Source organism: Syzygium oleosum, unplaced genomic scaffold, assembly GCF_021117445.2.
Source record: "Syzygium oleosum isolate NSW1041296 unplaced genomic scaffold, Sole_v2.1 Sole_v2.04, whole genome shotgun sequence".
Classification (NCBI taxonomy): Eukaryota; Viridiplantae; Streptophyta; class Magnoliopsida; order Myrtales; family Myrtaceae; genus Syzygium; species Syzygium oleosum.
Window position 1 is genome coordinate 3,486,867 of NW_026607488.1, and position 132,459 is coordinate 3,619,325.

At 41.7% G+C, this 132,459-nt stretch overlaps 4 protein-coding genes, 1 long non-coding RNA gene and 1 pseudogene across 10 annotated transcripts; 1 reads left to right on the top strand and 5 right to left on the bottom strand.

Annotated features, from left to right (window-relative positions):
• Window positions 1-8,987: 8,987 nt before the first annotated feature.
• On the top strand, window positions 8,988-11,453 carry LOC130137979 (uncharacterized). Its single transcript, XM_056310744.1, has one exon. The coding sequence runs from the start codon at window positions 8,988-8,990 to the stop codon at window positions 11,451-11,453; it is 2,466 nt and encodes an 821-aa protein (XP_056166719.1).
• A 2,550-nt stretch (window positions 11,454-14,003) lies between these two features.
• Window positions 14,004-71,563, bottom strand: LOC115688682 (disease resistance protein L6-like; annotated as a pseudogene).
• LOC115662196 (putative F-box protein At1g49610) lies at window positions 49,662-52,891 on the bottom strand. Of its 4 annotated transcripts, none has more exons than XM_056311079.1 (4): window positions 52,556-52,891; window positions 51,259-52,324; window positions 50,368-50,550; window positions 49,662-50,109 (listed from the first exon to the last, which is right to left on the bottom strand). In XM_056311079.1, exons 1-4 carry the CDS (start codon window positions 52,627-52,629, stop codon window positions 49,924-49,926), a joined length of 1,509 nt encoding a protein of 502 aa, XP_056167054.1. In that variant the 5' UTR covers window positions 52,630-52,891; the 3' UTR covers window positions 49,662-49,923. The 4 variants fall into 4 exon arrangements, with proteins under 4 accessions (XP_056167054.1, XP_030440229.2, XP_030440230.2 ...); XM_030584369.2 differs by having other exon boundaries at window positions 49,663-50,283; window positions 52,556-52,890; XM_030584370.2 differs by having other exon boundaries at window positions 49,663-50,283; window positions 51,259-52,334; window positions 52,556-52,889.
• On the bottom strand, window positions 55,714-56,853 carry LOC130138086 (uncharacterized). The gene is made up of 3 exons (XR_008816496.1): window positions 56,743-56,853; window positions 56,302-56,484; window positions 55,714-56,061 (listed from the first exon to the last, which is right to left on the bottom strand). It is a non-coding gene; the product is annotated as an uncharacterized LOC130138086 (long non-coding RNA).
• A 21,098-nt stretch (window positions 71,564-92,661) lies between the features above and the next one.
• Window positions 92,662-93,882, bottom strand: LOC130138083 (cytosolic sulfotransferase 5-like). Its single transcript, XM_056311080.1, has one exon. It carries the CDS (start codon window positions 93,864-93,866, stop codon window positions 92,862-92,864), a length of 1,005 nt encoding a protein of 334 aa, XP_056167055.1. The 5' UTR covers window positions 93,867-93,882; the 3' UTR covers window positions 92,662-92,861.
• A 33,911-nt stretch (window positions 93,883-127,793) lies between these two features.
• LOC115674505 (uncharacterized) lies at window positions 127,794-130,839 on the bottom strand. Of its 3 annotated transcripts, none has more exons than XR_008816495.1 (3): window positions 130,617-130,839; window positions 129,362-130,419; window positions 127,794-128,625 (listed from the first exon to the last, which is right to left on the bottom strand). XR_008816495.1 is itself a non-coding variant. In XM_030596895.2 (3 exons), exons 1-3 carry the CDS (start codon window positions 129,497-129,499, stop codon window positions 128,169-128,171), a joined length of 498 nt encoding a protein of 165 aa, XP_030452755.2. In that variant the 5' UTR covers window positions 129,500-130,143; the 3' UTR covers window positions 127,794-128,168. The 3 variants fall into 3 exon arrangements, 2 of the variants coding, with proteins under 2 accessions (XP_030452755.2, XP_056167059.1); XM_030596895.2 differs by lacking the exon at window positions 130,617-130,839 and having other exon boundaries at window positions 127,794-128,345; window positions 128,443-128,625; window positions 129,362-130,143; XM_056311084.1 differs by lacking the exon at window positions 130,617-130,839 and having other exon boundaries at window positions 127,794-128,358; window positions 128,443-128,625; window positions 129,362-130,142.
• Between the last annotated feature and the right edge of the window lie 1,620 nt (window positions 130,840-132,459).

Genomic DNA, 132,459 nt, shown 5'->3' on the forward strand with positions numbered 1-132,459 from the left:
GGGTCTCAAGCCCGATCTAGATGGACCTGAGCCCAGGCGTTGGGGACTTGAGCATGGGCACTGGCATCCCGGGCCTTGGCCTCAATGGACCTAGGTTCTGGCGCAGGAGATCTGAGCATGGGCACTAGCATCCCAAGTGCATGGCCTCGATAGACTTGGACTCAAGCTCGGGCATTGGGGATTTGGGCATGTGTTTTAGGGTCCCAACTTCACTTTTGTGGACCTAGGGTTGGCCACCATGGACTAAGGTGCGAGCACCAAGAAGTCGGGGCACGGGCACCGAGGTCTCAGGCCCAGCCTCTGTGGATATGGATGGGGGAGCTGAGCAACAATACCGAGTACTAGGTTCGAGCTCAAGCACCAAAGTCCCGAGCATAGGTGTTGACACCTATTTTAATTTGCCCAAAATTAATTGCACAAAATTTAGGAGTTAATTTTCTTTAATTCCTAAAACAAAAAAATATTTCTATTTAAATGCATTGCATATAGAAATTAGGTACATTTTATATTAATAGGGTCTATTATAATGTTCAAAAAAATATTCGAGCCGGGCCGGGCCGACCCGGCCCTTTTCTTTTTCTTTTCTTCCTCCCCGCGCGGCCCAACCCATTCTCTTCTTTCTTTTTTTTCTTCTGCGCGAGCTGGGCCTGGCCCGACCCAACTTCTCTTCCTTCTTCCCCCAGCCGAGCCGTCCCTTTCTCTCCCCTGTTTGCCCCTGTTCTGGCCGCTGTTCGACGAACGGCCGAGCGCCTCCGCGCCGTCCCTATCACGCCAGAGGATGGCCAAGGAAGCACGCCACTGGGACTGGCATTAATGGCCAGTCCCGTCCTCCCCGAAAACCCGGCCTCCTCTTCCCCTTCTTCCTCTACTTCCTCACAGAGCTGGCCCCCCCTCTGCACCGGCCTAAATGGCTGCGAAAGTCGCGGGCTAGAGTAGGCTGGTGCAGGCCGTCGTCATGCAGGCGCGGGGGCAGAGAAGGCACGCCAGTCGTCGGCTATAAAAGCCGAAGAGAGAGAGAGGCCCCGGTCGGCCATTTTTGAGAGAGAAAAATAGAGCAGAGAGAGACAGAGAGAGAAAAGAGAGAAAGAGTGAATTTAGAGCGTACCGAGGTCACGCCGGAATACGAGCGAGAACCAGCAGCGTCGCCGTCGCCCCCCGACCAGTCGGAAGCCTCCCAGACACGCCGTCGACTGGTGAGTCGTCCCCCCGCCCGAACTGCTCTGTTCTCCCCTGTTTTTGCTCCAGGTTTGGCCGGGACCCGCGCCGACCGTTTCGCGCGAGTCCCAGCCCATACAGCCGTCCCCCGTCGTCCGTGCGTCGTCGCCAAAGGTAAGAACAGGTTTCCTAAGGACGGCGGGGCCTCGAAACAGGTCGAAATCTCCTGTTTTTGGTCGCACACGCCCGGTGTTCGACAAAATGCCTCAAAGAGGCCGGTTTTTAATTCGGTCGCCGGCCGGCGAGCGGCGGTCGGACGGCGACCCAGGTGAGCGGCGAAGCTCGGGGACGATCTCCATGGTCCAATTTTAGGCCGGCGCCGGTCTGGGTCGGTCGGCGAAGGGCCGATTTTCGGCTTCGCCGGCGGCCCTGCGTGTTTGCACACTCGGGGCTGACCCAACCCGGATCAACCGACCCGACCCGGGTCAATGCCCTGGGTCGGATCTATTGACCCGGGTCGGTTCCGACCCGGATCAACTGACCCGACCCGGGTCAATGCCCTGGGTCAAATCCGTTGACCCGGGTCGGTTCCGATCGACCCGGATCAGCTGATCCAACCCAGGTCAACGCCCTGGGTCGGATCCGATCGACCCGGTTTTTATTTTATTTTATTTTATTTTAAAAAAAATTTAAAATTTTATTTTTCTTTTTCTCTTTCTGTATTTATTTATTTTATTTTTTTAAAAAAAATTAATTTTTTTTTCCTTCTTCCGTATTATTTTTTTTTTTTCAAAAAAAAAATAAAAAATTATTATGTGGTATATCTAAGTGTTTTAATTTGTTGTTGTATTATTATGCATGTTATTGTCTAGTTTAAATAAGACAAGCCTAAGGTTGCGCGGTAGTATTTTGCATGTTTTTTTTATTACCGTTGTATTATTATGCGTGTTTTTAATACAATTGCATGAGTTGTTGTGTTTTGAATGTCATCTGACTTAGCTAGGATTAGAACTTTAGGCCGCATATCTATCTTGACTGCTGATCGTTTATGATTGTACATTCGTTTGATCACCTCACATGTTTGGAGAAAAGTCATAAAATCAATCCAAATTGCCTGACAAATATTTTCAAAAAAAAATGGACAGAATAAAAAGGTACTGAAAGGGCACATTTGTATTAATATGGTCTATTAGAACTTTTTTTTTAAAAAAAAATTTTAAAAAAAATTCGAGTTGGGCCGGGTCGGGGCCGAGTCGACCCGGCCCTTTTCTTTTCCTCTTTTCTTCCCCGTGCTGCCCAGCCCACTTTCCTTTTCTTTTTTTTTCCACCTCGTGAGCTGGGCCTGGCCCGGCCTAGCTCCCTTCTCTTCCTTTCTTCCCCCACCTTGACCTGTCTCTTTCCCTCCCCTGTTCACCTCTGCTCCCGGCCGTCGCTCGACGAACGGCCGAGTGCCTCCGCGCAGTCCACATTAGGCCAGAGGAAGGCCAGGGAAGCACGCCAACGGGACTGGCATTAATGGCCAGTCCCATCCTCCCTGAAAACCCGGCCTCCTCTTCCCCTTCTTCCTTTGGTCTCCTTCATTAAACCGGCCCCCCCTCTGCACCGACCTAAATGGCCACGAAAGTCACGGGCCAACGTAGGCCGGTGCAGGCCGTCGTCAGCACACGTATGGGGCAGAGAAGACGCGTCGTCATCCACTATAAAAACCGGAGAGAGAGAGAGAGAGAGAGAGAGAGAGAGAGAGAGAGAGAGAGAGAGAGAGAGAGAGAGAGAGAGAGAGAGAGAGAGAGAGAGACGGGGGTCGGCCGAGAGAGAGAAAAACAGAGCGAGAGAGAAAACAGAGAAAAAGAGAGAGAAAAAGCGAGCCCAGAGTGTTTACAGGACCGCCTGAAGCTTCGTCGTCGCCCGCGGAGCAGCCGGAAAGCCACCCAAACGCGTCGTCGACCGGTGAGTCCCCTCGGTCGAGGCTCCTCTGTTTTCCCCTGTTTTTTGGCGTGGTTGGGACAGGACTCGCGCCGGCCATTTTGCGCGAATCCCGGCCTATACCGTCGTCGGTCCAGGCCCCTGCTCACCGTCGAAAGCGAACCATAGCCGTCGGAGCCGACCAGGTCGCCAGAGGAGGTCAAAATCCTCTGATGTTCATCGTGCACGCCAGGTGCTCAATGAAATGCTTCCAAGAGCCGAGTTTGTTTTTGGCCGCCGGCCAATGATCCAGCCGTCGAACGGCAAGCCCAATCGTTGGAAAAGGTAGGTGGGGCTTGTGGGGTGAAGACCCAGGCCATTGGTGGCCTGGGTCATCCGGCAAGATCGCCGGATTTCGTCGGCGAAGCTCCCGCGTGCCCAGACACGCGGGAGTCGTCCCCAGACCGGCCTGCAGACCGGTCCGATCGGTCCGCAAGCAAATAGGGCTGGTTCGACCCGATCAAATCGGCCCTATTTCGTCTTTATCCTTCGGACCGGGCCCCAACCGGGCTTGATCCGGTTCGTACCCGGGTCATTGACCCGGGTCGATATCCTGACCCGTGTCGGATCTGGAGATTCGACCTGAGTCAATGCGATGGGTCGAGTCTGTTGACCCGAGTCGGATCCGACCGACCCGGATCCGCCGACCCGACCCGGTTTTTTTAAATATTATATTATTATATTATTTAATATTTTTAAAAAAAATTAAAATTTTTAAAATTTTTTTTCCCGTATTTACTTCTTATTATTATTTTTTTAAAAAATTTAATTTTTTTCTTTTTTATTTTTTCTTTTCGGTATTTAATTCTTATTTTTTTATAAAAAAATTAAAAATTAAATTTTTTTAAAAAAATTTAAAAATTTAAAAAAATATATTTTTTTCTTTTCTTTCTTCTCTAAATTATGTGATATATCTGTGTTTTAATTTATTGCAATGTTGTTATAATTGTATAAATTGCCATGTTTAAATTAGATAAACCTATAGGGTTATGCAGTAGTACTTTGCTTGTTTTCTTACTACTTTTTTGTTATTATTATTATGCATGTTTTTAATTAGAATGTAATTGCATGAACTGTTGTGTTTTGAATGTCATCTGACTTAGTTAAGGCTAGAACCTTAGGCTGCATATCTATTTTGACTGCTAATCGTTTATGATTATGCACTCGTTTGATCACCTCACATATTAGGAGAAATGTCCTAAAATCAATCCAAATTGCCTGACAAATGTTTTCAGAAATGAACAGGGTAAAAAGGTACCGAAAGTGCATTAGTTATCCAATTAGTGTAATCAAGTCCCTGAACTCATTTAATCTCTGGTTCGTAGGAATAGGGTGATTCTCCCATCACCCTATTTGGATTTCTAATCGACCCACCCCAAATCGATTAATGGCAACTCTTGATGAAAAACCAATTGCAGGTTAAAAACTTAAACCCTAAGTCGCGATATGATATGGGCTTGGGAGAGCCCGAGTTAAGTCCCGAACCTAGACTTAGCCCGTATCAGGCGAGATACCCCTTTTTTGCATGATCGAAAAAAAAGCGGGAGGTCGGTCGCGATAACATTAAATTATACTATTCTCTGCTTCATTTATAGAATTGTCTCTCATACATGAAAGTTCATTTTCTTGCTAAAGATGAAGCTTATATCTCAAACATTTGAATTTAAGACGTTCTTCGTTTCAACTAATTTTTTCTCTATTTCAATGTTGATTGAGCATCTGCCTATTTCACGAAATGAAATAGATGTTCGAAAATCATTTTGCTACCAAAATGATTCCATAAGATTTGGATTCTCTTCCTACTTTAGTCAAGTTTCATATGACACGATCATAGGGAGAAATGTTTCCATTTTCATTGAAAAATAAACGCGCTGTTTTAATTGAACTGTCAGCAGGTTGACTCCAGCTTTCCCGTGCCATGATCCGAAAAAACCTAACACGTGTGTCTGGATTCAAAAAATGAAGGAGACGAATACACGGTGGCTGGTTTGAGGCATTTCCACACAACTATTATATGTTAGCTTGGTGGAAATGGGAAAATCCAGTCCAGAATGATTATTGTCATTATTTCATTGTACTATGTCTATGTTAGAAGATAGTGCTCGTCCGTTTGGCTTGTTGGATGTTCGATGAAGGAACAATTTTCTAACTCGTTGTTGTCTTGGACCGCCATCAAGGTCCGCTGTCTCCTTTAGAATCTTTTCTGGTCGCAATGGTCTAACGTGCCAACTAATCCAGCAACAAAATGTTCACGCATCGCACGCCAAAGTGGACTATAAAGGCAGACCTGCTGCTATTCAGATATATTTTCGATATTTTCTTCTTCTTTTTTGACTTGATAAGATATGTGCAACCCCAAAAGTCTGGAGTTGCATTTTCCGGAAATGAACCGAGGTCCCACCTTCTTAAGTTATATGTAGCGTTCTATAGATGTCTCTATAGATAAATTACCTCATAAGCTGTCATTGTTGGCTCTAAGTTTTGCAAAGGACGTCAAGGTGATAGAGGGAAGGAAAATAAGAAATTAGACAACTATTTTATCGTACCAGAATACATATAATTACACAAACTCAACATTTTTTTCGCGGTAGATTTAATTCTTAAGATAGTAGGATATCAGTTGAAAGTATTGTTTCGTCAAATTAATATAAATTGTTTATGCACATGATTAGCTGAGCCTAATAGACCGCTAGTTGCAATCTAGTTTCACACCAAATGATGAGCTGAAAATCCCCTCTTACTGACGGGCACCCTGCGATGGTCATGTTAGTGCGAGAATCTTTCTTAGAAAATAAGAGAGATTTATTTTGGTCTGGTCTACTGAAGAAACAAAGTTTCAAAGCCTTATCGAACTTTGATAATAATGTGTAGAGCTTATCTCTACATGTGCTACAAGCATGTTGTGCCTTCGCACGAGTTTGCAATTTTTGCACGTGTTGGAATTGCGATTTTCGTTATCCTCATTTCCACTCCGTTACTCATCTTACCTCTTCTGTTAAGGAGGTCCAAAAAGTTCCCTTCGAGTAACTAATCTCTCTCCTTCGTGAGAGCTCCTCCCTCTCCTTCGTGAGAGCTTCCATCTCCCTCATTGGGAGTCTACCTCTCCACTTTGTTGGAGTTTTCTCCTTCTTCAACGCATCATCTCTTCGTTGTTCTTTCTTCATCGATTTTTCATTCAAGGTTGCCGATTCCCCCTGACTGCGACAAAGCCGATCTGTTTCGTCCGTGCTGTCTTGTTCTCCACTGATTGTGCGTCAGCGAAGGAGATGTTCCTTTGGCAGCGTCTCGGTGATGCCGATACTCGAGTGGTTCCCTGCCCATATTTCATTGCTGAGTGAATGCACACCAAGCGTTTGTTCTAATGCCTGATAGAAAAGTCTAATTTGTTTGTTTGTACTCCTCCCGATCTCTCTTTCGTGAGAGCTCACCTCTCCCTTTTTGGGAGTCTTCCCTCCCTCAGTGGGAGTCTACCTCTCCACTTTGTTGAAGTTCCCTCCTTTCGTCATCGCATCAACTCCACTTACTCCCTTCTTCACCCATTTCTCGTCAAAGGTTGCCAATTCCCCCCTGACCGTGGCGAGGACGATCTGCTTCATCAGTGATGTCATGTTCTCTGCTGGTTGTGTGCCAGTGAAGGAGATGTTCCTTCAGTTGGGACTTGTTGGTGCTTGGTGATGCCAGAGATCGAGTGATCCTCATCTATACTTTGACTGATGAATGAGTGCTCACCAAGTGTTTGTTGTAATGCCTGGTAGTTAGCGGTTGGAGAATGGTGGCATTTTCATGGGTGGTGTGATTACTGCTCTAGCCTCAGCCCCTGTAATTCAGATAAACAGAAGTTAAGTGGGCAGATAAATTCCCACACTGTTATTCTCTGCTGGTTATGCATTCACTACTTTGTCCATTGAACAATAACTGAAGGCAGGGTCTGGTTTTTTTGTTGACGACTGGTGGTGATATCTTCCAGCTCGAACAGATTCCAGTACCTCGGTATGGCTGGAGGGGGTCAATGAAAATGCGCTTAAATCATTTTAGCACACCAAGTGTTTGCTCCGATGCCTACTAGGAAGTTGTTAGAGAAGTTTGGTGTTTTCTTTGGAGGTTGCTGGTGATTGAGGAGTAACTCTTATTCTGTCGCTAGTGGGTAAAGAAGGCGGGCCATTTACTGCCCCTTCGTTGCCATGAATATTATAGCCTGGAATTGTCGAGGCATTGTAGGAATACCCACTCTGAGAGAGTTGAAGGCTACGTGCCGAATTTGTAACCCAGATATTGTGTTTCTATCGGAGACAAAATGTGATACTAGTCGGATAGAAACTATTACACGACGGATTGGATTTACCCACTCCTTTTCAATTCTTGCGGATAATACAGCGGGAGGTTTAGCTGTCATTTGGAAAGATCCTGTGGTCTTATCCATTTCCTCCGCAGACAAAAACCAAATTCATACGGAAGTTTCTATCAGAGAAAATCCTGAGCATTTCTTGTGGCTTTCGTTGGTGAATGCCCCCCCTTATTTTGGACTTAAGCAAGCATTTTGGGAAGAATTCACTAGTCGGGTTCGAAACTTGGGAGAGGATTGGGTTGGAATTGGAGACTTCAATGAGATTATCTATGATTAAGAGGCGTCCAACAGAAGGGGCCCGGGCCCATCTCGTCGCTTCCTAGTGGACTTTATGGATTTAGCGGGCTGTGTTGATCTTGGGTTTAAAGGCCAACCTTATACATGGGCAAATGGTAGAGGGGGCTTTGCAAGCGTTCGAAAAAGACTGGATCGAGCAATCTGTTCAACTTCATGGTGTGAGAAATTCCCTCGGGCAGGGGTTGTCCACTTACCAGCTGTAAATTCAGATCATTCTCCTATTTGGCTGAATTCGACTTCCCTTGAGGATAATTCGAGACGCCCTTTTAAATTTGAAGCCGCTTGGTTGCGAGATTCAACCTGTGTTAATGTTGTGGAAGAGGCTTGGAATAGTGTGGTGGACAATTCAATGGCCTCTTGGCATAGGAAACAAAAATCAACTGAGATAGCCCTCAAAAAGTGGAATAAGGAACACTTTGGCATTTGCCAACGCCTTAACAAGTTGACTTCATCACTTGTTTCCATTCAAATGGAGGATCCTTCAGAAGAGAATAGCAAGAAAGAAAAAGAAATCAAGGCAGATATTAATGAGCAATGGGAGAGACTGGAGATGATGTGGAAGCAAAAATCAAGACAATTGTGGCTACAAGAGGGTGATCGAAATACCAAATTTTTCCATCTCTCTACCACTATTAGAAGGCGCAAAAATTATATATTGGCAATGCAAGATGATGGGGGCCGATGGATCACGAATATGGATGAGATCAAAGGATTTTTTCTATCCAAGTATACAGAGCTTTTCTCGGGACCAACACTCGATCCACACCCTTGCATAGGGGAGTTATTCCCTAAGGCTATTTCTGAAGAGGAAAACTTTGAACTTTTGAAGATTCCAACGGAAGATGAAATCTATAGAGTCCTAAAAGCGATGGCCCCTCTTAAATCACCGGGCCCAGACGGATTTCATGCCATCTTCTATGTGAAATGTTGGGATGTGGTGAAGGCCCAGATTATCCAATTTGTACAGCAATTTTTTCGCACAGGTCATTTGCCCCACCTCATTAATCATACTTTCATAGTACTTCTCCCAAAATCGCAGAATGCACATACCTTTACCTAGTTTCGTCCCATAAGTTTGTGTAATGTGAGCTACAAACTTATCTCTAAGTTGTTAGCCAATAGACTAAAAGGGTTTCTTAGCCGTTTGATTTCACCTCAACAATCGGCTTTTGTCCCGGGTAGAAGTATACAAGAGAACTCAGTTATGGCATAGGAAATCATAGACTCCATGAAAAAGAAACGAAATGGCAGGGCTTTTGTGGGAGTAAAGGTGGATATGTCCAAAGCTTACGATAGGGTTGATTGGGTTATTCTCGATACAATACTCCATAGCGTGGGGTTTTCTGATCACTTTTGTAGACTCATAAATCGGTGTATTTCAACAGTTCATTATACTTTGCTCATCAATGGTAGGCCGGCTGGAGGTCTTACACCTCAAAAGGGTCTACGACAAGGTGATCCTATCTCACCATACCTGTTCGTAATTTATTCTGAACTTCTATCTCGAATACTCAATCGGGCAGAGGACTTAAAGATGATCACAGGGATAAGAGCAGGGCGGGACAGTCCACCTCTGACACACCTTATGTATGCCGATGACTTGTTGTTATTTGTTCAAGCCACAAAGAGACATGTGAGAGCGCTGAAGGAAAGCATTCAAATTTACTGCTCCTGGTCAGGTCAGAGCTTAAATCATCAAAAGTCGTCTGTTTTCTTCTCAAAAAACACTTCCACAGGAATGAAAAAATTTTGCATGGACGAACTCAACATGAAGAAGACAAATCCTGATGCATTGTACCTTGGCAACCCTCTCTTCAAACGTGGAAATGGCAGAGCTAGATACCAATTCCTTGAACAGAAGGTTGATAACAAACTTAGTCATTGGAAAAGGAAGTCCTTGTCTTGGGCAGGTAGAGCAACGTACATTCGATCGGTTGTTCAGAATAGTTCGATCTATGCTATGCAATCCAAGAGGTTGCCAAGAGTCACATGTGACAAACTCGATGCAGCCACTAGGAAATTCTGGTGGGGTGTCCCGGCGGAGAAAAATAAGTTCTTCACACCTAAATGTTGGGACTCTTTGTGTAGAAATAAGAAAAGTGGTGGACTGGGTTTTAGAAATACTAGGGATTTCAATAATGCTTTGATCCTCAAACTCGGCTGGGGACTGATACAAGATAGAGGCAAGTTATGGGTTCGACTCCTTGAGGGAAAATATTTACGGAGATCCAATTTTTGGAACCATGAGGTTAAGGCATCGGCATCTCGGTTATGGAAGGCAATCATGGACACTAGAGAAATACTCAAACTTGGCACTCTTTATCAGGTAGGAGATGGTAAGTCAATTGAGGTTGGTAATCACCCTTGGATTCCACACGTACCAAACCATCTCCCTTCTTTTATTGATCCTGATCCTATATTAAAGCAAAGGAAAGTAGCGAGCTTCTTTATCCCAAGGACAAAATCTTGGGATGTAAACAGTCTAACTCAGGTGTTTTGCCCAACCTCGGTCCAAGACATTCTTCAGATTCAAGTTCCATCCTCCATTTGGATGGATAAACCGATTTGGCAGCCAGCTATTGATGGAATTTTTACCGTTAAATCCGCTTATAAGCTCATCAAAGTGCCTACAGCAAATGGCTCTAACTCTGGAATCTGGACCAAAATTTGGAAAGCTAGAGTTCATGAGAGGCACAAGATGATGTTTTGGAGGACAACGGCCAATGTCTTGCCCTGTAGAGCTAACCTGGGTAGGTTATTTCACATTCCAGACCCTTCATGCCCGTTGTGTGGAAATTCAGAAGAAACTCCTGTCCATCTATTCACAGCATGCCCTTTGGCCCAGATTTTATGGAGACAGAGCCCATGGGGTATCATCTCATCTGTTTGGAACTTCACATCACCAAAGGAAATGATAAACCACTTCCTTGACCCAGGACGAATTGCAGAGATAATGGGATTCGATTGCAAACTCTTCACTCTCTATGCAGCGATTCTATGTACTAGAATGTGGTTTTATAGGAATTCCATTTTACATGATCAAGCTATTCCAAATCCTTCCCAGGCAATTAAGTTGGTTTTACAGGAGTTCATGGAATTCTCGAACAAGTTCAAGGAAGAAAACACAGTCGCACCAAGTCCAGAAGCCGATTCGATTGGAGTAGGAATAGACACTTGGCTCCCACCGTCAGATCAAGAGCTCAAATTTAATGTAGATGGTGCGTGGAAAGATAACAAAGGAGCCATAGGTATCATTGCACGATCGGCTAGCGGATTAGTAGTCCAAGCTTGGACAAGGAGAGGTCGTTGGAACTCGCCTTTGGAAGTGGAAGCAGCAGCTCTCCTTCTCGCCTGCAATTATGCTCAGTCCCTGGGCATTCGAAAAGCGATCTTTGAAAGCGATTGTAAGGTCTTAATTGATGCCATCCAACAAAAGGGTCTTTGCCCTTGGAGTATTCAACCTTTCGTTGCAGATTCTCGCTTTCAATTTCAGCACAATCCATGTTGGAGCTTGGACTGGACCCGTAGATCCAAGAATGGAGCTGCTCATGCACTTGCAAATTGGGCCTCCAATCATATAGGCACCAAATCCTCTTTTCTTTACCATGATCTCCCTGCTAGAGTTAAAAATATTGTACTAGTAGAGTCTTCTTTTATATTTCGCTCTAATGTAGGTAATGCTTCCTTTTTGTAATTGCTTTGTTTGCAATATAAATTTTAATTTCTAGCAAAAAAAAGGAGGTCCAAAAAAAAAAAAAACCCAATTGGATACTTTGGACAGGTGTAATTGCACCGGTATCGACATGGGTCACACTCAATCAAGCAGGCAATGAATTATGTGATAAGTTTAGAAATGTCGTGGTCGTGGCTGAAATTTCAATTACTGCAACTTGTTGGCGAAGACGGAGGGGATTCTTTGGTTGACCATATTGGGAATGCGAGAGAAACAGGAAAAGAAAAAGAGAAGGAGAACTATATGGAGCAGCCTCATTGACTATTGCTCCTCCCAAATAAATGCACCATCGACGGTGTTCATGGAGATAAAGTACGCCTCCACGAGCTCTTGCCTTACTCCTGGAACTATTTTGACAAAAAAATTCTTAAATGCAACATAAAATTTTAGTTTATAAGACATTTTTGGAACAACAAACCTAGTAGCAGCAGCGCTAATAATAATAATAATAATAATAATAATAGGCCAATTCGGTGTGTTGCTCTCTAAGTCTCACAGAAGTTGTTTTCTTTGCAAGACCAATCCTCTATCTTGGTTCTCTGAATTTGTTTCCTTTTTTGGTTTTTTACCGGGGAAGTTGATACTTTGCAAGAAGCTTTGCCCGTTCATGGCAACCTGGGTTGATGATATTTGGGAGTTTGTTCCGAGTCTTTATCACATTTAAATGGCCGTGGGTCACAGTCTGAACATGTCAAAGTCAAGCAATGCAACGCAAGTGACATGCACGACTTGCGAACCCCCCCACCTTCTCCATTCATTTACTTCTGAGGGGTCCACCTCATCCCTTCACGCGTTTTTGGGGTCAGCTCTCTCCTCGACGAGTGATGTGCCGCTAGCGTCCCGATTTTGTGAGTATCCTGATCCGCCATTGTCGATAGCCCCACAGAAATGTGGAGGTACACAAATAATGGAGAAGTGGGCCACATATATTCATTAGGCTTGGAAAAGTTGGTGCGATGAATCACAAATTCCACAGCCGAGCACAAACATCAAGCGATGGATGAATAATTACAAGGACGATAAGTGAAAGCGGCATCGACCAGCAACGAGCAAGTATTTCGGGTAGCTAATACGTTCACTAAGTTCAATTGGGCGGTCAAATCTGCAGGGGGAGTGAGATCCACATGGAACCATCATTTTTTTCAGTACCAATAATATTCAGTTTAGTATATATACTATACTCATATATAATAATTTATCATCAGGAGGATACTAGAAAAAATCAGCACATACATAGCTTTTAAATATATTTATTTTTACTAGTAACTGCATGCCCGTGGACTAAAATGCATAAATTTTATCTACGCATGATGGGCACCACTCAAAACTACATTTATTTTCTCCGATATATGAACCAATCGTGTCATACTGTTTTTTTGGGCTAATGACTTGGTCAACAAATTTAAAGAATTTCTAATGTCAGCAAGACGACGGTTCCTACTAAGGATATTGGAGTTCAATTCAAAAGGAGTTGGCCTTTGTGGCCATCTTAAAGCCTAATGCGACAAGCAAAACGCAATTATCAAGCCCGGTTTCGTTTCGGAGTGAAAATGGAGAGGAGGCTTCACAAAGCAGAAGCTCAAGGAGATGCGACTTCTTTGCTCGATTTGCTCAAAGACAATCCATTGATTCTTGGTAGATGTATGACGTGGCATGGTCTTACAATGAGACTCCATTACATATAGCAGCAATGTCTAGACATGAGAAATTCATTGACGAGATTCTGGATGGAAAACTCGAGCTCACAAGAGAGCTGGAGTCTCAAAAAAATTATCGCCACAGCTAAAAGTTATCTTGGAGTAGTGAAGAAATTGGTGAGTGTTATAATGTGGATATGTGCTACGCTCGGGACAAATACGTGGGCTTTATTGAATATTTTAGGCCTAATGTTTTAACCTCTTTCTCTAGTGGCCCAATATCTTAATAGCATGGAAACAAGTCGATAAATAGAAGTGTGGAAGGGATTGGCACGTCGTCTTCTCCTCCAATCTGCCAATACTCCTATTTTTGATGAGTTTTCAAATTTGTGTTTCCTTCGAAATTTCTGTTCATCTGAATGAGTATATACGAGTATAAGTTCTTGATTCATCTCACTTTTCATTGATAAATTATGAAATGTGATTCGACTAAGCTGATCTTAACCCTTTCAAAAAATCTAGGTCATGGAGAATGTAATCACAGATGGCACCACGTTCAGAGTGAGCAAGATACCTAGGATTGTTACACTAAATACACTGAAAAAGTAGCGTTTGGCGAGATTTATTTGTAAAGTGCTTGTCCTTTTACTAAGATTTTGATGCACATAATGACTTTCAGGTGTACTAATTAATTTGATATTGATATTTATTGATATCATTTTTTTGTTAGTTTTCATATTGGATTAGGTGTTCTAGTCAACAAGACTTGATTTTTAATGCATGTTGGGTCATCAATTGAAGAGATTATGCTTTTAACATTCACATGCCGAAATAAGAAATTAAAGTTGATTGGAGGTGATAAGGAAATGAAAATTCAAGAGCAGGTGATGGTCCCCTGCGTTTTAAGTCATACAGAACTTGAAGACATGTGTCAGCGTCCCCTTTCTTGAAGATTTGGCCCATGGAAAGTAGACGCCTGACGAATTGACGGACTGCATTCTTTATTTTAACGTGCCGGTACCCGCATGCCCAATCCCTCAATTCCCCTTGAATCTTTATCTTCCCCAAGTACCCTCTAGGTGCTTTACATATGAGGGATGTCGAGATCCGCACGAGACCCCAGACGAAGCAGTTTAACCTCTTACTTAGGAGGGAAGTAGACAGCTGATTGGCGTCCCATAACCTTGCATTGCCTGTGGCGTGGACCCATAAAAAGAATGAACGTTAGCCGAACGTTGAAGAACATGCATATCTATGCTATATTATGGATATTCACCAGGATCCTCGTACCACATCTTTTTCAAAAGAAAGCCGAAACATTTCACTTTTGCAATCAATCCTTCATAAGTCACCGAATGAAATATGAAGTTGCTAAATATATAGAAGTTGGTTTAATTAGGTGATAATTCTACCGATAATGAAGGAAAAGACACCCCTTTTTATCCAGCAAACAAACTCTAGTTTCTAGTAGATGCTACCATAAAGCCTTTTCCTTTTTCGCAATGTAGTTAATTAGGCGCAAATGAGACTCACCTGGCATTCCAAAGTTTTTTTAACGTGAATGATTTTTCCAACTTACAAAAACAAAAACAAAAATGGTCCGTGTGACCATGTCCAGGTTCATCCAATCACAACAAAACTCATCCCAAATAATTTAAACCCAAAGATAAATAATGAAAAGCAAAAATCACCCCAAAGTCCTCACAAAGATTGAACCTGCGCATTCTAGCTAATTGCCCGATTTTCCTGGGAAAATCCAATTTTCCCCGCAAAAGCGAGAGAAACAGGAAAGAGGCAACACAGAAAAAGAATATAAAAACATGTACGGTGCAGCCCCATTGGCCGGCCCAAATTATTGCTCCTTCCAAAGAGATGTCAAACGCACCCTCGACGATCAAACGAATCAATCCTCTTTGAGATGCTAGTTGCACCATTCCCTTCACTTGCTCGTCAGTCTTGATCTCTACAAGCAACTTGCGGTCTTCATGAGGAGTCTCGTACCACATTCTCTTCAAAAGAAAGCCGAAACCTTTAACGTCAGCAATCAATCCTTCATAGGTCACTGAATCAGGGACGACATCTTTCTTTTTCCTCCATGTTATAGAAAACACACCACCTAATTGCTTTATTTTCAGGATGAAATCGATCGTGATAGGATGTTCCATCTGTAATGCAAAAAGTTTAACGTGAGAGCCAAACAACATATAAAATGGATATGTATATTAATACTTTTTGCATATTTACCACAGGCATCATTCACTAGTTACAGATAGATTTGGGATTAAATACTAAAATGTCCGATGGAATATCAATAAATAAGTTAGATAATTATCTACCTAGGAGTACTAACTCATCATGGATTCATTATTTTAAGGGGAGAAAAGTAATATTAGAACGCCCATGTAGATAAAACTTGCCGGTATCAGTTTTTCAGCTCTTGATTTGAAAATTATAACTACTCACTTTCTCACTAACCATCAGATAAAAAATTAATTAGGTTGCTTGTGGAACACTTTCTTTATATTGCTATAATTACTCAAAAATGGGGTCAATAGAAAACTTTTTAAATTCATTTTCGAATATTATAGTGCTACCATTTAGCTTGACTAATTTCTATTCATACACATAAACTATTATGTCTATGTACTTCAAGTAAGGCTTTACCCACATCTTAACAAGTGCGCTCCTAAGATAACTTTGTATTTTGCAATGTCTATCGTTTATCATGCTAAACAATGAAAAACTGTAGTCAAGGTGGTACAAGTAGTAAAATTTCATAAAATGCCCGACAAATGAGATGTCTTTTGCAATTTATTTTATTATTCTTGATGACTAAAAGGTTGCTGATGGTTCGTTTCTAGCTTTTTTCTTTTCATTATACCCAACCAACATGAAAGGGTTACGCTAATGCATTCTTACTTGTTCCTTCTTATCAATTGCAATGCCTCTTCTATCCGCATCTTGAGGATACTTGGATGTGAAAAATGCGTAATATATTGTTATATAGTTCTGAACATTTGTGTGTGATTGCAAAGATATTTTGACCCTAAAGATAATAGTAAATCATGTTATGGAATTTCCATAATAAGTGTCAATTTGAAACTTTACTATCAACTTAACTTTCGATATTAAATTTGATCATTACATGTAAGAAAGTCACAAGCATCTGGTTGAAGATATATAGTCATAAATGTATTTTATATGGCCGTATTCTTTATCTAATTTTATGATTGACAATTATTCTCCTAGTAAACTTTTTATTGAAGTAGGTAATCATGTCACCACCTCTAATAGTATTAAATATTTCTCTATAAGATGCAATTGATTAACTTCTCTCATTTCATAAATATCTGTAATAATTTTGTTCTCAGTACATGTTATCTATGCTGATCTCAACATAATATTTATAAATAAACTATGTTATATTTCCGGTTGAGTTGGGTGGGTAAACAAAAATTTAGTTTCTTAGAATTTTTAACAATTACTAATGTAATTCTTAAAGGATAGTGCAAATCTTCAATACTTACAGTAGAAAGGTCTCTTTGATCTTCAACTCCAGTTGTAACGTTGAAGAATCTCTCGTAGTGTTCAAATCCTTCGCATGTTTGGCAACTCGACTCGACCACATCACTTGGGTTGGCAGGTTCCCCAATCTCATCCTTGTCCTTCTTTCTATTTTCCATACCCGCTGTTTCCCCTCCTTTGACACTGTCATAGCACCCAATTGTTCCGTCTCTCATTTGCCTCCTATTTGGTGTGGCCTCAAAACATTCAGTATTGCCCGGCTTTGACTGGAAATAATCAATGGACGAGGTGCCATCAGTTTCTCTTTCAAAACCTAAAATGTCGAACTTAGCCCCATCCTGAGTTTGGGAATAGAGAGCAGCTTCGAATCAGAGCATAAGGTACTACACACACACATATATATAGCTCCTTATGCTTTGTTCCACATAACCATGCTGGTTTAATTATTAGATTAATTTTCTAATTTATATCTTTAAAAATTTATCATCATTTGCACTAATTATTTCATCCATGCCAAGTAAAGCAAAAAAAAAAAAAAGCAAGATTCTTGCTATTCTAATTCCGTATCAAGTTCTGTTTCTGTTTCTAACTTTAATATCAATATTTTAGTGAACTTAATCCTTCATCTTATATTCCCTTTAATTACAATAATCTTCTCTGTTTGGATAAATTTATGTACTTCATGTGATTCTATCTTTTAATGTTAGCTATTTATTTAAATTATAATACTAATATAAATTCAATTGGTTTGCATTTTGGAACTAAAAAGGAGTTTTATTTTCTACTTTTCGTACGAAAATCCATAACCGTGGGACACATTGATTTAAATCAGTCTATGAAAGTCTGTATGAGTAATATGCTTCAAAATGGGAACCTCAAAAGTGGGAGGAAAGATTGTTTAGGAACCGCAAATATCCAACACTAGAAAACGAAGGAAATAAATCAGCTACCTAAGAAATTACGGTACAACAAAAAAATGGCAACTTTAAAAGGGCGGATATTGTGTCGCTAAAGAAAGGAGGATAAACAAATGTCCCACACATTGATGAAGAAGATGTCTCACCTTGTTTGATGAATTCAGAAGAATCTCCTCTCTGTAACGCTTCGAAGGCATTCCAAATAGAGATTTAAAATCTTTGATAGAGTCTCCACACATCCATATATTGACAATGCAATCATCTGATATTGTTGAGCAAGATGCATCAATCAAGCTTCTTAATGACATACACCTTTTGACCGTCAAGGATTTCAGAGACTCTAGCTCATTAAGGCCCTCAACATTAGTAAGTACATTGCACATTTCGATTTCTAAAGTCTCTAGGTTCTTCAAGTATGATAACCCACTTATTCTTGTGAAAGATTCGCACTCATAAACGCGCAAGTATTCCAATGATTTCGAAAGACCCACAACTTGTATCTCAACTAGCTTTGGACAAAATGACACATGCACTTGCCGTAGCTTCCTTAGTTCCAAAGGAATGGATAATCTCTGAAGCCGTAGACAATTGTCAACAGTCAATTCCTCCAGTTGTGGAAGTCCCTCAATTGGAATGTCTTCCGCTTCACAATCTAGGTCTAGGTGTCTCAAAACAAGCTTTTCCAGATGAGAAAGAGAAGCCAACTCTGGAGGTGCAGGGACGTCAAGCAGATTTAACTCTAACTTTCTCAGTCTACATAACCTCCCAATACCCCTTAAGTTGCATCCTGTGAGTGGTTTTGATTTCCCTCCAATATATCTGTCATTACTTAGTAGCAATTCAACCAAATTAGTAAGGTTCCATAGATTCGGGATTGAGAGCAATGATTCGGATTCAAGATGTAGACAGATCAAACTTGTGGGAAGCTCCGGCAATTCTTGAATCTCATGACAACACGATAAATTGAGTGTTTGGAGGTGATGAAGCATGTTGATTGTCCTTGGAATTCCAAAAATACTGGTGGATTTTAAATTTAGGATTCTTAAAGATGACAATTTTCCAATTTCGATAGGAATTTCACCTTTCAATTCATTTTGCCTTGAGAGATCCAACTCTTCAAGATTTACCAAAGTGCTGATGTCCCTAGGTAACTGCCAATCATGATTCTTCCAAAGAACTGATGAGTTGAATGGAAAATGCAAGATGCGTAATGATTTTAACTTTCCAATGTTGTTCGGAAGTTCCCTTATCATCGTGTCTGTAAGAAGAAATATTCTCAAGTTTCAGACTACAAAGATTTGGATTTTAATTTTCCAATGGAGATTGGGAGTTTGGCAATGCACGTACCTGATAAGTTTAACTTTGTCAATGAGGTCAAATTTCCAATTGAGCCCGGAAGATCTTTCAACCTTTCACATCCCGACAATGAGAAGTGCTTAAGCTTCACCAGTGCCCCGATTTCTTTAGGCAAATCTGTAAGATCCATGCACCTTTCAATCTTTAACTCAATCAACGATTGTAGATTTCCAATGAAGCTTTCAATTCTCTTTAGGCTGGAGCATCTTTTAAGAGTCAATCTCTCTAAAGTTGAGCATCTGGAGATGTCAGGGATTGTTGCTATGCTAGAACACGAAACAATAGATAGAACTTTCAAATTCTGTGCTCTCTGTAAAAATGGATGACATGTCAAGTGTAAGAAACATTGCAGTATACACAAGGAGACTAGCAGACAAGAATTTAAAACATGTAATTTACCTTTATCAAGTCCCATGCTTTTGAATCAACATTGAAGTCAATAGCCTTAAGTTTACAAACAACAAGCCGATCCAAATACAAATTGTTTGCACTAAAATCATCCTCAAGAGGAGATTCCCAACACAACCATCTCAAATTTGATCGATAACTTTCAAAGTCACCATCATAAGTTCCGTGAAATAAGTCGAGGAATCTTAGGTTTGGTAACCTTTCAAACTCTTTATTTGTAAATTTAATGCAGTCACCCTCACCCACTCCAGATACTTGAAGCGCTTGAACCTTGTCCTTCCTCTGCAAGTGAAATTTTGCAATGATGTGAAGAAGTTTGTTAACTTCCAGCCACCTATGTTTTACAACTCGAATGGGCAGCAAGAAAAATAATAAGTATGCTAAACAAAAGGGGAATCCTCAATCCCAGGATTTACGAGATCTAATTGAAAATGAGACCTTTCTTACTAACCTCTTTGGTTCTTATGATTTGGAGGGACTCTTCTTCAATCCACAACCTACTCTGCTTTCCAAGGTCATATGAACTGTCTTCACGAACAATTTGCCTTCCCAGTGCTACAAGTTGATCGTGCATCCAGAACTTATCATTGTCCAATATCTTTACCAAGCACCTCTTGGTAAGTACTTCAATTCCTCTTATGGGATTAAATTGACAACTGGCCCACATGTAAAATGCATCGGTCTTCTTCTTATTGAAAAAGAAGCATGCTATATCAAGAAAAATTTGTTTTTGATTTTTGTCTAGGCCATCATAGCTAATCCTCAACTTCTTTAGAATCCCTTCCTCAGGTACATTTCTTAAACTGACCAACGTCTCTCTCCAAAATGCTTCATCTCTCCTTTTAAGTAACGAACCTGTCACTTCAATAGCCAGAGGAAGCCCTCCAGTACTTGAGACAATTTCACTTGAAAGTTTTTGATAATCATCTGGAGGAAGGTCTCTACCAAAGGCATGACGACAAAAAAGCTGAAGTGCTAGACCATCATCCATCTTTAGCATCTCATACGGTAAAATTTTACCTTTAAATCCCTCAACTTGCAAAATAGCTATGTTTCTCGTTGTAATAATTATCCTTGATCCTGAATATAATGAACAATTTCCTATTAGTTTCTTAATGTGGTCCTTATTGTCAACATCATCCAAAACCAAAAGGACTTTCTTAGTGCCGAGTGTGTCTCCAATCCTCTGCATTCCATGTTCACTATCCTTGAATTGTTCTACAGATGCGGAACCAACAACATCAGACAATAATTTCTTCTGCAAAACGATTGTGCCCTCCTCGGTCGATAAGCTTTCTCGAATGTCCTCAAGGAAGCTACAACACTTTCCAAAGTGGAAAGATAAATGATTGAAGATGACCTTGGCTACAGTTGTTTTACCGATGCCACCCATTCCATAAATTGCAATGAGTCGCACATCACGATGGTTGACAACTAATAACTCTGTCAAGTGTTTTACCCCATCATCAAGTCCAACTAAATCTTTAGGCACTAATTTTTGTCTTGTCTCCAGCCTCTCCAATACCTTTTCAACAACTGATTCGACAATCTTTGCTTGGCTGTCATGTACAAAACTCTTTCATTAATTGTCTAGATTAATTTCATACCCATGCATTACATGTGGGATTGCCACGAAGGATGTCTAAGTACACCGAATAATCAATTTAGGCTAATTTAGTGAATTCACTTGATATTTTGTACATTTATGACTATATAGAAATTTCTGAAGACCATAATATCGGCTTACACGATTGCCGAAGTATCCAGGTGGCTAATATATCATGCATAAGGAAAATTTCGGTATTTATGGCAAGGCCTAGGAAAAATTTCAGCACTCGTAATAGGAGAATATGAAATGAGATAATGTAGACAAATGCAACGTCATCCATTAAAGGCTGCAGTTCGGTGAAGAAAAATATAATCCAAAAAAAAAAATTCCAAAACATTTGTATTCCTTAACTTATGCATGTAAGTCTTCCATCAATCTGATTATGTCGCATATAATCGCATTTAAAAAATTGTGCCACATTAAGATTTGTTCATAATTGAAAATCGAGAGACCCAATTCCCACAGGGTTAATTTGGTGTTTAAGGAATGAAAATATGTCCGTAGACTAGGCGCACAACATAGATTTGATTATCCACACCATCAAGTGGACCTACCTGGGCTTTAGCGACATCTTAGCTGATCTTCAGAGTCAATAGGATAAGTCATAATTTTGGAATTTACCTATCTATGGTGGAATTTCTTGTCAAAATAGAAACAAAATGGAGAGGCCTTGTCAGTTTGCTTTGCAATAACTCCAACTTTTGGTTAGAAATCGAAGATTTTCAAGTGGCGTGTTGGTCACATTCACTGCATAACCCAAAACTTAAGAGATTGCCAACTCTAATGAATCATGCAAAAACAGCTCATTTACATTGAATAATTTAATGGGCGCCCACACACTATAATAATGCATACTAGGTGTTAATTCACCATACGTTACATTTAAATTTATCAATTGCTAGCCAAATAATGCGTTGTTATTGATAAATGATGATAAGCATATTAAGTTGTTAACATAAATGCCATGCGATGACCCCCTCAACAAGAAACAAATGCCATGCGGGACCACGTCACTGCCATGTTGCACCCCAACTCATCCATAGCTCATGTTCGAGCCACGTTGCTCAACATTCATTTCCACCTTTATTACTTTGGATTAGATTAGATAGGTGATTACTATTTCTAGGCTTTTTAGTTTGCCTCAGACAACCCTGAAGAAAGGTAAATAAGAAAATAATGAGGGAGAAATTGCTAAAACCAATTTCCCCACATATCAACTTGCATCTTCATATTTCATAATATACAAAATTATTCCCCCATTTTCACTTTTTTTTTAAATTGCATATGTTGCCCTAACTTATTAATTTTTTTTTTGGACAAACCTAACTTATTAATTCAATTGCCAATTTCTTATCAAAATTGCCCACACCACTCTCCTCAATCTGTGACTGTCGACCTTTAGCCGCCCATCATCCTCGGCCGCTACTGGTTCGCTGCTTGTACTAGCGCAAAGTTTCGACACCCCCTACACTATGTGTCCCTTCTCTCTCCCTCTCTCTCTCTTTGCGCGCGCGGAGCCACACCACTCGAAGGCCTTCGTGTCGTCGCCAACCTTATATCAGAGGTCGGCCACGGTCGTTGCCTCCAGCCCAATCCAGATCGAGGTTGCTCGATCTTGATTGGGACCTCCCGCGAGCTTTGCAGAGCTCGAGGCCTCTAGATGATGACCCCATCATTCTTTACATGTTCTCGGGATGCTCTTGCTTCTATTGAATATTTATACATGAACTTTCTTCACCGAATTTTAGTTCCGTGGGGTGATTGGTGTTTCTTGAGGAGCACTCAGACATGGGTAAAATTAAAGTTGGCACCATAGGCGATCTCTAGTTTCGTTCGTCTTTTCCCCGTTAATGAAAAATGAAAAATGATATTCTTATCACGAGGGAAAAATATATTTTTTGGTTTGAAGCTAGTGAAAATGCAGATCAATATGAGTGCAAAATCTGAAGTTGATTTTGGTAATCATCCCAAATAGCAAATGCAAATGGGTGCTCTCGAATATTCCGCAGCCTTACTATTTCGTAGCCTTAAGGGATAGGAAGAGGAAAAATGGTTAACAGGAATGTGTAAGTCCATGTCATTGAAGTTGATGACATTGTAGGGGAAAATTTCGGGGAAGATGTTAAAAGCAGAGGATGTCAAGTTGAATGAGAGCGGAGGTTGTTTTCAGTATTTTCCATTTAAGAGAAAGAACAAAAGAAATCATTTGACGGGAAACGTCGTATCCCCTAAAACAGAAAAAAAGAAGACAGAGGTAGGGATCTTAAGAGAGTTATACCTTGTGTTCTTTTCCACGAGCCATCCCTTGTGTTCATCTACCTTTCTAAGAGCTCCTTTCCACTCTTTGACTTCGTCAGGAAAGGCCTCCTGGTGTTTCTTGAAATCAGCTTCATATAGTGGTTTCTTAAGTTTAACATCGTTAGGTTCCACATGGAAAAAAATGGGAAGGATACTTTTTTGACCCTCTGATTCAGACACGTTGTCTACCATGAGCGCTAGCTCACGGAAACACCATTTACTGGAGGCATAAGTCCGAGAGAATATGGGTATGTAGATTATGGTGTTCTTGATGGCTTGTTGAAGTTTCTCACTAATCACTTCACCGACGGGGAGTTTTTCTTCGTCCCTGAACACGTGGACTCCCGCATCTTTCAAGCTGTGGTAGAGGAAGTCTGTGAATCCATGACGAGTGTCCTCTCCTCTGAAATTCAAGAACACATCGTACTCGCCTCGTGATGCTGGTGCAGCATCACTACATGACCCAGCCTCTGAGATTGCCATAGCTAGGAAGCTTACTACTTCCAGAAATCTCTCTGACCTTAAGAGAAAAAAAAGTGGGTGTGGCTGGCCAAGCTAAGAAATGAGGTGAGGTTTTGAATCTGAACGAGGCAAGTGAGTGCCAACACCTAAAATACTTGGCCGGCTCACTTTAAAATCATATTTAATTGTATACTTCCCACTTAACGTTCTACATTAACAAGTGGACACCGGTGAAGGTCTCCAAGATTGCACATGCCAATAAGTTCTTTTTTTTCCTTTAGAATAAAAAGGAGTCTCTCAATTTTTTTCTTGTGCAATTGGCTTTGTAAACTGTATACTTTCTGTGAGAGAGAGAGGGATGAGGCATGTGAGCATGAGGAGACAGGGCGGCAGGATGAATTATACAGCATGTTCAGCACATTCACTGCCAGGCCCGTGCGCTGTTTTGTTGTCCAATTCGATGTGCCATGTCTTTTGGTTCCTCTAAAGTGAAAGACTTATGCATTTTTTATTTTTAAATTTTAATGAATATAAAAGGTCATGTGTATTAATGTCAAATAAGAAAAAGAGGGTCATGTGCCATTATAGTCCTTAATTTTGGGATGGTTCTTAAATTGGCCATTGACATTGTGACACACAATGAAATATGAAGTTGCTCAATACATAGGAATTGGTTTAATTAGGGGATAACTTTTACCCATAATTAAGGAATCTACACTTCTTTTTATTTTCCCCTTATCTTGGTCTTTTTTTTTTTTGCAACGTATTAAGAAACTCACTCGGCATTCCAATGCTTTATTTTTTGTTTGAAAGGGAATGATTTTCTCAGCTTACAACGCACACAAAAAAAACAAAGTCTTCCGTGTAACCATATCCGAGTTCATCCAATCACAACAACACTCATCCCAAATTTAAACCCAAACAAAAGAAATAAATGAAAAATATAATCACCAACCACCCCGAAATAACCCAACAAACCCACCACGTTTTCCAGCTATCACCAAATTTTCAGGGAAAATCCAATTTTCCCTTCGAAAGCGAGAGAAACAGGAAAATGGCCTAACAAAAAGAAGAAAAAGCTGTACGAAGTAGCCCCATTGGCTGGCCCCAAATATATAGCCAAATACTGCATCACTACCATAATCCAATGCACACTATCATCGGTGCTGATTATGAGTGATCTTGCTAACGATCTTCATTGACAACACCACCAATAGACACATGACGACAGGATCGATGATCTTCCTATCTCCATGAGTACCAAAAACTTCCAAGAACACTAGGTTGACTGGTTCTTCCAAGCTACCATGAAATACCACTCACATTGGTACTTGTTCACCAAAATGTCATAGCCTAGTTTCTCGTCCTTGATGATCTAAGAGGATAACTGATAAATCTCAGACTTTTACTATCTCAATATGTCATAGGAAACATTAGTACCAAAGATAGTTTTGGAATCATCAAAATTCCAGAGGGATGTTTTCCCAATAGGGTCAACCCTAGGGGTTCTGTAAGATGAGTGTCACCGATGATTGCTTTACTAGTACCCCGATTTGCTCGGAGCAGATGTTCCCAGGTAACATATGCGCTATGGTTGGCCCACATGTGTTCGACTTTATCTCCATTCCAAAAGGCCAGCATTTGGTGCAAAGTATAGATTAGAGTATGTTTTAGTTTATGATTACTGTATTAGTAAAAGTAGATCCAGCCGCTAAATGCCCGTTTAAAAAAGTGCTTTTGTCCAAATATATGAGTGGACCTCAACGAAATTAGTTTTGAGCCCACGACGAGGGTATATAACAAATAAGAATCTCATTCATCCGTGATCAAAGGTTGATCCAGCCGCTAAATGCCCTTTTCAAAAAAAACAAAAGGTAATTCTTTACGAATTCCCCACTCCTACGATGTTGCTGGAAAAAATGTTTTTTGAATTTTTAGTGTTTAGATAATGGAAAACTAAGAAGTCAATATAAAAAAGTTTTATGTTGACAAAGAAGCATAGCTCAAATCGTGGAAAATGACTTCTCCTGCAGGCAAAGAGGAAATTATTTTCTCAAGAGAAACAATCACATACCAGACCTGTTGTGAGAGTAATATATATATATATATATATATATATATATATATATCTCTCTCTCTCTCTCTCTCTCTCTCTCTCTCTCTCTCTCTCTCTCTCTCTCTCAAATCTTGTCTATCATCTCTGATCTATAAGAAGCTTTTTCAAACAAAATTTTCAATTATGTTTTAGACTGATGTTCAAAACAAAAGACACCATTAGATTAGATTTTTCAAAATCTGATTTACTAAATTTTTTTTATATTCATCATTACTATGTTGCATTGCGGAATGAACAACGAGGAGATGCCGAGTGAAAGTTTGTAACTTAGGTCGCTCACAATCTTTTGCATTTACTGGTCCATTTCACCAGCTATCAAGCACCGTAAAACTAATTTCCAAACTTCGTCTTTAGTAAAAGCAAAACAAAAAAAAATTTACCGCTTTTTTTTATTCCTTTATATTGAATGTCGTGTACCTATTAATCTTATACATTACCTTCTCAATTCACCAGAAACTAATATGGAGGGAAAAAAAGTCAAACAGATCTCATGCCAAGTCAAGAATATGCCAGTAATTCTTTACTCTTGCCATATTTTTTCAGTTAGATTTATGTGCACAGAGGAAGAAGAAATAAAAACCAAATCAAAGCATATAATTTAATTCCTCCACTAGGTTGGCACTAGTTTTTTGCTTGACCGTGATGTGGCGGTCGCCCGGCGGCACGTGTGCGGATCTTCTTTCCCGGCGGCAAATGAGTTGAATTTGCATAGTTCCTTTTCTTTTCTGTTGTACTTTTCTTGGGCTTTATTCAACATATGTTATGGTGCATAAAATCAATAACCCTAAGTAACATTGGCTGAATCCACATTGGTCGCAGCCGCTTCGGTGGATCCAAGGTTTAGAAAAAATGGATTAACAATTTTGGACCGCTCAGATCTTGATAGAACTAAGCGAGTTGACTCGGATATAAGTTCATTTACTATTTGATTATTAACTTATGCCCCGACTTACTGGGCTTCTTAATTTCATACATTCCTTTTTTTTCCTTTACTTGCTCCCTTGTTTCTTGGAAGCAATGCTGTATCATTCCTTACATGTGCCATGAATGCCCTAATTTTGTCAGTTCAAACTTATGGATCAAAGTCAGAGGAACCGAACTGTAATGGGATCGGATTTATTCTTTGTTTTGAAACATTCTAGCCTTGGTTTATCAAAGCTCCCTCACCATTTTGCACCTACTGTGTTGATTATTTTTTCATACTCAAAGTCTTATGTTGCAATCAAGTTGCTGTCGCCAGTTGGATCACAATGAGGTAGATTCCCATTCTTGCATTTGAAGGACTTCTCACTATAAAAAAAAAAAAAAAGGGTCCCGTAATTGCTTTGTCGGGCCATGGACTTGTTCGACAAATCAAAAGAATTTTCAATTCCAACAAGATGATGATTAATTATCTTTTCAAGGATGTTGGCGTTTAATTTTTAAAGGAGTTGACTTTCGCAGCCATCTTAAAGCCAACCACAACAAGCAAGAATAAGTATTTAATATTTGGGCATGTCAAGACTCAAGAATTAAGAAAGCCAGCCCGAATCAATGAAAACAATAAAGTCAGTATAGCCATTCATATTGTGTGTTAGAATATCCAATCCAAAAACTTAATTGTTTTTTTTATTTTTGACCTTATTTTCACCATATCCGTCCCCCAATGTGCTATTTGCTTCGCATTCTTTATTCATTTTATTGTTTTTCCATTGTTAAAGTGCATGTAATGGATAAATTGGAAGTATTACTACCCATACAAACCATTTTGAATTGATCAAACCACATGTTATGGGCTGAAGAAATACCAAGCTTTTTAGAGGATGTAGGTTTTGGTGTTATGTCACTGGTGATATTCGTGCACCTACTAAGATTACTAATGAAGCTGCAGACAAATTTGCTGAACATTTGAAGAAGTGGGATAACAAGAATCAACATATCCTAACATGGTTTTGAAATACTTCGATGTCATATGTCAAAAATCTGTTTGGTTACCTCAATACAACAAAGGAAGCTTGGGATCTTGATGCCATCAATATTCCACCTCAAACATTGCCCATCCAATAGTTTGGGAATTTGCATTGCATGCATGAAGAGACGGGCCAGTCTGCTAATGATTTTTTATCATCCATGCATGCTTTTAGGATCGGCTAGCCTTTTTTGAGGCACAATAGGAAGCGAAGTTTGATACTTGCAATTCTACTAAATATTGCGATTGTATGCGTGTTATGCAATTTCTTGTGGCACTTCATGATGAGTTTGAATTTGTGCGAGCTTTACTTCTACATTGAGATTCTTTACCTTGTCTTGAGGAACTTCTTTTAGAGTTTGTCGATTGAGGAGACTCGACTTGATATTTTGAAGGTGTCGCACTATTTTGTCCTTTCCTACAGATGCGGTGTTTACTACTTCCGCTTCTTCCTCATCACGTAGACACTATTGTACATATTGTTGCCAACGTGGTCGCCTTGCATCCAATTGCTATCAATTACAACCTAAGCAACCTAAGGGGATGAACAATTGATTGGATACAAAGGTCCACCTGCACGCCACCGGTGCTCCTACCATTGAGAGTTCCCCTAGCTGCTCGTCCGTTACTCTAACCTTAGAGGATCTTTGTTCCATTTTTCGAGAATATGGTACTTCTAGCTCTTATGGAGAAAAGTGTTAGAAAAATCTTAAACCTATTGTATTAGTACCAATTTAGTCATAAGCCTTTTCATATAGTGTCAATTTAGTCATTTCGACTAATTTTGACCAGATATTGCTGACGTGAACGTCAGCCAGCCTATGTGGCACCACCGGTGCTGACGTGAACAATTTAATAACATTTTAATATATTATATATTTTTTAAATATTTTTTCTGATTTTTTTCATTTTTTCTTTCTTCCTCCCTTTGCCTATGACCAGCCATTGGCCATGGCCGGGTAGGCTAGCCTCACCCAGGAGAGGGTTGCTGTCGATTGGCTAGGCGAGGGCGAGCCCTAGCCGGGCTAGGCCTTGCCTGGCCGATCGATGGCAACCCTCGCCCAAATGAGGTTAGCCCGTCCAGCCATGACCGATGGTCAACCATCGCCTGTGGCCAGTGGCTAGTCACTGGCAAAAGGAGGAAGAAAGAAAAAAAGAAAAAAATCATAAAATATAATAAAATATCGAAAAAATATTAAAAAATCATTAAAAATTATCCACGTCAGCCAAGGCGGTGCCACGTAGGCCAGCTAACGTTCACGTTAGCAATATTCGACTAAAATTAGCCGGAAGGACTGAATTAGCACTATATCAATGTTTAGGACTAAATTGGCACAAAAAAATGTTTAAGACTAAATTGACGTTATGCAATAGTTTTAGGACTTTTTTGACACTTTTCCTAGCTCCTATGTCCTTCGTACTTCTGCTCTATTTGTCATTCCAGATACTTCTAATTCATTGTTATTTGATTTTGACCGTTACAATCACACGACTTCCAATTCCAATTTGTTGGAGTCAAATTCATTCACTTCATAAGCATCTACACAGCTGATAACTCACATGTGATAATTAGTCATTTTGCCCTTACTTGACACTTTCTTAGTTCCAAAATCTACTTAAACTTGATATTTGTGAGACAACTATGTGAACTTGATTATGATATTCACTTCTCTTTTGATAGTTGTCGTGTGCAAAATCCATAGACAAGATGGATAATTAGGACATGCCTTAAAGTGGGGTGCCTATTCGAGCTTATCTCTTTAAAGCTTCCAAACTCTTTTGCTAGTTGCGTTGCCACAATATCATGTGAAACTTGTCATTCTAGATTGGGTCATGCTTCTTTCTCTATATTGGGTCTTCTCATTTCAAGTGGTCATTTAGGTTCTGTTAAGAATAAACATTTTGATTACTTGCAATGTAAGTTGGGAAAACATTATGTTTTACCATTTGATCTTATTAAATATATCTTTTATGCTCACTTGGATCTAATTCACTCTCACATATGGGTACTATCGCCTACTCCCAATATGAGAACATCTCGCTATTTTGTGTTTTTTTTTTGTGGATGATCATTCTCGTTATAAAATGTTTTTATCTCATGAAAAATCAATTTGAACTTGCTCATGCCTACCGTGATTTTGTTGTCATGATCAAAACACAATTTTCTCATGATGTCAAGGTTTTTCATACCAAAAGACACATGCAAAATAAATTGGGACAGAAACTTACTCTCATACCATGTAATCTTATACATGGCACTTGGCAAATACAAAAAAAAAATCGCCACTTTTCCTATGCCTGTATTTTGAATCTCATGTACCTATTAATCTTATACATACTTGTTGTGGCTAACAGTATAACCTAGAGGGAGGTGAATAGGTTGAATGAGAACTATGAATAACTTTTGGGGAAGATAGCAAGTTAAACTTCACCAACAGCAGAAATAGATTAAGGTAATTGGGTGTGCTGCTGATGAACAGATACAGATGAATACGGAGGAAAAAAAAGTCAAACAAATCTCATGCCAAATCAAGAATATGCCTGTAATTCTTTATTGTTGCATTGATTGCTATCTGCTCTCAGTTAGATCTTTGAGTATAGAGGAGGAGGAAATAAAACCAAATCAAAGCATATAATTTAATTCCTCCACTAGGTTAGCACTAGTTTTTTGGTTGACCATGAAGCGGCGGTCGCCCGGCAACACGTGGGCGGATCTTCTTTCCCGGCGGCAAATGCATTGAATTTGCTGAGTGCATTTGCTAAGTGCCTGTTCTATTCTATTGTAATTTTCTTGGGCTTTGTTCAACATATATTATGATTTATAAAATCAAATAACCCTAAGTAACATTGACTAAATCCACATGGGTCTCGGCCTCCTCGGTGGATCCAAGGTTTTCAAAAATGGATTAACAACTTTGGGCCGCACAGATCTTGATAAAATTAAGCGAGTTCACGAGGATGTAAGTTCATTTACTATTAAATTATTAACTAATGCCTCGACTCACTAGGCTTCTTATCTTGCTTCCTTGTTTCGTGCAAAGCAATGCCGTATCATTCATTATATGTGCCATGAAATAATTTGTGCAAAGCAATGTTATATCATTCTTTGGGCTTCGTTTGTCTCACGGAAAATGTTAAATTTATGGAAAATTTTTATTTAGGAAAATAGTAATATTTTTCGGTGTTTGACTAAAATCTAAAAAAGAATTGGAAAATATTTTCCGTCGTTTGGAAAGGAAAATTTGATTTGATTTTCCTAATGACACATATACTGTCACGCCCCGCACCCTACGAGCGCGCGGTCATCCCTTGGTGGTCGATCATTGAACGCGACGTCCCAGGACGCGTCGCCGACCCAAATGAAACACCCAACAATAAAAGCAAGCGGAAGCGAAACTAATTAACCCAGACAATAAACAACGACAAAGGGATAGTGCGAAACAATAATTGCATACCATCATAAAATAGTCACTATACAAAACGATAACTTGGGCTATCAATTTAGAACCACAGTTTTCAAAAGGGGGCGGTGATTGACAAACTTATCTCCTCTACAAAAGGTACTCAAAAGACAGGGTAAATGATCTATTCTTCAATCCCTGTGGTGCTCTGGCGGCGTCTCCGAATCGATTACGGTCGCGGATCTGAAATGGTTATATAATAACCGTGAGAACGAGTCTCAATAAGCAACCCCCTAAACCCCACGTAGGCCAATGCGTACCCAGACAAGTCATACATGCAATCTACCCCATAACATATAAAATTCGCATAATTGTACTTACCTCGTCATCAGTCCATGCCAACTCTACACGTTAGTCGTCACGTGATAAGGCAATAATATTAATTAAATAACACATCACAAGTCGCTCAAACACCAACCACGCTTTCACTCAATCACTCCAACTAATTCAACCAGTCAATTCAATCACACTCAATTCGCATGCGTGGCCGAGCAACTTTCTCACGACCTCCCGGGTCCTTTCACACGGCCGCGTCAACACGCCTCGGCCAGCCCTCGAGATCAAGCCGGGCTCGGTCCGCGTAACCACGCCTCGGGACATTTCTCTCGACCCGCGTAACCACGCCTCGGGTCCTTACTTGCCTTTCTAGCCACACCCGCGTAACCACGCCTCGGGTTGGCGCCCTCGATCAAGCCGGGCTCGGTCCGCGTAACCACGCCTCGGGACGTTTCTCTCGACCCGCGTAACCACGCCTCAGTCCGTACTTGCCTTTCTAGCCACACCCGCGTAACCACGCCTCGGGTTGGCAGCCCTCGAGATCAAGCCGGCTTCGTCCCTCACTTGGACATTTCACACTTTCCCACGACCCGCGCTATCTGCGCCTCGGGTCGCCCTCGGATCAAGCCGGGCTTTTCTCATGCACATGCACCACAATACAAAATTCACCATGCTCTTAGTCATATAAATCAACTTCAATCACCACCCTTTCACCAATGTCAATCTAGCACGCCACATCAGTCAACTCAATTCATGCTCCCCACATCGGTCCACCGACCCGACATTCATGTCGGCACATTCAATTAATTCAATTCACCCACAAGAGCCACAACAATTCAGTCAGGCATATTTATCTCAGTAAGTCACTAAATTAGTCACACAATTACCGCCACAATAATTCATAAATCGAGCACAATCAGTCAAATTAGCCCACGCCTAATTAAATTCCTAAGCCGGTACTAAATTTCACCCTAAACAAGTCTAAAAATACCAAAAGTACTAGGTAAGGTTTAGGAAGTCACTTACTTGGTTTTGGCCCGGAGAAAATCGGCTCGGGCCTAAAATGACCCGGGTGAACAGTGCCGAACTAGGCGCGGGCACGGGCCAACGGGCGCGGTGGCCGGCCAACGCGGGCACAATGGCCGGACGGCGCGCCATATAGGATTTATATAAGTCCTAAATAACCCCTAAAAATGCCTAATTCCTTGCCATCAACCAATGACTCAACTAAGTACTCAACTTGGACAAATTGCACAAATTCGGTACTCAATGAACAGTACCAGGGAGGACACATTTTGTCCACTAAACCACAATTAAACACCCTCATTAGGCTCTAATCTCAAACTCCAATCACCCAACAACCAAATACACTTAATTAGGCCTCAATTAAGTCCAAATAACGGCCAACTTGAATTGCCTAATTTCAAGTCTTGAATCATTGAACTCAATTAGTGCCACACTTAGACAAATTTGTGCAATTTCGGTACTAATGAACAGTACCAGGGCAGATTAAGCCTTAGTCACTAGTTCACACTTAAACAATCACATTAAGGCCTAATCACATACCCTAATCACCCAACTACCAAATACACTTACTTAAGCTTCAAATAAGCTTAATTAGCCCCTAAAATGTCCAATTCTAAGTCATTAACCATTGAACTCAATTAGTACAAAACTTAGACAAAAATACACAATTTCGGTACTCAGTGAACAGTACCAGAACAGGGGCTGTTTTGGGCCTTAATCCACCATTAAAACATCTCATTAGATCCTAATGACCCATACAAAACATCACACGCACAATTAAACCTAATTAACCCTCAATTAGGCCTAATTAACCCCAAAAAGAAGAAGAAAGGAGAAGAAGGAAGAGAGGGAGGAGAGAGAGAGGGGGGAGCGGGTGCGCTTTCATGCGAGACACGGGAGGGGACGTGAGCCGAGAGGGGACGTGCGCGAGAGAGAGAGAAAGAGAGGACAGGACGGAATGAGAGGGAAACGTGAGCGGGAAAAGAGGAGGAAAGAGAGAGAGAGAGAGAGAGAGAGAGAGAGAGACGTGCGCGGGAGGGACGTTGCACGGGGGTGGGTGGCGCGGCGCAGAGGGGAAAGGAGAGAGAGAGAAAGAAAAAGCTAATATTTATCCTCGAGCGCGAACCAACGGACACGGTTCAAACTAAATATTATTCTAACTGTCGCGATTCAAACCCGGAAAAAGATCTAGCTTGTCTCCGAAAAATCCCAAACAATAATATAAGACAACGGGCCAAAATAAAATAACTCGAAACACACTACGAGGAGGTCTACCAGTCCAAATTCGCACCCGGTCAAAAATCCACTTTCTCACTATTCCTAATCACCTCGACGCTGGCCACAATAATATCGACACCGTCCAATTTATTTCGTCCCGAAACTCTCGAAAATCGACGCCAAGGTCGGGGTCTAAATAACGGCCAAATTCGATCGAATGCGATTCTAGCGAAATCTCAAGGTTTAAAAATAATAACCGGGAGTGATCAGTTCCCGGGCGAGATTTTTACTATAAGCGCACTGACGAAATACCCGTTTTATAAATCCCAAAAATGGGCCAAAATTCGGAATGTCACATATACTATTCAAGTGCTAACGACTTGCGCACAGATAGCTGGGGAACCAAGCACGAGCACCAAGATCTCGAGCTTTGGCTTCGTTTGACCCAAGCTCGGGCATGGGGTATCTGGGCACAGGCATCAAGGTCTCGGTCCCAGCCTTAATGGACCCAAGCTCAGGCTATATGGACTTGGGCCCAACAACCAAGGTCCTAAGCCTGACCTCAATGGACTCAGGCACAGGCATTGGGTTCTCGAGTTTCGACCTTGATGGAACAGGGCTCAGGCGTGAAGACTTGGGCATGGACACCGGGGACCCAAGCACTGCCTCTGTGGACCCAGGCCTAGGCATAGGGGATCCGGGCATCGGTACCAAGGTCCCGTCCTCGACCTTTGTGGACCCGGCCTTGGTGCTGGGGCACCAGTGCCTTCGGCTTGGCCTCGGAGGACCTAAGCCCCAGGCACTAGAGACTCAGGCACCGGCACAGAGGTTCTGGGCCAGGCCTCAATGGACCCGAGCATTGGCGCCCGAGACCCAAGTCTAAGCGTCGAGGACCCAGGCCTCGGCACCGAGGATCCTGTCCTTGATGCAGGGGACCCGTGAATGAGTGCTAGGGTTCCCATGCCCAAGCGACGATATCTAGTCATATTTTGAAAAATGATTTACGATTTTTTAAAAAGGAAATTATTTTTATGAATTTAAGCATAAGTTTTCTATTGACCTAAAAAACATTTTCCACTTTCTAAGCAATCCAAACGTCAGAAAATGAGGAAAATGATTTCTCGGAAAATGTTTTCCATAAAACAAACGGAGCATTCCTATAACCTTGGTTTATCAAGACATTAAACAAAATCTGGAAAAAGAAGTTGTTCTGTCTAAAATGTCAAATAATGCAATATGTACCGGTTCGAAATCACATTTTCTTTTTATCTTTACAATGTAGAAAACTTATTAATTTATGTTTAGTTTGGTTTTATTGCGGCAAAGAAAGGGTCCGTTTTTTTAGAAATGAATTAGTATGGTTTATGTGGGAAGATAAAAAAGAATAAAAGAATGGGAGAAACAAATTATTAGGTCTCTGAGGAACAATGTGTGCATTTTCTTCAGGTAAAGTGCCCAAAATTTTTCAAAAAGTTGAACTATTTTACATTGAAGAAATCTCTAAGCACGGTAGATACATCCAGAGATCTTATCCGAGTTTTCTAATTCAGGGAGTTCATTACCGAACAAAGAGAGTTCTTGTTACGATAAAGTACGTCTCCTGAAGTCATATAGGGCGAGGGAGGATAGCATCTTCTCTCGGAAAGCAAAAAATACATTAAGCAGTCATTTAGCGTACTTGGTTCACCCGTATTCTAAGAATTTATGCTTTTAACTGGAATTTTCAATCTAGCCCAGTTTACCAACGTCCAGCTCACATTTTGGCGCACCACCGTAATTGCCCAGAAACGTAAATAGCCTGTTTCGGGAGAAAATGGAGGGGTGAAGGTTTAAGCTCATTTCACATTTAGAAGGTATCATGTTATATGAACTTTTTTAATTATCCTCTAGCAAATTGAGAAGTATACACTCTCATGGTATAGAATTGATTTCTTCTTGAAGAAACTGTTTGCGCTAAAATTAATTTGCCAATTCTCATTTGTACATAGAATATATGTTATCGTCTTATTTAGATCATTTTAAATATTTTGTTTGTTAAATATGGCCTATCATATCATGTAATATTGTATCGTCATTTAAAAAGAGAAAAATGTTTTGTCAAGTGGGTATCCATATGTTATTCAACATATTTTGTTCTTATCCACCTAACTCACTAAGGATTGTTATTATGTCCAGTATCGGTGTAAAATTTTTTAACCATTTACCATTGAACATGACATATGTGCTTTGAGCTAGCTATGTAACGGAAACCATCAACATGTTAATTATGCAATGAAGTGCATGTTATTGTCTACACTGGCAATGCATCTAATTAAAATTCTGTCTACATTTTCTTGATATTTGAGTCCTACAGTCAAATGAATGAAAAATATTAGAATATTTAGATGTTAAACAATGCCTTCATTTCATACTAAAAAACAAAACATTGCCTTTATTTAACATCTTAAAATTTTAAAACAGTTGGCAATAGTACCACAAAATTTTATGTGGTATCAAAATAAGAGGAGTTGAGTTTAAATCTTTTTAGCCTCTATTTGCCTCCCTTTTTACATATTTCCATGTTTGTCTTAGGCTAAATTCTAGCTTACACATGAGGGGAAATGTTGGAATATTTAAATATTAAATCACGCATTAATCTAACACTTAAGCTTTTAGAATGGTTGGCGGTACCACATATTTTACAAATATCTAACAAACTAACTCATGCGTGTATTGTTCTACAAATTCTGTAACCCTTAATTAACTACTTGATGCTTAACATTTTTGTGCATATTTATATGTTTTATTCGACGAATGACTCACACGTTTTATACCGTGACTTTGCAATTGGAGAAATATTTGTTTAAAGGATATTAAATTGTTGATACTATTAATCTTTTCCTGCGTCAATTACGGAAGTTAGCTTCAGATTGAAAAGTCTGAGGGGCCTTACGTGTCATCGGCAATGTCTTCACAAATAATAGATTTAATGATTCTTGTTGGATGCAAATCCGTTGTCCCTCAGCCCACCTGCACTTGCTCTCCTGTCCGCAAAATGATAAATTTAGGCACGCACGCTTCGCATATTGAGATCGTTTAAAAGTTACGGCACAAATTTACATTTTAAATTTATCCCTTAAAAAGTTGATATATTTCAACTCACCCTATTTTCTTTTTTTTTTCTTTTTTCTTTTCTCTCTTTTCATTCTCGACCTTCTCTATGAGTGGGTGTGTGGTAAAACTGAGCCGTGACATGAAAATCGAGGTCGCCCGGAAGCATGACCGTCGACCCTCCACATCTAGGGGCAGCCACATCGAGAGCTAAATTAAAGTGGTGGAGACACCAAGCTCGCTAGAAAGGAAGCCAATCCTGAACACAACAGAGAGAGAGAGATGAGGGGGGCACCAAATGTGGTTGTAGCATCGGACGAGACTGATAAAAAGTCTAAACCAAAAATTTAAGCCAATAGGTAGAGGAGACGACATGTATATAAAAAGTATATAAAACACGTTGTCAAGCGATATGGGATATTATTTAAACAGAGAACATATAAAAACTCTACATGAAATGGATGTTTGAAAATCATTTTGCTCTCTAAATGATTCCATAAGATTTAGAAGCCGTTTTCTTCCTACTTTAGTCAAGTTTGATACGATACCATCGCAAGGAGAAATGTTTCTATTTCCAGTGAAAAATTAACGAGCTATTTTTACTGAACTGTGAACAGGTTGACTTCATCTTCGCCGTGTCATGATCCGCCATACCTAACACGCGTTTCTGGATTCAAAATATGTAAAAGATGACTACACAGTGACTAGACATTGGTTGGTTCGAGGCATTGCCACACAAATATTATATGTTAGTTTAGTGGAAATGGGAAAAACTGGTCAAGAAATGATTATTGTGTATGTTCGAGAGAAGATAGTGCTCATCTGTTTAGCTTGATGGATATTTAATTAAGGAACAATTTTCTAAGGCGTTGTTGTCTTGGACCATCATGATTGAACGCTATCTCCTTTTCTTGTTACAACAACGTGCCAACTAATCCTGCAACAATTTATCATCTTATTTTAAGTTCGCGAGTCACACATTTAAAATCTTTTTTGGTCGTAATGATCTGACGTGCCAACTAATCCAGCAACAATTTATCATCTTATTTTAAGTTCACGGGTGGCGTGCCAAACTGGACTATACCACTTGACTAAAACCGATGATTACTTCAAATGAAGTGCCCCAAACTTTTCGACAAATTCAAATATTTTAGGTCCCTTGGAAGAACATAAAGACAAATATGCTACCATTCAGCTAAATTTTAATTTTTTTGACTTAATTAGATATGTGCAACCCCACATATCAAAGATTGCATTTCCTAGAAATGAACCGAGGTCCCACCTTCCTAAAATTATATATAGCATTTTATAGACAGCTTTATAGTTAATAACCTCATAAGTAGCCGTTGTTGACTTTACTATTTGGCATATGTTCACAAAGGACATCAAGGTGATACAGGGGAAGAAATAAGAAATTAGACAATAATTATATATTGTATTATCCTACTTAACTAGAATACATAAAGTCACACAAACTCGACATATTGTTCGCGGTAGATCTAATGCATATGATTAGTTGAGTCAGATAGACTACGAGTTGCAATTTAGTTCCACACCCAATAATGAGCTGAAATTCCCCTCGATATTGACGGACACCCCACGATGATCATGTTAGTGCGAGAATCTTTCTCAGAAAAATAAGAGAGATTTTTTCTGATCTGGTCTTGGGAAGAAACAAAGTTTGAAAGCCTTATTAAACTTTGATAATAAAGTGTAGAGTTTATCTCCATATGCGCTTCAAGCATGTTGTGCCTTTGCATGTATTTGCGCGTTTTGCCCGTATTGTGGATTGACATTCACATTAATCTCGTTTCCACTTTGTCGTACTCAATCACGCAGGCAATGGATTATTCATAAACTTAAAAATGTTGTGGTCATAGCTGAAACTTCCGTTACGGCGCCTCGCCGGCGAACGCGGAGGGGATTCTTTGGTTGACCATTTTGGAGAGCCACATTCTCTGCAACACCAATATTAACCAACTCTTTAACTGTTAATGTTCTCATGGGTTCTCGTGCAAGCTTGTTCTTTAATTTCCTGGGGAAAAAAAGAATTTTATGTTTTTTTTTTCTAATTGGAGAAAGTGAATATACTGTATACGTTTATGCCTTGGACACATAGAAGATATTCAAGGCTTAATGGATTGGGTCCAAATAGAGTGTTTCTTTCCGGGCCAACCAGAATGGATATTGTCTGATAAATGGACCCGGCCTCGATTACTCAAAATTCATGTGCAGGCCCGATCCTTGGAGAAAATTATTCATGTGATGTTGTTTTTTTGGCAACTGACCGAGTCAACAAATCTAAAAAAAAAAAATTCCATATGAACAAAACGATGGTTCCTGTTGAGGATGCTGATGTTCAAATCAGGAGGAGTCGGCTTCCGCGGCCATCTTAAAGCCAAATGCTGAAAGCAAAACGCAATTATGAAGCCCGGATTCGTTTCGAAGCGAAAATGGAGAGGAGGCCTCACAAAGCAGCAGCTGAAGGAGATGCGAATTTTTTGCTCGATGTTGCACCATCTCAATTGCACCATGTAAAGAATGAAACTCAAAGCAATTGACAGACTGCCCCAGCAAAAGCAATTACAAACAAACCAGATAATGTTAATGACCGTTTTGTTTTGCTCTGAAAGCTATCGAATGATCCGATCTATGAAACATCATTGTTTTTGTTCAGTGCCACTTTTTGCGACAGGCTAGCAATTTAGCAGCATTCTCATTAACTAACGAAGATGTACAATCATCAATTATTAGAGAATATATATATCTAGCCACTATAGTGTACTTGCTAATTAGTTTGTATGGTCACGGGTTCATATTCAGAACCTAAATTGATTACATTGCACCAATTCAAAACAAGAACAGAGACAATCAATAAAAAGAGGGAATGTTTCATAAGCAAAATAGTGGCAACACCTAGCGAGCTCAATCAATAGTTCACCAATTGAGGAACAGATGATCAGGAAACACTTCTGGAATTCAAATTAGTCAATGATATGTTGATAATGATTAATGAGGAATACATGTCAACATCCCTTAATTAGTCATATTTACATATTCATACACACGCATGTACATACACAAAGTTCACTTCTCAAGAATCAGTAGAGACAAATTGCCATGGATAGACTTCTTTGAATTGCTTGGGTTTCTTCAAGTCAAGAAAAAGAAACATGCAGCCCTGACATATACGCAAGCAAGCTACATATGAATCCGTATCCCATTGTCTCCACCTATTAAGGTCAAGTAAATAAATATATAAACAAGTCGATTGATTTCATTGATTACCGACAATGAAATATTTATAGTCACTGAAGTTGCTGCAAGTTTGTTTCTTCGGAGCAACTTCGACATTTATAATGTCATTTGTTAGTGACTTTTGTCATTATTTCCATGTAACCTTCTTACGGATTTCGCAAGTTTTGTCCTCCTATTTATAGTAAATTACCTCATTGAGCCTAATTTCCTTTTGTACATCTTAACATTCTTCCAGTGATGGTAAGTTTTTTTTTTTAATAGTTTTCCACTCATAGGAATTATCCCCAAGTGATGGTTATTTTCCCATTTTCTTGTAAAGTTTGTGTTCCTATCATTTCGTTCATCGTAGCTTTCCTTTGGCTTTTGTAATTGTCCTCACTGTTAGTAATTTACTTGTTAAATATCCTTTCGTAACTTTTCTTTAAAGGACGTAATTTCTGGTTTGTCTTCGTGACTTATATAAGTCTTATAGCTCGTAATATTCCATAGAAAATAGTAAATTGTCCTTTTACATTTGACATGAGTTACTTCTATGCAAGAATTCGGAAGCCTTTCTCCCTCATATGATCGAGTCTCATTTGCCATAAATCTGGTGTTACTACTTCTCCCATGTCATGAAAATGGTCGTTGCAGACCTTAGCTTGTGCGTGGTAAAGAGCACTTGCCCCCCGCTTTGCCAAGCTTCTAAGTTTCATCCTTGAACCGACTTTCCAATTCGTTGTCGTCTAATTTTCCGGTAGAAATCAAGTTCAACCGAAGGTCCAGAATATGCCTCACATGCTCAAGCTTTAGTTTGTTGTGCTAGCTAGTTTGAAGGCATACATCACCAATCCCCACAATTTTTTCAGCATCATATATGCACGAGAAATCAACTCAATCATCATCCCAAGTAGACAAAACAAATCAGTGTTCTTGCGAACTTACCGCGGTAGTGTCATTCATCTCTTGCTTGGCACTTACTTTTACTTTCTTCTTCTTTTGAAGGATCGATTGATATTCTTCATGTGACCTGGCTTACCACAATTATAAAAATCTATGCCTTTTCTTGACTTGGATCTTCCCTTGGATCTATCATGGATGTAGGAGTCTCGAGATTCACTTCTTCCTCTGTGCTCTAAGACAAGAAATTGTGGTTCAGAGAAGTCGGACACTTCTCTTTCACGTCTCATACTCAAGCAAGCTAGACTTCGCCGGATCCAACTTCACTTTTCCGTTAGTGATGATGAGATGAGAGTTCTCACCAATATCCCATAACTATCTGGAAGCAAACTAAGGAAGAACAATGATCGTTTTGCAACTCCTTCAAGTGATCCGCCATTGGAGTGCCCTCTTGATATTTCAAAGTGCCGAGCTTCTCCATACAATAAAGCTTGTTGTTGGCCAATTTACCTCGCACAACACTTCAAGTTTCTTCCATAGTGTGTTTTGCCGAAGTTTCATTCTCCAAATGGCGATAAACATTGTGATCCAACCAGTACCTAATGAAACCTATCCGTTGCCTATTTAGCAACTGCCATTGTTGATTTGTGTAATCAGGCTTAACCTCGTCACTCTCTATGGGACCATGCATTTCCTTGTGATAAAGCAAATCAAGCATCTTGCCTTTCAATGTTCTGTAGTTGGCACTATTGAGGATGACCATTATAGTGGAATTCACCTCCACACTCCACCAAAGAATTTTCACAAACACCTAGTGTTCACCGAACCTCGTCACTCTCTCCATAATGCAAAATATGGAGCACTGGGATTTATCTAATTCTGAACCACGGGTGATATTTCGATTTGTGCCATAAGTTAAAAGAGTACTTGTCGAATGCAGAAAGAATAAGAATCTCAGATGAAGCACTCAAAGGCAGCACGACCGAAAGAAAAGTAAGAGGAAGGTATGGATAAGGGAGATGAGGAAGAGCACGGGGAGACTCTTGATGGAATCGTGTTCGAGCATAGCGAATGCGACAACATGATTCTGTAAGCTGCAGAGAGTTTGGTGCAGCTTTCATGCTCTGACTATACTATCGGTTTCAGCTGTATATCTTCTGTACTAATTGCATTGCGAATTCGCAACCGTAAGTCCGTTGTACGGTTGTCTGGCAATCACTAACCCAGCCGATGTTAATCTTGCAAGGGTAGCCATCCGTCAGTTAGGAAACAATTGAAATCGCTGAGCACTTGGATCTCTGTTTACACATGAGAAAGACAATTCTCCATATTCTTTTCTAAGTAAATAGACCTTTAAAGAAAATGGCCAATTCATCAAGGATCACGGCACTAGCAATGGCAGTGCTTAGGGATTCGACACAGAGACGTCGCTGGCTTCTTCATTGATCCTTCCGCTCTCTTACCTCTATTGACTTCGAGGCCCGAATTCGAAGGCACTTTTTGCGGACTGAAAAAACAGGGGTCAATTCGAACGAACAATGGACTAAAAGAGGAGTAGGCAGTGAAAGGGATTGAGAGATTTCCGATCGTTGACGGACAAAACCTGAATTGAAAAGATGATTCTTACCAGAGAAAAAAGCCATGGATGATCAACCCACCCATCGGTGGCCACGTTGGTTTGCGCTCAGTTCCTTTTACGAGAGGTCCTGGGTTCAAATTCGTCCATCGGTGATTTAAGTGGGGGTCGTGGTGGTGGGATGCTGCGCTAGCCCCCCTCGAGGACTAGTCGGGTATCACCGCTGGTTTGAGCCCTAGCTCGCCGGCCGCGCGAACACCTCGATTATCAAAAAAAAAAAAGCCATGGTTGATCATCATCATGCTCTTCCTCCAACAGGAGATTAATTTCACGTAAGAGTACACAAAGGGTCTGCATAGCAATGTTTCTGTTCCCAGAAACAATTTCTGATCAGAAATAGTTTTTTCTATTTCTATTTCTTGGAACAGTTTCTAAGAAAAAAATAGCGTTTAGTAACAACACAAAATTTCTGTTCCTAGAATAGAAAAAGAATAGAAACGAGTTTAGTAACTACACAAAATTTCTATTCCCGAAAAAAAAAATTATTCTTAATTTTTTCATATGATTATCTGGTTAAAGTTTTTGAAGAAGATAACTTCTTTGGTATTTTTTAATCACTCCAACATTCATAAACTCATGATTTTTACGTTTAAAAAAAACACTTTTATGTGGTTATTATGAGAGGGACATGGCCTAAAAAATAAAACCATAACATATATGATATAGAATCGGATGACCTTAATACGATTAACAAAAATGTATCCATAATAGTTTACAAACACATTACAAAAGTCATGGATGACCTTAATACGATTAACATAAATGTATTCATAATAGTTTACAACGACATTACAGAAGTCGAAAATACAAATTCATGGAATCTCATCCATATTATGATCCCTTGCCATTTTATTTGCAATATTTTTTCTAATCACGTTTATCTCAGCTGCCCCCGTAAGTGATGTATCGTCTGCAACCTCCATTTGTGTAGGTCCGAATGGATACTCCGGATCTCCATATAGGGAAAAGTTTTTGTCCATCTTGTCTTCCTCACGAATGTAATTATCAGAGAGTTTGTTATTTGGAAAGCAGACTCCAAAAAAGCAGTTGATATCACAAGAAATACAATGACAGACAACATCCACAGCTCCAAAATGCAAATAGCAGCAAAATACTTGCTCTACTATATATGCATACGCCACTACATCCATAAAGCTTATGTATAGACTATGTTTAAGAGACTATGTTTTGGCTTTCTCTCGTGAGTGGCCATAATGTGGTATTAGACTTCTGTATATATCCCAACTAGTTGTAAGTACCCTTATTGACCATTGCTGAGAAACTGATTTATCATCACATTGTGAGAGTTCCTATTCACAACTCGTGACTGCTCAAGAGAGGACAGAGTAACGAAGGTTGGAGTGGTGTCGGAGCGGGATTATAAAAAAGAACGAAGCACGCGGAAGATTTGCTGAGTTTGAAGCTGATGGCGATGGCTTTGTTCAGCAAGAGAAGGGGAAGTTTCACCTGAGCAAATGGAAGATCTACAAACAGTTCTAACCGGCATCCAAATGCACTAGTGTTAACGCAAGAATAACGAATTTGGTCGTGGCATGTAGTAGTAATTCACAGTGTTGAAGTAAGCGTTATAGTTTCTTTATAGGAGTTTATAGTTGCTTTGTAATAAGGCTTTGAGTACTATCCCTCTGCTTTATAGCATATTCTGGTTAGTACTAATAATAGAAAATTTCATGTCTAAACTATTGATTTTACATTTCTAAGGAAAGATGAACATCTTTTATTCATCACGAATAAAACTTCCTACGAACTGGGGGAAAAGTTAATGAATTGGAGCTTAAGCGGATCGACCTGCAAGGGAATGGCAAATGTAGTAACCTAAAGAATTGAAGCAGAGACACCAGATGAAGCAGCTAAGTACAGGAACCAGGTGATCTTACCAAACTATAACTTGCAGAATACCAATTACGGAAGAACAAATGACTTTATGAGTCCTTTTCTTCTAGCATTATTGATCACTGTCATTCATCTTTTGGAAGCAATTGTCGACACCAAATTTTTCGTTTAACATAGGACCTAACATTTCATACGCAAATTAGGAAAAAAAAATTTAGCTGGCCCTAATGTGTATGAATTCGGCCATACAAGGGCAGAGAAACAATTTTGCGATTTGAATCTCCTCCGAGGGACACTCATTCGGCACGTGAGATTGAAAGAATCCCATGTAAATATAAAAGAAAAAGAATGAGTTGCAATGGAACTCGACAGAATTTACAGGAGGAATCTTGTAATGAAGCCTGTGCTGAGTATCCTCTGCAGATTTTATCCATTGAGCAGCACGTAAAGACACAAAAAATAAGAAAGAACGAAAAGAACAGCTTCCCTGTTTCTAACCTTTTTTCTTCTTTTCTATCCAATCCCTCAATATATACCTATCATCTACTTAACGAACTAATTTACTATCAACTGCTGTCCTTGCTGCTGACAAAGCAAGACTAAGAAGAGAACTTGGAAGCTGCTATGGACAAAGAGCAGTTGGTCGATAACTCCAACTAATTGATAGCATAATATAATCAACGCTACACCATCAATCGACGCTACGGTTTCAAATTTACAACATCGGCAATCTTACAGATGGCCATTCACTTGTGAATCCACTAAGATGTACACCGGAATCGAAGCGAAAACCTGGATCACTGAGAAGCAACCGGATGCGCAGATTGGGCAATCACAGCCGGCAGCGACTGGGCGAACACTGGGGGCGACCGAACTTGCACCGCCGGGTTTGTGTAGATCTGGACTGGACGAGCGGCGCAAGGTAGCCATCAAGAAGACGGACGGTGACAAACCGAGGGCGACCACAGGGCAACCACCGGAACCACCGGACGGTCGCCACCGTGGAGGGGGCACTTTGGGGTGGTGCTGGGGAGACTGTTGGGCGTAGACGGATAGGGTTAAGAAATCGTTTTTTTTTAATGAACTATTTTTTGGAATACTTTTTTTAAACAAAAGTAATTTTAACTTTTTATTTAACAAAGACGAAAATAAAGAAATTACGAGCGAGATAGATGGCGGACTCCGGAAAACTAGAGAGAGAAGTCACCAGAAAGCGAATTATTAGTATTGTTTATAATCATTATGCATATTAATCAAATCAACGAATTATTTATTGAGGTGTCATCAGGCTCACGTCGAGCAATAATAATAATAAAAGCGAGATTATTCCAATATTTTCATTTTATTTACGTTATATATCATCATTTACAAAATAAATTTTTGGTAATAATTTATTTTTCCTAATTATTGGTCGAAGGAGGGGACATTTGTGGATCAGTAGGAAAACTTGGGCAGGCATTTGCTGGGTTTAAGGTATAGCTGCTAGTCCTGTGCAGGTGCAATGCTGAGGCACCACACCGATTTTCCCGCAACCGTGGGCAAGCGGATACTATCTCACCTAGGATCTACTCACTAAGCATGATTTCCTTCAGTGATAGTTTTCTAAGCGATTTCAATTGAATCGGTCCAAGTGGTTTGACATCACAAGCAATTAACTTGAGCTCCACTATATAGCTACACCTGAGAACAATGCTAGGCACCTTGTAAGGAATAACAGAAATGCCGCACCCTAGGAAGTCCAAATCGAGGAACTTAACCTTTTTTCCTCGGTGCAAAGCAAATCCATGTATCGATTTCGTTCGACCTTCTTCTCTCTTTCGTTACATGGTCCTCGAATTCAGGATCATCGTGGACATCCTCATCCGCTGTGTAGTTCAAATAGAATTCCATCTTGAGCCGGAATGAATCAATTGTGGGGCTCTCGCGGAGGGTCAATACATGGTTGGTGAAATTTAAGAACTTCTCATCATACTCAAGACCATTGTGCCCCACCCGCTCCTCACAGTTATGGAAAGCACAATGATCAAAAGATAAGTTGCGCGTAAAAGTCCAGAGGTAATGGAATTGCAGGATCATCACTGTCCGCACGCCATCCCTCATGGGCAGGAAGGAATGTATGTAGAGACTAGTATCGAGCCCGGCAAACTACTTATTACATCATTTCCACCATCTTTATGGCCCTTCCAACTTTTCGCATTGCTGCTTTCCGCAACAACATTATTGCCTTCCATAGTTGATCTACTCCAGGACACGCTCTGCAAATTACACAAACATAACAGAAAAAAATATGTCAGAAGATACTTATAAAGTAGTTCATGCATTGTACACCGCTATGATGTGATCAAAACCACATCAGTCAATGAGAAATGGATCTGAGAGAGAAATTCGAGATTAAATCATAGAATTATGTCATATTGCTAGTTTGCTGGTTGAAGGATTCTGGAACATATAGTTGTCTCCCCCTTCCAAATGATCCACGTGCGAAATAATTATTAACCCGATTAGTGGGGCTAGTTCTCTCCAGTTGCATCTTGATCTTTCGGGCCATTTCTTGAGCATCCCCGACAGAGAACAAATGATGTAGTGAAATGCAGTTTTGAATGTTGAGTCGCAAGCCATTGATGTACCTGGCGGTCTATTGTGCCTCCGATTTAGCCAGGTTGTTGCAGGCGGAGAGTCGAAGAAACTCCTCCGTGTAGGTTTGGATTGATCGGTTTAGCTGCTTTCAATACTGGAATTGCTGAAACAACAATTGTTCATAATCGGTTGGAAGGAACCTGACCTTCAACATTTGCTTCATCCGATTCCACATTCGGATGGGAGCTTTCCCTCGTCGACGTCGGGTCAGCTGTGTCTGCTCCCACTAGGCTGAGGCGCCTCCCTTCAACTTGTACGCCACCAGTTTTACTTGGCGGTCCTCTTCGATCTCCATGGCATCGAAGAATTTCTCAACTTCCCAAAGCCAGTCTAGAAAGTCTTCGATATTCAAGTTGCCATTGAAGGTTGGGAGGTCAACCTTCAATTGATATTGCTCGGCCGACAAACTCCACGAATAGGCCTATCCAAGAACTCTTCTTCTTCGAAGTCCTGGACATAGGCTTGTCGCCTCTGTCGGGGATTTGCCCCACGTTCCATAGCGGCTTCCGGGACTCGAGCGGCCTGAGCACGTTCTACTGGAAGATTACCAGGTATGGGGTTGGTGGACAAACATCGGATGGCAACAAGTAATTCTTGAAACCGCTGTTCGGTTTGCTTTGCAAATCGATTGAACTCAGCCAGTGTAAGAGGCTCGTTTTCACGGCCCTCAGCTATGGGAAGATTGACATTAACGTTATTTGTCATCGTCACAGGAGAGACCTGCTCTGATACCAAAAGAAGCAGAGGAAAATAAACTTGGAAAAGAATTCCCAAAGATAACGATTATTTTCAATCTTGAAGTACTATTTATAATATCTTAGGCACCTAGTTAATATTTAAAATCAAATAACATAATTAAGGAAAACGATATTGATAAAGGGGAAAGTCTTCAAAACGCGTTTCGAAATCTACAAATCACGTCCGAAATCTTTGAAAGCAATATTAATAAAGGGGAAAGTCTTCAAAATGCATTCCGAAATCTACAAATCACGTCCAAAATCTTCGAAAGCTTGAAAATCAAGGATTATCTTTAAAGGATCGGAAATCAAGGATTTTGATTTGATATGTTGTACGCGTTATAACTCATCTAGATCAAAAGTTATGATCGTTCGAAATTCGGGAGCGCTCGCCCTTATGACGCTTGAAGGTTTCCATATAAGCATTTGTTATTTGTTCTACATCAACATGTCAAATGTTTTTAGTTCTAGTTCGGCACACGGCGGATTGCTCAAATTATTCGAATATGAATTGTCTTTGGGTTGGGGAAATCGAAGAGGAGCGAGAAAGGTAAAAAAGTAGCTGGTAACATGGTTGTTTCAATAAGTCATGGGAAAAAAAAAAGGTAGAAATCATTATTTACTTTAATTCAATTTTTTGAAAAGATTTTGAAGCTTTCACAATTTAATTGTATTTCATTTTTTTTCAAATGTTTTAGATTTTGTAGCTTTCACAATTTAATATCCATGTATCTTTACATGCTTCAGCTATTGCTTGAGGCACTTGATTTAATCAAGGAGCTGAAATTTGAACGCAAGCTGTTCTTTTATCTCCAGCACTTGTAGGAGCTGGAAATACCAAGGAGCTCTCACTTGCTACGTAGCAATTGAAGCGTCACGGACTCGCAGGTTAAAGATGGACAAGACTGATTTGTGAGCCCCCATACAGCGCATAAAAATTCTAGGAAAGTAAGATGGAGGAGTGTGAAGAAGAAAGTGAAGTAACTTGGACTCGAATATAATAAATCGAGCGGAACAAGTTCAGTTCAAATGTTGATCTAAACCGAGACGGGCCGATCAAGCTGAAACTATCTATTTGGTTCAAAAATCAAATCCCATTTGAATAGGCTTTTGTCAATTCTGACATCGTTTACGTTAGGTTTCCAAAAATCAATGTGGGAGTGCTTTTTTGTGAAATCTCATATTAGAGCACCATTTATTATCTTGGAATTGCTGCAGTTGAAGCGCACATACTGATCGAGATCAATGCTCAACGGACATGTTACTATGAAAAGTCTCGTTGAAAACAACCTGTGTTAGGAGGGGATGAAATAGATTCGCACGAAGTTGGACTGATTTCCCCCAATTCATAGTATAAGGGGTCGATCGCCAAATTACCTAAAGTACAGATATATGGCCCGATTTTCTCATGGAAGGTCTTCCATTGAGCTCTAACATCATTCGTGAGGAATAATGAGCTGAAAGGTTTGGATACTTAGGAAGACGAGCACATAGAATAACACTTTTAGAGAAGACTTTAATAAAAGATATGAACTTGAGGACTGCACAACTCAAATACTTTACGGAATCTGTACACTAGGTTCAGATCGTACTGATATCGATGTTGATATACTAATCATTCGAGGGCGGCACTTAAGAATGTTGACGGGCATTGACTTCAAGAAACGGTAGCTAAAGCTGAAAAGAGAAACATTGAAGACGGCAGCCTATAAAGCGAAAAACCAAGAGCGAACAGCAGCCACAAGAGGGAAGGTTACTAATTAAGAGTTTGTAACTGGTATCAAGAGATAATTCAAGTAAGTCTATACTGTAAAAATTTAGCCAAACTATTAGCAAAAGCTGGGAATTTGAAAAGAAAGGCTGTCAAGAATAACTTACATTGACAAAAAAAGACACATCCACTATCAAAATATTCATAAAGCTGCCTGTACAGAGTCGGGGATGTTGCTAGACCTGAGGTAAAAAAGCGAATACATCATAAAGGCCAACTACTTCTGTAAAGTCTATCAGATGTGAGACATGCCTGACATAGAAACATCAAGGGTGTCCAAAAGAGGGGCGAACACAATTCCAATACCAGTATCTAACCCAAGTGTATTACTGCACGAGTTGAGGCCCTTGGGAAACTTAACAACTTTTGTGAAAAGTCTAGCAGCGCATCCGATGTACAATAATCCTTTGACGGATGACCAATGTCTCTGGAAAACATGTACTTGCCACGTGTTCGCTGCAGAGTCTTCTTGGTAGAAATCTCCATTTTCTCCAGGACCTGTGCATTCTTAAGTAGAAATTCAATGAGCTCAATGACATCAGACTCCAGTACATAACCATATACTTTAACATGCTTAAGTTGGTGCTCGAGGCAGGGAAATGTGCCGTCCACTGAACTCCAGTAACTAAAGCCATTGTAATCAAATGCAAGATTCCACCCTGCTTCAGCAAGCTAGAAATTTAAAGCAACTTTTCAATCTCCATTAATTCCAAATTCCACAATGCCAATAAAATGTAACAGTTTAAGCATTTATACCTCTGAGTCATCTTCATCTCTTCCTGGATAAACATGGATAGTGAGTGTCTCAAGAAAATGAGAGTTCCTCAACAAGCTAGAAATGCCGGGGAGGTACCGCTTTTCAAGATGCAGTTGAAGTGTCACATGCTTCCAGGCAAAAGATGGGCGTGGCTGATGTGTCAGCTCCCATATAGTTAATACCTGGTTTCAAAAGAATTACTTGGACTGACTTTGAATGAAAATTAGTACCGGACATACATTTTGGGTACTCGAGAGCATGCGTATGCATGGACTGACTGAAATGAAATTATATGATAGTCTTGTCAGGAAATTAATCAGATAAGGTAGAATATTTAGAAAGGCAAATCACAAGAGCATGGACATGCACATTTAAAATGGTAACAGATGTCACGTAAAAAGTGAAAACAATATCGTCCACAAAATACCACGAAACAAACAAGGACACAAGGTAGACAGACACCTAACAAGCTGAATTTTTCGGTTACACGAATGGGTTATGGATTATAGTTTATGTTTGCTCAAAGTTCATAGGACCGCAGATGCAAGGAAGGCCGCCATATAAAAGTTTAGGTGTGCAAATAAGAGAACCTAGGCTAGGTCTATGATTTTTTTTTCTTTTTCACTCTTTGTCCAGGGCGTTACCTCATGAACCGAAGCATTAGAAAAGCAACAGAATGCAGAAGCCAGAGCAGAGAAACAGCACAGTCACTGACCATTATGAATGAGACCCATTCAAAGTCAGTTCACCCAACTTCATATCGTACAAATTTCATGACAGTTGAAATGTGAGAATATCCTATCAAACAACCTGAAGGATCAGGACCCAAATCATTCAAAGTACCTCAAAGCAAGACAAATTAGGTGAGAGCAACAGCAGAGAAACCATACCAGTATGCACAAATCGCATGGCATAAAATAAGGACTGCAGCTGAGCCTTTCCAGAAGCAGTCTGAACTCACGATATTTCCCGGACGAATATCTAAGATAATGACTGAAGCAGAGGGACGTATCAACCAGTGATGACATATCAGTCACCTTGACATACTCTATACGCCCAGCAATATCCAGAATCTTCACATTAGGACAAACTAACTCCAGATGCCCACTGATATCAATGTTTAAATGTTTGATATCTGATCGTGTAAGATCAAGCTTTTTCAACCCGCAATCCTCCAAATTTAAAACTTCAATAGATGGGGCACTACAGAATTCAGGCTCATGGAGGCCATAGCAGTCTTCAAGAGACAATTCTTTCAGCAACGGGCAACCAGATAGTATGCCAGCCATTTTGTTGTCAGTTAAGTCAATTTGCTTCATAAACAATTTTCTAAGCGACCTTAGTTGGACCTCTCCCACCAGCCAGACCTCACAGGAAGCCAGCTTCAGCTCTACTAAGCAGCTACACCTAAGAACAATGCTGGGCAGCACGTAAAGATTATCTGGGGACTCCCCAGCACACCCTAAGAAGTTCAAATCGAGGAACTGAACCTTTCTCCTCACTGCAAAACAAATCCACGTACCGATTTTGTTCGACCTTCTTGTCTCTTCAGTTATACCATCCTCCCATTGAGGATCATTGTTATCCGGGTACACCTCAGCCCAATAGTTTAAATTAAGACGGAACGAATCGATTGTGGGGTTCTCGTGCAGAGTCAGCACATGGTCGGTAAAATTCACGAATCTCTCATCGATTCTAAAAGCAGCGGCCTTCTCCTTGCAGTTGTGGTAAGCACAGTGATCGAAAGATAAGTGGCGGGTGGAAGTCCAGAGGTAACGGAATCTCGGGACCATCACTGTCCTAACGGCGTCCCTCGTGGGCAGGAAAGACAGGATATGGAGGAGCACCGAGTCTGGCAGATTACTAATCACATCACGTCGGTCATCTCTGTCCATCTTTTGACGTTTCAGCTCGCTACTTTCCATGGAGATATCATCGCCCGCCATAGTTGTTCTCCTGCAGGACCCTCCAAAGACGTAAAGACCCAAAAATAAAGGAAAGAAAGATATCACGGGACAATGCTTCAAAGTGATCAAAACAAAGGTCCGTTAGTGAAAACTGGGACCCATAAAGAGCAACACAAAATGGGGTTTCCCAGAATGAAGCTACTCAGGAATTTCGACAAACAGTTGGTGTGCAACAGAGCAACAAACCAATCTCCGGTAACAAGGGTAGTCATTCAAGTACCTAAAGGCAAACGGAGGTCGTGGCAGAAGATCGAAGCGTTGTTTCTGACGTTGCGCTCGATTTGGCGTACACATTCAACCCGGATTGCTTTGGAAAATCAAGTGGACCTCCATAGTTCAGTCGCTGCTGCACGGAGGAGAGTAATGTGAATGACGCGGACTTGGTTCGTTTCCGATCGAAGGAATTGGAGGGGTAATAGAGATGTAGTAGTGTCTTTGGGAGCCCGAAGAAGAAGGCAGAAACGCCATGACGATTAAACTTCCCTCTTTACCCTACATTATTAAACTTCCAAAAAAATGGCCGAAACTTCGGCAAAAATATCCTCCAAAAAAGAAAAATCTTTTGGCAAACATATTTTCCAAAACGTCCCGAGGAGAGGCACATGAAAGAACACGTGTACTTATACGCCAATTAGACAAATTTCATATATATGCCCATGGGACAATTTTACCTTTGTCATCCGTAAGCAAAGCCCAGCAAAAGCAACAACAAGCGAACCGGATAATCTAAATGACGCGAACCGGGAAGCCATAATATATCATGACTTATTGGCTTAAAGTTAATTAAAGTACGAAAAGAAAGCCGTCAAACATAATTAGGATATTTCTTCAGGATATTTTCCAATGTAAGAGATAATTAAGATATTTCTCTTGATTTTTTGTATATCTTAATATTGCGCATATATCTTCGTTTGACTATGCATATACTTGATTGATAGTTATCTAATAAAGCCAATGTACTCTTCATAAAAAAAAAACACATAAACATAGATTTGTGCACCATTCTTGTTGCAAACATTTATCTTCCATGAGCAATGGATAAGGACATTTGGTTTTATCGAAAGAAAATTCAGACAAACGTATGCAATGTAGTAGCTTCCTAATTAAATCGAATTAATTAAAAAAACAATGCATCAAATAAAAAATCCAAACTGTGATTAATTTTGATTTTTCTTATCTAATGAGAAATAGATGCTATAGATTAGGTATGATAAAAAAAATTATAAACCTTTCAAAAGATTTAGGAATAATTAGCATGATTGAAAGGTAAATTGGCAAATCATCAAAATATTAAGGACTAAATTGTCTAAATTTAAAGATTTATGACTAAATTGCCACAAGTGTAATAAGTCTAAGACTTTTTGGTAATTTCCCCTATACACTTATGACAACAACAAAAAAAGCAGTTCTATTTGCCAATTTGGCAACACTTTCATCGAGTGGTTTAGCTAATGATGCATATTAATAACAATTATCTCTATCTAAAAAAATAATTGGTTGTACTCGGTGCAAATGAGCCCGATTCGCATGCACCGTCAGATGAGATGAACTTTATGTACGATCCGCTCGATTTAATAGTGCATGTAAGTTGGGCTCAGCCATGAGTTGCTCCTCTACCTGTACATTTGCTTTAAATGAAGTGCCCCAGGCACGGAGATGATGAGACTTGGCGTTACTAAAGCAACTTCTCGCATTTTGCACGACGGGTTCCTTTTTCTCGGCCTCCGTTATCCTCAATTTTTTCTGAGTTCTTCATTCCAAAACGCTCAGAAAATCCCAGTACTGTAATTAAGGGAGTTTATTACTAACAGGAGGGAGTTCTTAGAATAAATAAGAGTACATTTATTTCACTGAAAATCAATGATTTGAAAAATATTCATCTAAAATTAATTATTTGGATCACAAAGAAAAATCAATTGACAGAAAGTATTTTCCTTATCATCCACACTATGCCTAATATTTTCGTTAATATATTTATTTTGTAAGCAACACAATGGTCAATTTTAAAAAATATTTATTTTTTAGATCATTGATTTGACGCATAATAAATGCACCCCAAATAAGATTGCATAATCACCTGCAAGCTTAATATTTGATGTTCATATAATGCTTATTATCTTTCTCTTTGCTTGACAATGTATGTCCAATCCCACATATTCAGGGGTTACGTTTCTCATGGATATATCACATGAGTAATGTTAAGAATGGAAAAAAAATATGAAGTGGCCGGCTGTAAAATGAGCAATTAAATATAGAGTTTGTATTTAGAATCCAGTAAAAGTTTGTCACGTCACTTGATGTATCAATATTGTTAACTAGTTTTCACATTCCTAGCATTAGTCATCCATGATAAATAACAAAAAGGGACTCCAGGATTTGGCATTTGTTAACAGAGGGCATGTTAGGTGAGAGATGGGAATGTATCTTGCGTTGGAAAATAAGAAGGCATACTAGTTTCATTCCATCCCTCGGCATTGTTTTGCTACTCGCAAGTCGTCTTCCTTCAAGACAAAATAGTGTTTATTCGTTTATGCTATCGTATGTGTCGCCATTAATGTCCATTGCACTCACCTATGTATTCTCAAAAGTAATCTTCCCACCGTCTCACCAAAGGAATTCAATCTACTAGGTTATTTGATTCAGAATCTTGGTGTGATTCTGCTTCTATTGGGGCATGTGATACGCCTGCTGTTAAAGACAGTCCACAACCTCAGCATACCAGCGAGGGAGAGGAAGTTTCTTCCGACACAATGGTCATGCACCAAGGGGGGATTCCAACGATGAGGCTAAATAATGTTAGTGTTCTTTTGTTGGGGTCAATGTTTTGTATTATCCTGGGAATTTTGTGGCGGTCCATCATAGGATACGCCTACGTAAAAACGAGTCATGGTATGGAGACCCCTTATGTGTGCTTGAGAACAAATTTGCCAGGTTTGGCGAGCTTAAGAGAATGAGCTTTCTGTGGAAAAGATGCAGCATCTGCTGGCTACTTGATGAGGTGTTGTTGCTATCCTCAAAGTCCGCACAAGTGATCGCGACTCTGGAGCCTTAACGCATCGGCTGTTGAGAGAGAAGTTGGAAAGGCTTAGGCTAGCTTATTCATCACTTAGAATGTGTCCAAAACCAGAGTGCTGGACTAAGATTTCAGTATGTATGTAGCTTTATTTGGACTGGCAGAGGGTCACTGTGTCTCCTAGGACCGTCTCACGACGCTGAGTAGTAGCCGCTCATGAGTACTAGGGAAGAATCAGAAGTGCAAGAAGACAATCACCTAGTGCATCCATCTGCCGAAAATTTACGCTTTTTTCAAGCAAAATTCAATGAGGCGGCTTTGTTCATCAACTAGCTCACGTCTCTGGAAGAATCAGAGGAACACTATAATGAACAAAATGGAACTGCGATTACTATTTGTTACACAAAATAGTTGAATAACCACCTGTCACCGTCCACTTAATCAATGTTTACCAAGAAAGAGAACAGCTAGTTATGAAATGCATAGTGACAATATGGCGGTAGCTGATGCAGTTGGTCCTGAAATTGCTCCTGTGACAACTCTTGTGGGTGTAGATGATTCTGTTCACGATCTTCTAAAGCATGCTGGGATCTTGAGTTTCCTGAAGTTGAAGCCGTTGCGCGAACTCGAACCTCTACCACTTCTTGAGTCGAAAGCCGCTCCTGAATGCGAGGCTGTGCCCCTCCTTGAGCTTAAAGCAACTCTAGTCACACCTACTACATTTGTGTCGGCGGGACCATTCTATTTCTCCTGATTACTTCCATAATTTGTCCATCCAATATGGCACAGACATTAATTAGAAACAAATGTACGATCATTGTTTTTAGTTCCAGCAACCTCGCGAAATGAAGCAATAAGTATTGCTAGATTTAATTTCAGCTTTTCCAAAATCAGCGAGAATTTTGAACAGAGAAGGCAGTTCAGCTCAATTTTAGATTGTTGTAATCTCTTACCTCCTCCTTGGCTTCTTCATCGTCGTTCTCTTCCTCATCTTTGTCGTCATCGTGGTTATTGCCGTCGCCTTCCTCATTTACGTTATAGTCATCCATGGAATAAACCGACAAAGGCCAGCTAGACAATGACGGCAGGACCTCATCATCCTCGTAATCGTCCTCATTGTCCTCGCCATCATCTCGCTGACAAGAGAGAGGTTCGAAAATATCATATCTAAGGTGAATTAAACATCTTCAAAGAAGCTAACGTCAAAATCCCCAAATATCAACTGACAGCCTAGTTTGAACACCCAACTACAATGCTTTCTAAAGCATCAATTGAACGTAAAGCCATTAGAATCTAGCAGCATTCACAAATTCACGTATCTTCATTACCTCAAAATGGGAACAGAGCAACTCTGAAGCTTTGATCCACTTCTCGCTGACTTTCCCAAGACTTACACAAGTTAAGAAAGAAAGAAATCTGGTTTTGGAGACAAAAAATGATTTTTGCAAGAAGCTGAGTATTGGTATGATAGTTGTTGGAAATGGGGTCGGGTTTGTGTAGTAGCTTTCTGTGTTAACAAAGGCGGTGGCCGGAGATGATGCTCGCTTGGTTGTTGGCTAGTACGATTCTATTTGTGGTGATGGTGGCACCACCATTGTGGGACGCATACGAACACCTGCAAGCGACCACTGACGAGCACTGATGGCCCTCACCGATACCCCGACAAGGGTCGCCAGCCCTTGCCAAGAAGCCCATGTGGTCTGACCTCCTTTTATCACAAATTTCTTTTAGCTTTTCTATTTTTTTAAAGTCTGATAATCTTTTCTTTTTATCCTCTTTTTCTTTTTCTTTTTTTTTAAATTCCTTATACTTTTATCTTTTTAAATTTTCAAATTCTTTGGCGCTTGGTGGGTGCCCCATTGATATGGTGTCTTAAGAAAGTATTAAAAAAAATTCATAAGCCAAACTAAACGAAGTTAAATTGATTGCATTTTTTGAAAATTTTAGAGTTCAATTACACTTTCACGATTAATGTTAACACTCTTGATACACTTATTTCTTTCTTCTATTAACTTAGTTTGAACTTTTAATAAGTATGTGATATGAAGTAAAATTAAACATCAATGATTAGATAATTACCTACCTAGGAGTACGGTCTCATCACTACATTCCCTTTTTTGAGGGACAAGACGAAGAAAAATAAGAACAATAAGTGTAAATAAAACTTTCTAATAACTATTTTTTTTTTCTAATAACTATTTTTTCTACTCTTAATTTGAGAATTGTAACTACTCATTTTTCACTGACCATCGAATCAAGGATAGATTAAATCGCTTGTGAAAATTTCTTTTATACTGCTATAATTACTCAAAAATGGGGTCAATAGAGTTTTTTTTTAATATTATAGTGCTAACAGTAAACTTGACTAACTCCTATTTATACACATAAACTACCACGTCTAAGTAATCAGACTATATCAACATATTGACTAGTGTGCTCCCAAGATTCCTTTGTATATTGCAATTGTTATCCTGAACCAAATCAAATTATAATCGAATAATCACAAATTAAGCAATTGAATATTTGAAATGAATATGGTTTAGTCTATTACCTAATTTGAATAGTCGATTCCAGCGGCGATTGGTGGTGAGAGGATCACGGCAACCGGTGAGGGGGCCCGACGAGCGTTCTCAGGAACTTGGCGTGATTGGTGGTACCGAGGTTATTAGAACGTCACCAAAGAATCACTGGAGAGCTACTAGGGCCTACGAACTCGCAGGAAATCCGCAAAATAGGAAGATTCGAGTGCAACGGTGACGGTGAGGGTGTTGGTACAGCTCAGTCAGCGCAGGAAAGTCTGCAGGCGCAGCATGAGAGGCACGACAGCAATGCGGTGACTAGCAAGAGGCGTTTGTGTCACCTGGACTATCGTGGGCTCGCCGAGCTCGACTGACGCTACTGATGGGTCGGCGGGTTGGACTGATTGCTTGCCAAGAACTGCTGCACAAGGACAGAGCTCGGCATCAGTGAGGCAGGGTGCAGTGGAGCAGCAGCAGGAAATGCAGTACTGGGGCTGGCGCGCTGGTGTCTCGCCGGAAAGCTGAACGGCGACAGCAAGGACAACAAGAACCCCCAGCAGTCGTGAGCGTAGAGAGAGTTCATCTATAATGCCCCTCTTTATGTATTGCTCAACCTCTCCATAATATCCAACCTCTCTCAAAACCCTCTCTTAGTGAGTTCATATAGATGCAAGATTAGGTTGTCTTGCAAGAAGGAAAATCCCCCACTTTTCTAGTTTAGGTTATGTGATCTATTCTTACTAGGAAACCAAAGTATTTCTCTTTCTTATTCAAAACTGCTTGAGTTGGTCCAATTAGAATGTAGTTTATTACGTGGGCTTAAGGCTATAAAAAATGCTCCTAATATGCAAATTGATAATATTTTTGTTTCAGAGTTGGGATAGACTCTTAAGTTTTTATGCAAAGAATGACTAAATGAGTTGCCAAAATTTAGCTGTTAACACCACGTACAGTACAACGGCGTTCAATTATACTCATACAAAAACATACTTTATCACTCAAAACTAGACTTGTCAAAATGGGTCATAGACCAAGTTCTTCTTAACTTATATATGGTAGGCTGAGTCATTATATGTGTTGGTTATATTCAGTAAATAGGTCATAAACGAGTTTAAAATGATAAAACCTAACATAATTTGGGTGTTAAATGGGTCATGAATGGGTTTACAACTTACTTAGATCCAACCCACCTCTATGACTCAGGCTCTCTTCGTTCTCTCTTGCCCTCACTCGATCTCGTGCTCATTCACTCTATACTAGTATGAGTTTTCCTAGATTGGGTTATATATGGAAGTGTTCTAGTATTATGAGTCGGGTCGGATTGTGTATGAGTTGGATACGGATCTGGTTGGTATAGGTAATTAGATTTGCATTGCATATAAATTAGTCACAACAGGTTAAATGGATCAATTTGGGTCGAACCATTTTTGACCCAACCCACTTGTTTGATGGGTCAATCCAAAACCACTCATTTTCATGCACAAATCTAGATTTCCTCACATTTTTTAGGCTAAAAAAATGATGAAATAAGAAGAGTTCAATTTTCTATCCTCTCACGTCCCAGAAAGTCCTCGAAAAACCATCGTACAGGCAAAATCAGAACTGAAACATCTCTAAAAAAGCCAATGGGTTCGAGCTCAAGAACTCATCAACAGGCTCAATTGGGCCATTGTGGGCAACGCTAAATCCAAAAACTCCATTGCTCGCATTCAAGAAATTAATAATCTCATTCAGTGACTCGAATCTATGGCAGAGCTCACCCACCTGGGCTCTCAGCATAGAGTTCTCAGCCTGAATGCCCAGGTAATGCTATCTGGTGATGTTGATGTTAGTCCCGATCTAGGGTTCTCCTTGCTCAGCTGGGCGACCTGATCCGATAGATTGTCTAGGTGCTTCTGCTTCCTCATCTAGACTCATGGTTCGAGATCATCCTCATCCTCTTCCTCTTCCTTTGGTCCATCACAACCTGCAAGTCCTCCCCGGAGGTCGAGTTCTAAACCTGGGATGACCTTGACGATGTCCTACTAGGAGATGCCATTGATGCATGTCGCGACCTTAACTCAGGGTGCACCACCTAGAGTTTGGCTAATTGATTAATAAGTTTAAATTTAACTCGGGCTCTCCCAAGCCCATATAAATTCACAACTTTAGGTTCAAGTAAAGAATTGAGAGAATTACTTTACTTCTACGATCCAGAGATTTAATGAGTTAAGGGACTTGATTACACTTGATTACTCTTAATACCCTTTCGGTACCATTTCATTTTCTTGAAAATATTTATGCAGGCAACTTGGATTGATTTTAAGCTAGATTATAGGGAGTGATCATGCAGTACGTAACCATTAAATAACAACCAATAAATAAAGCAAATGAATTGCAAGAAAGCCAAGCAATTGGACACACCAAAACAATCAATTATTTTTTGGGTTTTCTTTTATCTTAAAATAAAGACTAACCTATATGACGTGCAAATCCTAATATGGAAAGTATATGACACGCACATGATATTTTTGGTATTTTTATGAAAATTTGAATTTAAAAAATACCCTAATTAAACTATCTAGAAAGAATAGTTATTTAATCTCCCTATCCCATCTTAAAAGAACTATTTTAAAACACGCAATAAACATGCAATGTTATCTAAATTATCCTAATCTGTTAAGGAATATTTTATTTAAAATCTATTCTGATTTACTCTAGAATCTATCCTAACATGCAATCTTTTTGTATTTTTTAGATAAGGAAAGGAATCAAAGATAAACATTTAAGTCAATCAAGATATCAACCACCACAAAAATAAGCATCCAATCAATTTAAATAATGAATATTATCCAATCAACTAGATATTTTCGTAAATAAAAAACGATGTCCTAATGTTAGGGCTTAAAGATCAAGATATCAATTTTTGTACCGCGTAATCTAATAATTCCATCTAAGTGCTTATAAATAGAATCAAAAAATTTTGTCCGATTTTGTCGCATTGCGGATTAGGAAATAAATCCTAAGCGATAATGCCTATCACTCAAAGATATTCAAATTAGATAATATTTCTTATCAATTCAATCAATCAAATATTTGAATCAAATCAAGATAAGATTTTTACCTTTCATGTTTCCAAATTCGAACTATTTCGACGAACGGTGGCTGGTGGCTAGGGACCGGCGATGCTCGACTCATGGCCAAGGATGGTCGGTGGTGTGCTCGTGGTTTGGTCTCTAGCCTCTCGGTGAGGCAAGGACTGAGCAAGCTCGCAGCGTTACTGTGAGTACTCGATGGAGAATCAGACAAGACAACGACCAACGAGATTGGGCAACGCGGCTGTACGACTCGTTGGACTTGGTAATGACTTTGAACTCACGGAGTTTCACTGCGAGGACACTTGTGAAGTTGCTGGACGTTGCTGGATTTCAAAGGAGGACCTCCGGGAGTCGTCCAAATTGATCGAGACACGCCAGACCTGCAGGAGAATGGCCGAATTACAGGGACTTGCTGGAAAACTTGACTGCAGTGAGCGTCGGGTCAGGGACAGTGGCTCGCCGGGATTGTAACGGTGCTATGGTAGCTGGCGATGAGCACTAGTTCCGCTGGGCTGCTGTGCTGAACGTCGGAGAGGATGGGCTCGCCGAGAATCTGCAGAAAATTGTTTGGAATTACTGGAAACCGCTCGCGCTCACTGGCTGGTATCTCTGGGCGCTCGCTGGCTGTTGGAGCAGCGGCTGAGGCGTGAAGGGCTGAGGCAGGGACAACTCCGGATGTTGGAAGCGTGGTGGTGCAGAGTGGGGCGTGATATCATCCGCAAGAAGTAAAGCAACAGTCGTTCATGAAGAGGAATCAACACATGGCAGTCAAGGGAGAGCTTCTTTGCATGTATCGTGAATATAGCCGCCTCTCTCTCTCTCTCTCTCTCTCTCTCCCACATTTTCCTCTCTATTGCCGTGTGTCCCTGAATGTGTCCCCCTCTCTTCATGATTTTCTTTTTCTCTCAATGGTGGCCGTGTATGTCAATTTTTGTGGCCTCCCTTTTTCAGAAGTGGAGGTGTGCCCCTTTTATAAGTGAGAAAACTAGGTTACAAGAAAAGGACACAATCTTCCACTTTCCGTATGTGAGTGGTCCCAATATCCTCTGCCTTAGTCCCTTTTCTTTAATGAATATTATGCCTTTATTCCTTTCCCTCTTTCATTCAACCATGTGAGTATATATTTTATTCATTGCAAGCTACACTTGGCCAAATATTGGCAAAAGGACAACAGAAGTGCCATAAGTTATGTACGGAAATCACTTTGGTGTCATAACTTTTTTTCGGATCACTTTGATATCAACTTTTTTGAAAAACGATCACTTTAGTGCCAATGCTGACATGGCTTGCCAAAAATCCTACGTCGCGCTAACATGGCTCGCCGGAGAGGTCCAGTCAGCATTAAAAACCAAAAACGACGCCGTTTAGTCCACTGACGTGTACTTTTTCAGAAAAATAAAATTTATATTATATTTATTTATATTTAAAAAAATAATCTGACTTGTACACGTGGAAATTATGTGACCTTTTTTTTTCAAAATTTTTAATCTTTTTTTTTTCCTAACATTTTTCCAGTTGCCGGTCCGGCGACCGACCAGAGGGGAGGGCCGGCGAAGCCAACCTCGCCGGCCTCTGGCGAAGCTCACCCCGCCGGCCACCGGTGAGGGGCGAGGGCAAGCCTCGCCCGGCAAAGGCGAGGCCGACCTCGCCGACGCCTGGGTCGCGACGGCGAGGTCTCGCCTCACCTGGCAAAGGCGAGGCGAGACCTTGCCGTCGCGACCCAGGCGACGGCGAGGTTGGCCTCGCCTTTGTTAGGCGAGGCGAGACCTCGCTGTCGCGACCCATGCGACGGCAAGGTCGGCCTCGCCAGATCTGGCGAAGCTCGCCAGTATTGTATATCGAGAGACTTGACTCCCATGGATGAATTTGGCGGTTAAGGAACAAAGATATGTGTTTGTGGAGGGAAAATTACTCAATCAATCCTAAATTTATTGTATGAATGTCAATTAATTCTAGAATTTTCAATTTTGCTGATATAGTCCTAAATCTTTGCTAGAAATTCTAATATTGTCATTTCAGCCAATTTTCGTCTGAAAACGCTGAAGTGGTGATTTGATCATCGTTGACCGTCCTACGTGGCACGCTGCCACTTTAGCAATTTTCGGTAAAATTGGTTGGCAGGACTACATTGAAATCGGTGTAAGACTCAATTGGCAAAATTGGAAAGTTTAAGACTGAATTGACAATTGTATCTTAGATTTAGGAATAGTTGGACAATTTTTCAATGTGTGGATTAGGTGCACAACACAAATTTGATTCTCTACATCATGAAGTCGAAACATTCCGATGTTGGGATTACTTGCATGGGCTTTGACTTTCACCTTACCTAGTCCGCAGAGTTAGTAGGATAAATCATAGTTTCGGAATTTATCTATTTAAATATTGACTTCCTTGTTAATATAAAAAATAAATGGAGACGCCCTTTTTCTTTCCAATAACTCCACCTTTTGGTTAATAGTCCAAGATTCTCAGGAGGCATGTTGGTCACATTATCTACATAACCGAAAAGCATAGGAGATTGCCAACTTTAAAAAATTGTGCAAAAGCAGCTCATTTACATTGGAGAAGCTAATGGACTCCCACATGCTATTATAATGGACACTAGGTGTTAATTCACCATATGTTTGATTTAAATTTATCTATTGACAGCCAAAATTATGGGTTTTTATTGATGAATGATGATAAGCATATTAAGTTGTCAAAGTAAACGCCATGCGATAACCCCCAAAACAAAAAATACAAATACCATGCAGGCAACGTCACTGCCAGGTTGGCCCCCAACTCATCCATAGCTCATGCTCGAGCCATGTGGCTCACTATTCATTTCCACCTATATTGCTTTGGATTAAATTAGACGGCTGATTACTGATTACTATAACAAGGCTTTTTAATTTGTTTGAGACATCCCTGAAGAAAGGTGAAAAGGAAAATAATAAGGACATTGCAAAAGCCATTTTCCACGCACATGAACTTGCTTCTCTGCAAATTAAATTCCTAAATTTCACTTTTTTTTTCAAATTGCATCTGTCGCTATAACTTATTAATCCAATGGGTAATAATTAGTTCTCGCACTCTCTACACCATGCGTCCTTTTCTCTCTCTCTCTCTCTCTCTCTCTCTCTCTCTCTCTCTCTCTCTCTCTCTCTCTCTCTCTTAACCCTCTGTGCGCACGGCCACACCACTCGGAGGCCTCCGTGCCATTGCCGAGCAATGGTCGTCGCCTCCGACCCGGTCCAGATCGAGGTTGTCCAGCCTCGATTTGGACTTCCCGCAATCTCTACAAAACTCAAGGCCCTGAGATGATGGTCCATCATTCTTTAGATGTTTTTAAGATGCTCTCACTTCTATTGAATATTTAGACATGACTTTTCTTCACCCAATCGCAGTTTCCTTATGTAATTGGTGTTTCTTGGGGATGCCACATGCATATTTTGGGTTAATTTTTTTTTTTCTGAAGATACAAACTAGATATTTTGATTCATGAGGATCCAGATCAAATTGAAGTTATCCACATCGTAGTGGAAATTCTTAGGGAAGATGTTCAAAGAAGAGGACGAGAAGTTGATGAGAGCAGCAATTAGACTCATTGTTGTCTTAGGCAAACTAAAAGAAATAGAGAGGGCTCTTAAAAGAGTATTACCTTTGGTCCTTTTTCACATTCCATCCCTTGATTTTACCTACCTCAACAAGAGCTTCTCTCCACGCCTCGACTTCGTCAGGAAACTTCATCGCGTGTTCCAGTAAAGCATCGCTGTATAGTGAAGTGTTAAGTTTAACATCCTCAGGTTCCATGTGAAAAAAAATGGGAAGGATGCTTTTTCGACCCTCTGACTTAGACATATTGTCTACTACACAAGCTCACGGAGACACCATTTACTGACAGCATAAGTCCCTGAGAAGATTGGTATGTAGATTATGGAGCTATTGATAGCACGTAGAAGGCTCCCACCAATCACATCACCAACATGAAGTTCCTCATCATCCCTAAATATGCAGAATCCGACGTCTTTTAAGCCGTGATAAAGAAAGTCTGTGAATCCATGACGAGTATGTTGGAATTTTTTGGGTGCAAATCTCTTGTAAAGTGAATAAGAGGTGTGGATGGAGGAGTCCCACGTTGAATAGAAGAGAGATGGGAGATGGGTTTAAATAGTTGAGCCTCACAAATGGGTTTGGGCCCCAAGGGGTACCCCACTTTTATGGAAGAGAGAGAACCTACGCCAAGCTGGGTCGGTTCCCCCGGCCAGCTCGGCTCGGATCGGGCTGGGCCCGGGTTCTCGTCGGTTTTATTTTTTCCGAATTTATTTATTTATTTTGCTTCAAACATATATGTCTGTTCGTAGGTTCGAGTTCTACCATCTGTCCGAGAGTGAGAGTAACCGAACCGAACGAAATTGTTTGCTTGGTGACTCTTCATTTTCGTCCTTCTATATCCAAAATTCGCTTGGTGACTATTCATTCGAACATGACCGAACAAAACTCTTCGGTTATTAGCAACTGTTCATTCCGACTCTTCTCTGTTTTTTTGAAAGTTATATTACTGAACTCTCATTCTTCATCACTGTCATTCGTGCAATTGTTTATGCAAAATTGCGTTCGAAGGAGTCCTCTAAATACGTACCGCTTCAAAGGAACGAGATCCGTTCTATTCTGGGAGACGATTGTCCGATATCCTTAGGTACTGATTGAGGGGCCAAATTCGTCTTAAGGACACGACGTTATTTCATTGGGCTCGGATCAACATTCTGTTTATTTATTTGTACTGCTTTCAGGTTAGTTTTCCTGACGTTTGATTTCAATTTCTAGTATACGAACTTAGCCGATAACAATCTTAAGACGAATTCTCGTTGAAATGTTATTCTGTTTTCAATTATCTTCGGTTCTGTTCGTATAATGATTTGCATGGTCTGTGTATTCTTATGTGTTGTTCATTGAGTTTTTTCTGTCAAATATCTATATTGGCGTTCGTTTAAGTCGAACCTTTGTTGTTCGTATACTTCTAAGTTAATACAAGCATTCTGTATAGTTCGTATATTCCTTGTTATAGTTCGTATAGTATTTTTGTTGGGATTATTTTGTTATGTAGTTCGCTTAGCTTTTGACAAATTTCTATCACATCGTTCAATTCTGCTTGTGTCGAAATTCTTTTACAATATTCGGAAATTTCGTATTCAGAATACGATTCTGTTCATACATACATTCTGCTTCTGTTAAAAATTTTCAATTTTGTTCATGAACAAACGATTCTGTTCGTAGTCATATATTTCCGATTCTGTTCGTGAATATGTTCTGTTTTTGTATTACAGAAATGGCTTCGACTTCGACTCCGGTCAACCTTATTCCAAATCACGGAGAAAAGCCAGAAAAGTTCAATGGTACGGATTTCAAGAGATGGCAACAAAAGATGTTATTCTATCTCACGACCTTAAACTTGGCTAGATTCCTTAATGAGGATGGTCCTAAATTGGACGTTGAAGAGACAAATAAAGAAAAGGTTGCTGCTGTGGATGCATGGAAGCATTCTGACTTCCTGTGTCGCAACTATGTCCTCAACGGTCTAGACAATACTCTCTATAACGTCTATAGTCCGCTGAAAACGGCTAAGGAGTTATGGGATAATCTGGACAAAAAATACAAAACTGAAGATGCCGGATTGAAGAAATTCATTATCGATAAATTTCTGGACTTCAAGATGGTTGATTCAAAGACCGTCTTAAGTCAGGTTCAAAGAGCTTCAAGTGATTATGCATGATATTCATGCTGAAGGAATGACTCTAAGTGAGTCATTTCAAGTGGCTGCCTTCATTGAAAAACTGCCACCATCCTGGAGAAATTTCAAAAATTATCTCAAACACAAGAGAAAGGAGTTGTCACTTGAAAACTTGATTGTTCGGTTGAGGATTGAGGAAGACAATAGGCTCTCTGAGAAGAAAGTTGGGAAGAACCTAGAGGTTTCAAAGGCCAATGTTGTTGAAGAAGGATCGAAACCCAACAAGAAGAGGAAAATGCCTAGCAAGTCTGGAGAGGGATTCACCCAAGGCATGAAGAAGTTCGTTGGCAAGTGCTTCAACTATGGCAAGTCTGGACATCGAGCCAAAGACTGCAGAGCCAAGAAAAGATAGAAAACTCAGGCTAATGTGGTGGAAGAGATTTCCAATGGTATTGATGATATCAATCTGACTGCTATGATATCCGAGTGTAATATGGTGGGAAACCCCAAGGAGTGATGGATTGATACTGGAGCAACTCATCATATCTATGCAAACAGATCGATATTCTCGTCCTACACAACTGTGGGGGGTGATGAAAAACTTTATATGGGTAATTTATCAACCTCTAAGGTTGAAGGTGTCGGAAAGATTGCTCTGAAAATGACATCTGGAAAGATTGTGACACTAAATAATGTTCTGCATGTGCCAGATGTTCGCAAGAATTTAGTGTCTGGATCTCTCCTTAGCAAGAATGGCTTCAAGTTGGTTTTTGTATTTGATAAGTTTGTACTCTCCAAAAATGAGATGTATGTAGGAAAGGGTTATTTGAGTGATGGTTTGTTCAAGCTGAATGTAATGACTGTTGTAACCAAGGATGATTTGAATAAAGTTGCTTTTACTTATGTGCTTGAGTCTTCTAATATTTGGCATGCTAGACTATGACACGTTACCTATAAGTTGATAAAGAAATTAATGAATATGGGATTGTTGCCGAAGTTTAACTGTCCAAGTGAGAAATGCCAAGTGTGTGTTGAATCTAAATTTTCTAAGCCTCCTTTCCATTTTGTAGATAATAGAGTTACAGAACCTTTAGATTTAATACACACAGATATATGCGATATGAAATCAATACCGTCAAGAGGTGGTAATAAGTATTTTATCACATTTATAGATGACTGTTCAAGGTATTGTTATGTTTATTTGCTTAGTAGCAAAGATGAGGCTGTGAATGCTTTTAGAACGTATAAATCTGAAGTTGAAACTCAGTTAAATAAGAAAATTAAAATGATAAGAAGTGATAGAGGAGGTGAATATGAATTTCCTTTTGAGGAAATTTGTACTGAGTTTGGTATCGTTCACCAAATAACTGCTCCTTATACACCATAATCAAATGGTGTGGCGGAAAGGAAAAATCGATCCCTAAAGGAAACAATGAATGCATTGTTGAACAGTTCTGGTTTACCGCAGAATTTGTGGGGAGAAGCTGTCTTAACAGCAAATTTTATTTTAAATAGAGTACCCCACAAAAAGGCACAATAAACTCCCTATGAGAAATGGAAAGGCAGAATGCCTAACTTGAATTATCTCAAAGTGTGGGAGTGTTTGGCTAAGGTTGCGGTTCCTAAGCCTAAAAAGGTTAAGATAGGACCAAAGACTATTGATTGTGTTTTTATCGGATATGCTCAGAATAGCAATGTATATCGTTTTCTTGTTCACAAGTCAGAGATCCCAGATATACATGTTAATACGATCATTGAATCAAGGGACGCTTCGTTCTTTGAAAATATATTTCCGTATAACATAGTATATGAGCCAATTGATAATAATAAGAGGCCTCGAGATACTATATCTAGAAGTGATCCAATGGAGGATGAACCTAGACGTAGTAAAAGACAAAGGACTTCCACGTCTTTTGGACCTGATTTCTTAACGTATCTGTTAGAGAATGAGCCTTGGACATTCAAAGAAACTGTAACATCACCAAAAGCCCCATTTTGGAAAGAAGCTATCAATAGTGAAGTTGAATTCATCTTGTCAAACCATACATGGGAATTGGTTGACCTTCCTCCTGGTAATAAACTACTACAATGTAAGTAAATTTTCAAGAGAAAAATGAAAGCGGATGGTACTATTGATAAATATAAGGCTAGGCTTGTGGTAAAAAGATACAAGCAACGAGAAGGCTTGGATTATTTTGATACTTACTCACCTGTTACTAGAATTACATCTATAAGGATGCTAATTGCCATAGCAGCGGTGTATAGGCTTGAAATCCATCAAATGGATGTTAAAACGGCTTTCTTAAATGGGGATTTGGAAGAAGAAATATATTTGGAACAACCCGAAGGGTTCATTGTTCCAGGACAAGAGAAGAAAGTATGTTGGCTTATCAAGTCACTCTATGGATTGAAACAAGCACCAAAACAATGGCATGCTAAATTCGACCAAGTCATGTTGTCGAATGGTTTCAAGATTAATGAGTGCGATAAATGTGTATATGTTAAGCAAACTAAGAATAGCTTTGCCATTTTATGTCTATATGTAGACGACATGCTTATAATAGGCAGTGATGGTCAGATTGTTAAGAAAATCAAATGTTTGCTTGCAAGTAAATTTGATATGAAAGATATGGGGGTTGCAGATGTTATTTTAGGAGTTAAAATCCATAAGACATCTGGAGGATTAGCTCTATCACAGTCCCATTATATTGAGACGATTCTTGAAAAGTGCAAGAATCTAGATATTGTACCAATAAAGACTCCGATAGATGTTAATTTACATCTTTCAAAGAATACTGGTGAAAGCAAAGCTCAAAATGAGTATGCTAGTATACTAGGCAGTCTAATGTATGTCATGAACTACACTGGGCCGGACATAGCTTGTGCTGTGAGCAAGCTAAGTCGATTTACAGTTAGTCCAAATGAAAATTATTGGAAAGCTATGAAATGTTTATTGGGCTACTTAAAGCATACTCAAGATTATGCTTTGCATTACACAGAACATCCAGTGGTACTTGAAGGATACTGTGATGTAAATTGGATAACCGGCACTAAAGACACAAAATCGACAAGTGGATATGTATTCACACTTGGTGGGGCGGCAGTATCTTGGAAATCATCTAAACAAACTTGTATTGCTAGATCCACTATGTAATCAGAATTTATTGCTTTGGATAAAGCCGGTGAAGAAGCAGAGTGGCTTCGAAATTTCTTGGAAGATATTCCTAATTGGCCTAAACCAGTGCCCGCTGTTTGTATATATTGTGACAGTCAAGCGGCAATAGGAAGGGCAAGAAATGTCATGTATAACGGTAAGTCTCGACACATACGTCGAAGACATGACACAGTAAGACAACTTCTTTCTAGTGGAATTATCACCATTGACTATGTGAAGTCAAAAGATAATGTTGCGGATCTATTGACAAAAGGCCTAACTAGAGAGATGGTTGCGAAAACATCAAGAGGAATGGGTTTAAGGCCTATAAACAAGTCATCATAGCGGAAACCCTACCTAGTTGACTGGAGATCCCAAGATCTAGGTTCAAAGGGACAACTAAGTTATGAAGACAGTGTAGAGTACTGTCAAATTTTTTGACTCATTTCTAGATGAAGACAGTACTAATATGTGAAGATTAAGCAAAAACTTTTAATGATTCTGAATTGAGTCTGTGATACATGTTCAGAAATCACCTATGTGAGTATGAAGTGAGGGCCGCTTCTGTGAGAATTGAAAAAGGCCGAATTCTCTAAAACACTCATGAGACCAGGCGGTGTTCATGGCCAAAATGAACATAACAGTGAAAACCAATTTTGTTTGAGAAACAGTTGTGTGATTTCTATTGTCTAGGCTTACACCAGAGGTCGATAGTTCAAAGACATCAAGTCTACTGATTGACCGAGTAAGTCTGATAGGTTTCACTAAGAAAAGTTCAAAGTCTCAGACTACTTATCCTAATGAAACGTTTTCTCATGGAATAATCGCACATTGTATCTCATGCATATATGAAGAGTCAGAAAAACTGAATCTCTTATTCATGTGGGGGATTGTTGGAATTTTTAGGTGCAAATCCCTTGTAAAGTGAATAAGAGGTGTGGATAGAGGAGTCTCATATTGAATAGAAGAGATATGGGAGATGGGTTTAAATAGTTGAGCCTTACAAATGGGTTTGGGCCCTAAGGGGTACCCCACTTTTGTGGAAGAGAGAGAACCTACGCCAAGCTGGGTTGGTTCCCCCGGCCGGCTCGGCTCGGATCGGGCCTGGCCCGGGTTCCCGTCGGTTTTATTTTTCCCAAATTTTTTTTTCTTCGAACAGATATGTCTGTTCGTAGGTTCGGGTTCTACCATCTGTCCGAGAGTGAGAGTAACCGAACCGAACGAAATTGTTCGCTTGGTGACTCTTCATTTTCGTCCTTCTATATCCGAAATTCACTTGGTGACTATTCATTCGAACATGACCGAACGAAACTCTTCGGTTATTAGCAACTGTTCATTCCGACTCTTCTCTATTTTTTTCGAAAGTTATATTGCTGCACTCTCATTCTTCATCACTGTCATTCGTGCGATTGTCTATGCAAAATTGCGTTCGAAGGAGTCCTCTGAATACGTACCGTTTCAGAGGAATAAGATCCGTTCTATCCTGGGAGATGATTGTCCAATATCCTCGGGTACTGATTGAGGGGCCAAATTCGTCTTAAGGACACGACGTTACTTCGTTGGGCTCGGATCAACATTCTGTTTATTTGTTTGTACTGCTTTCAGGTTAGTTTTCCTGACGTTTGATTTCAATTTTTGGTATACAAACTTAGCCGACAACAGAGTATCGGGCCCTCTAAAGCTCAGGAACACTTGGTACTCACCTCCTGATGATCATGCAACATCACTACTCGTTCCGACCTCTGAGTTTGCCATAGCTAGGAAGCTTATTACTTCCAGATCTCTCTCTCATCTAAAGAGAAAAAAGGTTGGTGTTGTGTGGCATCTCTAAGAAATGAGCTGAGGTTTTGGATACGAACGAGGCAAGGGACTTCCAGACCTAAAATACTTGGCCGGCTCACTTTGAAACAAAATTTAATTGTATATTTTCCCACCTAACGCTCTGCGTTAGCAAGTAGACACCGTAAAGGTGTCCAAGACTTTTTAACAAGTTCGGAAATTTTTCAAAAGAGTCCTTGGGAGACCATAAGGGCCAATCAGACGGAGAAAATATTGGGTACCCAGGGATCCCAGGTCAGCAAAAAACAAGTACCATTCTTCGTGCGCCACGTATCTCTCGAGGGCCCACCTGCCAGAAAAAACCCTCTCCTCTCTTCTGCACTTGCTCTTCCTCCTCTCCTCTCTCTTCTGCACTTGCTTTTCTTCTCTCTTTTTTGCTGCCACCATGGCCATGGAGCTTGAGCTTGAGCCCAACATCTCGGCCTCCATTGGCACATAGCTCGAGCTCGCGGTTGTGAGCATGTTCGAGCTTCAAGCTCGCGGCCATGGCTCGAGTTTCGAATCCCGTCGATAGCCGCTAGATCTAGAGACTTATGGCCAAGGATACTCAATCCGGAGTCTCGCCGTCGCCATAGCCGCAGAGCTCGGGCTCCAGCCTAGAGCACGAGCTCGAGCACAACCGTTCAACCATGGCTGCCATCTGTTGAGCTGGCGGCCATGGCGGCCCGAGTTGCGACGACCGCGGCCATGGATGCTCAAGCTCAAGCTCACAGAAGCCGTGTAGATGGAGCTTCGAGCTTGCGGCTATGGCAGTTAGACCTAGAGTCTCGTGGCCACGGACACTTGATTTGAAAACTTGCAGCGGCCATGGACGGGAGGTCGAACTTGAGCTAACGGCCATAGCCGAGAAGAAACCGCAGTGAAGAGAGAGAAGAGAGGAGAGAGAGGAGAGAGAGAGCAAGTGCAGAAGAGAGAGTTTTTCTGGCAGGTGGGCCTGCGAGGGACATGTGACGCACAAACAATGGACTTATTTTTTACTGACCTGGTATCCCGGGTACCCAATATTTTCTCGACGTTCTTCTCGTTTTTCATGGTATTAACTTTTTTTTAATGGCAAATACAAAAAAAGGGGGGCATGTGTTTTTTGTAGTCCTTAATTTTGGGATGGATCGTAATTTGGCCATTGACTTTTGAGACACAATGTGACATAGGAAGTTGCTAAAAATACAGGAATTGCTCTAATTAGGTGATAATTTTACCAATAATGAAGGAATCAACACTTCTTTTCATCCAACGATCAAACTCTAGTTTCCAGTAGATGTTATGGTTAAGTCTTTTCATTTTTGCAATGCATTAAATATTAGGCGCTATAGAGAAGAGAGTCATTTGTCATGCCAAAGATTTTTTTAACTCAAACAATAGAAAAAAAAATGAACAAAACCACCGCAAACCTAAAACCCCCAGTTGATCTTATCTCGTACTTCTCGCACACAAGAAAGCGCTTGACTAGTTTGCTTAAGTCCATAACGTTCGCGTTACAGCTCTCTTACATCTGTGGTGGACCATCAAACACTCATGTTCTATTATAGCAACAAGTGGAAGTGTTATCCTATCAATCTGGACGTTTTCTTTAGATAAAGTGCCAAAATCTTTTTAAAAAATTAAACTTTTTTTACATTAGAGAAATCTCCCAAGGCATTTTGTTTACTCCCAGAACTTTTGTCCAAAAGTAGAAATATTCTTTAGATAATTATACATTCATATATTGTACTTGGTTCGCTCGTAACCTAGCAATTTATGCTTTGAACTGGAATTTTGTTTATCAACGTCCACCTCACCTCTTGGTGCACCACCATAATCTCCCAGGAACGTGAATAGCCTGTTTTGGGTGAGATTGGAATGGAAAAGGTTTAAGCTCATTAATCTGTCATCACTGACTTAGTACGTATCCAAAACCGTTGCGCCGGACCAAGGATTCACCGCACATGTAGTTTTACTCGGACTCCAATTTAACGACAATGAATGATAGCTAGCCGCTCACGAGTCCCATGGAAGAATGAGGGTTGTGAGATGACAATTGCTTGGTGCATCCATCTCCAGCAAATTCGCTGTCCGTTTAGTGACAATCGATGAGGAAAGTTAATCAACCAGCTCGCCTCTTGGAAAGATTTTAAGTAGTTTAAAATTTCAACAACTCCTGTCGACGTTTTCGTTCATGATCTTCTAACCATGCCGCAACCTCGAATTTCTCGTACTGCGTTTCTGCCTTGCATCTGCAACAAAAATTACCGAAACATAGTTTGATAAGCACACGTTGGTTTTGAGTCTCCTAAAAGAAAAATGGAAGACCATTCAAGGAAACTTGAATATCACCTATATTTGTCTTGAGTCTCTTCTGAAGGACAACACTCCATAACCTTGCATTGCCTGTGCTATGTGCACGTACGTTTTATCTATCAGCTTAAGTTTTTAAAATAGTTGGTAGTGGTTCCACAAATTTCACATGATATCAGAGCAGGAGATCCTCAATTCAAATCTTTCCAGATTATTATTTGCCTCCTCAATTTCTTATTTACACGCGGCCAATAGCCTGTGCAAAATGAATTCGAAGCTTTAATGACTATTTTTAAACATTACCGATTGTCGTAGGGAAGACTTTTCGAATTAAAAATTTTTGTACACACTAAATATTATGTCAAAAATTGTACATATGCAAAGACCCAAACGGAATGAGCCTACCTCATTATAAGATTTTGTAATCATTTATGGTTAGTTCAACTCTTTCTTCTGCCTCCACGTATCTCAGTAGTGCCCAAGGAAATAGAAAGAATGTGCAACAAATAATGATTATTGTTGACACCTATTTTTAATTGCCCAAAATTAATTGCACGAAATTTAGAAATTAATTTTTTAGTTCCTAAAAAAAATATTTATATTTAAATGCATTGCATATAGAAATTAGGCACATTTGCATTAATAGGGTCTATTAGAGAAAATTTTCTTAACAAAAAATCAAATCAGATTGGGCCGGGCCGAAGCCAGCCCGACCTGACCTTCTCTTCTCCCCCTCTTCCATGCGGGATTGGGCCGGCCTGGCCCAGCCCAGCTTAGCCTAGCCCCTTTCTTCTCCACCTCCCCCGGTTTGGCCTCCCCTCTCTCTCCTTTGTTCTCCTCTGTCCCGACCGCCATTGGGGAAGCGCGGAATACCCGCTCCACCGCGCAAATTGGCCACGAAAGTCATGGTAGGAGTTGAGGCCGATGCAGAGCATTTAATGGAACAGAGAGTGGCGTCGTCGTCGTCGGCTATACAGGCCAGAGAGAGGAGAGAGAGGGAGGCGGTCTTTCTCAGTCCAGAACAGAACACGAGAGAGAGAGAGAGAGAGATTGAGAGAGAATTAGAGGGAAACAGAGAAGAGAGAGGAGCCTCGGAGTGTCTTGCAGGTCCCAGCTGGCCTCGTCGTCTCTAGCAAGTCGACCGGCAACCCCCGGAAGCACCCCCCGGTCGGCCACAGAGAGAGAAACAGGGAGAGATAGAACAGAGAGAGAATAGAGAGAGAGAGAGAGAGAGAGAGAGAGAGAGAGAGAGAGAGAGAGAGAGAGAGAGAGAGAGAGCAAACCGAGAGTCCTCAGGCCGTGAGAAGGAAGCCCGTTGTCTCGCTAACGCCCCCCGACCAGCCGAAAACCCCCCAGACGCGCCGTCGACCGATGAGCTTCTCCCGGGTCCCGACTCCTCTGTTTTTCCCTGTTTTTTGGCGTGGTTAGGCCGGGACTCGTGCCGGCCGTTTCGCGCCAATCCCGACCCATACCGTCGACGGTCCCGGCCCCCACTCGCTGTCGAAGGCGAACCACAGTCGCCGGAGCCGACCAGGTCGCCGGAAGAGGTCAAAGTCCCTCGTTTTTTGTTGTGCTCCCCATTTGCTCGATGAAATGCCTCAAAGAGGTCAGTTGGTTTTTGGTCGCCGGTCGATGAGCAAGCAGCCGGACGGCGGACCCAATCGCCGGAGAAGATAGGTGAGGTTCGTGGGTTGAAGACCCAGGCCATGGGTGGCCTGGGTCGTCCGGCAAGATCGCCGGATCTCGCCTGCTGAAGCTCCTGCATGCTCAGACATGCAGGAGACGATCCTGAGCCGGTTTGCAGACCGGTTGGATCGGTCTACAAGCCGAATAGGGCCGGTTCGACCCAGTCAAACCGGCCCTATTTCGTCTTTATTAACTAGACCGGGCCTCGACCGGGCCCGATCCGGTCCAAACCCGGGTTGACCCCTGACCCGGGTCGGATCCGGAGATCCGACCTGGGTCAACACGATGTGTCAGGTCGATTGACCCAGGTCGGATCCGACCGACCCGGATCTGGGACCCGACCCGGTTTTTTTTTTTAAAAAATTTTTTTCTTCTTTTTTCTTCTTCTATATTTACTTTTTTTTAAAAAAAAATCAATTTTTTTTTCTAAATTATGTGATATGCCTAAGTGATTTAATTTATTGTTGTATTATTGTGCATGTTGTTATAATTTCATAAATTGTCATGTTTAAATTAGACAAGCCTATGAGGTTACGCGGTAGTATTTTGCATGTTATTATCGTTGTGTTATTATTATGCATGTTTTTAATTAGAACATAATTGCATGAATTGTTATGTTTTGAATGTCATCTGACTTATTTAGGATTAGAACCTAAGGCTGCATATATATTTTGACTGCTGATCATTTATGATTATGCACTCGCTTGATCACCTTACATGTTAGGAGAAAGGTCCTAAAATCAATCCAAATTGCCTGACAAATGTTTTCAAAAATTGAACAGGGTAAAAAGGTACCGAAATGGCATTATTTATCTAACTAGTGTAACCAAGTCCCCGAACTCATTTAATCTCTGGTTCATAGGAATATGATGATTCTCCCATCACTCTATTTGGGTTTCTAATCGACCCACCCCAAATCAATTAGTGGCGACTTTTGATGAAAAACCAATTGCAGGTTAAAAAAAAAAAACTTAAACCCTAAGTCGCGATATGGTATGAGCTTGGAAGAGCCCGAGTTAAGTCCATAACCTAGACTTAGCGCGTACCAGGCGAATCCCCCCTTTTTTTGCATGTTGCCGATAAAAGGTGGGAGGTCGGTCGCGACAGACTGGCGACTCCGCTGGGGACTTGTTTTTTTTAAAAGTGGACTTAAGCCAAAATTGTTTATCCTGTTCAAAATAATCTTTGTTTGGCAGCGAGGATTCCAGGTATGACCCTGACATTAAGGTGTTATTTGTTCTTGCAGGTTCAAATTAATTGTTTATGAATTGTTGTGCATGCTTTAATGATTTAGCACTACACTGTTGCACACACAACCACGCTGTCGGACCTGGGCTGCGATAGGGCATTTTAGGATGGTGTTAAGAAAGATACGACCTCGAACGCGAGCCCGCAATGTAGAGGTTGCCTTTCTTTTTCCCGAAATTTATTTCTAAAAAAAATTGTAAAGAAATATCTTTAGCCGCTATTCGCCTGATTATAAGATATTCCTTTGGATTTGGCCGGGGTTAAAAAGATTTGACACCAACGAGAGACTGCGACGGTCAGGCACCCTTTTAATTTCATTTTGCTGAGCCAATCTAGATAGAAATCGAACCTCACTTGTCATGTGCATGTTATTGTGATTGTCATGATTCAAGGAAATGTATATATTCTATCGCTTCTCATTTTATTATACAGCCTACTTATTCATTTGATTTGTTATTGAAAGGCCACCCGTTGATTGCATTTTATATACGATGGGAAGAACTGATGTCCAATTCGTCCTAACTCCTAAGAAAGAGCTTCTGGCATGGTGATACCGACTTGATCAGAATGGCCAACAGTATATCAAGGCAAAAAAAGGTCCACCATGCCTCTCTGTTCCACATTCTACATCATCAAATCCCAACGGATCTACAGCCAAAAATCCCAGATGTAACCAACAAGCCTAGTCCCCAAGCACAGATGACCATCTCGAAAAGACTGTGGGGACAAAGGATACACTTATTGTGGAGTTTGTCCGTGAAAATAAACGGCTCCGAGAGATTATAGCTTCCCCATCGTTTATAGAATAAGCGTCTGGGAAGGGCATCCTTTTTGTTAAAAACCCATGTCTTTCATATTTCATAGTATTTATGTTTAAGGGTTTTGGTTTTATTTTTTAAAAGTATTTATGGGTTGTATTAATGTTAATATAACTTGGACCGCTTTTTATTCTATAAATAATATGTTTTGCGCCTTAATGACACCACCGTGGCCTTCGGCCCAGTGGTATTCGGGGATGAGCGAAAACGGTCCAAGGCGACCGGGGTTCGAACCCCGGGGACGCCGCCTGTAATGTTAATATTAATAAAAACCTTTTTTTTCGTTTTTTTCTTTGCAAATAAAGAAAATATGTAATAATATTATGATTAGGTCATGAAATGATTCTTTATTAGGCATTATACTCATTCATTTCAACGTTTTCACTGGTAGTTACAAAAAATGGCCGAAGAAAACGTCCGCCTCAATAACATGGAAAACGAAATGAAGATGGTTTTCAATGCACTTGAAAACATTACCAAGCAAATAGAATCCATCAATGGCAAGCTCATGCCCACGCCTGCAGCAATCGAGGTGATGTTACCACCACCGTCTACTGAAAAAGACAAAGCCTCCGCCAGGGACAGCAAAATGCCCTCGCTGGAGGACGATCCGCTTCCCCTTGCCGTCAGGAAGCCTAAACTTGAAGCTGCACTAATGACAAAACATGACAAACGCCTTGCAAAGGTCAAGGAGATGCTGAAATAGCTACAAGGCCCGTAACATGCTGTCTCACTTGACCTGTCTATATACAAATGGGTCAAAGTACCAGAATAGTTTAAGATGCCGGAATTCGAGAAGTATGATAGTACCTCGTGCCCCAGACACCATTTGCACATGTATCATGTGCGGATGACTCGATACGTTGATAATGAACCCCTCATGATTCAGACCTTTCAAGTAAGTTTAACGAGGCCAGCTTTGACATGGTATATGTCAAAAGATGTGGATGCTTTTAAATCTTGGGATGTTGTCGCTGATGCATTCCTTAAGCAGTATCAATTCAACCTTGACGTCACCTTTACTCGTGATGATCTGCAACGCACTGAAAAGAAGAAGAGTGGGTCCTTCAAAGAGTATGCCACTAGATGGAAGAACTTGGCTGCCCAAGTTACCCCAGAACTTATTGATCATGAACAAATAAAGTTGTTCATAAAGTCTCTTCCATATGAATACAGACACCGCTTGATTGGTGCCACTACTGAATCCCTTAATCATCTTGTTCCTGTGGGCGAACGAATTGAAATGGGATTGCATGAAGGGTAGTTTACAGACCCCACTTCCACAAACAAGAAACTCGGCATGAAGAAGGAGAAAGAACTCCTAACAGATGTGGATGTTGCATACACCCAAACCATTCGTCCTTCCCCAATGATTCAGATGAGCAGTGGACAGCAACCGGCCTTAGGCCGCCAGCCGCCCCAAAGGTGAAATAACAAAAAGCAGTTCACGCCACTCCTTTGGCCTATGTCTCAGATCCTGCCTATTCTCCTGAAAAAGAGGTTGCTTGCTAAAGAGCCAAAGCGTGAAAATCCTTAGCGTTTCCCTAACTAAGATCCCTCCAAGGCATGTGACTATCATTTAGGCGAAATGGGACATTCCGTCAATGACGGTGTTGTCTTAAAAAATAAGGTCAAGAAATTGTTGGATGCAAAGATGCTTTCATTCCGCAACGCATCACCCAATCAAGCAGGAGGCGCGGATGTCGTCATTGAGTAAACTAAAGACTCAATTTTCCTCCCTTAGAATAGAGATATATTTAATAGTTTGAATCCTCCTACGTGGGAACTTTTCTTACTTTTTAAAGTGTGAGCTGTTTTTTAAGATTCCCAGTTTTCTGAATTTTTAATTATGCTCGAAATTTTAGTATTGCAATTTCCATTCCAACAAATGTAATTCGCCTGAATTATTCAAAAGAATTACAAATGTTTTATTTTGAGGGCCTGAAGAAGTATCCCAAATCGGCCTGTTGATGATATCCGGCCATGTAAAGGAAAGTATTCTGAGGCCCGGGCTTCCTCATGCTTCCTTGTTTCTAAGCTTTTGAAAATAAAACAAACGTTTTATCATTTTTCAAAAGGGCAAAAAAGAACGGTGGTGGAAAAGCGTGCATGCTCATAGCCCTGTTTGTTTTTCTAACTCGCTCACTTCGTGTCTCAGAGCATACTCCTTTTTGATTTGTTATCACAAAGGGGACATTTGAAAATGACACAAACTGAAGAGCACATCAGACCCTGATGATGCTAGCGGACCAACTTATCTGATAGGGACAGTCCGAGCGAAGATCATCCAATCTTCAAATGAAACATGGGGCAAATCTCATTACTACCAGTAGGTGATATCAGCCCTAGAGAGTCAAAGAGAATGCTGAGTATTCCTTGACTCCATGATGAGCGAAACATCATTTCGTACAAAAGTCGGGGGCAGATCAAGAAAATATTACCTCTTTTGAAAGAAAAAGGTATGTCTTATTCCTTAACAAATTTTGGAAATAACATTCCATCCCTTTTCTTTTGCAGATAATGAACTGGGGAACATGCTAGACTCTGACGTGCTAGCAAGCCGGATAAAGCACAAATATTGGGACCTCTCGAATGAAACACGACGAAATGCTAAAAGGATGTATCTGGTTCTTTGTTCTAGCCTAAGTCTGTGCAAACAACTAATGTGTTTTTTCTTTAAAATGCAGGGATAGTTTAATTGGGAGGGTAGACTAAGAGGCATGACAAATTTGAGTAAAGATCTAGCACAAGCAGCTGGAAGAAACTTCACATATGACAAGATGGCATCAATGCTGATCCTAACAACCATGGAGCCTCGACGGTAGTTGCATCCACATCAGTCAAAGACATTTAGAGTAGAAATTAGCTTTGCTGCGAAGATTCCCATGCAAGCAATTGCGCATGTCCTGTGCAGTCAGGAATCAGAGGATTTACGAGAAACTCCTCAACATGCCGGAACCGCATTGATACATCATGCACTGACAATAAGACCGTCTATTTGGAAGCACCCCTATTATAGAGGATTTCATTCGAGCTTTGAGACCAACCATGAGAGAAGAAAAGACTCTGCTAGCTTTGAAGGCAAAATGGAAGAAGGTAATTTGTATCATTCTCAATTTACCCTCAATCATCTCATTTCTAACATAAACTCATGTTTTTGTCAGAAGGGAATTATCAACATTCGAGAAAACTCAAGGAGTTGTCAATTTAATCTCAATTGAGGGGAATCACGAAGGGTAATGTTGTATCGTTCCCAATTCCTGTTCCTCAAAGAACCGTTCATTAACACTGTCTTCCTTATTACCTTGTAGGTATATCCTACTATTGCAGCATAGGTAAGTATCTCTTTCCCTAAAAACTTTTCTATTAAGAGTACAAAGAAACAAAGAATGAGGAAACATGTTAAAGCAAATGAATGCTTAACCTTCCCCCAAGTGCATCGCATATCTTTTGAAAAGAATTTTGCATGGTAATTTTACCTGTTTAATTTACCAATTCCCTGTGAAAATCTTGACAATTCGACGAATGGTGTCGAAATGTTCCGATGTATTGAACAAGGTGTGTCAGGATGATGAGAGGTAATCCTTAATTTATACACATTCTCAAGTACCAAACCCTTGCAAGATGAGTGAAAAGATTTCATTTTTACAAGGTAAAGGGATTTCTCGCATAAGGTACGGTAGCCAAAATAACAAGAGGCAGTTCATTTTTCTACCCCATACACTACCGTTTATCCTTTGCTTGACCATTTGAGCCCATACACTTGAAGGTTCCTTTTAAATTACCCTTGTCAAGAATCACCCCACATTGGGGCAACTTGAGGTAAATCGGCATCACAGAGAGAATTCAAATTCAGAGGGAGCAAGAAGAGCGTCCCTCCCTTTTGGTCACCGCCCCCATGGTTTCGGCCTCGTCATTTTCACGGATCCGGTGTTCCTCGACAGGGTCCTCCAAGACAAGCACACCATCGACGGAAGGACGGTCGAGGCTAAGAGGGCTTTGTCAAGAGAGGAGCAGCAAACTAAAGCCTGTCCAAAATGCCAACATATCATTAATAACAATGATGTTTTCACCTAGGAACTGAGCAAGACAAGACGGATAAGGAGTTTGTAATATCTAAAATTTTCTATGATCATCAGTCACAACAGCTCGCACAAAGTGAAAAAGATGAACAGAAATTTTCTTGTTCTCACTTGCTTTAATCTTTGAGTGTTATTATTGCAAATGAACTCTCACGATAATTTAAGTGCCCTAGGATGATCAAGAGCAATTCTTCTTCTCTCTCATGCACTTATATCCCTTGCTAGCCCAATTAAGCCGGTGATTTCATTTCGTACAAACCCAGTTGGTGATCATCCCCCACACCGGGGCAAGGCAAAAGTCACCATAGTTTGAGCATCATGGTCTAAAGTACCGAATGAAAATGAAGACTCCAAGAGTCTAATAATATTGTTCTGTTCAAACTTGTTTAGGCTAGTCCTGACAACACCAAAAAAACATCCAAAAAAAAAATAATTCTGAAAAGCTAGGGGCATAAAAAACAGTGTGCCTGGTAAAAACAAGGCCGATGCCCATGAAGGAGAAGAAGAAAAACGATGAAAAAGATGAAGAGAAAGGAGTCCCTAATTTCTGGATAAGTGCTATGAAAAATAATAAAGTTTTAGCTGAGGAGATCTCTGAGCGTAATGAAGGCGCTCTCAAATACCTCAAAGATATTAAGTGGTGTAGAATAGACGACTCCAAAGGGTTTAAACTTGAGTTCTTCTTCGATACAAACCCCCGCTTTAAGAACTCTGTCTTGACAAAGATCTGTCACATGATAGATGAAGACGAACCTATTCTGGAGAAAGCAATTGGGACAGAGATCGAATGGTATCCAGGAAGATGCTTGACGCAGAAGCTCCTCAAGAAAAAGCTGTCCAAGAAGCCAAAGTACGGGATTATCCAGGTAGTTTTTCAAAAGAATCCTGCTGGTGGAGAAGAAAACTGGTGACGATGCCAAGATGATCACTAATTTTCACCCTTACACACATTTTTTAGTCCAACGATCATTTCGTTCCTCAACCTGTGAACCAAGCCTACGTTACAACCCTCATAAAGTCTCTTCTGACTAGGGCACTTGAATTAATGTGGAATTTCAAATGTTTATAAACAACGCTCGAGGAAGTGCGAGCAAGATTACTTCTATCTCGTTTTGCAGGGTTCTTGACTTATAAACCTGGAGATGATTGCAGATATTTTCTTTCATGACCTTGACTCGGATAGTCTCCTTTATTAAGCCATTGACCAAGCCTACATTACGACCCTGAAGAAGACCTCTCAGATTGGCAGCGTCGTACCTTTCGCGAGAAAACTCAAACCCTTGTTGATGTGATAACGGTCAGATTTAGTGTTTTCGATATTCCCGCCTTAATGATTGGGGCAAACAACCATTTTCAATGAGAGTGAATGGAAATTCCTTTCTGACTAAAGGTCCCTCATTCAGCATCTCGAGAAGTCCACCTTGCGAGCGAATATTGTCTTGATTGATAATTACCCTCGATGGATGTTTGGTGATGCAATATGAGCTTTCAAATACACATTCTAGAATAGTCTATCTTGTCTATCATTGATGAATGCATGCACGTTTGCGCTAATCGTCTTTGACAGCTGAGAGTTTTAATCCCCAGTGATAGGACACGAAAATTTGGGCGTTGGAGAAGCCCCCATTATCATCCCAAGAGAGATGCCCCGAAAAAGGTCAGGTATTCAGCAGATGATATATCAAACCTCCGAGTAAGAAACCCTAGGTATTTCATTAGAGTTCTTTTCAAACTACCTAGGGGGTAAACCAGGTGTTCCTTTGAAAAAGAAAAGCATCTTGACTCGCGGTCAAGATATTTCATACGATATTCTAAAATAGCCTCGGTTGTCTATTTCTCCGATGAATACGTATGTATTTGCAGGAACATGCCCAGGTAAGTACATTCTACCCTTGCCCGGTTCCAAAATTATGAATTCTTTTCGAACTACCCAGAGGGTAAACCAGATGTTTCTTTAAAAAAGAAATGCATCTTGACTTGCAGTCAAGATATTTTGTACGATATTCTTGAATAGCCTTATTTGTCTATTTCTCCGATGAATGCGTATATCTTTGTACAAAAAAAAAAACTTGTCTGATAGGAAACATGCCCTTAAGAGGTAGGAACGTGCCCAGGTAAGTATTTTCTATCCATGTCCGGTTCCAAAAATTCATGTACCTACGATTGTTATGGTACCCCTCCTGAGCATGGGACTGACCCCTCTGTTCACATCAAATTCTCTGGCGAGAACCCCCAGGTGCTCATTATTTGAGTCTTTTCAAGACATGTTGGCGAGGACCCGCCAGACAAACCCTTCAAATCCTCGGGCGAGGACCCCCAGGTGCTCATCATTTGAGTCTTTTCAAGACTTGCTGGCGGGGACCCACCAGGCAAACCATCAAATCCTTAGGCAAGGACCCCCGGGTGCTCATCATTTGAGTCTTTTCAAGACCTGCTGGCGAGGACCCACCAGGAAAATCATCAAATTCTCGGGCGAGGACCCCTAGGTGCTCATCGTTTGAGTCTTTTCAAGACTTGCTGGTGAGGACCCACCAGGCAAACCATCAAATCCTCGGGCGAGGACCCCCATGTGCTCATTATTTGAGTCTTTTCAAGATCTGCTGGCGAGGACCCACCAGGCAAACCATCAAATCCTTGGGCGAGGACCCCCAGGTACCCTTGAACATTGGACCGATCCTCTGTTCACCAAAGCCGTTAGGCGCCCCAGTCAAGGCGTTCGAAGAAAGGTTCGGGTCCTAGACAAACGAAATCCAATCAAGGCGATCGAAGATAGGTTCGGGTCCTAGGCAAGCGATTTTCTCAGTCAAGGCGACCGAAGAAAGGTTCGGGTCCTAGACAAAAGCAAGCCCTGTCAAGGCGACCGAAGATAGGTTCGGGTCCTAGACAAACCATCTCCCCAGTCAAGGCGATCGAAGACAGGTTTGGGTCCTCGATACACAATATCAACTATCTGGAATTACTCTACCCTTCGACAAGGTAAGTAGCCTCAGGTATATTTTTATTTGCTTTAGCATGCATCATCATATATCGCATCATAAAAAATGGGACTCACGGTCTCGCCAAAAATAGCATTCATTGAGCATGCATGGGCTAAATTTAGGTGTCATTTTATCTTTGAACGCAATCTCTACGAGCTCAACCTTTATGAGATCACCCTCAAAGAGGGGCAGCTGTTGACACCTATTTAAAATTGCCCAAAATTAATTGCACAAAATTTAAATGCTAAAACAAATATAGAAATTAGGTACATTTGCATTAATAGGGTCTATTAGAGAAAATTTTCAAAAAAAAAAATCAAATCAGATTGGGCCAGGCCGAAGCCAGCCCAACCCGACCTTTTCTTCTCCCTCTCTTCCACGCGGGATTGGGCCGGCCCGGCCCGGCCCAGCTCAGCCTAGCCCCTTTCTTCTCCACCTCCCCCGGTTTGGCCTCCCCTCTCTCTCCTCTGTTCTCCTCTGTCCCGACCGCCACTACGGAAGCACGGAATACCCGCTCCACCGTGCAAATTGGCCACAAAAGTATGGTAGGAGCTGAGGCCGGTGCAGAGCATTTAATGGAGCAGAGAGGGGCGTCGTTGTCATCGGCTATATAGGCCAAAGAGAGGAGAGAGAGAGGGGGGCAGTCTTTCTCGATCCAGAACAGAACATGAGAGAGAGAGATTGAGAGAGAATTAGAGGGAAACAGAGAAGAGAGAGGAGCCTCGGAGTGTCTTACAGGTCCCAACCGGCCTTGTCGTCTCCAGCAAGCCGACTGGCAACCCCCGGAAGCACCCCCCGGTCGACCACAAAGAGAGAAATAGGGAGAGATAGAACATAGAGAGAAGAGAGAGAGATAGAACATAGAGAGAAGAGAGAGAAGAGAGAGAGAGAGAGAGAGAGAGAGAGAGAGAGAGAGAGAGCAAACCGAGAGTCCTCAGGCCGTGAGAAGGAAGCCCGTCGTCTCGCCAACGCCCCCCGACCAGCCGGAAACCCCCCAGACGCGCCGTCGACCGGTGAGCTTCTCCCGGGTCCCGACTCCTCTGTTTTTTCCTGTTTTTTAGCGTGGTTGGGCCGGGACTCGTACCAGCCGTTTCGCGCGAATCCCGACCCATACCGTCGTCGGTCCCGGCCCCCACTCGCTGTTGAAGGCGAACCACAATCACTGGATTCGACCGGATCGCCGGAAGAGGTCGAAGTCCCTCGTTTTTTGCTGTGCTCTCCATCTACTCGATGAAATGCCTCAAAGAGGTCAGTTGGTTTTTAGTCGCCGGCCAGTGAGCAAGCAGCCGGACGGCGAACCCAGTCGTCGGAGAAGGTAGGTGAGGCTCATGGGTTGAAGACCCAGGCCATGGGTGGCTTGGGTCATCCGGCGAGATCGCCGGATCTCGCCGGCTAAAGCTCCCGCGTGCTCAGACACGCCGGAGCCGATCCTGAGCCGGTTTGCAGACCGATTGGACTGGTCTGCAAGCCGAATAGGACCGGTTCGACCTGGTCGAATCGGCCCTATTTCGTCTTTATTGACTAGACCGGGCCTCAATCGAGCCCGATCCGATCCAAACTCGGGTTGACCCCTAACCTGGGTCGGATCTAGAGATCCGACCCGAGTCAACGCGATGGGTCGGGTCCGTTGACCTGGGTTGGATCCGACCGACCCGGATCCGCGACCCGACTCGATTTTTTTTTAAAAAAAAAAATTTTAAAATTTTTTTTCTTCTTTTTTCTTCTTCTGCATTTACTTTTTTAAAAAAAATTCAAAATTTTTTTCTCTAAATTATGTGATATACCTAATTGTTTTAATTTATTGTTGTATTATTATGCATATTGTTATAATTTCATAAATTGTCATGTTTAAATTAGACAAGCCTATGAGGTTACGCGGTAGTATTTTGCATGTTATTACCGTTGTGTTATTATTATGCATGTTTTTAATTAGAACATAATTGCATGAACTGTTATGTTTTGATGTCATCTGACTTAGGGCCTGTTTGGTTCAGCATTTCAAAGCTGCTTTTGGGGCTCTAAAGGTCCTTGGGCAAATGGAAAGTTGTTTGGTAATTTTTTTTGCAAGCTTTGAGGAGATGCAATTGCATCTCCAAAGCTCCCCAAGGGCCTTTGGCTGAATGCACCTCATGAGGTCCCTTGGGGAAATTGCATTTTCGGAATGCAAGTGGCACTGTTCATCTCGCTACTGTTCATCGCGCCCAAGGAGCCACACCGGAGGCCGCCTGAGGGGTCCGGCGATCGCCGCTGGGGGTCGGCCGACCTCCGGCGACCACCGGGCGGCGGTCGCCCGACCTCGGGCGGCGCTCGGGTCGCGCGACCCGGATCCGGGTCGCGCGACCGAGCGCCGCTGAGGTGATCCTGGGTCGCGCGACCCGAGCGCCGCCTGAGGTCGGCCGATCCAGGCGGCGGTCGCCGGGGTCAGGCGACCCCCAGGCGGCGGCGGTCGCGGAGGTCGTCAGGCCCCCATGTGGCGATCGCCAGAGTCGCCGAGCCCGGCGACCACCGCCAGGGTCGCCGGCCTCGGGCGGCGCTCGGGTCGCGACCCGGATCTGGATCGCGCGACCCAAGCGCCGCGTGAGGTCGGGCGACCCCAGGCGGTGGTCGCCGGGGTCGGGCGACCCCCAGGCGGTGGTCGCCGGAGGTCGGCCGACCTCAGGCGAGGCTGGCCGGCGGCCGTTTTGGCCTGCCGGACAGTCGCCGGCGGTGCTGGTTCAGGCCAAAAAAAATTTTTAAAAAAATATTAGCAAAAGTCCTTTACAAAATTAAGATTTTACCAAACGGTATTTAGACCAAAGTTGTTTTCAAATGTGATTTTAAAAGACACATTACCAAACACTACTTGCATTTCGGAAAACCCCTTTAACTCAAAGGTATTTGCATTTTGCCAAATGCATTCCCCCAAAGCCGAACCAAACAGGCCCTTATTTAGGATTAGAACCTAAGGCTTCATATCTATTTTGACTGATGATCATTTATGATTATGCACTCGCTTGATCATCTCACATGTTAGGAGAAAGGTCCTAAAATCAATCCAAATTGCCTGACAAATATTTTCAAAAAATGAACAGGGTAAAAAGGTACCGAAAGGGTATTAGTTATCAAACTAGTGTAATCAAGTCCCCGAACTCATTTAATCTCTAGTTCGTAGGAATATAGTGATTCTCCCATCACTCTATTTGGGTTTCTAATCGACCCACCCCAAATCGATTAGTGGCAACTCTTGATAAAAAACCAATTGCAGGTTAAAAAAAAAAACTGAAACCCTAAGTCGCGATATAATATGGGCTTAGGAGAGTCCGAGTTAAGTCCCGAACCTAGATTTAGCGCATACCAGGAGAACCCCCCCTTTTTTTGCATGTTGCCGATAAAAGGCGGGAGGTCGGTCGCGACAATTATTGATTAGTCTTCAATTCTCCTAGAATAGAGGAAGGGGAACAAGGAAAACCAAAAAGAAAAAACCAAGGCCAATATGTATGCCCATGGTCCTACTGCCTTTAGTCATTTTGCGACTGCAACCCCAATAATCACGTGCCCTCACATGTCCAAACTTAACCTCCCCAAAAAGAACCCATCTTTCATCAGTAATTCTTATCTATTTTTGACGTGTGGTTTAAGGCAATGGCTAGCAAGACAAGTTGGACTTGGTTTGTATCTTTTCTACAATTGCTAGGACATGAACAGAATAAAAAACATAATCGTTGCATTAAAATGGATTTGTTTACATGGTTCTTGCACCTAAACATGGTGGAGAAGAGGACCCAAATTCTGAAAAGATTGGACCTCGAGTGTAGTGCACCTGGGATGAGGAGAAAACATAGCTGGATTTTACCTGTTAATTACTTGATCCTCCTCTAATGAGACCAAATGCCAGTAAGTTTCTGCAGAGTTTCGTACTCTCAAGTGGTTTTATCTTTTTAATTTTTTGGTTTGACTTTTGATTCTCGCTTTGAGCGTTGGTAAACTTCATTGACCTTTTCGGCATCATTTTGCCGGATGATTCGTCCTTATCATGGGGGGAAGCAAAGGTAAACGTGAGCCATGTGCAGAAGAATAAAAAAAGTTTAAAGCACGTTCAAAGGGAAAATTAGAGAGCAAGAAAAGGTGACAAGACGAGAGAAAAGAAGAGAACCCTTTATTAAGTGTCAAATAGAATTTTCCTTTCTCTACCTTCATATTTTTTTAGTATTCTTCTAAAACTCGATTGTTCAGTATCATCATTATTATTTACTAAGTGATCAAAATTTTTTATAATTAAAACTAAATATTTTTTTATATGAAATGTGAAATAATAGAAGATGCATTTATTGTACAAATTTACTACTTTTGTAAATTTTCTGAGATTACTGTCAACTATATTAAAAACTTAAGTTATCATATAAATGCATTGTTTTATATTTAAAAATTTTAACACTCCTCCTCAATCGTAGACTAGACTTTGTCCTAAGAATAAGCGTGGAAATATAAGGGAGGCAATTAAGAGGCTTGGAAATATTTTAACTAAGGACTCCCTGCTTTGATATTATTTATAATTTTGTTAGATCACCGCCAACTATTTTAAAAGTTTAATTATTAGATAAAAACACGGTTTAATATTTAAGGGGAAAATTACCCTATCAATCCTAAATCTATTTTTTTTGGTGTGAATGTAAGTATTATAAACCAAATGAAGTATAACAGTTTAGGGACATCCCCCAGCAATACAAAAAGTGTTTATAATTCAAAAAGATGGTGGTAGAAAGTCTCCATATAGTAGCTAATACAACATTTGTCTGGGAAGGTCTAATTCTTCGCTCTACCTCTGACATTTTTACGAACCTTAGCCAAAAGAATATGAAAGTCAGTTGACTTGTTTTGAAACCGTCTTCTGTTACGCTCCATCCAAATGCAATATATGGTTGCTAGAAAGGATAACTTGAGGAGTCTTGCTACCAAGTTTTTGCCTTTTGTTGCCCTAATCATCCATTGAAGTTCTTTATTCCATCCTCCTAAAAGGCACCTGATCCCATGTTGTGCTAGGATACAACACCATATGTTGTTTATCAATCCTAAATCTATTGTACAATAAACTTTTCAATTTTACTAGTTTAGTCATAAACCTTGACGTGAAATTTCAATGTAATCATTTTGGTCAATTTTCGCCGGAAATCGCTAAGTCGACAGTCCAGTCATCACCAACCGTCTTATGTGGCACATCGCCACGATAGCAATTTCTCGCGAAAAATTGGCCTGAAAGACTACAATGGAATTTCATGCAAAGGTTATGACTAAATTGGAAAAATTATAAACTTTAGAATTTAATTTAAATCTACACATTAGGTTTAGGACCGATTGAGTAATTTTCCCGAAGAACTTTTCTATATCGCCAATGTTTTTTTTTTGTTGGCTATACCGCCAATGTAAAAAGTAAAAAATCACACGCGCGCATATTGTTAAGTAAGACTTATATTTGTGCAATTAAAGTCAAAAGAGACCGATGAACCTTTTGCTTTGGTGTAACTCAAGAGCATGAATTTAATCGTTTGGGTATCTGGAGGCTGGTGGAGCACTTATAAGCCACATGAAGTGGTTAAATGGTTAAGTAGTGTTTACGAGTGACTGACCCAAACCCAAACCAGCCTACCATTGATGTAGGTCAACCATCTCTAAATTGAGGGGTCTTTACTTTATTCAACATGTGATGCGCCTGATGCGCGTGGCTAGTTAAAATACTCAAATACAAACCAGGGCCACGAAACTCGAAATCTTGTTGAATAGATGCTCTGCGTGTGACATTAACACGTGGACCTTGTCTTATATCATTCTTTTCTTTTTCTATTTGAACAATGCCTTGCAAAGACGCACGACATACATTTGAAATATGTTTTGCCGTATTGTGAAATGCAGATCATAATCTCTAGACAAGTAGGTATCATGTCAACTTTGAATAGGATATTGCAATATTCCCGCCGGTCCATAGATAATAATTGAAAGGTAGCCCACCTAACCCTTTCAATAGCCCATCTAACCCTTTCTTGGGCTAAGCAAATCAACCTATTGAAATATTCATTTGGCGATTCATATCCAGGTCAGTATGGATATCGCTGATCTCCCAAGGGATCGTAGATCCTGGCAGCCACTTTTATAATCTCGTTCCAATATTGCATCAAACACTGAAACGGATTTGCGAAGTCACCAAGCTCAAGCCAAATCTTTCAATAACATACAAATTTTCTAAAAGAAACCCCAAATAAATAAATAAAAGAGAGATCAGAAAATCCAACAAAAAAACTTAAGGTAGTGGACGCACACGCAAAATAAACTTGGGCAGAAGTTAGCTCCGATACCATGTGATAAAATCCAATCCTCGTTCCAGTCTCTGAGTTCACCATAGCTAGGAAGCTTATTACTTGCAGATCTCTCTTTCTCCCTCGGTCGTCACAAAGCTCATCCCGACGGAAGATTGAGGTCCAGAGCTGAACGGGATGAACATCACCGCATTGTTGCTGGCAGCTTTAGCTACGCCTTCTGAGAATCGCTCCGGTTTGAACTGATGCTCATCTTCCCCCCTAGATTTCAGGATCACGATTTCCTAACTGGTTAAAGTCATTTTAAGCGGTTTCTTATTTTAAATCATGAAAGGAAATACCAAAAATAATTAGATTACATAGCTGGGTCACCTTTTAATAAAAGTCATTAGCTCATGTTAGTGTCCTAGAGTTTAATCTTTTGTTTCTATAGAAAAAGGAAAATACAAAAATACCTCACGTAGTTTAAATAATAGGATTAATTTATGGTTCATCCTAAATCATGTTATTAGAATTGCATATAGGTTATATTTAAATTATTAACATAGCTTTCATTTCAATTAGAATACTATATAGTTCATTAAGGCATGTTAGATTAAAACTCATATAGTCGTAGCATTTAATTTGACTCATGCTTAGTTATTAACAACAGAAAAGCCAAAAAATAATTAATTAGCGTTGCATACATACTTGTATTTAGAATTCATGCTTAGGTTATGCACACATTACATCATAGTCTGTTTTCTAGTTAACGTCTTGCAGAATCCTTTTTGCACTGGACGATAATGGAGCTTTGCTTTTGATTTGCTTAGTGCATCAAGGTTCTTCAAATCCTTCCGCATTTTATTTGTAGCATTTGATTATTAAGTGTTATTTTATTGTTTGTACACTTGCGTGATCACCTATTGCATTTTAGTGGTTTAGGATTAAAATTGACGAAGACAGCTCGCAAAACATTTTTGAAAAAAGAAAAAAAGTTACTGAAAGGGTGTTAGATTTATCTAATGTAATCAAATCTCTTTATTCATAAATATTTGGTTCGCAAAAGTAAAATATTAACCTTACTTGTGATTCTAATAAATCCGTAATAGGTTAGTGGTGACTCCAAAATGAATTGATTTGTATGTTTAATTGATTAAATTGAAACTCCAAAGTTGCGATTTGTATGAGCTTGACAGAGTCTGCGCTAAGTTTTTACTTAGTAATCTATTAGCTTTCCCTTAGTGGTTCACCTCTAGGAAGGTCGCAACCATATAGTCAATTTTAGGTTGGGCCATTTTCAATCGATCCAAATCTGATCCCAGCCACCCATTTTATAGGTTTACTCCGAACCATGCATGCAAAAGCCAGACCGTTTGGGGTTACTCTCGGTGTGTTAATTGTTTTATGGGTGCTTTCTTCTTAATTATTAACTTTTTTCTTTTCAGCGCTTTGAAGCAAAAAAAAGAAAAAATAGAGAAATTTTCTTTTTATCTCCAAGACACAAATATCCTTGGTTTAGCAACTCAATCTGTCCGACGACATACAAATATGAACTAGAATGTTTATTAAACTTCAACACATATAGAAGACCATATGCCCCGAAGCTTCACACAGCAAAAATATAAAAAGGAACTGAAAAGAACAACAGAAGAAAAGCTCCCAGCGAGAAGGAAGGCAGCTTTTTATTAGCCAACTACGTGTTGGCCAAATCAATGAAGACTAAAATCACAACCATGAAGCATCTCTCCATGGAGACGAAGCCACGATTGACAATGCCACCGAAGACCTTTCATCCCATAGCATGAGATATACAAAGCTTCATCAATGGCCTGCAGATACTTTTTCTACTTAACCGAACTTCAAAGCTTCAAACCAGAACCATGCAACTTCTCTTCCATGACACTGTCAAGTCTCTCCCCCATCTCAGCACTCATGTAATTCACCCAGTCTCCAACCTCGCCTCTCCTGAAGAACCACTTCTTGTCTACTCCACTCGACAACTTCCCGCACCTATTCACCTCCAATGCGCTCAAATTGTCAAAGCTACACATCCTCACTATTCCCTCCACCGTCCCATCTCTCAGTTCCTCTTCACTGAATGGACACCCCAGGAAATCGGCCAACCTCCTCACATGAGCATGCGGATCCTCTTTCATCTCCTCGTACATCATGAACAACACCTTCTCGGGCTTCTCCAAGCTCGCCTTGTGGTAACCCAGCACATGGTCCCAGTAAGGCCCGTAAGCGCTCAGCCCTTGACAAAACTTGTCGAGGCTCTCCTGGATCTGCATCTGACCCTTCTCTTCAGGCTTCAGCTTGTTGGTGAAGTGCCACAATGAGACGAAGGTGTCCTTGGCGTTCCTACACATGTAAACCAGCTTGCAGTTGGAGTCCCTCACCGACTGTGGAAGCAAGGAATAAGGCATGTGGGTGGCGAGGAGCCTCGGGGGAGCTAAAGCAGCGAGATCGGGATTTTCTTGCTCGAGATAGAGCTTGAGCTCCAAGTAGGGCACGAGGTCGTGGGAGTTTTGGGTTAGGAGAGGGTGGCGTCGTTGTGAGTAGGAGTTGGAGTACTTGGCACGGTTCAAAAGAGCGAAGAGAATGGCCTTTAGCCAGGTGGTGCCGCATTTCGGGCTGGTGACGAGGAGGATGTCAGAGGGGTGAGCTTGGAAGTGGTTTTGGCAAGCGAGGACGCCATTCAGGAACCAAGAGGGGAACCAGAAGCCCTGGTACAAGCGGAGAGGGGTTTCGATCCAGTCATTTTCTGAAGGGAGAGAGGAGATTAAGTCCTTGAATGCCTGCGGCATGTCCTCGTCCCGCAAGTACCGTAAATGGGTAGGAGTAGGGGGTTGAGAGGATCGCATGGTGGTGGTGGAGGAGGAGGAGGTAGAGAATTGGAGTGGAGAGTTAGTTGATGTTTAGTGGCACAACGATCTTAAATAGAGGCTTCTTGCATGAGAAAGATCGTTGCTGGGATAAGGTATGAAACTTCTAACAAAAGCTGTTTTTTTTCTTTTGGTCGAATATAACAAAAGGTTGGGGTGTGTTTGTTCGGTGAAAAACTTCGTGATAAAGGAAAATATTTTCTAAAAAATTATTATGACATTTCGAATTTTGGCCCATTTTTGGGATTTATAAAACGTATAATTTGCCAGTGCGCTTATAATAAAATCTCGCCCGGAACTGATCACTCCTGAATTTTTATTATTTTTAAATTAGAGATTTCGCTAGAATCGCACTCGATCGAATTTGGCCGTTATTTAGAGCCCAAATTTTTGTGTCGAATTTCTCGGAGTTCCGGGACGAATTTAATTGGACGGTATCGATATTATTGTGGCCAGCGTCGGTATTACCCGGAATATGTGAAAAGTGGATTTTTAACCGGATGCGAATTTGGACTGGTAGACCTCCCTCGTGGTGTGTTTTGGCATATTTTATTTTGGCCATTTTCCTATATTATTAATTAGGATTATTGGGGACCGTTAGATCGTTTTCGGGTTTGAACCGTGTCCGTTGGATCGCACTCGAGTAGAAGTTTGACTTTGAGTCTCTCCCTCCTCTCTCCTCTCTCCTCTGCGCGCCGCGTCTCCCCCCTTGCGTGTTCCTCCCTTCCCATGACCTTTTTTTTTTTCTTCTTTTTCTCTCTCTCCCTCTTTCGTTGGCTTCTTTCCCCCCCCCCCGACTGGTTTTGCTCCGCCGTGCCCTGCTCGCCGACCGTCGTTCGACCGCCGTTCCGCCTCCGCACGACGCCGCCCCACCAGCCGCCGATGCCGCCGTCCTCCCCGCGCCGTCGTCGCGCCGCCGTGTCGCCCGGTAGCCCCGCCCGACTCTGCCTTCTCCTCCTCCCGAGCGCGTGAGCTCGGCTCGCCGCCGTTCCCGCTGCCGCGAGTCGCCGCCGCGTCGCCTAGCCGCCCCCGTCGTCGCTGCTCGCCGGCCAGCTCGCCCGTCGCCAGCTCGTCCGGCCAGCTCGCCGCCGCCGCCCCCCCTTCTCGGCCCCAGCTCCTCTCTCTCTCCCTCTCGCCCCCACCCCCGACCGACCTCCACCCTCCTGCAGCTCGTCGTCGCCGCTCGCCACCACCGCGCAGCCGTCGCCGTCGCCGTAGTCGCCGCCGCCGCCGATCGCCGCCCCGACCAGCTAGCCAGCCAGCCCCGGCCAGCCAGCCAGGCCGTGGCCAAGCAGCTCGGGCCAGCCCCGGGCCGTAGCCAAGCAGCCCAGGCCAGCCCGGGCTGTGGCCGAGCTCGCCCGGCGCCGTGCCCGTCCGACCAGGCGCGTCGCCCATCCGACCAGGCGCGTCGCCCGTCCGACCAGGCGCGTCGCCCGTCCGTTCACCCGTGCGCCCCCTGGCACGCCGCATGGCCATCGCGCCCGCGCGCCAGGCACGCCGATCGGCCATTGTGCCCACGTTGGCCGGCCACCGCGCCATTGGCCCGCGCCCGCGCCCAGTCCGGTACTGTTCACCCGGGCCATTTTGGGCCCGAGCCGACTTTTCCCGGGCCAAACTTAGGTAAGTGACTTCCTAAACCCTACCTAGTACTTTGGGTATTTTTAGACTTGTTTAGGGTGAAATTTAGTACCGGCTTAGGAATTTAATTAGGCCTGGGCTAATTAGACTGATTGTGCTTAATTGGTGAATTATTGTGGCGATAATTGTACGGCTGATTTAGTGATTGACTGAGATAAATATGTCTGGCTGAATTGTCGTGGCGCTTGTGGGTGAATTGGATTAATTGAATGTGCCGACATGAATGTCGGGTCGGTGGACCGATGTGGGGAGTGTGCATTAAATTGGTTGTTAGAGTGTGTCAGATTGACATTGGTGTGAGCTTGGTAATTTGATTGTGAAATGTACGAAGTGTTAGATGACAGATTGTGTGGTGGTGCATGTGCATGAGAGAAATGTCCTGAGGTGTGGTTACGCGGGACTGAGCCCTGCTTGATCTGAGGGCTGCCAACCTGAGGCGTGGTTACGCGGGTGTGGCTAGAAAGGTAAGTAATGACCTGAGGCGTGGTTACGCGGGATTGAGCCCGGCTTGATCTGAGGGCTGCCAACCTGAGGCGTGGTTACGCGGGTGTGGCTAGAAAGGCAAGTAATGACCTGAGGCGTGGTTACGCGGGTCGAGAGAAATGTCCTGAGGCGTGGTTACGCGGGTCGAGAGAAATGTCCTGAGGCGTGGTTACGCGGGACTGAGCCCGGCTTGATCTGAGGGCTGGCCTGAAGCGTGTTGACACGGGTCATGTGAAAGGACCTGGGAGGTCGTGAGAAAGTTGCTCGGCCACGTATGCGAATTGAGTGTGATTGAATTGGCTGGTTGAATTAGTTGGAGTGATTGAGTGAAAGCGTGGTTGGTGTTTGAGCGATTTGTGATGTGTTATTTAATTACTATTATTGCATTATCACGTGACGACTAACGTGTAGAGTTGGCATGGGCTTGATGACGAGGTAAGTACAATGATGCGAATTTTATATGTTATGGGGTAGATTGCATGTATGACTTGTCTGGGTACGCATTGGCCTACGTGGGGTTTAGGGGGTTGCTTATTGAGACTCGTTCTCACGGTTATTATATAACCATTTCAGATCCACGACCGTAATCGATTCGGAGATGCCGCCAGAGCACCACAGGGATTGAAGAATAGATCATTTACCCTGTCTTTTGAGTACCTTTTGTAGAGGAGATAAGCTTGTCAACCACCGCCCCCTTTTGAAAATTGTGGTTCTAAATTGGTAGCCCGAGTTATCGTTTTGTATAGTGACTACTTTATGATGGTATGCAATTATTGTTTCGTGCTATCCCTTTGTCATTGTTTATTGTCTGGGTTAATTAATTTCGTTTCCGCTTGCCCTTATTGTTGGGTGTTTCGTTTGGGTCGGCGACGCGTCCTGGGACGTCGCGTTCAATGATCGACCATCGAGGGATAAACGCGCTCGTAGGGTGCGGGGCGTGACAATTATTATTCAGGAAAATGGTTAGTTTTTCTTTATTTGGTGATATATAAGCAAAAAAGTTTTTTGGTGTTTGAATCTCATTTAAAAAATAATTTCAATCTCAGGACTTTATGTGAGGCAAAAAGAAATCGAATTTGTAAATAATTTTTTCTTTTTTCTTTTCTTTTCTTTTTTTTTCTTTTCTTTTTTCCTTCTTCTTCCTCCGCCAGTCATCGAGCCTCGGCGACGGCTGTGGCAGGCCACGGGCGAGGGTCGACCTAGCTGGCCTCCGGCGAGGGTCGACCTGGCTGGCCTCCGGTGAGGATTAGGGGCGTGCAACCAGACTGGGTTTACCCGAAAACCAGACCGGCCCACCCAAAAAACAGGTCCGGGAACCGGTTCGATTTTTTGGGAATCGGTTAGAACCGATCCGATTTCCGGTTTCAAGTAAAAACTAACACGAACTGGTTTTGAGATAATGTAAAAAAAAGTAAAAACCCTAGATCACGTTACCCTACTTCACTGGTTTTAGAACCAGTTTCCGGTTTAATATTGGGATCTGTTTCACAACTATGAGCAAAACAGCGCGGCCCTTAAAGTCATCTAAATATTGTGTGATTAAAATGAGATATATAGACATTTTTCTAGTGAGAGCAGGTGCTTTATTGCTAAGTCTCTTGATTTTCCTTTCAAGATATTTCATTCGGAAATAGAAGTAAGGAGTTCTCCCATCATGGCGCAAAATAAAAAGCTAAACATGTTGAACAGATTCCCTGGAAATGTGACTCTTAAAGATTTATGCTATTGGATTATGTCTTGCTGCATAGTGCTTTTGGATTGTTGATTTTGATAGATTGTAATTTCAATTGCTCATTTTGGGGATTGTTACTTTTGGCTGATAGTGGTTTTTGTTATTTATCTTTTACATTGAATCGTTTCATTGCTACCTATATTATTTTGCTGAAAAAAATGAAATCGGAAAAAGGAACAAAAAAAAAATAGGTTCTCGGGTAGACCCTAAAATCGGACCGAAAAAATAGGGTCGGCTCCAAAACAGGGTATAGGAAAAACAGGGTTGGTTTCACGTTTCAAAAATTGGGAACCGGTTATAACAGGGTTGGTTTCAGGTTCTAGATCTGGACCCAACTCACCCTGGAACCAGTCACCCCTAGCGACAATCGTGCCTATGGTCGGTCGTCGGCCCTCAGGAGGAAGAAGGAAATGAAAAAATTGAAGAAGAAAGAAAAGAAAAAAGAAAATAAAAGAAAAAAAGAAAAAATTAAAAAATTCAAGAAGAACAATTTCAGAAAGTGTTTTCATCTTCTTAGATTTAGGAATTCAGTATCCTAATTTTATGCATGAATATTTTCTTTGACCAGAAAGTATTTTCAGTTGACTAATCATTTTTTATGAACTAAACGGGTGAAAGTTCGGAAAATTAATTTCGAAAAAACACTTTTTCTCAAATAAACGCACCCTTATATGAAGATGGCGTTGGGTGTCTCATATAATTTATACATTAAATGTTGTCTAATTATATCTTTACATAAATTTGAATTAAAACTTTTAATACTCCTAGCATCATTAATGCTTTCATATAACTCGCTAACAACTAAACTAGCTCACCTGTAAAATTTGAAAGCAGTTGATAAAATCTAAAAACAATCGTAAAATTTTGGATTTGAGTTAAGTACTGCGAAAGTCCTAAATGTTTAACTTTTGTCAATTGAGACATAACATTCTAATATTATGCAATGAACTCCTTTAACTCATCATTGGTTTGATGTGGCTTATTTCACTCCAGAAAAAGTGTCGATCATTGTATGCATGTTTTATGACCAAAAAAAAAAATTGTATGCTTGTTTAAAGAACATCTAGGACTCTCCTAGTTAAAAGTAAACACTTAGGACTCAATTGACCAACTGATAAAACATTTAAAACTTTCAATGTATTTAGCCCCAGGATTAGGTGTGAAGTTTGAGACACTATTTTTAACCTCATTTCTATCCGACTCCATGGTGGTCATGGAAGGGCCCTATTCTTCTCTCATCAACTTTTTGATTGGTGGGTTACCTAGATAGACATCACAAAAATCTAAATTTAACCAAAAATAAATATTGGTGATGTCCATTTAAGCAAAACAAACAATTAGAAGTCTAGTTGGAAAAAAAAAAAAACAAACAAACAAACATGGACCATTACAGAAGGCCCAAAAATTCAGGGAAAGAGAAATTAATTTTTGAAAAAGAGAAATAACGGAATAAAAAAGAAACTTATTGGCATCATTAACGTAGAATATTTTCACATTAATGTGTTCGTTTCGTGGAAAATGAGTGATTTGAAAAATATTTTCCGAAAAATAATAACTTATATCGTTTAGAAAAATAGTCAACGGAAAATATTTTCATCATCGATAAGAATATATGTCTAACTATTTTCGTGGGCAATGAAATTTTTTTTAATTCATTTATTTTTCTAAACGATATAAGTGATTATTTTTTGGAAAATGTCTTCCAAATCACTCATTTTTTGCGAAACGAACGCATCCTAAGCGTAAAAAGAACAAAAAGCATCTTTATTTCAAGAAAAAAAAACAAATTTAGGATTACTAGTGGCAACATCACCATTACAAAACATTTTTCGCACTAGCAATCATCAAAGAAAAATTACATGATCTAATGAAAACGACACGGTTGTCCAAAAATTAAAACTTGAATGCATGTTAGTATCTTAACTCTGCTGATAGAAAAACTTCGGGGAAATTGTCCAATTAGTTCTAAACTTATTATACGGATGTCAATTCAGTCCTAAACTTTCCAACTTTACTAATTTAGTCATAAACTTTTGCGTGAAATTTCAATATAATCATTTCAGCCAATTTTTACTGGAAATCGCTAACATGTACCACATAGGATGATTGGACCGCCACGTCAGCGATTTCCGGCGAAAATTGATCGAAATGACTACATTAGAGTTTCACGCAAAGATTTAGGACTAAATTGGCTTTCGTATAATAAGTTTAGAACTGATTGGGTAATTTTCCCAAAAAACTTTCCTATACCGTGATATATATATCATGTCAACTTCGAATACTATATTGCAAGATTCGCATCCGTCCATGAATAATACTTGAAAGGTAGCCCACCTAACCCTTTTATGGGCCAAGCGAATCAAACTAATGAAATATTCATTTGGCGATTCATATCCAGGGCAGTGTGAATAACATTGATATCCCAAGTTAATATATGGAAGGAGATCACATGTATATAAAGAATATATAAACCTCATACGTAGTTAAGCAATGTGGGATATTTCAACGAGAGAGAAGAATCTTGAAAAAGGATTTTCGCCAACCAAACTTTGCTTCTGTCTCTCTTTTTTTATCCCCACTAAGAAAATACCATTCTTAGACTCGTGAAAATGGGGAATGGACAGGAAGAGCTCATTGTCGGTCTCTTTCAAAATCACTTGCAAGTTTCTCCTTATTACTGAAATGTTTTGGGCTTGAAAATGCCAACTAATTCCGGCCTATCGGCCTTTGTAATACCACTTACAAAGTCGTCACTCAAATGCCAACCAATATGCCCTCCATGGGCTCAATTTGCCTCACTCAATCTGCTATAGTATTACTGATGTATAGATATTTTATGTGATTCCGACCCCATTATTTTACCAACAGTTACATCATTAATATTGAATTTTTAGTGGATTGAAATCCTCTACAATTAAAAGGTTAAGTTACATCTTAAATTTTTAGCCAACTTTGTTGAGATTGTTTTCCTAACTTTTCTTATTCATCATTTTCCTTCCTTCTTCTCTTTTTGTCCTTTTCTCCATTCTTCTTCCTCGAGCAAGGAGTGTTCTATTGCCACCTCCTTCAAGACACTATCATTGCCTTTTGCCTACTAGAGGTCGCCTGAACGGCACCGCCGTTCATCATCACCTTCGATGTTTTGTTAATTCTTATCTCTCTCTCTGATTTGCAGGTAAAGGTCCACTACCTCGAAGAGACGTCGTAGACTGCCATCTTCACCAATTTGGAGATCCATGACCTCAAAACAAAGGTTGCAGACCTCCGCCACTGTCAGATTTGAAAAGTTTCAAATGAATGAGAGAGAGATATGTGATGAGCTCATCACCGGAGAGGATGTGTTGGGAGTACATAGCAGAAACTCAATACTTTCATCGGAAAGATCGCCAAGAGGGAGCTCAAATCCGAGTCCATTAATATATCTAGTAAAACCCACATTCACTCAAAAGCTTAAGCTAATGAGTTATGGGCCAACTAGGATATATTAGCTGATTAATACCACACCAATTCTCCGATATAGGATTTCTTTAACACAACTCACACATGCATCCTAACAATCTCCCTCTCACGCGTGAGCTTAGTATTAGGTTTTGCTTCCCCTTAATTCAGGTATCATTCTGTATCAACTTTTCTCAACTTGAATCTCAAAATCATTACAGCAACCATCATCATCAACTGCTAATTTGGGATTGCATCACCCATGATCTATATCTCAGGTCACCAGACCAACTGTCCATGGTCTCTTCTTGCCAGACCTACACCACCAAACCAATTGTCCATGGTCAGCAACTATGCACAGCAACCATCATCGTCAACTACTAACTGGGAATTGCATCACCCATGGTCTCTATTTCGCGTCACCAAACCAACTGTCCATGGTCTCTTCTCGCCAAACCAACTGTGATGGCAATTTCCACCCGAAACAAGTGTCAATCGTGAGATTTCTTTCTTGAGATATTTTCCAAACACCGGAACAAATTTGAGGCCCCACCAATCAACTATCATCTTTGATACCATTTGTTGAGAGTATGCAGCAGAAGCCCGACACCTTCATCGGGTAGATCGCTAAGAGGAAGCTCAAGTTCGAGCCCGTCAATATATCTAGTTAGACCCACCTTCACTCAAAAGCTTAAACCGATGAATTTTGGGCCAACTAAGATATATTAACTTACGGGTGTGCAAAAGAACTGAGAATCACCCGAACCGCCTCGGATCGCTCGGAACCGGATCAGAACCGATGGTTGCTAAGGGAACCGATTTGGTTCCTGATTCCAATTTTTGGGAACCTGTGGGTACCGGTCCGGTTCCCAGTTCCAAGTGTGGAACCACCCACCCGCCCACTCAGATCGGACCGGTAATATAATAATAAATATAATATATTTATTTTTTTGGTAAAGGTAAGAATATGTATTACTTTTCAAAACACCATATACAATATAACGCCAAAGCCAACCCTTGACCCGATTAGGACACAGAAATGTCTGAACAGGGTCCACGTTGGTTCAGCAAGAACTATACAACAAGCCAAAGAGAGACCAACTAAATACAAGGCGACTTAATACACCGAATTAAGAGGCCATCTGGTTTGGTTCGAAGATTGAAGGTGGAAGACCCCACTTCCTTTGTAATTGCCGGTTCCTAGGAGTATCCTCAACTCCCCCAATGGATATGGCTTTATCCTTCATGACTTTGACTAGGTGCAAGCACATACCCGAGATATATACACTCTTGTTTCTGAAGATGGCGTTGTTCCTTTCAGTCCAAATGACATGACATAGTGCACCAAAGAAAAATCTAGAGAGGCGGTGAGCAAAGAAAGATCCACCGCAAACTTTCATGCCCACCTAATATGCTCTTGCCAAGGACGGTTGCGCCATGGAAGGTTGCATTTAGTTGCCTAGAAAGAAGCCAGCCTAGTAGTAGAAGTGCACTCAAAGAAGAGGTGGTTGATCGAATCTGGTCTATCACCACAGAAAGCGCACAAGGCGGTGTCAATCCTGCGATTTTGTAGGAGGAGTACCTAGGTAGGCAGCCGGTTGAGAGAAATAAGCCACAAGAGAAAGGCATGTCGGTGGGCAATATGATGATCCCAAATGAATGAGTACCACGGGGCTGGATGCCCTTTCCTTCTGATATGATTCCAAGCTAGCGCTACCGAGAAAGAGTCAGAAGGATGTAGAGACCATATCAGTTTGTCCGGAGTATTTTTCATAAAAATTGGTGGTGAATCCATCTAGCTCAGGATAGTGTCAAGTGTATATGAAGGTTGCCATAAACAATCATAGAATTTCCGAACCGAAGTATCCCGGGGGATCCGCGATTGGTATATGTTCACATTGCTGAATATGAGGTAGAGTAGGCCTTTGTTATGCCACCAATCAAACCAAAAGGACACCGAGCGTCCATTACCAATCTTCCACCGAAATAATGCTTGGGCGGAAGCTCGCATATCCAGAATTTTCTTCCATGTCCAAGAGCAAAATGTAGGTTTGGATACAATCCAAAAGTTTGATTTTTTTAAGAAGGTTGAATGTATCCATTTGCACCACATGGATTCCTTATCAGTAAAGAGAAGCCATATGTGTTTAAGAGTCATTGCTCTATTGTATTTCACAAGTCGCCGTATCCCAAGGCCACCTTCTTCTTTAGGTAAATATGCAGCATTCCACGCTACCTTAGCTCCACCCATGCCAAGGTCAGGACCTTTCCATAGAAATTGTCGCAAAATAGCCTCAATTCTATATAATACTGATTTCGGAATAGAGAAGATAGTAGCCCAATACACTTGCATGGAATGCAGGACTGATTTGATGAGTTGTAACCGACCAGCGAAGGACAGGAAACGTTGAGTCCATGAGCAGGCTCGAGCCGTTATAGAATCAATCAAGATTTTACAGTCCTCTTTACGCAGTCTAGTCGATATAATAGGCACGCTTAAATAGCGAAAAGGGAGTGTACCTTGTTGAAAGCCGAGGCATTGAAGTAATTGTCCATGCAGAACTGGATTCCCTCCCGAGAGGAAGATATTGCTTTTCCTATTATTCGGTTTAAGGCCAGACCAGTCGAAGAACAGGTCAAGAGATTCCTTGATTAGTTCAATCGACCTCAAGTGAGCTTCGGAGAAAAGGAGCACATCATCCGCAAAAAATAGATGAGAAATACGGGTTTTTTTGCATCGCCAAAACCAATGGAAATCCGGAATGTCTGTTTTTGCCTTTAGAATTCCGGACAGGACTTCCATAATCAGTATGAAAAGATACGGCGATAACGGATCGCCTTGTCGTATACCTCGGCAACTAGCAAAAAACCCATGTAATTCCCCATTGATTGAAACTGAGAATTTGGCTGTTGACACACAAGCCATAACCAGCTTGACGAAGAAATCCGGAAATTTGAAGGCCTTTAGTGTCATTTCAATGAACTCCCAGTCGACTGTGTCAAAAGCTTTCTGAAAATCCACTTTGATGGCGCACTTAGGAAGGTAAGCCTCATGATGAAAGTCCGCGAACAACTCTTGAGCAATCATGATGTTGTCACTAATTCTGCGTCCTTTAACGAAAGCCGTTTGGGAAGGGCCAATCAAAGTTGGTAAGACATGAGCAATACGCCTAGCCAGGATTTTAGAAATGCATTTGTAAAGGGTATTGCAACATGCAATCGGACGGAAATTAGTCATGGCCGAGGCATTAGGGGATTTCGGCACTAGAGTTAAAAATAAAAATCTTATTTTTTCTTTATTTAATATATATTTATTTAATACTTATTTTTTCTAAAAAGAAAAATCTTAAATCCCTAAACTAAACCTAACTCGCTAGACGCTTACAGCCTCACATTGAGCCGAGAAACATCTTTTTTCGCTTTCGCCTTACACTCACTCTCACTCTCTCACTTTTCTCGATTGATGTTCACCTCATCGTCTCCGACTCTCCATCTCCGTCTCCGTCTTTCCTTCTCCTAGTGGGACCAGTTTCATGGACTCACCCGGGAACCGGACCTTCGTGGTCCGGTTCCCGAGTAGGTCCATGGAACTAACGGGTGGTTCTAATTTTTCGGAACCAATCCTTAATGGACGGTGTAATAGCCCGAATTTCGATGTAATTCCGGGATCAATAAAACTGATATTAATTCGCATTTCATTGTAGTAAGTCTCGCCCAGAGCTGATCACTCTCGGGATACTAACCAATAGGGTATGGCTAACTAGAAAATGGTACGTGGACCGGGGACCCTATCGTGAAACGGACACCGATCGCGAGAGATGCTGAGGGAATATTTTGAACCGATGTGGGCCGATCTTAGGAAAGGTAACGGATTTGGTTTGGCCAAGGCCAACGTTGTACACTCGGATCGCAGGTGATTCTGCATGACCGAAAAGTGCACGTGGTCAATCAGTCCTGAACCTAAACCGAACAATCGTGGTCTCTAGGACTAGTGATAATTTCTCATTCTCTCGATGATCGAGACCATTCCGATACGGGTAGCCCTAGGTCCATACTTGTATATCTAAACTGCCGCCCGTTAGTGAGAGACCCTGAAATTGAAAGTTTAGCGGTTTTGTTCACGGAATTGGGCCCGGATTTCGATATCGATTTTCGAAGGCTTAAGAGACTATTTTTGGGAATCTGACGTCATATCACGCTGGCCACTCACATTTGGAGTCAGTAAAGTAAAAATTGAAATTTCTGTCCGAGGGTGAAAAATTACGATTTTGCCCCTCGGGACGCCAGCGTTGCTTTTCAAGGCCAAATGAGATTATTTTTCGCGGCCAAGGTCATTTTGGGGTGGCCACGCACATTTAGAGTGGTTTTGGCCAAAAATTGGAATTTTGACAAAAATTGAAAAAATAATATTATTTTATTCCCGGAACTTTGTAGTCAATTTTCGAGGGTTTGCGCGATGAATTTCGTGATTCTGACACCACATTATGTTGGCCACGCACATATGGAACACGTATGTGCGAAAATTGGAATTTCGCCCCGGGACTGGAAAAATGACGGTTTTGCCCCTGGGTTAATTTTTTGTCCGAATTTTTGGGATAATTACCAGAGGATTATCAGCTCAATTATTGAGGGCCAAGGATCATTTTACCCTCCACTTTTTGGATAGGGATGGATTAGAACCGTTAGATTAGGGGCGTTTTGATCAAATCGCACGGATCGGCGACACGTGGCACTTGTGGGCTGTCATATTTGACCAACTTGGACTGCTTTCTCTCTCCTCCCAGCTCCCCTTCGGCAGAACCACCAGACCAGCAGCTTCTCCCCCATTTTCTCTCTTTTTCTCTTTTGGTTTGGCTTGGCCGGAGCTCACCGCCGGCCACCGGAGCGCCACCGCCAGCCACCGCGCCTCGCCGTCGACCACCTCGGTCCCTAGCCTCAGCCGCACCCGACCCCTTTTTCCCTCTCTTTTTCTCTCTTTCTCCCTCTTTTTCTCTCTTTTTCGTTCGACAAATCGGGCCGCCGGAGCTTCGCCGGAGCTCGGATCACCGTTCCTTCACCACCCAGCCATGCAGCCACACCGTACGACGCCTACCGCGCCGTCCGTATAGTGTCCGTATGGTAGGGTACTGTAGCAGTCCGTACACGCTGCCGTACGCCCCCCACGGCCGTCACCGCCGTCTCGCCGGCCACCGTTCCTGCCCGTCCGTATAGTGTTCGTACCGCCGTGAACAGTATACTGTGAACATTACCGCGTGAACTGTATGCACGCCGGGAATTCCGCCGTCGATTTCACTGTTCATAAGTGATCGGCCGCCGTTGCCCGTCGCCGTGGTCCAGAAATTAAGTGAGTATATTTCCTAAACCCGGATTAGGACTGATAGTGCGTTTTTTTGGACTGGCTTAGGTATTATCGGTGTAGTTTGGACTGGATTAGGTAGTACCAGTGTGTAATTCGGACTGGATTGAGGACCGATTGTTGGAAATTAAGTCTAAGGAATTTAGTGGGATTACTAGAAATAATTACTGGACTAGCACATATTAATCGAGGATTATGTGATTGGACTGTCGGGTATGCCCGGGTTGATTGACTGGTTGATTTCTGTACCCAATTGTTGGGAAATTGAGTAATGCCATGCCGCGTGACTGCGTGGCCGACTTGTGCGGAGTGTGATTGGCCAATTGATGGCGTGAATTTGACTGGGTGCCTAGACTAGTTGTTGCTCATGGTGCATTATACTGCATTGCATGGTCACGCATTGTGAATGCCGAGAATGAGGCATGTGATAAATTGTGCGAGAATGCGTGCCTGCCATGATCACTAAATTAAATTATGTCCAAATGCATTACGTGGGGCTCAGATAAAATTGGCAGTGTGCCGTGTGATCACTTAAGGCCTTCCGGTCGTGGCCTTCGGGTCGTGCCGTCCTGAGGCGTTTTACGCGGGACGATGCCCGGTTCGTCCGAAAGACGACCAACCTGATGCGTTTTACGCGGGCTCTGGTTCATGAGGAGATCGGTGTTGCGCCTGATGCGTTTTACGCGGGCTAGAGACATCGGGCCATGAGCGTTTTGGCGCGGGTCGTGAAGTGTTGTTGGCCTTCGGGTCGTGACTTTCTGGTCGATTGATAATATATAAAAATGAGCATTGTGCCAACGTGCATCATTTGAGCGATTCATAAGCATGGCAAATGTGTGCTAGTGTATGTGGCTGAGGTGCGTGCCGGTGATTTGTGTGTGAGGCAGACACTAATGAGCATGAGCATGCGTATGGCGCACATGTGATTGAGTATGATTGCGCCTGTGCCGTGATTATCGTGGTAATATAAAATGCCTAACCTGCAGGGTCAGCCAGGTAAGAGATCTGGGCCAGAGGGTCTAGGTCGGAGGTTAATCATGAGTGAAATTGCTGTGTGATTGTGTGTCCTGGTCAGGAGATTGCATGTTAGCCTAACCTAGGTTTAGGGGGTTATACTCGCTGAGATTCGTCTCACGGTTGTATCAACCCACATTTTCAGACCCCCAGCCGTAGAATGCCGAGGAGAGCGCCTCTTTTTGGTGTACCGCAATTCATCCAGCGGTCATCTAGTGTGCACCCTTGTGGGGACGGACCTGCAGCCATGGTCGAGGAAGCTGAGGAGCCCGAAGTGATAATCTCTGACCCCTTTTTACTGAGTGGCTGCTGACTGTGTGTTTTCTCGGCTATTGTATAAATGAATTTTGTAAAGAAAAAGTTTCCTATGGTAATATCAGTGTACATGTTTTAAGAGGTGTGGTTTGCTGGTTGTGCTATCTTGGTCTCATGTGTTTTATTGTCAGGGTGTATATATATATTTATATACGTGCTTCCGTATGTGTTTGATCTCTGATTGGGCATTGGGTCGGCGACGCTTCCTGGGAGCGTTGCACCATAATCGACCGCGACGGGATGTTGAGTTCCAGTGGAGTATGGGGCGTGACATCCCCCTCTTGAATTGGTATCAGAGCAAGGTCAGCTCGATTCCTTTTGATCGAAGTTTGGAGTGATAAGGAGCGATGAGACCATGGGTAGCCAATAGGGTGACCTCGTGTGCTACATTCATCTCCTAACTATTGTGCATTGATTGTGTTTGGATTGTTCGGTGTGACCCTTATAGTGCAGGTATGGCAGGACCCGAGGTGAGTAGGCGAATCCCTTGGATGATGTGTTGGGTAAATGTTAGGCCACATGCTAATTGTTAATTGTTGTTTGATACCTGCTTAGGACTTAGACTGTGATAGATTGGTTTAATTCTTTAATTCCTTAATGGAATTATAGCAGGTAGTGGAGTAGCTAAGTTGTGAGGATGAATAGAAGAAAGGGAAAGGAATCCCAAGGTCAGTCGAGTTCAGGAGGCCAAGAGGCCCGAGACCGCCGACTAGAGGACATTATTCAAACCCCAAACAGGAGAAGGGGGAAGGAGCCCCAAGCCCAAACTAGTGAGGGAGCCCGTGAGGCTAGAGATCCCAGGTTCGATGATGTGATGAATACCCTACGGGAGATAGGGCGTGTTATGAGATTGCAGGCGCAGGAAAGGGCCGCAGCTTATGCACAAGCTGCCGAGGCCGCGCCTATTGCTGGTATTGGAGGGAATCAAGCCCAGCAAGAGCCAGCTCAGCCAATAGGGGTTAGGCAGATGCCCCAGTTAGTGGAACAGTTTGTGAAGTTAAAGCCGCCTAAGTTCCATGGTCGCGGTGACCCCGAGATTGCACCACGATGGGTGGAAGAATTGGAAAAGATTTTTAAGGTGCTGGGGTGCACCGATGAAGAGAAAGTAGCATTAGCTGTGTACCAGTTGCAAGAGGGCGTAAATGATTGGTGGAAAGCCACAGAAGGCAGGGTATTTCCAGAGGGAACAGCCCCAACCTAGGCGGCTTTTGTTGAGAGCTTTTATGAGAAATATTTCTCGGAGAATGCGCAGGAGAAGAAATTGATGGAGTTTATGAGATTGCGACAAGGTTAGATGACGGCCGACCAGTATGAGGCAGAATTTGCAAGGTTGGCAAAGTTTGCGCCAACGATGGTGGAAAATCCGCGGGATAGGGCTCGAAGATTTCGGGATGGATTGAAATCGGATCTGCGAAGTCAGATTTTGTTGCATGACATTAAAGAGTATGGGGAAATGTATAGGCGAGCTCAGATCATGGAGCGAGATCAACAAGAGAGAGCAGCCGCATCTGGTTCGCGGTTTGCTCAGAACAGGGATAATCGGCGTTTTGGGAAGCAGCCCATGGTAGGAAATAGACGTTTTGCTCCGCCGGCTAGAAAGAACATCGGGAAGTCGAACCCACAGCCGAGATATTTGGGGCTTGCTTTAGGTGCGGAAGTTTGGAGCACCAAATCAGGAACTGTCCCCAGCAGCGCCTCACTGGACCACCGAGGCTTCCACAGCAAACCCGAGCCGGAAATCAAGTTGGAAATCAAGTTGGAAATCCCCCGCCGGCTAATCAAGGGAGACCGCCAGCACAAGGACGGGTGTATGCAATGGCGCGCAGAGAAGCAGAGGTAGCGCCTGGCGTGGTCACAGGTACGATTTCTCTCTGTGATCATGCTGCATATGCATTATTTGATCCGCGGGCGACCCACTCGTTTATTTCGGAGCAGTTTGTTCGATTAGTTGGTATGGAACCAGTTATGCTTGAAACTATGTTGTGGGTGTCGACGCCATTGAATGATAGGATGCTAGTTTCTTTTGGATGTCCCGGCTGTAAAATAGTGATTGGTGGAATCGAGGAGAATATCGACTTGGCAGTGTTGGCCATGTTCGATTTTGATGTCATAATAGGAATGGATTGGCTAGTAAGGCAGAAGGCCTTGATGGATTGTGGTAGCAGGACGATCCAATTTAATCCGGTTGGACATCGTAGATATGAATTTCAGGGTAATCGAGGAGGAATCTCGATCCCTTGGATTGCTTCCCTCGAGGCGACCAAGTTAATGGATAATGGTTGCAAAGGATATTTAGTGAATGTGGTTGATCCGACGATTGAGGGACCCAGTTTGGAAGAAATACCTGTGGTGTGCAAGTTCCCCGAGGTTTTTCCTCAAGAGTTGCCAGGATTACCACCCTAGCGGGAAGTAGAATTCGTGATTAAATTGGCCCCGGGAACGGAACCCATTTCGAAAGCGCCATATAGAATGTCACTGTCGGAATTAAAGGAGTTAAAGGTTCAGATGCAAGAACTATTGGACGAGGGTTTCATTCGCCCTAGTGTGTCCCCATGGGGAGCACCAGTCCTATTCGTGAAGAAGAAAGATGGAACCCTGAGGTTGTGTATAGATTACCGGCAATTGAATCAAGTGACGGTGAAAAATAAGTATCCATTGCCGAGAATCGATGACTTATTTGATCAGCTGCAAGGAGCGTCTGTATTTTCCAAAATAGATTTGCGGACTGGGTATCATCAGTTGAGGATTCGGAAGGAAGATATACCCAAGACTGCTTTTCGGACAAGGTATGGGCACTACGAATTTACGGTGATGCCTTTCGGGTTGACGAATGCCCCAGCTGCATTTATGGATCTGATGAACAGGGTGTTCAAGGAATTTTTAGATCAGTTCGTAATCGTGTTTATTGATGATATTTTGGTGTATTCAAAGAGCCCAGAAGAGCACGAAATGCATTTAACAGAGGTACTACGAACGCTAAGGGAACACGCACTTTACGCTAAGTTTAGTAAGTGCGAATTCTGGCTAAACAGAGTAGCCTTTCTTGGTCATATAATCTCGGGAGATGGAATTTCTGTGGATCCGACGAAGATTGAAGCAGTAACAAAGTGGCCAAGACCGACTTCTGTGACAGAAATCCGGAGCTTTTTAGGTCTGGCTAGCTATTACCGACGTTTCGTGGAAGGATTCTCGTCGATAGCCATGCCGATGACACGACTATTGAAGAAGGAAGCCAAGTTTGAATGGGACGATAAGTGCGAGAAAAGTTTTCAAGAATTGAAGCGTAGATTGATCACCGCCCCAGTTATGACTATTCCATCCGGACCAGGAGGTTTTGAAGTTTATAGTGACGCTTCCTTAAGAGGACTTGGCTGTGTATTAATGCAGCATGGAAAGGTAGTAGCTTATGCGTCGCGTCAGTTGAGACCGCATGAACTGAACTACCCGACGCACGATTTAGAATTGGCTGCAATTGTATTTGCGCTCAAGATTTGGAGGCATTATCTGTGTGGGGAAAAGTTCCAGATCTATACTGATCATCAGAGCCTCAAGTATTTGTTCTCGCAAAAAGAATTGAACATGAGGCAGCGTCGATGGATGGAACTGCTGAAGGATTATGACTGCGATATCATGTACCACCCGGGAAAGGCGAATCGAGTCGCTGATGCGCTGAGTCGTAAGTCAAGTATGTCGCACGTGATGATCAAGGAATGGACCTTGCTAGAGAGGCTCAGAGATTCAGAGTTCAAGTTTGAAGCGAACCATCTGTCGAACATACTAGCTGCCTTGAGAATAGAACCGGAGATTCAGACTAAGATCCGAGAGTTGCAGTCTACGGATCCAGAGATTCAGAAGATAATTGAGATGGACGTCGCCAAGAGAAAGTCGGATTTCCAAGTGTCGAGGACGGAGTTTTGAAGTTCCGTGGGCGACTGTGCGTACCCGGTGATTTAGAACTTAAGGAAGAAATTTTGAGTGAAGCACACCGCAGTAAGTACAGCATTCACCCAGGCAGTACTAAGATGTACCAGAACCTTCGACAGCACCTTTGGTGGAATGGAATGAAGACTGATGTGGCCAGGCATGTGGCCAAATATTTGACGTGCCAACAAGTGAAGGTACAACATTGTAAGCCCGGAGGACTACTGCGACCATTAGAGATTCCTGAATGGAAATGGGAGCATATCACTATGGATTTCGTAACGGGACTGCCAAGAAGTCAGAGAGGGCACGACTCTATGTGGGTAATAGTGGATCGGCTTACTAAGTCGGCGCACTTCCTGGCAGTGCGAAAAGACTTCGAGTTGGAAAGATATGCTAAATTGTATGTGCAACAAATCATCAAACTTCATGGTGTACCAGTGACGATTACTTCGGATCGTGACCCGAGATTTACGGCGAACTTCTGGAAGAGTCTGCAAACAGCCCTGGGAACAAAGTTGCAATTTAGTACGGCTTATCATCTCCAGACGGATGGTCAATCTGAAAGGACGATCCAAACTCTGGAGGACATGTTGCGGGCTTGTGTAATGGATTTTCAAGGCAAGTGGGAGGAACAACTACACTTGGTGGAATTTGCTTACAACAACAGTTACCAACAGAGCATTCAGATGGCCCCGTATGAAGCCTTGTATGGCAGGGCGTGTAGAATGCCAGTGTGTTGGGATGAAGTTGGTGAACGAAGTATTACGGGCCCAAAGTTAGTCCAGCAGACTGTGGAGGCTGTTAAAATTATTCGGGAAAGACTGAAGACAGCACAAAGTCGTCAGAAAAGTTATACCGATCGGAGACGACGACCTTTGGAATTCCAAGTCGGAGATCATGTATTCCTCAAAGTATCACCGATGAAAGGATTATCCCGATTTGGTAAGAAAGGAAAACTCAGCCCAAGATATGTCGATCCGTTTGAAATATTGGAGAAGATTGGCGATGTGGCCTATCGATTGGCATTACCACCTAACCTGTCCCAAGTACACAACGTATTCCACGTGTCAATGCTGAGGAAATATGAACCAGACCCGACTCACGTTCTAAGGCACGAAGAGATAGACGTGGACGACAAAGTGTCGTATGTGGAGAGACCAGTCAGGATCGAGGACCGGAAAGATCGTGTGCTAAGGAACAAGACGATCCCAATGGTCAAGGTTATCTGGGAGCACCATGGGACGGAAGGTGCCACTTGGGAGAGTGAAGAGGCCATGAGACGTCAGTACCCCCATCTGTTTGAGTAGATAAGTGTAGATTACAAATTTCGAGGACGAAATTTTTGTAAGGGGGGAAGAATTGTAACAGCCCGAATTTCGATGTAATTCCGGGATCAATAAAACTGATATTAATTCGCATTTCATTTTAGTAAGTCTCGCCCAGAGCTGATCACTCTCGGGATACTAACCAATGGGGTATGGCTAACTAGAAAACGGTACGTGGACCGGGGACCTATTGTGAAACAGACACCGATCGCGAGAGATGCTGAGGGAATATTTTGAACCGATATGGGCCGATCTTAGGAAAGGTAACGGATTTGGTTTGGTCAAGGCCAACATTGTACACTCAGATCGCAGGTGATTTTGCATGACCGAAAAGTGCACGTGGCCAATCAGTCCTGAACCTAAACCGAACGATCGTGGCCTCTGGGACTAGTGATAATTTCTCATTCTCTCGATGATCGAGACCATTACGATACGGGTAGCCCTAGGTTGATACGCGTAATCTCTAAACTGCCGTCCGTTAGTGAGAGACCCTGAAATTGAAAGTTTAGCGGGTTTTATTCACGGAATTGGGCCCGGATTTCGATGTCGATTTTCGAAGGCTTAAGAGGCTATTTTTGGAATCTGACGTCATATCACGCTGGCCACTCACATTTGGAGTTAGTACAAGTAAAAATTGAAATTTCTGTCCGGGGGTGAAAAATTACGATTTTGCCCCTCGGGACGCCAGTGTTGCTTTTTAAAGCCAAATGAGGTTATTTTTCGCGGCCAAGGTCATTTTGGGGTGGCCACGCACATTTAGAGTGGTTTTGGCCAAAAATTGGAATTTTGACAAAAATTAGAAAAATAATATTATTTTATTCCCGAAACTTTGCAGTCAACTTTCAAGGGCTTGCGCGATGAATTTTGCGATTCCGACACCACATTATGTTGGCCACGCACATATGGAACACGTATGTGCGAAAATTGAAATTTCGCCCCGGGATTGGAAAAATTACGGTTTTGCCCCTGGGCTAATTTTTGGTCCGAATTTTTGCGATAATTTTGGAATAATTACCAGAGGATTATCAGCTCAATTATTGAGGGCCAAGGACCATTTTACCCTCCACTTTTTGGATAGGGATGGATTAGAACCGTTAGATTAGGGGCGTTTTGGTCAAATCGCGCGGATCGGCGACACGTGGCACTTGTGGGCTGTCATATTTGACCAACTTGGACTGCTTTCTCTCTCCTCCCAGCTCCCCTTCGGCAGAACCACCAGACCACCAGCTTCTCCCCCATTTTCTCTCTTTTTCTCTCTTGGTTTGGCTTGGCCGGAGCTCGGCCACCGGAGCGCCGCCGCCGGCCACCGCGCCTCGCCGTCGACCACCTCGGTCCCTAGCCTCAGCCTCAGCCGCACCCGACCCCTTTTTCCCTCTCTTTTTCTCTCTTTCTCCCTCTTTTTCTCTCTTTTTCGTCCGGCAAATAGGGCCGCCGGAGCTTCGCCGGAGCTCGGATCGCCGTTCCGTCGCCACCCAGCCGTCCAGCCACGCCGTACGACGCCTACCACGCCCGTCCGTACAGTGTCCGTACAGTCGGGGTCCTGTAGTAGTCCATACACGCTGCCGTACGCCTCCGCGGCCGTCACCGCCGTCTCGCCGGCCACCGTTCCCGCCCGTCCGTACAGTGTCCGTACCGCCGTGAATAGTACGCTGTGAACAGTACCGCCGTGAACAGTGTGCTGTGAACAGTACGCGCGCCGGGAATTCCGCTGCCGGTTTCACTGTTCATCAGTGATCGGCCGCCGTTCCCCGTCGCCGTGGTCCAGAAATTAAGTGAGTATATTTCCTAAACACGGATTAGGACTGATAGTGCGTTTTTCTGGACTGGCTTAGGTATTATCGGTGTAGTCTGGACTGGGTTAGTTAGTACCAGTGTGTAATTCGGACTAGATTGAGGACCGATCGTTGGAAATTAAGTATAAGGAATTTAGTGGGATTACTAGAAATAATTATTGGACTAGCACAGATTAATCGAGGATTATGTGATTGGACTGCCGGGTATGCCCGGGTTGATTGACTGGTTGATTTCTGTACCCAATTGTTGGGAAATTGAGTAATGCCATGCCGCGTGACTGCGTGGCCGACTTGTGCGGAGTGTGATTGACCAATTGATGGCGTGAATTTGACTGGGTGCCTAGACTAGTTGTTGCTCATGGTGCATTATACTGCATTGCATGGTCACGCATTGTGAATGCCGAGAATGAGGCATGTGATAAATTGTGCGAGAATGCGTGCCTGCCATGAGCGTGTGATCACTAAATTAAATTATGCCCAAATGCATTACGTGGGGCTCAGATAAAATTGGCAGTGTGCTGTGTTGATCACTTAAGGCCTTCCGGTCGTGGCCTTCGGGTCGTGCCGTCCTAAGGCGTTTTACGCGGGACGATGCCCGGTTCGTCCGAAAGACGACCAACCTGATGCGTTTTACGCGGGCTCTGGTTCATGAGGAGATTGGTGTTGCGCCTGATGCGTTTTACGCGGGCTAGAGACATCGGGCCATGAGCGTTTTGGCGCGGGTCGTGAAGTGTTGTTGGCCTTCGGGTCGTGACTTTCGGGTCGATTGATAATATATAAAAATGAGCATTGTGCCAACGTGCATCGTTTGAGCGATTCATAAGCATGGCAAATGTGTGCTAGTGTATGTGGTTGAGGTGCGTGCCGGTGATTTGTGTGTGAGGCAGACACTAATGAGCATGAGCATGCGTATGGCGCACATGTGATTGAGTATGATTGCGCCTGTGCCGTGATTATCGTGGTAATATAAAATGCCTAACCTGCAGGGTTAGCCAGGTAAGAGATCTGGGCCAGAGGGTCTAGGTCGGAGGTTAATCATGAGTGAAATTGCTGTGTGATTGTGTGTCCTGGTCAGGAGATTGCATGTTAGCCTAATCTAGGTTTAGGGGGTTATACTCGCTGAGATTCGTCTCACGGTTGTATCAACCCACATTTTCAGACCCCCAGCCGTAGAATGCCGAGGAGAGCGCCTCTTTTTGGTGTACCGCAATTCATCCAGCGGTCATCTAGTGTGCACCCTTGTAGGGACGGACCTGCAGCCATGGTCGAGGAAGCTGAGGAGCCTGAAGTGATAATCGCTGACCCCTTTTTACTGAGTGGCTGCTGACTGTGTGTTTTCTCGGCTGTTGTATAAATGAATTTTGTAAAAAAAAAGTTTCCTATGGTAATATCAGTGTACATGTTTTAAGAGGTGTGGTTTGCTGGTTGTGCTACCTTGGCCTCATGTGTTTTATTGTCAGGGTGTATATATATATTTATATACGTGCTTCCGTATGTGTTTGATCTCTGATTAGGAGTTGGGTCGGCGACGCTTCCTGGGAGCATTGCACCATAATCGACCGCGACGGGATGTTGAGTTCCAGTGGAGTATGGGGCGTGACAGACGGTTCCCGATTCTAGGGTGGGAACCGTCCATCCGAATCATGCTCACTCCTATATTAACTGCTCAATACCACACTAATTCTCCGTTGTGAGATTTATTTAACACAACTCACACGTGCATCCTAACAAGATAGACCAGCTGTAGTATCTTTCAGTGATTTATAGATGATGTAGATCATTAGACCTTAATAATTTATTATGTGGTCCCATCAAAAAGCTCACGTGATTAATGATTGAGATGAACTTTGTCTATATATCATGTTAGGTAAGTCAGTTAAATTTGATATTTCTTGTTATCAGCGTCAGTCATTAAACATGCGTCCTTTGCCTTGTCCGATATATGTTCGATCAAACATCACCGTACGCTCCTAGGAGGTACATGCCTATTTACCAAATAAATAAATGACTACTTACAAGAACCAGGACACAAAATTCTACACCATGAAGAGTCTTGGCAAACCAAATACACTACATTACCAAAAATATACTATCGAAATTAAGAGAAAGATGTATGAACGGAGTTGACGGAGAGAGTTGATTGTCCAAATTTGACAAGTTTTAAGACTTGATAGCATTTTTTGAAAGTTTTAGGATTCAATTGCACTTTCGCGATAAATTTTAGAACTTCTGATATACTTATCTCAATTGCCATATAACCTTTCAATCGATTATTTGAGTGCCATATATTTTTAAAAACGTTTGCCACAAGTGCCATGCCACGTCGAATTTTCAGTACTTAGGTGAATGCTATTAAAAATTATGGTACCCAAGTGATCAATTGAAAGTTATTACACTTAAGTAAACGTTTTTTAAAAGCTATGACATTCAAGTGGTTGAAAAAAAAGTTATGGCACCCAAGTGAGTGCCGTACAAAGTTATAACACTTGTGGTGTCCTTATCCCCATTAAACTCCTTTATCATTTTTATAAATTTTGTGAGATCACTGCCAACTATTCTAAACACTTCAGTTGCTAGATGAAAACTTGGTTTAATATTTAAATATTTTAACACTTCACCTCACTCGTATGCTAGACTTTGGTCTAAGACTAAGTGTGGAAATATATAATAAGGGAGACAATTAAGAGGCTTGGAAATATTTCAACTGAGGACATCTTGCTTGATATTATGTATAATTTTGTTAGATTGATGCTAACTATTATAAAAGCTTAATTATTAGATGAAAGCGCGATTTAATATTTAAGGGAAAAATTACCCAATCAGTCCTAAATCTATTGTACAAATACCAATTCAATCTCAAACTTTTCAATTTTGCTAATTTAGTCCTAAACTTTGGCACGAAATTTCAATATAATCCTTTTGATCAATTTTTGCAGAAAATCACTGAGGTGGCGATCCGATCATTATTCCACGTCATTATTTTATGATGAAAATTGACCGGAAGGACTATATTGAAATTTTGCGTAAAAGATTTAGAACTAAATTGGCAAAATTATAAAGTTTAGGATTGAATTGATATATGTACAATAAGTTAAAGACTGATTGAGCAATTTCTCAATATTTAAGTATTCTAACAATTTTTCATTACTCTAGTTTATGTTCCTATCTAGTTACTCTCGCCAGTTGGATCACAACAACGAAAATTATATTCTCGTATCCGAAGGACTTCTCAGTGTTCTCACTACTCAAAAGGACGCGTTCTGTGATTGCTTTCTCGGGCCAATCATCTTCCTAAGGATGTTGGTGTTTCGTTTTCGAAGGAGTTGACCTTTGCAGACACCCTAAAGCCGACCCACAAGTAAGAATAAATATCTGTGTACATAATTGGGCATGTCAGGACTTAAGAATTTATAAACTCGGCCCGAATAAATGAAGGCAACAAAGTCAGTAGTAGCCCATTCATCTTGTAGAAAGACCAATTCATGGTTCCTCAGTTTCGCTGGATGCATGCTTGCTTTGATCATCTGAACAGGTCGATCATGTAAACAATGACAAGCCATAGTTTTTGTGATAACTTAATCCAAGTCTTTTGTTGACTCTCACTTGCTCAGATATTAAATTCGATCGCCACTATCCATGTATCTTGTTTCGTTATTTGATGTTCTAGTGTTCGGGTTTTGTCAAAGCTATAGTTCTTTATAAGCAACCGGTCAATTTGTCATCCTTCGAACCAATTTATCTGTCATTCTAAATATAATGAAGTGGTAGGTTGGCAAGATGTTTTCTAACATTGCCACTTTGCAATAACTTTGATTATTTATTATGAATCGTTCAAAATCGATTTGGATGTTGGGTGTTCAGCATCTTGTCTACGGGAAAACTTATGGGGTTTCTTTCATCCTTCATTTGTGTTTTGCGTACATTGAATTCACGTTGCCAGGTTTGATTTGCTTACAAGAACGAGCTCTTTGTAGACAAGATGCTGAATCTGCCAGCTACTGTACTATGTGTTGTTGCTATTCGGGAAGTCTAGGGAAATTTGTCCAAAAAGTCATAGATCTATTATATTTTTGTCAATTTAGTCCAAAACCTTTTAACTTTGCCAATTAAATCCTAAATCTTTTCATGTTTTGCTAATTGAGTCCATCCAGCTAATTTGGTAGGAAATCACTGATATGGATGCCAGCCGATGCAGGCATGGCTAATTTTCAATAATATTTTCATACTTTTTAGAATTTTTTTTTAATAATTTTTCTTTTTTATTTTCTTTTTTTTCCTCCCTTCTTATTCTTCTAGCCGGTCACTGGGCTTCGGTGATGGCCGGCGAGGGTCACCCTTACAAGAGGCTAGTGAGGGCCGACCTTGTTGGCTTCAAGCAAGGCTCGACCTTGCTGGCCTCGGGCGAGGCCACCCCTCGTTGGCTTATGGTGAGGTCGCCCCTCTCCAAGTCTCGACGAGGGTGACCTCGTCTTAGGCTGGCAAGGGCGATTCTCGCTGGCAGTTACCTTTGGCCAATCGCCGACCATCGCTCAGTGTAACAGTCTGAATTTTCGATCCTTTTCCCGGGATTTAGGAAATGAATATTGATCAATGCACTATAGTGAAATCTCACCCGAGACCCGCGCATTCTCGGGATGCTAACCTTAGGGGTAGGGCTATTACGGGATTGAGTTCGCACGACCAAAGAACTCGACCTGAGTTCGATCTTCGACCATATGGATTGACGAGGGAATGTTTTGAGCCAACCGAGACCGGTCTACTTGATTGATCGTGTCCGAAGGGAACTAGCGACAGACCCTCGCAATTATATGACAATCGAGGTCGTCCTGGGAAGAGTAAACTTAAACGTGATTTGACTTAGTGTCGGTCACGGGTCGAGAGCGCGTAATCCCAATGAGCCACCCATTAGCCAGACATAAGTTAAAGTTGCGATTGCTCGATTTTAGTCATTTCTTGGAATTCGGGCCCGGGAATCGAGAATTTTGAAAGTGATAATTTTGGATGGCCGATGACGTTTTTGGCTTGGCCAACCTTGGGGCCACCCATTTCTGCAAAAAAATGGATTTCGGTTCGGGACCGGAAAAATTACGATTTTGCCCCTCTGGTCACCGATGGCAATTCTGAGGTCGTTTGAGGTTATTTTTCGAGGCCGACGCCATTTTTGGGTGGCCACGCATACCGGGAGTCGTTATGGACAAAAATTGGAATTTCGACAAAAATTGAAAAAATAATATTATTTTATTCTCGAAACTTCGCAGTCAGTTTTTGAGGGCTTAAAGAATGAATTTCGCAGATCCGATGCCATATTATGTTGGCCACGCACATATGGAACACATATGTGCGGAAATTGAAATTTCGGTTCGGGATCGAAAAATTACGAAAATGCCCCTAGGGCTAATTTGGCCAATTTCGAATTTTGGATCTGATTTTTGGGATTTAATTAAGGTTTATTTTGGGTCAAATATGGTCATCCCAATAATTGAGGGCAAATGACCATTTTGTCCATACATTATTGGGTAAGAAGGAATTATAGCCATTGGATGAGGGGCAATTTGGTCCAACCCCTTAGATCTTTGACATGTGTCCTCCACTAAGCCAATTTTGACCAACATTTGACCCTCTTCTCTCTCTTCCTTCCCTCACTCGGCCAAGCTTCCCCGTTCCTTCCCCCTTGGACGCCAATTCCTTCTCCTCCGTTTTCCTTCATCCTTGGCCGTCCTCGCCGGAGCTCGCCGGAGCCACGCCGACCGCCGTCGTACGTCGCCGCGACGCCGCTCCCGCTGCTGCTACTGTCCCGGCCCGTTCCAGCACCGTTCTGTCTCGCCTTTTTGGGTAAGTGTCTCCCCCAAAAACTACCTAGGAGCTCGGGTATTTCTAGACTCGTTTAGGACCCGGTTTAGGCGATTTTGTGACTGTTTTAGGGGCTGTTCGGGACTGATTTAAGTGACTGATTATTTGGTGGTTGCGAACTGATTAGGCGAAGAATTTTGAGGTTTAGGGAGCTTGGATTAGGGCTGTGATGTTGAGGTTTGATCGGAATTAATTTGTGCGGTTAATTATTGGAATTGTGCCTTGAATGGAAATTTGTGCGTGATTGTGCGATTTGTGGTAGTTGACTGATTTGGGATTGTGTTTCGGGTTGTGTACGTGTGGTCGTATATGTCACGTGTGTGGCCGTGAGGTGTGATGGTGTGGCAGTGCGATTGCGCAATATGTTCGCGTGCCAAGAATATGTGATTGTGCTTTGGGATCGCGTGTTATATGTGCATGATTGTGTGGTGTACTTGCGTGGTGAGAATGTATATTTGCGAAGTGTATGTGACTTGTGAATTGTACGTGCAATGTGGAATTGTGTTGGGTCGTGTGGTTGTTGGCCGTGTGTAAGTGTGGTTTGAGTGGAACGAGGATATGGAAATGTGGTTTGATTGGAAAGATCCGTCCTGAGGCGTGTACGTTTACACGGGACGATGCCGTCCCTGACGAGGTGACGATGCCCGGCCCGACGGGGTGTCGATGACTGACGTGGTCAGAAGACCGTTGGCCTGATGCGTTTTACGCGGGCGCGGTAGAAGGAAAGTGTGTGTAGGATTCCGTCCTAAGGCCTGTACGTTTACGCGGGACGATGCCGTCCTTGACGAGGTGACGATGCCCAGCCCGACGGGGTGACGATGCCTGACGAGGTCAGGAGACCGTTGGCCTGATGCGTTTTACGCGGGCGCGGTAGTGGTGGAAAGGTTGAAAATGAGTGGGATTTGGCAAGACAAGCGAGAGGATTGTGGAAAGTGACGCATGGTGTGAGTAGCGTGCGAGTGCGTTTGTATCGCGTGATGTGATGCTTAATTATGGGGTAGAAACTGCTAGGCATGGTATGGGACGTGCCCAAGTGGTTTCTGTCTTATAATTAAGGCACGCGCGCGTCTGTGATTCCTTGCTGTGATGTGTTGGCTGTGTTATTGTCTAACGTGCAGGAACGTGCGTGATGGATTCCAGGTAGGGTCGCATGTGATTGTTAGTTTGGCCGATCGTTGTGTGTTATGTGTGTTTTCGTCCGGCGGTACGTGAGTGCCTACGTGGGGTTTGGGGTTGTACACTTATTGAGATTCGTCTCACGGTTGTATAACCGCCACTTTCAGACCCCTGGCCCTAAACCCGGGAAGTGCGCCTTTTCTTTTTGGAAGTCCGGGGAGCTGCTGTTGGTGCCCAGTGGAGCTGCAGGTGAGTTCCAGAGATTTAAGCCAGAAATGCAGAAGCAGACTGGAGGAGGGCGATCCTTAGGTTTTTCCTTAAGGTTTTGGGGGTTGTGTAAATCGGGTTGACCCATAGGAAAATTAAGTTAACCAGACCCTGATATTTTGTTGACGGTGATTTCGGATGCTAGTTTGTTAATTATGTCTGTAATATGATGTATGTATATTTGGTGCTGTATGAAGATGTTATTGTTTGATAATTATGGTGGTCTACCCCGTCGTCGTCATCTTTCTGTCCGGGGTTTTGTTATTCGCTTCCGCATGTGGCTCTGATGTTTGGGTTGGGTCGGCGACGTTCCTGGGACGTCGCATCATTTCGACCGGAGCAGGGGATGTCACGAGCTCGTTGGGGTTCGGGGCGTGACACTCAGGCTCGGTGACCAGCTAGAGGAAGAAGAAGGAAGGAAAAAAGAAAGAAAAGAATTAATAAAAAAATTCGAAAAAATATTAAAATTTATGCACGTCAGCACCAACCATGCCATGTAGGATGACTGGTGCTGATTGGACTGTCACGTCAGTGATTTCTAGTCAAAATTGGCTGGATGGACTCAATTGGCAAAACATGAAAATGTTGATGACTCAATTGGCAAAATTAAAAAGTTTATGACTGAAATGGCAAAAGTACAATAAGTTTATGACCTTTTTGGACAATTTTCCTATGAAGTTCATGCCAGTGACAATTATTTGAAGTCTTATTGCATAACCTATTTCAAGAGAAACCTCTGGAAAAATGGTTTAAGTTGAAGCATCACCAAATTTTTTTTTTGGTCAAAATCACTAACTTAATATGTATGAAAAACCACTGTGTCAGACTGAGAAATAAATTCTGACAAAAAAAAAAGACTAAGAATTAAGTACATATGTAGCTTTATTTGGACCGGCAGAGTGTCACTGTGTCCCGTAGGGCTCTATTTCATGACACCAAAATAGTAGAAGCTCATGAGTTCAAGAGAAGAACCCGAATTACAAGAACACATTCACTCAGTGCATCCAATTTCTGACAGTTCACGTTTTTTTTGGTAAAAATGATCAACTAGCTCGCGTCCAGGGAAGAATCAGAGGGAAACTACAATGAACAAGTGATTCAATGTTTGTTCCTGTTTGCCTCCTTGTTCTCATCAGGACCTCCATGTCCGAGGTTCTGCTCCTGCCGAGCTTGAACCTCTGTGTACATGAACCCGTAGCCGCGCCCTTTCCTGAACTCGAAGCTATGTCCCTTCTTCTGCCTTCATTTGGGGGAACCCTTCCTGAGCTCGAAGCACCCCTGATCAGTAGTCCCACCTCCTCTGCCTCTATGTTCCGCTACTTGGTCAGTCTGACAGTTCCATATCTCTTTACCCAAAAAAAGGCACCGGAGGGACAACTATGGCAAAAGAATTTCCAAAACGTACCGAAGAAATGCACATAAGAGAACGCACGTACGTATACACCCAATAGACAATTTTCAAATGTTCCAAAAAAGGCAAACCATGGGACAATTTTGGCCACTTTTACCTTAGTCGTCGATAAGTGCGATTAAATTGTCAGTCCAAAATGACGCCATCTTGATTACACCATGTAAAGAACGAAACTCACAAAAAAATTGATGGGGGCTCGCCCAGCAGAAGCAATAGCTAGCAAACGGGACAATCTAAATGACAGTTTTGTTATGCTCTAAAAGCTAAAGGATAATCCGATCCATGAAACAACGACGTTTTGTTCGCTTTAGGTACTCCATTCATTAGAAGGTAGGCACCGAGTGCCACGTTTTGCGACAAGCTGGCATTTAACATTGTTCATAAGGATGACTAAGGTAACAGAGTACAAACTTAGCACTCAAACCTAACGTTGAAGTTGTGTAACCATAGATTATTATCACTTAGAAACATTTAAATGATTATATAAACAAGTTTGATTGATTTAATTGATTATGAATAAAAAATATATGACTCCAAACGGCACCTTACTTATCAACAATGAAATATTTTCGAGATATTGAAGTTGCTGCAATTTTGTTTCTTCAAAACGACTTTTGGATACATTCTGATTTGTTAGTGACTATTATCATTATTTTCCTGTAACTTTCCTATGGAGCTGCAAGTTCCGTTCTCCTATTTATCATTGGTCTGAGTTTTCTTTTATACTACGCAACGTTCTCCCTAGATAGTAAATTTTATTATAGATTTTGATTCAAACTGGTGGTTCTAAGATAAGAACTGGGAGCCGAACCAAATAGGAAAGGCCAATTTTAGGATTTTGGAGCCGAGAATTGAACTGGTTCCGGCTAAAAATTGGGTTGGATTGAACCTGTTGCCCACCCCTAAACCGCCAACACGAGACGAGACAAAGAAAACTTGAATATTACACTTAGCCAGTGATAATAAATTTTGCCGGTAGTAACTGAACCAATAATTGTTAACGAATACTAGCTATGATGCATGAAGGCATAACACAAATCTCCCTGTCTTAGGGCTACCACCTATTTCTTTCATCTTATATACGTAATAGTTTGGCTTAGATCTTTTACTAGTATGAGAAGTTAATTATACTAGAAATCCCAGGGAGGTGCCACTCTGTTTGACTCACTTCAAGCGTCAAATGTTCCCATGCAAACGATGGGCATGGCCGTTGGGTCAATTCCCATATAGTCAATACCCGATAGAAGAAAGAATTGTTTAGACTGATAGAAAAGGAAGCCAGTCACTTCAACTTAATTGCGACCCTGAAACAGTAAACCGACTTCGACAGCATTGTTATCTTTTATGGAATAAACTTTTAGTGTCTGATTTTGGTTAATCGAAAGGGAAGAGATGTGGCAGATTAGGAATTTTGGAAATGAGAGTGAAATTACGCCGTTGGAACAAGACGATGGACGTGCCTCTGAGCATATTAGTGAAGGAAGATCTAGATTGTACAGTTTCTTCCTTATCTTCAACATTTCCAAGCCACCAAATTAAACTCCGCATTTAGAACATTGCCAAATAATTCAAGAGAGCCGATCTCATACTCATTTGTTTGCATAAGAGGAAGCAAGATCAAGCTTCTCCAAGCCCTCACACATGTCAAGGTTCAATTCTTCAATAGATGAGCGCCTATTGAACCTGAGCTTCTGGAGACCATAGCATTTTTCAAGAGACAGCTCTCCAAGTAATGGGCAAGCATATACTATCTCACCGAGTATCTTCTCAGTTAGCATAATTTCCTTCGGTGACAGTTTTTAAGCGATTTCAATTGAATCGGTCCTAGTGGTTTGACATCACAAGCAATTAACTTGAGATGTACTAAATAGCTAGACCTGAGAGTAATGTTGGGTAACCTGTAAGAAATAACTGAAATGCCGCACCCTAGGAAGCCCAAATCGAGGAACTTAACCTTTTTCCTCACTGCAAAGTAAATCCCTGAATCGATTTTGTTCGACATTCTTCTCTATTTCATTACATGGTCCTCGAATTCAGGATTATCACAAACATCCTCATCCGTTGCGTAGTTCAAATAGAAATCCATCTTGAGCTGGAACGAGTCAATTGTGGGGCTCTCATGCAGGGTCAATACACGGTTGGTGAAATTGAAGAACTTCTCATCATACTCAAGACCATTGTGACACTGTCTGCTCTTCACAGTTCACAGTTATGGAAAGAAATGATCAAAAGATAAGTTGCGCAAAAGTCCAGAGGTAACGGAATTGCGGGACCATCACTGTCCGTACAGCGTCCCTCATGGGTAGGAAGGAATGTATGTAGAGACCCGTATTGAGTCCGGCAAACTACTGATTACATCATTTCCACCATCTTTATGGCCCTTCCAACTTTTCGCATTGCTGCTTTCGGCAACAACATTATTGCCCTCCATAGTTGATCTACTCCAGGACACACTCTGCGAATTACACAAACATAACAAAAAAATATGTCAGAAGATACATATAAAATAGTTCATGCATTGTACACCCCTATGATGTGATCAAAACCACAACAATAAAGGAGAAATGGATCTGAGAGAGAAATCCGGGGCTAAACAAAATTATGTCAGAAAAGGGGGTTGGAAGTTTGAACCCAGTCAGGACATTCTACAAACGCTTGGAGTGCAACAAGAAACAAGCCAAGTGACGTCGTGTGCCGGGAACATGGATGCTTCGTCTTCCGCATGTCAAACATTTTTAGTTCCAGTCCGGCACACGGTGGAGTGCTCAAATGATTCGAATGTGAATTGTCTTTGGGTTGGGGAAATCGAAGAGGAGCAAGAAATGTAAAAAAGCGGCCGGTAACATGGCTGATTCAGTAACTCATGGGACAAAAAAAAGGCGGAAATCGTTATTAACTTTTAATTCAACTTTTTTGAAAAGATTTTGTAGCTTTCACAATTTAATTTTATTTCTTTTTTTGGGTCGAATTTTAATTGCATTTCATTTTTTCAAATTATTTAGATTTTGTAGCTTTCACAATTTAACATCCATATATCTGTACATGCTTAAGCTATTGCTTGAGGCACTAGATTTAACCGTGGAAGTCATGTGCTTTCATCCACCCTAATTCTTTTTTTTTTTCACCCACCCTAAATCAATGAGCTGAAATTTGAATCCAAGCTGTTCTTTCATCTCGAGCACTTGTACGAGCTAGAAATACCAAGGAGGTCTCACTTGCTAAGTAGCAATTGAAGCATCACGGACTCGCAAGTTTAAGATGGACATGACTGATTTGGGAGCTTCCATTTAGCGTGCACAAATTCTACGAAAGTATGATGGAGGAGTGTGAAGAAGCAAGTGAAGCAACTTGGACTCGAATATAATAGATCGAGCGGGTACAAGTTCGGTTCAAATGTTGAACCGAACCGAGACGGGCCGATCAAGCCGAAACTATCTATTTGGTTCAGAAATCAAAATCCCATTTGATTCGACTTTTGTCATTTCTGACATCATTTACGTTAGGTTTCCAAAAAACAATGTGGGAGTGCTCTATTTGTGAAATCTCATATTAGAGCATCACTTATTATCTTGGAATTGTGGCGGTTGAAGTGCATATACTGATTGAGATCTATGCTTGACGGACATGTTACTACGAAAAGTTTCATTGAAAACAACCTGTGTCAGGAGGGGATGAAGTAGATTCCCACAAAGTTGGACTGGTTTCACCCAATTCAAAGTTCAAGGGGTCGATTGCCAAATTACTTAAAGTCCAGATTGATGGCCGATTTTCTCATGGAAGGTCTTCCATTGAGCTCTAACATCATTCGTGAGGAATAATGAGCAGAAAGGTCTGGATAATTAGGAAGACGAGCACATAGGATAACAGTTTTAGAGTAGACTTTAATAAAAGACACGAACTTGATGACTGCACAACTCAATACTTCACGGAATCTGTACAGTAGGTTACGATTGTACTGATATTGATGTTGATATACTAATCATTCAAGGGCGGTACTCAAGAATATTGACCTGCATTGACTTCCTTTCAGGACAAAGAAATGGTAGCTAAAGCTGAAAAGTGAAACATTGAAGACACCAGCCTATAAAGTGAAAAACCAAGAGAGAAGAGCAGCCACAGGAGGGAATTAACTGTTTGTAACTGGTATCAAGAGATAATTCAAGTAAATCTATACTGCAAAAATTTAGCCGAACTATCAGAAAGAGCTGGGAATTTGAAAAGAAAGGTTGTCAAGAGAAACACACTTTGGCAAAAAAAGACACATCCACTATCAAAATATTCATAAAGCTGCCTGTACAGAGTCGGGGATGTTGCTAGACCTGAGGCAAAAAAGCGAATACATCATAAAGGCCAACTACTTTTGTAAAGTCTATCAGATGTGAGACATGCCTGAAATAGAAACATCAAGGGTGTCCAAAAGAGGGGTGAACACAATTCCAATTCCAGTATCTAACCCAGGTGTATTACAGCACAAGTTGAGGCCCTCGGGAAACTTAACAACTTTTGTGAAAACTCTAGGAGTGTGTCTGATGTACAATAATCCTTTGACGGACGACCAATGTCACTGGCAAACATGTACTTGCTATGTGTTCGCTGCAGAGTCTTCTTGGCAGAAATCTCTATTTTCTCCAGGACCTGTGCATTCTTAAGTAGAAATTCAATGAGCTCAATGACTTCAGGCTCCTGTACATAACCATATATCTTAACATGCTTAAGCTGGTGCTCGAGGCAGGGAAATATGCCGTCGACTGAAGTCCAGTAACTAAAGCCATTGAACTCAAATGCAAGCTTCCACCCTGCTTCAGCAAGCTAAAAGTTTAAAGCAACTTTTCAATCTCCGTTACTTCCAAATTCGTATATTCCAATAAAATTTTACAGTTCAAGCATTCATACCTCAGATTCATCGCCATATCTTCCAGGATAAACATAAATAGCGAGTGTCTCAAGAAAATGAGAGTTCCTTAACAAGCTACAAATGTCGGGGAGGTACTGCTTTCTCAGATGCATTTGAAGTGTTACGTGCTTCCAGGCGAAAGATGGATATGGCTGATTTGTCAGCTCCCACATAGTTAATACCTAATTTAAATAGAATTAATTGGACCGACTTTAAATGAAAATTAGCACAGGACATACATTGTGGATGCTTGAGAGCATGTGCATGTATGGACTGACTGAAATGAATTAGTATGATTCCATCGAATTCAGAGTCTTGTCAAGAAATTTATCAGATTATGCTAAAATATTAGAAAGACAAATCACAAGAGCATGGATATGCACATTTAAAATGGTAATAGATGTCACATTAAAAATGAAAACAATATCGTCTACAAAATGCCATGAGGCAAACGGGGACACAAAGAAGACAGGCACCTAACAAGCGGTAGTTTTCGATTACATGAGTGGGTTATGGATAATAGTTTACATTTTCTCAAAGTTCATAGGCCAGCAGATGCAAGGAAGGCCGCCATATAAAAGTTTAGGTGGGCATAAATAAAAGAACCCAGCTTAAGTAAACAATATTTTCTTTTACTCTTCATCCAGGACGTTACCTCATGAATTGAAGCATAAAAAAAGCAACAGAACACAGAAGCCAAAGCAGAGAAACGGCACAGCCGCTGTCCATTTCGAATGAGACCCATTCAAAGTCAGTTCACCCAACTTCATATCGTACAAATTTCATGACAGTTGAAATGTGAGGATATCCTATCAAACAAATAGTAATACCCCTTACCTGAAGGATCAGGACCCAAATCATTCAAAAGTATCTCAAAGCAAGACAAATTAGGTCAGAGCAACAGCAGAGAAACCATACCTGTATGCACAAATCGCATGGCATAAAATAAGGACTGCAGCTGAGCTTTTCCAAAAGCAGTCTCAACTCACGATATTTCCCGGACGAATATCTAAGATAATGACTGAAGTAGAGGGACGTATCAACCAGTGATGACATATCGGTCACCTTGACATACTTTATACGCCCAGCAATATCCAGAATCTTCACATTAGGACAAACTGACTCTAGATGCCCACTGTGGTCAATGTTTAAATGTTTTATATATCTGATCGTGTAAGATCAAGCTATTTCAAACCGCCGCAATCCTCCAAATTTAACTCTTCAAAAGATGGGCCACAACAGAATTTGGGCTCGTGGAGGCCATCGCAATATTCAAGAGACAATTCTTTTGGCAACGGGCTACCGGATAGTATGTCAGCCATGATGTTGTCAGTTAAGTCAATTTGCTTCATGAACAATTTTATAAGCGACCTTAGTTGGACCCGTCCCACCGGTCTGACCTCGCAGGAAGCCAGCTTCAGCTCTACTAAGCAGCTACACCTCAGAACAATGCTGGGCAGCACGTAAAGATTATGCGGGAAGTCAAGATTATGTAAGAACTTCCCTAGCACACGCCAAGAAGTCCAAATCGAGGAACTTAACCTTTCTCCTCGCCACAAAACGAATCCACATACCGATTTTGTTCGACCTTCTTGTCTCTTCAGTTAGACCACCCTCATATTGAGGATAATCGGTGTACGCCTCAGCCGCATAGTTCAAATAAAGGCGGAACGAATCGATTGTGGGGATTCTCGTGCGGAGTCAGCACACGGTCGGTAAAAGCAGCGGCCTCCTCCTTGCAGTTATGGTTAGCACAGTGATCGAAAGATAAGTGGCGGGTAGAAGTCCAGAGGTAACGGAATCTCGGGACCATCACTGTCCTCACGGCGTCTCTCGTGGGCAGGAAGGACAGGATGTGGAGGAGCACCGAGTCTGGCACATTACTAGTCGCATCACGTCCGTCATCTCCGTCCATCTTTTGACGTTTCAGCTCGCTACTTTCCATGGAGATATCATCGCCCGCCATAGTTGTTCTCCTGCAGGACACTTTAAAGACGTAACGACCCAAAAATAAAGGAAAAAAAGATATCACGGGACAATGCTTCAAAGAGATCGAAACAAAGGTCCGTTAGTGAAAACCGGCACCCAAAAGAGCAAACACAAAGTGGGGCTTCCGAGAAGGAAGCTAGTCAGGAATTTCGACAAACAGTTGGTGTGGAACATAGCAACAAACCAATCTCCGGTAACAAGGGTAGTCATTCAAGTACCTAAAGGCCAATGGAGGAGGTAGTGGCAGAAGATTGAAGCGTTGTTTTTTGACGTTGCGCGCGATTGCCATGGAAAATCAAGTGGAACCCCATAGTTCAGTCGCTGCACGGGGAAGAGTAATGTGAATCACGCGGACATGGTTCGTTTCCGATCGAAGGAATTGGAGGGTAATCGAGCTGTTGTAGTGTCTTTGGGAGCCCGACGAAGAAAGCTCAAGCACACCTGAAAGATCACGTGTACTTATATGCCAATTAGACAACTTTCATATATGATAATATTCTATGCTTATGGGACAAATTTCGCAAATGAATGCATGGTTCAATATTTAAATATTTTATCAATATATATCTTCGTGGGACAATTTTACCTTTGTTCAATAGGCTAAAATTTTTACCTTTGTTCCATAAGCAAAGCCTAGCAGAAGCAATAGCCAATGAACCGGATAATCTAAATGACGGTTTTGTTTCGCTCTGAAAGCTATTGGATGATCCGATCCATAACTCTGTTTTGGTCACTTCAGGTACTCCATTTATCAGCAGGTAGGCACCGGTGCCACTTTTCTGCGACGAGCTGGCAATTTAACAGCAATTTAACAGCATTCATATATATGGCTAAGGTAACTGAGTATAAAATTAGCACTCAGGCCTAACATTGAAGTGGGGTAAGGTTACCATCACTTAAGAAACATTTGAATAAATTTATAAACAAGTCGATTGATTTCATTAATTATCAACAAAAATTATCTGAATCCAAATGGCATATTACTTATGAACAATGAAATTTTTACGATCATTGAAATCGCTGCAATTTTGTTTCTTCAAAGCAACTTTTATATACATTGTGATTCGTTAGTAACTACTATCATTATTTCCACATAACTTCCCTATGGACTTGCAATTCTTGTGATTTGTGTGCTCCAGTTATCCTACCTTTCTTTTTCCATTCGTAATTTTCTCGAAAGTGATAATAATTTTTCTTATTCTCTCGTATTGTTTGAGGTCCTATCACTCGTAACTTTCCACTTAACGTAGTAATTTTCCTTCCTTGCAAGAATTTGGAGGCCTTTGTCTTTGTCGCTCATATGATCGAGTCTCATATGCCATAGATCAGACGTTGCTTCTCCCATAGCATGAATTTGGTCCTTGCATACCTCAGCTTATATGCAATAAAGAGCATGACATTTTCCCCCTCCCTGGTAGAATGAGCGACTCCTCGACAAGCTTCTAAGTTTCATCCTTGGACCAACTTTCCAATCCATCATCATCTAATTTTCCGGTAGAACTCGAGTTCAATTAAAGGTGCGGAATATGCCTCGCATGCTTAAGCATGGGCTTGTTGCCCAAGCTAGTTTGAAGACATACATCACCAAGCCCCACAATTTTTTGCAACGTCTTGATGATGCATCTATGATGACACACAAGAAATCAACATATGGGATATGTCAGTGAGTTCTTTCCTGCTCTCCTTCTCTCTCAGAAAAGCTCGATTCAGTTGCTGGAGCTCAATTTGTTCAAACTCATTACCGACCTTGGGGCTCTTGCTTTTCCTCAGAAAAGCTTGATTACATAGTCACAGATTCGTGTTGGATCTCTCGCATTCCCTCTGGTAGGCTTCTGACGATCGAGGTCCTTTTTCTAGATTGTTGGATGTTGCTGCTGTTTCTGGTGAACTTGAATTCTATCCTTTGCGCGAAAAGAACTCACCTTACTCATTTGGCCTTTGTTGATGATTTGCTCTTCTTTTTAAATGGCGACAAGCAATCTTTGGAGGCTGTGCTTTCTGTTATTGACAGATTTCGAGCTCTATCT

What these genes read in the sequence shown, in the direction of transcription:
- LOC130138083 (XM_056311080.1), bottom strand. Translation starts at nt 93,866, where the DNA reads ATGCGATCCTCTCAACCCCCTACTCCTACCCATTTACGGTACTTGCGG.
- LOC115662196 (XM_030584369.2), bottom strand. Translation starts at nt 52,629, where the DNA reads ATGTGTACGCCAAATCGAGCGCAACGTCAGAAACAACGCTTCGATCTT. An exon ending in CGACCTCCGTTTGCCTTTAG is followed by an intron (nt 52,325 to 52,555) that starts GTACTTGAATGA and finishes AGGGTCCTGCAG; the next exon opens with GAGAACAACTATGGCGGGCG. An exon ending in CATGCGATTTGTGCATACTG is followed by an intron (nt 50,551 to 51,258) that starts GTATGGTTTCTC and finishes TTTTGAAACCAG; the next exon opens with GTATTAACTATATGGGAGCT.
- LOC130137979 (XM_056310744.1), top strand. Translation starts at nt 8,988, where the DNA reads ATGAAAAAGAAACGAAATGGCAGGGCTTTTGTGGGAGTAAAGGTGGAT.
- LOC115674505 (XM_056311084.1), bottom strand. Translation starts at nt 129,499, where the DNA reads ATGTCATCACTGGTTGATACGTCCCTCTACTTCAGTCATTATCTTAGA. An exon ending in CATGCGATTTGTGCATACAG is followed by an intron (nt 128,626 to 129,361) that starts GTATGGTTTCTC and finishes TATTTAAATTAG; the next exon opens with GTATTAACTATGTGGGAGCT. An exon ending in GATATGGCGATGAATCTGAG is followed by an intron (nt 128,359 to 128,442) that starts GTATGAATGCTT and finishes TTAAACTTTTAG; the next exon opens with CTTGCTGAAGCAGGGTGGAA.